Below are 121,062 nucleotides of genomic sequence, written 5' to 3' on the forward strand. Positions count from 1 at the left end.
GCCAAAATGGGAAAAAAAAGAAAAAGAGAAGAGCAGGAAATACATATGATGAAAGAAAAATCGTGGAAGGAATTTAACTTTGCGTTATGTGTCTTTTTGCTTAACTTCTCAAGCTTGGTTATGCATGCTTGCCTTGACCATATATGAACCTAGCTGCTCCCTCGGTGTATACATGAGTTTCATTGTCCAGCCTACCAATAAGAGTCATTGAAAATATGTCAATAATAGAATATTTGAGGAGAATAACTACAAGGACATATATAGGTCTATAATTTCGCTTACGAGGTGCGAACAGCTTTGCACAAAGTTGAGGCTGATGAAAATGTTTTCCCGTCAAGATATCTATTTTCCCCTTTAGTCCTCTGCCTCATTCTGATGTCTAGTTCTTCAGCAATCAGGTCCAATGGTGAATCTGAAGCCTGGTATAGTCCAAGGACAATGGTAAACAGCTTTTAGATTTGGTAAGGTACAACTGCATAATTATGAATTATTTAAGTGTTTCTATGGTCTTGTCTCCAAAAGTATCTAGTAAGAACTTTCCAAAAGTTGAACAACTTTTTACTTATGCAGATAAGAATACTTTACAAAGCAAAAACTTGAAATTTAATTATCAATAATATTACCATGACCCATCCCCAAATATCAGCATAAGATGGGATATGAGCTGAATAAGGCAACACATCTGCAAACGTAAATAGCGAAGGTCAATTTGACGTAATTGGAACTCTAAATAGCAGCATTATATAAAACAGTAACAACATATTCAGAAGAAGAACTGAATAATTTTTTTTTCCCCCTGGAAGATTGCTTACACTTGAAAACTTGTCTCAAGGTGTTGTAGATACATGAGAACACTTCTGTGTGGCTGAATATTCCAGCTGGTCCTGCCTGCATAAGAATAAAAACAATATACACAGGTTGTTGAATTCTGTTTCCTTTAGCTAGTTTTTGACACATAGGTACTTGCACCCTTATACCTGTGTCACAAATATGCCACCCTTCTTCAGTTTGGGCTTGAGAGTGAACTCATAGAAGGACTTGGTGTAAAGTTTATAGCAAGGACCTCCTTCTATTGGGTCTGCCAAATCGCCAATTATCACATCATAGCTCTCTTCTCTGGCTTCTAGTTCAGCCCTGCAACATAACAGGTATTATTAATATTGGTAATAATTGTTAATGGAACAAGCACATGATACTATTTGATTATAAGACCTGGCATCGTTGATGATGATCTGGAGTCTTGAATCAAGGAATGCTTCCCTGTTTACAACTAGGTATGATTTGCAAAATTCCACCACCTCCTGCCCCATCAAACATGAATTTTTAACCTAGATACTGATATTCTTGAAAAAATTATGATTACCATAGTAATTCCATCTTTACAATGAAGATCTATCTTTGTACATTGGAGATTTTACCTCATCTATGTCACACATTACAACTTTGTCTATAGTCTTATGCCTGAGGAGTTCCCTTGCAGTAGACCCTTCTCCTCCTCCCATAATAAAAACATTCTTTGGACTAGAAAATGTAATGAAAAAGATCAAGAAAATAAGTTCAGATGCTATTTAAATGTCGTAAGATCTTTTATTATTAAAGAGAAGAGGAAGTACACAGGATGGTGAAGAAGAGCCGGATGAACAAGACATTCATGGTAGATAAATTCATCTGTCTCTGCGCTCTGAAGCTTTCCATCAAGTACCAATGCCTGCAAAAGTATATAGTAGACAAGAGGTTAGTTTAATTTTTCTTATCCGTAAAGGTAACTTTCTGTTGTATGTGTGAACCTTTCCAAAGGGCTTTGTGTCCAACAATGCAATGTCTTGGTACTGGCTAGCTCCTGTGTGCAATATACTGCAGCCCCACCAAAAGAGAGACAAGAAAGGTACAATTATTATCGAACATATGATAGTGCTAGCTAAACTTTGCATTGAAAAAGCTAACTATTAGATTTCATTTAGTTGTGTGTTGTCTGCCTTTTTTATAGCCACAGGCGAAAAGATCTAATAACTTTTAGATAACCTTACTTCTTTCTAGCGTAAGAAGCTGAAATCGCCAAAATTTCCTTGACATACAAACAAGAAAAATTAAACATTAGCCGCAGAGGACTAGGACTTTATTTTTGTCTCACTCAAACTCAGCACCTGCTTCTTTACCTTATTGTTATGTGGCTTCTATTACCTTTTCACGAATCTTCTAAAATCATCACCAAGCAAAAGAAAAAATAATAATAAATTGAACATAAATGACCAAAGAACCACTATATTGGAAGACAATGCCTATGAGAAAATAGAGAGTTCAAAAAGGAAAATATTACAGTGTTTTTGATTTTATTTAAGAGTCCAGAGTCTACGAGAAGTAATTATGAACATACAGAACTTCAATTGAATTGGAAGCTCTGAACTTTGCTTTGGACAGTTTAATCCAAACGGTAATGTGAAAGTGGTATTATTGTTTTCTAGTTTCTCATTATATATGCCACTCTGGGTTGCGTAAGATGAAGAAAGATAACTATGACACATATAATATACCTATTGAGAGCAAAGCACCATCTTATGTTCTCTTCAATCTCTTCTTCATACCAACAGCTCTTCCTGTAACCATTCAGCGAATGTCTTTTGCCATTGACTTCATTAATGCCATTGCTAATCTCAGTTGAGTGAGCTATTTCACCCATCTTCCTTTGACAAACTCAAGAACTTCAGAGAGGAGTGCCAAAGAAGAGAAAAGAAAGGTAGCGTATGTGGTGGTCTGGTTATGAGATTAGGAGGAGAATATAAGAAGGCGAAGATAGTAAAGAAATCTAAAGGGACAATGATTTGGGTTGGGAATTTGATAGCCGGAAAATCTAGCAAAGTGGACGCGCTCAAGACTTGAAAAAAGTAATATCCTCATGGGGTTTCGTAAAGTAGAATACAGAGAAGCTCTGCGGCATTTCTGAGGTTGATATGATAACCTAGTTAGGCCCATATCTTTGTTATCCTTATATGGAATTGTATGTATAATGTTATTAACAGTCCATCATAAAATAAACACATAGCAGGTGACTAGTTTTGCCATGTTTCCCTCCCATGTACATGGAAAAAAAAGAAAAAAACACGTCCAAAAAACTTCACCTATGTGAATTGGTGGGGTTTAAGTTATATTTCCTTACACAGACAATGTTACTATTAGGATTTAGGGGAAGAATTCGTTTACAATTTTTTTTTACAAATTACACTAAGCATGGCTGGTCATACATTCTTGATTGAAGTATGACCGGTCATACTTAGTGTAATTTGTAAAAATTTGTAAATAATAAATCTGTAAATATAATCTTCCCCTAGAATTTATATTATAAAATTCAATGAGACCTAAATTGCGACAGTACCGCATGGTTACATAGATAAAACTTAAAGCAAAAATGCCTTGTTTAAGATTAACAATATGGAACTTCTGTGTGTGTAATCCAAGGGTATTAGATACATGTATGTATGTGGCTTAGGCATGTGAGTCCTGCAAGAGGACGTATTGATGGCATGCATGATGATATGTAATGATGCTAATGCAGTAATTTGTCACGTAGGAGGTGGAGTGTAATGTGTTATAGATATTAGGAGTAGGAAAAGTATAAAATATGATGATTGTAGGAGTGACAATTACCGAAAATTCTGGTAATTCTTTTTCTTCAGAAATGTGTGCAAAAATCTTGGGTTTGTGAGAGAAAGAAGGAAAAAGAAAAAGAAAAAAAGAGAGAGAGCGTGCGTGGACGCCATCATGTTTATTCTCTTTGTTGGTTCGAAAGCTTATGGAGAGCTGCGCGTGCCTTGCCAGAAGTACTCATCATCACTAGCAACATCAAACTAAGAAATTTCATTTCAACCCCACCGTAACAAACAAAAATTAACCATTAGCACTATTCCATTCCTCTCATCATTCATCTGATCCCCCTATGATGTTGCGTTGGATAATTTCATCTTGCAGTCCACTTTATGGGTCCCAAAAAGTGGGAAGGTTATTGGTTGATTTTCTATTGATGTAAGGTTGGCATCAGCATGATGTTCCTACATAGACATTAAGGAGGGGTCATGAGAATAGATGCTGTTGCTCATGCTGGCCAACCATGACTTCAAAGAAATCATCTTTGTTGGGGGTTATGGGGGAGTTATGATGGATTCACTTTCCTCGTGTGCCAAGTTATTATGCTCCCAAGAGCTCTTCAAATTAAATGTTCCCCCATATAGTTCTTACCAAATTATTAAAAAAAAATTTGAGTCCCTATCGTAATATTTCTACTTGCGAACCTCAAAATGACGTACACATTCTTCTAATAAAAAAAATAGACCTACGCTAATAGACACATGACATGTTAGCTCAACAAAATTAATTGACCACTTTTACTTATCTCGCCTCCCATATAAATTGATCATTAATCTATATTATAAATTTTAAATATATGCAACTCAGTGTTTGGTTTGGCAAATCACCCGCCAACGAGTGCAATGTCATGTATATTCGTGTTTCTTTGCATTTATTCGTGCCTTCTCTACTAATTCTTCTTTTCTCAGCCTCTCTTTGTATACGTGTGTTCTCATTTTGGAACAGAATTTGGTAGTAACTTTTTTTTTGCAATTGAAATTTGGTAGTAACTTAAAGCTAGGTAAAACTGAGGGATTAGATATTTACCCAAAAATAAAATAAAATTGAGGGATTAGATTAAAGTAATATATTATTTGTTTTGGGCAGCGTATACTTTACTAGAGGTTTGAAACGTAGTCCCTCATTTTGAAATTAACGACGTATATCTTGTACAAAAAAAAAAAGAAATTAACGACGTATATAAAAGGACAATTTGAAAATATAGCTCCAACATTTTCTTCAAACCATTATTTATCACTTCTTGTTTGAGAAAAGATAAAATGAAAAGAATGTATTAAAATATGTATTTAACATATTCATTAAAAAAATATAAAAGTAGTTTAATGAAAATAATGTACTTGTTCTCAAAAAAATATTTTTATGTTCAGAAGTATATAAAACTCACAAACAGAGTAAAATATTTTTAGTATTACAAATGTACTGAATATTTGGTATATTTTTTTTATTAAATATGAAAAAAATAATATATTTATATTACCTTTACTTTTATGGTTATTTCCTTTAATACTTTTTTTATTAAGGGAGATGCCAAAAAAAAAAAAGTGTTCAAAACTGAGATTATACCTGCATACACGGCAAGTAGGGGTGCTAAACGAGCCAGGGGCCTTTGGCTTGGCTCGTTAAGGCCTGGGCTTTTATGTCTAAAATTGATTGTTGAAACAAGGCTTGAACTTGTATAAAAGCTCGTTTAATAAAAAGACATCAGACTCCAATTTAAAAGCTCGACCTTAAAGCCTCTTAGGCTAGCCTAATATATTAATTTTAATTTTATATTTTTTATACTACTTGTAATAGCCCTCTCTCTCCTCAATCCATTTCATCTCATTTTATTAATTAAATAGACTTTTTGAATGATTTTATTTTATATTATGCTGTTTGGATATACATTAAATTTATGAATATTTATGGAATTACTAATGCTGTTGACGGTATATTTTGTTTGGATAAATTTTTGTTGTCTTATTTTATTTTAAACAGGCTAAGAGGCAAAACCAGACTTTTATTTTTTGTAAATAAAACATGCCACGGACTGAAATTATATTCATAACAGGTGGTCAAGCTGACACATTTAAATACAGGCTTATCCTTTTAAGACCAAAGCTCGGCTCGGCTCGGCTCGTTAACACCACTAACTGCAAGTCATCTCCATGCGGTGACAGATTCATTTATTTGGCATTATTTAAGAAAGAAAAGAAAAGCAATGCACAATCAGTGAGTTGAAGCTATGGAGAAACATAGAACTGATACTTGAGACAAATTTACATAGTTGTTACTAAATTATGCCAAATTTTTAAGATTACAAATGTCCTAATATGATGTATGTTGCGTTCCCATCACATGCTTCAAACTAATTATTCAAGAAAGAGACTATCGTGAAAAATGACATTAGGTCTTTGATTATAAAAGGGGAGAACACCAACAAAAATAAGCGAAAGATAAAGAGGTGTATCACCTAAAGTAAAGCTGCTTAGTATGTTCGTTTGGCAAGTTTCTTTGATATTGACAGATTAAATAAATTTCGGTGTCTCGTACACACTTTTCATAGTGTTTGCAATTGATTTTCCATTTATCAACATACATAGCTAATTTGTCAAGCTATATTTCATTTTGAGTATATTTTAATTTGTGTGATATTTTCGCGTTTATTTGATTTTTTTAAATTGTAGAGGAAATTTGGGTTCGTCCTTTCAACATATGGTCCATCTACGAGAGAGTTGATGGCGGAATTTTGTGATGAAAAAAATAAATAAATAAAAACTATAAGAAGGAGAATGTGGGGTATTTTATTGCAAAAACGTAGGGGTGTTCATCAACCGATCCAAACCGATTCAAACTGCGGTGACCGAATCGAAAAACCGATAACCGAATAAATCAAAAATCAAAAATCCGAAAAAAAACTGCAAATTTTAATTGGATTGGATCAGTTTTCGGATTGATTGATGAAGACCGATCCAATCCAAGCCGATCCAATATATTAATTTTCCTCTACCTACTTGGGTCTTTCCTCAATCATAGCCCAAAAATTTTTAAACTTAAGACTCATTAACCCATCAACTAAACCCAAGAAAAAACTTATTCCTCATCAACAAAATTTCATCTGTGTAGAGCTTTATATCTCATTGCCAAAAAAAAAACTATATTATCATTTACTGATGCTTTTGTATTTCAAATTTTTTTTTTACAAAGGCAATATATACAAAAGATGTTATTTGCACAATAATCATGCAACAAATTTTAAGATTTTCAAAAAACTGAAAATCGATCCAATCCAAACCGAAAAAAATTGAATCGGATCGAATTTGAAAAAAAATTCAAACTGAATGGATGATTACATGATCAAACCGAAGGGATTAGATCGGATGATTTTTGCTACCAAAATCGATCCAATCCAGACCGCGAACACCCTACAAAAATGGGTGGTGGGCTTTGGAGGGTGTATTGGATTGATATTTCAAAAGATTTTAATGAATTATTTTTGTACAAAAAAATTCATTGGAATTCAATTAGGATTTTAAATGATCGAAAAAAAGTCACATAGTATTCGATTAGAATTTTAAAAGCTTATTTTAGAGTCCGTCCAAATACGTTGGTATTCAATCAGGATTTTAAACAAAAGGAAAAACAATATTGTGATATTCAAAAATCTAACGATTTTAATAGATTTTTTATTGGTGTAAATTTCGTGAGACTTTTTGTGAGAAATATAAATAGGATGTCTCTTGCACAATCTCACCCTAACTCCTAGAATTTCTTGAGATTCATATATTGCAGTGTCTTTTTTTTTCTTTGGTGAGTTGACCCGCTCGAAATCGAATTTCGCCATAGGAGCTTCATCAAAGCACTTTCATAATATGAACCCTATATCTCATAACAATACATTCATGAACGAAATTCCTTCGCTTAGGAAATGATTTCAAACAATTTTTGTGTCAATAAATAACTAAAAACTTGGTTTTCAAAAGCTCCAAAGAAATTTAAGGTTTTAATGTATCGATTGAAAATAATTCGAGAAATTTTCTAAACTTTCATGTAATAAAACTCAGAAATTCAGATTCGAAATTTTCTTAGAATACTCAATGAAAACATGCATATGATATATGATTAGAAAATTCTCATCACGTAGAACAAAAAGCCCAAGGTTTCCAAGATCAATTGCAAAAAACTCCAAACGAAATTTTATCGTGAACTTTTTTTTTTTTTGGTAATATATCATGAACTTTAGGTTCTATATGAAAATTTAGAATTATTTTAATAAATAAAAAAACGGGTCATATAATCATATATGCGTAGCTCTTATACCAAATGAAAAGGATAATTTTTAACTCATTGATCAAAACCAAAGAGAATAAACGAGAAAATGCGAATACATGAATGACTAGTATAGCTTTAGATACGTGGCTAGTTGTTGCTTAGTAATTTTGAATGTTTGTTAAAAATTATATTGTATTTTACTGATTGAGAAAATTATATTAGATTTTACTTTTTTATTAATATCATTGCATTTCTTTGTTATTTTCTTATTGACTCTTATAATTTTGAATGTTTGTTAAAAATTCATATGGTTTTTTAAAATCTTATAAATTCATATTGTCCTTTCAAATCTTATAAATTATATTAAAATCATTTAAAATCCAATTTTATGAAATCTTGATTGTAAATTTTTTTTAAAGTCCCTCCAATTCAAAATAGTCTTTTAAATTCTATAAGATTTTTTATTTCAAAAAAAATCTTTTAAAATCTTAATCTAATACATCTCTTAAGATCATTTGCAATTTTTATTTTATTTTATTTTAAAAAAACTGCATAAGATCCGAATTCACTAAAATGTGGCGAGGAAGAAAGAACAAGTACATACGAATTATTTTATTGCAATATTAACATAAGGTGAATCGAAATTTTTATTGCAAACATTTGCCCATCAATTAGTTCAGCGGTGAAACACCCACTTACCCAATCCAACGATTGTCATTCTTTCAAACATCTTGAAATCACGTAGCGGTGTATTGTATTGGGATTTCAAAGGATTTTAATAGATTATTTTTTGACAAAATTGGTATTCAATTAAGATTTAAATGGATTGAAAAAAAGTCATGTGGTATTCAATTTAGATTTTAAAAAATTATTTTAGAGTCCGTCCAAATCTGTTAGTATTTAATCAAGATTTTAAACAATAGAAAAATAATCTTGTGGTATTCAAAAATCTAACGATTTTAATGAATTTTATTTTGGTGTGGATTTCGTGAGATTTTTTAATAAGAAATATAAATAGGATGTCTCTCTCACAATCTCACCCTAACCCTTATGATTTCTTGAGATTTCTCTATTTCAGTATTTTCTTCTTCCTTTGGCGCCCGCTCGAAATCGGGGTCCACCATTGGAGCTTTGACAAAACTCAAAAATAACATACTTTTTAGCGATTTTTATCACAAAACAACCTAAAAACAACAAACAACGAGATTTTAATATAATCTATCTCACAAACAACATATTTTTGAGCCATTTTTGAGAAATTTTGGAAGTTTAAAAATAAATTTTCAAGCTAGGGGTCGCGATTTTTCTTGGCACAAAAAGGTGAGATTTTTGTATTAAAAATAACATAAAACAATGAGAAAATAACAAGGGAACTAAAACCCTCAAACCAATTTTCATTTTACATCAATGAAACAATATCAATTTAAAGAAATATTGAAACTTTCATAATATGAACCCTATATTTCGTAATAATACATTCATGAACGAAATTTCTTCACTATAGAAAACGATTTCAAACAATTTTTGTGTCAATAGATAACTAAAAACTTATTTCTCAAAAGCCACAGAGCAATTTAAGGTTTCAATGTATCAATTGAAAAAAAATTGAGAAATTTTTTAAACTTTCTTGTAATAAAACCCAAAAATTCATATTTGAAATTTTCTTAGAATATTCAATGAAAATATGCATATGATATATGGTTAGAAAACTTTCATCATGTAGAATAAACACCCCAAAGTTTTCAAGATCAATTGCAAAAAAATTTCAAACAAAATTTTATCATGAACTTTAGGTTCTATATGCAAATTTAGAATTATTTTAATAATTAAAAAAATTGGGTCTTATAATCATATATGCATAGCTTTATTACTAAATGAAGATTATAATTTTTAACTCATTGATCAAGCTCAAGAGCAGGAATGAGAGAATGCTAATGCATGGAGGAGTAGTATAACTTTATATATGTGAAAAACTGTTGCTTAGTAATTTTGAATGTTTGTTAAAAATTATATTATGTTTTACTGATTGGGAAAATTATATTAGGTTTTACTTTTTTTTATTAATTTCATTGCATTTCTTTGTTATTTTTCTATGGGGAAGGTTATACTTACAACCTATTTTTGTTTACAATATTTTACAACTATATCTTAACTGTGAATTTTCGTCAATCAACGGTTATTACTTTCGCAATTCAAACTCATTAATTAGTATTTAATTCGTAACGAATGATAATCGTTGATTGACGGAAATTAACGGTTAAGAAATGGTTGTAAATAAAAATAGGTTGTAAGTATAACCTTCCATTTTTTTATTGACTCTTGTAATTTTGAATGTTTGTTAAAAATTCATATGACTTTTTAAAATCTTATAAATCCATATTGTCCTTTCAAATCTTATAAATTTTATTAAAATCCAATCTTATGAAATTTTGATTGTAAGAAAAGTCTTTTAAAAAAGTCTTTAAAGTCTCTTCAATTCTAAATAGTCTTTTAAAATCTATAAGATTTTTTATCTCAATTTTTTTTTTTAAAATCTTAATCCAATACACCCCTTAAAAAAGTATATGTGGGTGGAGAACATTTTAGTATTGAGTAATGGGTACAACTTTCATATAAGAACTCTAAAAAAGTAGTAATAACGACGTGTATAAGAGCTAAAATTGGAGTAGGCCCTTCCAGAGTATCATGTAACCTAAATGAATGGGATATTGGGCAGATTTTAAAATTAAACCGCAAATAACAAAAAAGAACATTAACAAAAAAAAAATATTAACCTCATCTTTCAAATCAAATTATTGAAACTAATCTCAAAATTCAAAACTACCCGTTATTTAATAAAGACCTAAAATTCCTAATAATAAACCAAAATCCCCCGCACCCAGTGTTGTTAAACCCGACCCGGGCATCGATCTGGTTGAGGTACTGGGTCACTGGGTTACTGGTCGGACCAGTTGACCCGGATATATATAGATATATAAGAGTATATATAAATATGAATATATAAATTCAATTATATTATTTATATCTAAAATGAATTAAACAAGGTTCACTAAATAAGCTCAAAAACATGAAGCATAAATAAATAAAAATGCATGCTATTACTATGTCAATTTAAATTGTAACTCAGAATCTCCATAAACATACCTTTCAATGGCATTGAACTCATATTTTTCAAATTCAACTACATTAAAATAACATATGTCACATTCTCTAATTTATTATTCCACAAATTGCTTCAGTATTAAAAACTAAGAGGTCATTGTAGAAGAGTATAGTAACAAATAAAATTACAAAATTTTTATAAAATGAGTTTTACATTTTTTTTATATGATGAAACAATTTATTTTTTATTTTTTTTATAAAAATGCATGACCCGACCGGGTCGCCGGGTTCCTGGGTTTGGCCGGTTTTGTCCGAGTTTTGACCAGGTCGATGCATGACCGGTCCAATGCTTGACCCGAACCGATCTGATGACTAGTTCACCGAGTTTCGGGTCGACCTGGCCGGGTTGGGCCGGGTTTTACAACAGTGCCTACACCATTAGTTACAAATAATTTTTGACAAGCATTTATTGCAATAGAATGTGCGAACCAAAAACTTATTAATAAATAAGAACACATTTCAACTAATTTCCAAAAAATATAAATTTGTATCAAATTAAAATTAGGAGTGTGCAAAAGAACAAAAAAAATTGAACTGAAATATGAATTGAATTAAACAGCACTTAAAAAATTAGTTTTAAAAACCAGTTCTTAAACTGAATTCAAAACCCAGTTCATGAACTGAATTGGTTTATAAACTAAACTGATTTTCAAAACCAGTTTAAGAACCGAACTAGTTTAAAAAACCATGAACCGAATTACCTTTTTTTATTCTTCTCGTATTATATATATATATATTCTCTATTTTTCTTCCTTTTTTATTTTTATTTTATTTCTTTATTTTCTCTTATGTATTTTTCTCTCTTATTTTTACTTTATTTTTTTCTAATTGTTTATTGCATTTTTTTTTTCAAATTTGCGGTATTATTTATTTTTTACTTTTTTATTTTTTCCTCAATATTTTCATATGATTTCAGAATTGGTTCAAAAACTAATCTTAGAGGAGTGTAAAAGAACAATGAAAATACTACACTTAAAAAATTAATTTTTAAAAACCAGTTCTTGAACTGAACTATTTTTAAAAACTTGTTTTTGAACTAAAAAACCAATTCAATAATCGAATCAATTTTTTTTCTCTTTTTTTCATTTTTTTTTCTTTTTCCTATCTATTTCTCTTCTCTTATTTATTTATTTTTATTTCTTTCTTTCTTTATTTAGTATTTTATTTTATTTTATAATTTTTTCTCTTGTGTATTTTATTTATTTTTTATTTTTAAATAATTTTTTTTTTAATTTTCAGTATCGTTTATATATATTTATATATTTAATTTTTTTCCTTCAATCTTTTTGTAATTTTTATTTGGATTCAAAATAGATTTTAAAAATCAATTCAAAACTGATTCGAACTGGTTATGAAATAGTTCAGAACTGAATTAAACTAATAAATCAATTCAATTCTAAGAACTGAATTATTTTTTTCAATTCAGTTCGATTCGGCATAGAAATCGAACTGAACTGAACCATCCACGCGCCCTAATTGGAACTAGTAACCAATTCCAATATTGCAGTATTAAAAAAATTCATATAAGCAAAAAATCTCAAATATCCTTGATCATGAGATATATAATTATCACTGTAGATAAAAATCAAAATACCTACATTAAAATAAGCTCAACTTAAGAGCTTTTAGCTTTTATTTTTTATTCATTATAAAAATTGCTCTTTTTATAATAAAAACTTTTATAAAAATTTGTTAAGCTTTTGCTTATAAAGAGAAAAAATTTTGAAAATAAAACTTTGCAAATAGACACTTAATATCTTGGCAACAACCTATTTCACTTGCAAAGTCCAAAAAACTAAGTATAAGCCTGAGTTTAATGATAAAAAAAATATAGAAAAGGGGGCAAGAAAAGAAACACTCCAAATCAGTACTAGTAACAATCCAAGGGCTGACAAGGGTATGGAGTGATCGCCGGTGCAAAAGAGGCATGGACAATGAGCGACTCATGCCAAATCTTGCAGTCGAGGGATACATGAATTAATTGAATCAACACCCAAAAGAGAGGGATTCCAGAGAATGTGCATGTATGAGATTGTACAGTTAGGGATAACTTATAAGAATTAATTGGTATTACCTATAACATCAAGATACATATACTTTTCAGTAGCCCGAAACGGAAGAACTCCATAACTAATCGTGCTTAACTTGGAGAAATTTTGTCATAGGTTTGACCTCCTCGGAAGTTTTCCCAGTATGTATATGAGTGAGGACAAAGCACGCTGAAGAATCTCGTATTAGTTTATGGGGACAATCATTGATCTTGCAAGCGGCCGGACGTTACACAATTCATTTATACTTATTTTTTAAATTAAAATATTTTTTTTAGAATGACGTAATACCTTTTAGTTTTGTATTCCTTAAACAATTACACATATTATTTTATAATTTAAATATTTTTCCTTTTCAATTTTATTTTTTATTTTTATTTAAATTTAAAAATATTTATACAATAGGTAAATTGTAAAAAACTAAACAAAGAATAGGATTAAACTTGACTGGCCAAAATAAAAAACTATCGATTGTTGTCCATTATGCCAGATGGAAGATGAATCCATCATTCACATTGCAAGGGATTGCCCAAAAATCAAGGAGGTTTGGATTGATTTGTTGTTTTCAAATTTTATTATCGAATTTTTTGATGTTGATTTAAACAAATGGTTGTTGCTGAATTTGAAGAATGGGTCTTGTGGGAGATTTAATGTCCCATGGGCCACAATATTTGCTACAACAATTTGGTATGCGTGGAATTGAAGAAATGGAATATTACATGGAAATGAAATGGATTGGCATGCTTATAAGGCCCAGACAATAAAAAATAAGGCAGTGGAGTACTCTAAATCGTGCGAGATGAATCAAGGGATAAACAACAATAAGAATCAAGCTGTCATCCCAATTGGATGGACTCCTCCTATTGATGGATGGGTAAAAATTAACACGAATGGGGTAGCGAGAAGAGGTGTAATTAGAAATGCAACTGGTTTTCGGCTTTAGTGATTTGCGTATCACATAGGAATATGTTCAGCATTTGTGGCAAAACTTTGAAGTGTGCTCAAAGGTTTAGAATTAGCCTGGGCTGGAGGTTGCAGACACATAATTTTTGAAAGTGATTCAATGTTTGTTATCACTTTGCTCACCAGAGATGGCGGAGCAGCTCGAGAGTCCTGTCTGGTGACTCGTATTCGAGCTTGGTTGTTGAAGAACTGGAAAATTCAACTTGTTCACTCTTATAAGGGGAGCAATAGATATGTGGATTGATTATCAAAGTATCCCCTAATCACCCATTAGATAATAGTTTTGTTTTTTCCTTCCCCCCACCTGGGATTTAATTACTGTATTTAGCTGATTTTGTTGAGATTTGTTCTATGCGTTGGATTTCCTTGTTTTAGTCTCTGTGGGGTTTTTTTCTTACAGATTACAAAAAAAAAAAAACTATAAATTGCTTTATATTATATAGTATACACAACTAGACGTTTAAAAAAAATAGGGTTTATTTTCAAAAAAGATGAAAAAAAATATAAAATTTTAATTGTTTGACGAATATAAAATGATTGTGAATTTCGATATCAGTGAAAAAAATTCTTATTATACACCAAACAAAAAAAAATTATTCCTTTTTTCAAAGAAAAAGGCAAATGGCATTTTCAAAATAAAACGAACCCCAAACAGGATTTGATTCGATTAAGAATTGGATCCAAACTCCTAGTCTGGGCTGGGGCAGGATTGACCAAAGAACAAAGAGTACCCAATGCTTCTATTAAACAGATGGATCGTGTCAAGGCCCATTTATATTACGAAATGCGAATTTTGTTACTGAAAATTTGATATTATGCTAACTAAAGAATTAAAAAATATCTATCTTTAAAATGAATAAATAATAATAAAACTTTATTTAGTTTAAAATATATTACTATCTCAACTTATGAATATTTAGAAGTATCTAATCTTTACTTGCTCATTTTATAAAAAAAAAATTATAAAAAATATTTCTTTTGCTTTTATATTTCCTCATGCATATTTAAGCTTAATTTTGATTTTCTTTTTATTTGAGTTCAACCTATTCATTTTTACAGTAAATTTTTTGTAAAATTATTTAATTATATATTTACACACTGTAAAGAAATTTAATTTTTAAGTAATAATTATCATAATTTAATATTTTTAATAGCATGATATACAGAGATTTTCTAAATTAATAATCATAATTTAAAGGTCAGAAAATAATAAATGAGGAATATGAACATTGTTTCATAAAGTATATAAGTATTTAATTAAATTGGTTGAATAAAATTCAATTAATTTAATAATTTTACTGTTAAATATAGATAATTATGCAATTTGAATCTAATTCGAGTAAATAATATATTTTCAGTTAAATTTACAAAAAAAAATAATTTTGTGAGTCAAATTTCTTGTTATTTTACTTTCCTAATTGAAAAACTGAAAACACTACTCTACAGCAATAAGAGGTACCACATTCCTTGTACTTGCCACGTTGTCCTCTAAAGTTCATATCTTAGAAATATTAAAATGGGTCAACTGGTCCTATTAGGTCTTAGCCCGTGTGGAGTAGGGCCAAAAAGTCCTCAAGACCAAATGAACCTTAATAATAAAAATCCGCAGGGTTAAAAGCCCTATGGCTTGGGCCATCTCGCAGACTATCTAAAATTATAATTTCATAATTTTTTTATCATATTCAATACATTAAAAAATATTTTAACAAATAAATATTTAACACTTTCTTAACATATTTTAAACAAATTATAAATTTTTATAATTTAATTTTTTTAATAAAATAACCTTCCCTTGGATGTATTCTACAATTCAACACACTATTAGTGTGATGGTTATAGACTACATCAAAGGTCATGAAAAATAAAGAGTCACGTGTTATGAAAGGTCATCCATAATATTTTATAACATAAATAAATTTTTTAGCAGTGATATATTTCAACTGAGAATTTCATCTACGTATCAATAAAAATGGAATTCTTTATTGACATTTAAGCATGTTATATGTCCAAATTTGTATTAAAATATATTATCTACAATACACCTTAGTAGTTTGTGAATAATAATAACTAAAACGTTTTTCATAAGGGTAGTAGTTGAAGAAAAGCAATAGTTTAACTTTCAAATATATAGCATATTGGTATTAGTTATTCAATACTGTATTATTACATTGTTACTTTTAGTTTTCCACTAGAGTTGATGCATTCTGTTATGACTCCTTTAACAATCTTTATTTGATGGCATCCTTTAATAATGAATTTAGAAAAAGGTAGTAACTAAATTTTCACTTATATTAAAATTTTGTTTACATTTTCACTTATATTTGTGTACAATGTTGTAAAATATTATGGATGATCTTTCACATGGATTATGGGTGACATTTCACATGAATTATGGATGACCTTTCACAAGGTTCATAACATGTGACTCTTTGTTTTTCATGACCTTTGATTTTCATGACCTTTATTTATTTTATAACCATCACACTAATGATATGTGAAATTATAGAATACATCAAAGGAAGAGTGTTGTAAAATATTATGAATGACTTTTTTTTTTTTTTGGTACATTGCCGGAGGTATCCTCATTCAACCTTCTCCGGGCACCATGCCCTCGGGGTACGGCCCGTTTAGGCTAGTCCCTCATTGTAACAGTGGGTGCACTAAACTTCGCAACCGGAGAAAGGACGAAACTAATCCCCCAACCGAAGATTTTTGGTTTATCCTCTGGTCCCCAAAGATTTTCCAAGAAACTGCTTGAGGCAGGGTTTGATCCCTGCACCAAGCAATCCCTTGGGAGCTCAGCTGCCAACTGAGCTACCCTTGGGGTTTTTACATGGTTCATAACGTGTTACTCTCTTTTTTCATGACCTTTGAAGTATTATGCAACCATCACACTAATGGTGTATTGAATTATTATTATTCCCCTAATTATTTTTAAAGTCCTATATAAGGACATATCTTAGATAAAAAAAATGATACTTGGTGAATTCAGAATATAATAATATTTCCTTACCTTCAAGAGCTCATACATGTTCTTATCTTATTCTTACTTTGATTTTCTTTCTACATTTCATTTTTCTTCTTTTATATTTCACTTCCTCTTATGTTTTCCATCAAATTAACAATAATTTTCACTTAAATTATTTTTATAATTTATTTTATATTTATAAATATTTAAATTTATATTTTTTTGAGTTTTTCAAATAATACAAATTTTAAATAAGGAAAAAATTTAACTCACGAGTTAGTCCTAACCCAGCCCGCTAAATTATATGACTCTGAGGGTTTGAGCTAAAAAAGGTCTTACCACAAAAAGGCTTTAATGGATTAGGGCCAAATACAGAGCTTTGTAGGCTGGCCCGCGGACTTCAACCTTACACTAGTCTTACCATTAGAAAAGTAACATGTCATAAAAGAGAACTATAAATCAATATCAATACATTTGCATCATCAATCATTATATCTTGGGGTTGTATGCTTATTTCAATAGGTGAGAAATACAGAAAAAAAAGTGAAAACAGATAGGAATATAAATGTTTTGATTTTCACCCGTAGTTTAAATTGGTTGGTATTGAGAGTACTACAAAATAACTTTGATGCCGTTATAAAGTGATGGAGTGGAGGGTAAATGGGTTAAAGTTCACCTTCAATATCTTATTTTTCTGCATTTTCTATTTGTTCAACATGTACAACAGCTATGTTGCCTACGATAAAGTGTCATAACAACTAATTAGCCTACCAAAAAATTGAAAAAGATTTAATATCTTAAGAATCAAAAATAAATATAAAAATAAGTAAATAAATAAATAATTTCTTGATTTCTTTCGTTCAAAGAATTTTGGAGAGGGTAAAAAGACCTTATGTTGAAGCATGGATCTTCCAACCGAATAAATCGAAAAAGACACTGACATCAACCTTGGGCATTTTTTCTTTAATATACTCCTCAGAGAAAATGTTGCTATTAAGTTTCTCCAGACGGAGTTGAGGAGGGAGATAGAGGAACCGATCTGAAAAGGATATGTTCTTATTAGTTCTCCGTCCCCAAGTGTCACCTGGTTCAGGCTAATCAATGGAGACATATGGCAACCCTTCTCCTGCTATTTTTGGTGCCACACCATCACAATCACTAAAGAGAATAAAGAATTTATCGAATAAGTAATTTTCAGATAAGATAAGAAAAACACTAAAATTTACCAACTAACTCGAAAAACATTACATACACATGTTTGCATGTATTATGTATGTATATACATGCCCATTATTATATATGTATATACATGCCCATCGTACGTGCATAAGAGAAAATTGGAGATGACTGAAATTCTATTTTGTAGCTATTCAATTGCCTCAATACAAATACTACATTCAGACATTCATTTAGGATCATGACAATCTTAAGATACTCTTTAATTTACAATACAAAATTTGCAGCACCCACTTGATCACTCAAACTTCATGTTAGTGGTATATATCGCATTACAAATAAAATACTACATAAAATGCAAAGTCAACAGTATATTGCATACACATCTTCTGGAAAAAGATATGATAATAATATATGCATTTGGGTTGTGCCTGAAACAGATCTGAAGTTGAAACATAAATCACTGGAAGACCATTCGAACAAAAAATCACTAGTTCAAATTCCACAATCAAATTAGCGCATATATTAACACAGGTTAAATTAAGCCCCAGCCCAGGAATATTGATAAGGCAATCACTATAAGACATTGTTGTTTATGTCACAATAATGATTCTAGCTCTACTACCAACATAATCTTAAATGTTAAACAACAATTAAAGTAGGGCCGAGAGAAAGTTAGAATAAATAACACTATAGCTCATGGTTAACAGGAGTCTCCAGCAACAATAGTGAAATTACAGTCAAAGTAGCAATAGTTTAACAGAATGCTTACAGAAAATGATCCCAAGAGTCGGTCATTACATGATTATGCCAATCTATCCCTTTGGGTCATTTTATCAAACACTCAAAAAGAAATGTAAGCAACAAGGTCATCAATTAATCAAACTGAACACATTGTTCCTTTCACGTTTTACTCTTTAGAGACCTGAAGAGGAAGAGAAAAAAGGACCACTACCATAGTGCAGTATATAGTTTGCTTTTTTGAGTAATACCTACCACACACAACAAAAAGTGTGTGAAAATAAACTAGACTAGGTTAAAGCTGTGATTTATCTTGAAATAAACTAAGCATACCGATTAAAAAGAAAAAAAGAGAGGGAAAGAAAAAGTCTGAAACAAAGCCAGTTAAAACTCACTATTTGCTCATGCATATTTAAGCTTATTTTTGATTTTATTTTTTATTTGAGTTCAACCTATTCATTTTTACTGTGAAATTTTTGTAATATTATTTGATTATATATATTTACACACTGTAAAGAAAATTAATTTTTTAGTAATAATTATCATAATTAAATTTTTTTAATAGCATGATATACCGAGATTTTCTAAATTAATAATTATAAGTTAAAGGTCAGAAAATAATATATGAGGAATATCAATATTGTTTCATAAAGTATCTCCGTGTATAAGTATTCAATTAAATTGGTTGAAGAAAATTCAATTAATTTAATACTTTTACGGTTAAATATAGATAATTATGTAATTTAAATATAATTCGAGTTAAGAATATATTTTCAGTTACATTTACGAAAAAAATAATTCTGTGAGTCAAATTTGCTGCTATATTACTTTCCTAATTCAAAAACTGAAAAAACACTGCTCTACAACTACAAGTCTACAACAGTCAGAGGCACCACATTCCTTGTGCTTGCCACGTTGTCCTCGGATGTCTGGACCCTTCCCTTCTGGTTAGTGGTAACTGATAAATAGAGAAATGAATAAAAAATGATTAAATAAATTAAGCAATATTTAATTCATCAGATAAATAGAGAAAAAAATAATTATTTGTAACTAACAAGCAGAAGAAATTGAAGAATAAAATGAATGAATTTAATCTAGAAAATAATAAGAAAAAAGAAAAAGTCATAATTTTTGTATTTTAAAATAATTAAAAAATTTATTAGGATGAATAACATTTTGAATTTTAATAGATGTAAATTTACAAAGAAAAAAATAATACACCGAAAGTGTAGGAGTGTTTCTGGGAGGCTCCAGAACACACGACCACCTTTGTATTAGTAAGGGTGTCTCTTCGAGTCTTCTCGTATTGTCTTCATTTGCCTTTTTGCTACCTCCTTGGCTTCCGTTCTTCTGTTCTGCTACTCCTCTTTCCTTGCATTCACTGAAACCCTCAATCTCTTGTTCCACATCGTGCTGCAACAATAAGGTCTGTCTTATTTACCTTCATCTTCTTTCAATCTTTCTTCTTTGGCACTTCTGCGCTATGAAGATTCTTGTTTTTAGTTGAAAATTGAAGAATAGAACCATGAACTCTGACACTGGATTTCGCCCATTTTCATAATTCTTCACTTTGCTTGAGCATGCAATTAGGGACGCGTTGATACGTCGTTCTGCGATGTCATTTTCTGTTCTCTTATGGCCATGTGTTTTGTTTGTTTAAAACAGTACACCAAGTTTCATTTCATCGGAATTGAGGAATGTGTTTAAAGAAAATAGAGAATTTTACTGTCTTTGTTTCAGTCTCTCTCTCTCTCTCTCTCTCTCTCTCTCTCTATTATTTTGAATCGGTATGCTTAATTACATTTAGTTTCCTGGATGCTACTGAAGCCTGCCGATAGACCTATATATCCGAGTAGTCCATTTAGCATGCAAATGCAAATTAGAGATAGAGATAGAGATTCCTAGTCAGATCTTGTTTTGTTAGTGAAATTCATCTGCAACATTGACAGAGATTTGTAATTAAACTTGCTTGATTTTTACGAAGCATAGTGCATGGTATGTGCTTTACTGAGTTTTTGCTTTTGTTTGTTGTCACTTAAATGAAGTTAGCTTATAGGTGTTTGTAAGAAGACCTACTTGGAACGGGTTTTTGTGGTTTTTCACAGTATATTCACCTGTACTTTGGGTCTATAATTGTTCCCAAATATGGTTAATTCTTGTTATGTAAGTATCCCTTGTTCTCTTCAAGGAAGGGTCTGGATTACTATATTTATTTGTTGTTAAACGACATAAGAATATTTCACATTTTATTTTGCACTGTTGTTGGGATAATTTGTGGTCAGATAATTTAATTTGAATCTACATTTATGGTGCAAATTTACTTCTGCCAATGTTTTGAACGGGGTCCCTAAAAAAAGTTCAGTTTAAACAACTGCAGAATGGTTGAGACATAATCAAGCATTACGCAATGAAATTATACTAGTAGCATGTCTTTGTGTTTTTTTTCTTTATAATTGCTGCATGTTAATTCTTTGATGGTCACGCGGTTATTGGATTAAGAGTGCCCAGCGTCAGCTGAAATGAAATTTTCAATAAAAGTGATCATAATTGTATTGACTTCTACTTATCTAAATTATGAGTTCAAAGTGTTCTGCCAACAACATCATAGTGTTTGGTAGAAAACACTCAACTTTCCTATGTCTTTTAAATGCAGGATGGTGGAACCTGCATATACCGTGGTCTCTGACAGTGAAACCGTTGGAGAGGAAAAGTCATCTACTTTTCCTGAAATAGCAATTGGAATTGATATTGGCACATCCCAATGCAGTGTTGCTGTGTGGAATGGTTCCCAAGTGGAGCTCTTGAAGAACACAAGAAATCAGAAGATTATGAGGTCATATGTAACCTTCAAAGATGACATTCCTTCCGGTGGAGTTAGCAATCAACTCTCCTACGAGGACGAGATGCTGTCTGGAGCCACAATCTTCAACATGAAACGCTTGATTGGCAGAGTTGACACTGACCCAGTCGTCCATGCAAGTAAAAATCTTCCATTTCTGGTGCAGACCTTGGACATTGGCGTTCGCCCATTTGTTGCTGCATTAGTGAATAATATGTGGAGATCCACCACTCCAGAAGAAGTCCTAGCAATATTTCTGGTGGAATTAAGAGCAATGGCTGAAACTCAGCTTAAAAGACCGATAAGAAATGTAGTTCTTACAGTTCCAGCTTCATTCAGTCGATTTCAGCTAACCCGGATAGAGCGTGCTTGTGCTATGGCTGGGCTTCATGTTCTCAGGTTGATGCCTGAACCAACAGCTGTGGCTTTGTTATATGGACAGCAGCAACAACAAGCTTCTCACGATAATATGGGCAGCGGAAGTGAGAAAATTGCTCTAATTTTCAATATGGGCGCTGGTTATTGTGATGTTGCTGTGACTGCTACTGCTGGAGGAGTATCGCAGATAAAAGCCTTGGCAGGAAGTACCATTGGTGGAGAAGACTTGCTTCAGAATATGATGCGTCATCTCTTACCAGATTGTGAAAATCTATTCAGGAACCATGGAGTGAAAGAAATTAAATCAATGGGCCTGCTTCGAGTTGCAACCCAGGATGCAATTCACGGGCTTTCCTCTGAGACCAGTGTTCAGGTTGATGTTGACTTGGGAGATGATTTGAAGATATGTAAGGTTGTTGACCGGGAGGAGTTTGAGGAGGTAAACAAAAAGGTGTTTGAGAAGTGTGAAAGCCTTATCATCCAGTGTTTGCAAGATGCAAAGATAGAAGTTGAGGATGTAAATGATGTGATAGTTGTAGGTGGATGTTCTTATATCCCAAGGGTGAAGAATCTTGTTACTAACATACTTAAAGGCAAGGAACTTTATAAAGGTATGAATCCTTTGGAAGCTGCCGTTTGCGGTGCAGCAGTGGAAGGAGCTGTCGCCTCAGGAATCAATGATCCCTTTGGGAACTTGGACTTATTAACTATTCAAGCTACACCTCTTGCCATTGGGATTCGAGCTGATGGGAACAACTTTGTTCCTGTCATTCCGAGGAATACCACAATGCCAGCGCGGAAGGAGCTAATTTTCACAACTATTCATGATAATCAAACTGAAGCATTAATCCTTGTCTATGAACGAGAGGGAAAAAAAGCAGAAGAAAACCACTTGTTGGGATATTTCAAGATAATAGGAATACCTGCAGCACCCAAAGGAGTTCCAGAAATCAATGTATGCATGGACATAGACGCTGCAAACGTGCTGAGAGTTTTAGCTGGTGTTGTGATGCCTGGAGCTCGCCAACCTGCAATTCCTGTTATGGAAGTAAGGATGCCAACGGTGGATGATGGACATGGTTGGTGCACTGAGGCCCTAAATAAAACCTATGGTGCTACGCTGGATTTGGTTACTCTGCAGAAGAAGGCATAAAGTAATATAGAACATCATTGTATGTACCTTTTTTTCATGCGTTTTCTTGTGTTTCATCTATAAAAGTTGGTCTACATGTCTCGTGGATGTAATTTGTATCTGAAATAATGGAAACAATGCATACAAGAAGACTGTAGTTCTAAAATGATTTCAATGGAATTAATGAAACATGCTGAGGATAAGGATCAATCAGTTTGCATACCATCAACCTCGATAATATAAGAGAATCAGTTCATAGAGATTTCGGTTGAGAAATTGTTATTGAATACCACTTGTTGGCAGTAGATTTACGACTAAAAAAGTTACGTAATAATTCAAATACATGGTCTGGTAATTTTTTGATGTACCATTACTTTCAATCTTCTATTTGAAGAAGACGCTATTATTTTTGGCTGAGGAATGTTCAAATTTTATGGAGACCCTTCCTCATTATGAAGTGATTAGTGGACAACAAAGTAAACCTTGACCAGTGCCTACACAATTGACTAGCAGTCTTGCTTTGAAGAATTCGACAAAATCGAAGCATCATGACCTGTAAAAGGTTAGAGCAGAGAATGCTCATTTCACAATTGATTGCTAAACTTGAAAAACCAATCGTTAAAGTACAGTAAATTAGGTGTGCAAGGTTATGGTCACACTGTGCAAGGTTAATGATCTTACGCTCTTATTCTCCATCTTCTTTGTTATATTTCCTGAGATGGAAACTGTGAAGGAGGTTCATCCATCAGGCACTTTCTTCAGCTGGAGGAGATACCCATACCCTCAAGGTCACAACTACGCTAATGGGGCTTCACTTTTGATAAATGTCTACCCTTACTTTGCCCTTGTGAATGACCCACAAAACATAACAACAGAGCATGCTCTGTTTCAATCAAAAGGCCCTGTTGTTATGGATGGATGTTATAAATACTACAACCTTTTTGATGCCATGCTGGATACCTTTGTTGATGCAATGGTGCGGATAATGGGCAAATAAGATGTCAGGGTCGTGGTCTCAGAGACTGCATTGGCCAATAAGGGGTAATGAGTCTTATATCAGTGCTCATCATGCCCAAACATTCAATAGCAAGTTAATTGACCGTGTACACAAACACAATGTTGGCGCCACTACCAGAAAGCAAGACATGATGTCATAGTTTACATTTACTCTGTTTAATGAGGATAAGAAACAAGACCTGGTTTGGGGAAATTTATGACAATTTAAATGAAGTGTAATCTGTGCCATGGTAATTCAGTTGACGTCAAATAACTGAGCAAGTAGGGATTACATGTTCAATCCTCGTAGCTCCAAATTGGACTAATTGCGAAACTAATTGAAATATTTTTAAAAAAATAAAAAATAAAAAAAATATTGGCAATTATGTGATTTGAATAATGCTAGTTTAAGAAATGTGCAGATTGGCATGCTAACGAATATGAATAAGCCTTTCACATGGACTTTCGGTATGCCTACAACACGTGAACCTTTATCCATCACTGTTCCCCCGCACTCCGGATTAGTCCCATAGCCGGCTCAAAGAGTCGAAGCTCGTGGGGATACCGGAGGGAGCCAACTCGTCTCAAAGAGATAATTAGGTTGGTAACTCCAAAAAAAAAAAAAAAAAAGAGTTATGGCGAAATAAAAAATTAAAACCTTCCTAATGAAACTTATTGTTTATCCAAATTGAATGGGAGATGAGATGAGAGGATATAATTAAGAGCAAAGAATTATGATATGTTGTGTATGAGAGAATCGTTCCAACAAAATCGACACATATTCTTCCTACCAAGTCTCGCATCGTTGAACCTAACTCCAGATAAACTATCCCCTACGAAAATAAACACAGTCCACAGTCCACACCATTTCACGGCGTCGTTTATCTTTGTTCTCGATCCCTTCATTTAAGAAAGTGAAAGGTGGCGGCGTCTGATAAGAGGGGAGAGGGAGACAATGGAGGTGAGTCCAGCGAGTGGGGGCCGCATCTTTGATCTATAAACTAGTTCATCGGAGGGCCTCCCTCCCATACATCTTCAAATACGCCAAGAACGATTCCCGACACTTCTCTCCCTTGCCCATGCCGAACCGCGGAGTCCGTGGTGGCGCCGGCGTCGACCTGAATGGGGAGATGGTGGGTCCCACTTTGGATACTGACGTGTCGACGGGGCTGAGGGACCAAGGCTTGATGATCTCAACGTGATGGGAGACGGTGAAGGCGAAGCCACAAGAGGCAGAGGTTGATGTTGTCGAAGGGTCGAATCGGAGAGATGAGACTCGCGGCTGCGCTGCAGACTCCTTCAACTCCAGCCATTCTGATGATACCACCATCGTCACCCCCGATAGCTCCACCCTTCAATACACACTCATTTTCTCTTACTCCCCTTCCCTTTATAATAATACTCTAAATAACCTTTATTTATTTTTGGAGAATAGTGTTTGTCGTTTTAAATGACACAACTTTGTTCATTTTTAATGAAACTACTTCGTTTTCGTGTGTTTTATCATTTTCTCTAATTTATAAAATTAGAAATAAAAAAAATAGAGGAGAGAGAATGTAAAAACTTAACAAAACGACGTAGTTTCATTAAAAATGACGTAACTTTGTATCATTTAAAATGACAAACATTTTTCCCTTTATTTTTACCCCTTAAGAACCAATTTAATATCTATATCTATGCTAAAGGAGAATATATTTATTTATTTATTTGTTAAGTTTACTGACGTGTCGCTCTTTCTTTCAATACTCACACTAAAAACCACTCTAATTTTTTCCATTTTTGGAAACATTTCAAATTTTAATTTTTTATTTGATAAGTGAAAAAAGATTTCAGCATTCATTACAAAATATTTTATTTTTTAAATTTGAATTTTGAAATTTGAACTTAATGTGTGGGTAAGGGAGTAAATAGGCTAGACTAGGTTAGACTTTGACTTAAATAGGCCAGACTTGTGTAGAAAACATTGGATGTGGCCTAGAATGTTAGCTTGTGTAGGCCCCAAATTACAAGTCTAATCTGACCTATATTTAAAAAATAAAAACTTTGGCTTAGACATGATAGCCTTAAAGCCTATTAAATATTCAATAATTAAAAGAATAACTAAAATGTTATTTTATTTATTTTATTAAAAAAAATTATATTATATAGGTTGGCCTGTATAGGTTCGACATATACAAAAAAATTTATGGCCTGCTTTCTAAATATATTATTTTTTTAAAAGCTCAGGGCCTTTTCTATTTTATTATTTGTAATAGATCAAATCTGACCTAATATAGGCTAGGCCATAGGCTCTGTAGGCCAGCCTAGCCCATTTACACCCCTATGTGTGGGCAAATAGTTCATCATTCATTACAAATATAAAAGGAAAAACTTCAAAAAACCCCCTATAAGTTTCCTCAAAATAACTTAACCCCTCCCCGAATTTTTTAATCATTTACCCTCTTACTTAAAATTTCTTTATCACTTACTCCCCTAATTTGATTTTTCATCCAAAATTTTGTTAACAGAGTTAAATTTTTTTAAAAAAACCAAAATTACCTTAATAGAAAAAGAAAAACATAATTTCCTCACAAACGTAGTTTTAGACAAACTCTCGTAAGCAAGACATGAATGTAAATCAATGATTGAATCCTCCCTCTCCTCTCAACGACACATAAAACAACAAAATAGCACCTTCTGTATGTTCGCTTGGCAATATCATATGATTAAGGGGAAAACAAGGCATATATGAAGCACAAGACGTAAAGTTTTTCAGTTGCTGTGCAAGCAAAATAAAGTGCAGCTCTGAATAAATTTATAAAGTCAAATTTGTTGGTCATATAATAGCAGAAAAACTTATAACAGAAAAGGAAATATCTAAACCTGCTGAGATGATGCCTCTTTAATCATTTTATTTGAATAACGACATCAATAATTGTGATTGCGGTGTTTAATAGCAATGAGATTTGCAAGAAACAATTTTAATAATTACTAATTCTAACAAGGGGAAGGATATTGTAACAACCAAGTTGTGTTACTACCAAGTGACTACCAATCAATCTCACTGTTAGATAGATTATGTGGATCCAACGGTTATATTAATTTCCATCTTTGTATGGTCATGACTCCCCATATTCAAAGTGAAAGCATTAAATATGAGAAATCATAACCATACAAAGGTGAAAATAAATATAAAGTACTAAACTTGAAAAATCATGACCATACAAAGATAGAAATTAATATAATCGTTGGATCAACATAATCGATCTAACGGTGAGATTGATTGGTAGTCACTTGGTAGTAACACAACTTGGTTGTCACAATATCCTTCCCCTATAAAAAATGTAAAATTGTAATTTAAAAGAGAAAAAAATAATTTTTTATATAAATATGAAAAATTAATACAAAATATTTTAAATTTAAATAAACAAAACGGTATCTATCATTCTGAAAAAAAGAAAATTAAAAAATTTAATAACTGTAAAAATGAATAACTATTCAGTAACTAGTGACCATCCAATTCGTGCATTGTAAAAGATGTTAGTCATTAAGTATTTTAGAAACTATTTTAATGTTTCTCACTACTTTCTACATGAAAAATTGCTAAGCCTATTAAAAATTTTAATTTTTATAGATAGCCTATTAATAATTTATTATTAAGTCTATTAGGTGGAAAAATACTTAATATTCAAATTTTGAACTTTTTAAATTTGAATTTTGAACTTGAAAGGCGAGAAAAGAGTTCAACATTTAAAATTTTTGCACCGGGAAAAAAGATATATATAATAAATTTTAATTTAATATAAAATTATAGATTAAATGAAAAATATATTCTAAATTATAAAAATATATGCATAGTTGATAAAAATAATTTAAAATTTAAATTTAAATAAAAAATGAGAAATGACATATTTATACTTTAAGAGAAAATAAATTAAAAAGTTAAACCAAAAAAATAATACACAAAAGGTTTGCATACAAGAATTTTTATTTAAAAAAATTAACATAAACATTTTAAATATATATGTATAATCAATATAAAATATTATAAAAATTATAAATTAAAAGATAAAAAAATTATTTTTTCAAAAAAGATATATCATTAAAAAAAATTAATTTTAAATTTTAAATTTAAATAAGAAAAATGACATCTATTGTTCTATAAAAAAAAATTCTAAAAATTTAATCAGTATAAAAACGGATGACTTTTCAGTGATCAGTGGCCATCTAACTCCTGGATCGTAAGAAGATATTGGCCATTAAATATTTTACAGACTATTCTAATGTATTTCACTACTTTCTGCATGACAAATTATTAAGCCTACTAATAATATTTGTTATTATATATATTGGGTGGAAAAATATTTAATATTTAAAATTAAAAATATTTAAATTAGAATTCTAAACTTGATGGATGGAGAAAGAGTTCAGGATTTAATATTTTTGCCATGTGAAAAAATATATATTATAAATTTCAATTAAACATAAAATTATTGATTAAATAAAAAATATTTAAAATTATAAAAATATACGTATATTTGATAAAAAAAAATAATTTGAATTTGTAATTTAAATGAAAAAAATGGCATATTTATACTTTAAAAGAAACTAAATTAAAAAATTAACTTAAAAAACAATACAAAAAGAAAAAAAAAACATTTCCCTACAAGTTTTTTTTTTTTTTTTAAAGTTAACATAAATTTTTTAAATATATATGTATAACTAGAGGGAGGATATTTTTACTACCAAAATTTTCTACTACTAACTTACTACCTATATAATTACCATTGAATCAAAGAGAGAGAATGTTAAAAAAAAATTGAAAAAAGAGAAAATGTTGATCCGATTGTGATTAGATAGGTAGTGAGTTGATAATAAAAAAATTTGGTAGTAAGAATATCCCTCCTCGTATAACTAATATAAAATTATAAATTAAAAGATAAAAAATTAATTTTTCAAATAATATGCATCATTAATACAAAAGAATTTAAATTTTAAATTTAAATAAGAAAAATGACATCTATCGTTCAGTAAAAAATAAATTATAAAAACTTAATCATTATAAAAATAAATGATCATTCAGTGAGAAAAGACCATCTTACTCTTATATTGTGAAAAAATATTTGCCATTAAGTATTTTGAAAACTATTTTAATATGTCTCACTACTTTTTGCATGACAAATTGTTAAGCATATTAATAATATCTATTATTATGTTAATAATATTTATTATTATGTCTGTTCGGTGAAAAAATATTTAATATTTAAAATTCAAACTTTCAAATTTGAATTTTGAACTCGATAGGTGGAAAAAAAATTCAGCATTTAATGTTTGTGTGTCACGTTAAAGGCATGTATTTTCATTTTTTTAAAAGGCATGTCACATTAAATTTCAAGAGGCACAAGTAAGCAATGTGAATGACTCATCCAACATTTTTGTTGTTGTCCTAAAATTCATGTTAACATTAAAACTTTTTACATGGGATGTCTTTTCGAATTCCTAGAAAATAATAATTTATTGTGTGAGAGGGGAGTAAAAGCGGTTGAATAATTGCTAACTGAATGTGTGATGTGGACTTGATATAAATGAAACAGTAATAATTATTATACCTGTTATGATTAATTGGTATAGAAGTACCCAATAGTCACAAGAACTTAATAGACATAATTATTGCACACAAAGAATAGTAAGTTAAATGTCTTTGTTTATTAATATAGGCCTCCAAATTGCAGCATTGGAAACGTCAAGCAAATTGCAGCTAATACAACAACATTTGCATTTTATATCAAAGGATCAAACAATATGCCTTTGTAGAGTTCGGTGGACAGTCAAGTAATCACTAAACCTACATGTACAAGACTTTATACATGGAGTATAGTTTCGTTTGAATTAAAAAAATTATTCTTATTAATTACTCAATTAAAAGGAATGACCATTCAATGTTTTGTAGTATATCATTATTTTAATGCTATTTATGATTAGTTGTTTCCAACCCAGTGAGTAGTTGTCTTTTCATATTCTTCACCAAATTATTATTGGTAGAGTTGAAGTATTATTGAGATAAAATACGATAAATTAAATATATGCTTGTGAATATATATATATATATATATGTGTGTGTGTGTGTGTGTGTGTGTGTGTGTGTGTGTGTGTGTGTGTGTGCATGTTAATTTCGCAAATAATTATCTATACTTTTGCAATTAAGCTAATGAATGGTCTTTGATATTACCACATTCAACTTCAACTATGAAGTGTTTGTTAGATTATTGAACGTACTAACTCAAATATTTGTTAACTCTTCATCTAATATATGTCTCACAAATACACACATCTCAAAGAGTCGATTTAGAGGCAACTATAGAAAACACGGATATAATAGAATATCTCCAAAAAAAGAGAAAACATATATTATTGGATTTGCTATTGTAAATATTTCAAAAACAAACATATAAATAAAATTTCTTTATTTTCCCGCACAGTCATTTTGAGAAATATGGTGAGATAACAGATTTATACATGCTAAAGGTATTGTCCTCCCATTGATAGTCATCCATGTAAAATCAATATGCAGTTGCTATGCATTTATGTGTACTGTGTAGATTTACAAATAGCACACATTGTTGATTGCAGTTTGTAGTTATACGACATGACTACACATTTATGCATTGTATATACATGTTTATTTATTTGAAACTTTTATTTTTAGATTGTTTATCATTTATTTTTAGCAGGAGCAAGGATCAAAAGTGTATTGCTGAATGAGTTTTATCACTTTTGCAAGTGCAGGTTGGGCCATCTTCATTATTACCTTGATGTCAAGCACAACTTTTAAATTTTTCTTCTTCATGTATTGCATGATTATCTGAATTTGATTGGCCATCTTCATATACTATATGTATAAAAAATTAGAGTTAGGTACCTCATAGTGTTAATTTCAATAAAATGCAGCGAATTACTTTTACGATTTGCGTTAACTTTTACGAGACAAACAAATTGATTTTTTTCCTGTGCAATGCACGGGTAATATACTAGTTATATAAAAAATTAAATCAACCCAAAAGTATAAGTTATTAGGTGAAGATTATATTAATGATTTTATATATCTAACGTCCTTGCACGTGCAAACGAACAGTGAGGAGGGTCTATGACAAATGTTGTATGTAGCCATCCTCGGTAGTACTAGTGTTTAAAAACTCGGTCCGGTCATCGACTCGGTCGAGGTCAAAGGTCACGGGTTTAACCAGGGAGTGACAGAGTCACTTCGCTGACCCGATTTTATACATTAAAAAAATTAAATATAAATCCTAAATCAAACCACCAATCATCAAAGATTCAAAATATACTTAATATAATTCAACCAATTATATTCACAATTCAATATTACACAACTAATCAAAGTATCAAACTATCAAAGTATAAAACACATATTCCAATGGAGTTAATGAAAAGTTATACCATCAAACGCAGGCCCTCCTTGTCCTTCTCACGCATCTACAACAGCATGTGAAAGGAGATCCCTTACCCAAGAGAGAACGACGGAGGAGAGGCGGTAACTCGACGAATCAACGGTGGAGAAAGAAAAACCAACACATAGAGGAGAGGGAGAAATAAGACTGAAGAGGATAGGAGGAACCACAACCACGATGGAGGAGATCACCAAATCAGAGAGATTGAGTCCGGGAAAGAAGATCAAAAGAGAAGAAAAAGAAGAACAATTTAGATTTCAGATCTAATTCTAGATTTAGGTACAACGAGTTTTTGTTTTTGCTTTTTTACACACAAAAAATGACATCTTTTTGTGTGTAATTTTTTTTTAAAATGCAACAACTCCTTCTAATCCCTTTGACCCAGAAGTCGCGGGTTAACCGGATGATCTTTAAGAGTCAGAAAGATTAACATATATGTAAAATTTAACTGCTAACTCTAATCCTTACAGAAAAGGAATCAATAATCCGACGAAGTTAACAGAGCAAAGCGAGATTTTAAAACAATGGGTAGTACTCACCATTATTTTCAATGCTGCCATCAATAACTTCATAAAAGCAAATGCTGACCTGTAAAAGCCTTGACCAAATATACTTGTTAAAAATCTCCCAAATGTATGAAATTATTTAACCTGAGAAAAATATGTGTCATTTTAAAAGATGTAAAGTTGTATCATTTTAAGTGAGAGAGTGGACAAAAAAAGTAAAAGTATAGGTCCCACCTCTTTGTGAAAATGAAATGAATACAAGTTGTATCATTTAAAAGGACAAACATTTTTTCCATATAATATTACAGAAAAATATTTCTGCAGTTACTGCAGATAAGTTTCCTACATTTACTCCAAAACGACGTGGTTTTGGGATTGAAATATTAAAAAATTATAATTATAAAAACTAGAATATCCCTGAAATAAATTAAATTTACAAAAATAACATGATTTCCATCCTAAAACGATGTCGTATTGAGCTTACTACTGCAGAAAAAACGGACTCATAATATTAAAGTTAATTTGTCAATTCATAGTATTAACTATCTTAAAAGGGATATAGTTTTCTTATGTTGTAGGAAAAGAATTACCTCATGTTGTAGAAATAAAGGTATAAGTGGGACCCACATGTAAGAGGAGAGAGAAAAAAAAAGTGGTGGGACCCAACTCCTTTTTGTGTGTGTAGGAGAGATGTTTATCTCATGTAAAATGAGATAAACATAACCCATCTTAAAAAGGTAATTGAGATCATCGAGTAATGACAAAAGCTATAACGTGAGCCTTTTCGCTTAAATACGGTTAAAACACCTTATTTTTTTAAATGATTCCTATAGAAAAAAGAGGACTATTCTAACAATCTTTTTTTTCTAGTTGCTTCGTTCTCTTTTTCTATTTGAGAGAATCTTTAGAAAATAAAAAAAATTTGTGTCGGGCTAAAATATTTCAATGTTTCTAGTAAACTCAAAGAATCGCTTTATAACTATTTTGCTTCAACCTCTACTAAAAGAAAAATAAAATGGTTAATACGATCATAAAAGAAATTTAGATAGACCTTTCTTTCTCTTCGTCTCAGGTCAATAGATCTTCTCAATTGAAAGATTTCCTATATCAATAATACACATTTCAGTTGACCGAACCTAATTCGAACTGTTTTGTTCCCAAACAAAGAGATCCAAGGGGTTTGTCCTAATCAGATCTTGTACTAAATATATAAATTTATATGTATAAACATTGACATTAATAATGTGTCTCTCTACACACACATTATTAATTTATATATTTAGACCTAATTAATACAAGATTGATTGAATTTTAATAATTTCTGAACTGTAAAGCAAGTTTAAGTGAAGAAAATGAATTTAGTAAGCCAACTTAAATTAGACATAGCAGGGTTATAATTTGATTTATTGCCAACCCTAGTCTTTAGCAACCAAGAATCACATAGACATCTCTAAAAAAAAGTGAAACTTGGGCTGAATCCGATGGTGAATTCGCCAAAACAGTTCAGGATTACAGTGCTCGGTTTGCATTGATTGGTTCGACTGTGAACTAACTTTCCTAATTGGTTCCTATTAAAAATTGAGATGAACAAAAACCTTATGATATTGATCAAACTAAAAAAAAAATATCAGTTTGGAAGAATTAAGCCGGTCTAACTTGATTAACTATATTAGCATTTCTATTATTCAATAATTTTGTAATTTATATAAATATATATATATATATATATATATATATATATATATATATATTTAACTATAAATAAATAAATAAACAAATTGCCCTGTTTTATTTTTTTAGTAAATACCATTTTCAGTCCTCAGCAAATTTTACGATACCCGCTTTAGTTTCTAGCAAATAAAAAGGTTATTCGTGATATCTAAAAAATTCAAAGTGGACCTATTTTAGTTCTTCATTACTCCAAAAAGACCCACATTAGTCTCTCAAAATGATTAAAATAGATCCATTTTGAATTTTTTAGAGATCACGAATAATCTTTTTATTTGTTAGAGACTAAAGCGGGTATCATGAAATTTGATGAGAACCAAAAACAATATTTACTCTTTATTTTTCTAGTTCATTGCTGGTTCAAGCAGTTTATCGGTGAACTGGTAGACTCATTAATTTAATGTTTTCTTCCATTTTTTAAACACTGCTCCATACTAGGATAATTGGTCCGTACTAACCATTCATCACGATCACGCTTAGTTTCAAGACCAAAATTCTGATGCCGTACGTCAAATCATCCATGAGAGTGACGTGTCTAAGCTGAGTCAGCAAGATATGAATTGTCTTCACTCTTGTAAGGCACCCTAATGGAACAGGTGGACTAATAGGGAACAAAGCCTTGTGCACCTTGTTGGAGACTCTTAAAAAGGGAGCTTGTACTTGCTTGAAATGCAAGAGGAGGGGTCCGTGTGTCCAAATAGTAAACCTTCCGAAAATGTACCAGATGCCAAATGATGGTGAAAAGAAGTGTATCTTCAGTTATAAGCTACTCTTTAGTGAAAGAGAAAATGGATACCAAGAGTGGCTTCTTTCTTTGTTTCTTTTTTCAGCAGTTAAAGTGTGAGATGCACAGTTGATTGGTGGAGTGTTTTCTTCTTCTTCTATAAGGGATACAAGGTTTGAAAGGGACAGAGTACCAGCAACAAATGTGCATTTCATGATTTGCCTGCAAGGGAATGTAAAATTGTCCCAAAACATGTAAAGCGACATTGCAAAATCTTCACCCTTGTTTAAGCAAAGGCAATAGAGAGGTTCCTCTTTATCTCTCTTACCCTCCTCCACTTATTATTTGCCTCCAGTTTGTTGCACCTGCATGAGCCACACCCACTTCACCAAATGGGGTGGCTGCAATCCCTCCTGATCTCTCCACTGAAGAAGCTTTGGATTCGGTTGCATTCCACTCAAAAGAAGAGTACTTCCATTACACTTTTCATAGTTGCATTATCAATGTTTTCTCTTACGCATGCTAGTGTTCACAGAAATGCTTGTTTCCTCTTCTTCACATTGTTTTTAGTACTTCTGCTCTTGAAACAGTCAATCACATGCAATACAGTTCCCTCCTTCACCTGAATCCCAATGAGATTTCCTAGAAATGAAGTGAAAGTATGCAATTCCATGCATTCCTTTTTGCATTGCCATTTGAATTCTGGGAAACGTGTATTTCACTCTCTCAACTTTTCCCTTCATACCATCATCCCATTAGGCGCTTATCATTGTTTACTTCTTTCTTCTCGTTCACTCATAATTTTTCACAATTTTGCTTAAACGTTTCAGGAAGAGGGATATACATTCTGTATGAAGATGTCAAATCTTGCCCCTATGAAGACGTGCACGTCCTCTGGTCAATACTAGTGGAATCACATTCACCTTCTTTGCCATCGAAAAAATGAAGGCTAAGCACAAAACAGAACTGAGAAGAGGCTCGCAATGTACATAAAATATTTATCATGTCAATACACAGTGTTTTATTTTCTTTTCCTTTCTTCCCTTTATTTTTTCCTTTTAACTTTTGTAGCATCCACATAGAATGATTCTCTTCCTTTAATTTTTGTTTTTTTCCCCCTTGTAAAGCATCCACTGAGAGCATATTTAAAACCCATCTTTTTTTCCCCTCAAATGCTTTCAATCTATGCATAAACTTTCAGAACCTGTAGGGGGCCCGGCCCGGCCCGGCCCAGCATGAGTAATATTATAAAGAAGTCATTAATTGGGTTTTTTTATTGGTAAGCTGTCGATTTTAAGCAGTTGAAATGGTCGTTTGTTCCTCTATTTTCCTTATTGAATTTGACGTGTGAAAGCTACTATGAATTGCTAGCACAACCTGCATATTAAATATGTATTCTGCAAGAGAAATGATGTTTACACAAACTTGTGTCGAGTACAATCTCAAGTGTTCTTTTTTAAAAATAAATAAATAAATATTTTGGGAGGTGTTTATGTGATCTTGTCATGTAATTACTCATTGAACTATAAATTGTAATAAGTTAAAATTTAGTCAGCAGTAATGAGCTTTATAGCATTTTTTTTTCTAAACAGAAACTTATTCTCTGTAATAGGAGAATGAAAAAAAAGACCGTATTACCACCACGTGCTGAAAATACATGAGACTAAGCAAAAACCCTTATATATTGTTTCCAAAAAACCTAATATTATTTTTTTTAGGGGGGGCGAGTCCCGCGTAAGTAGATTACCCTGTTCTATAAACAAAAGCATCCGTCCATTTAATTCATAGTGGGGTCAAATTTGATTTTTGAAATTTGTTTCACAACAAACCTACTGGGCACCTGTTAGGCTGTAACTAGTATTACATTTTAAGCAAGAATGTTTATACTCCCACATGCCTATGCAGAAGAAAGCAAAGTCATCAACGAGGTGAACTATCATTTATATATTTTTTCGAAATTCCCATAATTATTCAAGATTTGCAAATTTAGTTCACAAAAATAATATAGTACGGCACCATAACCGGCAAATCTTCAGTGATTGTGGTTTTGGGCAAGTCCTAGTCAGCAGAAAAGATGTGCACAAGAGAAGACATCTATGTAAATATAAAAGGCAATTCGAATTTCCATCAGATTGATATAAAGGAAATTTTTATTCATTCATGCAACAAGCTGTGTAATTCATGTCAATAAAGACAAAATAACAAGAATTGCTAACATATCAATACAAAAGCGAGCGATATGTTATTACTTATTAGGCTTTCTCATTCAATCACATAACAAACTGTGTTGAAATGTGTTTGTTGCCCCATGACAATAATGGATCAATGACATGCATATCGGATCAACCAGATTGCTTCAGATCTAAATAATTGATTTTGCAACAGGTTGAGTTGAAATCACTTCCAGTAATCTGCAGATAAAAAGCATTCACAAGTCACAACCCCTGAAAAAAAGAGGGCAACGAGGTGATGCGATGTTATGATTACATGACATACGTGGCTAAACTGGGAGTCACTAAAGGCAATTAATAAGAAGTACATAGGGTACTAATATTTTATGACTATGTACTGTGAGCCTGATATGTATGAGCAGAACGCACCCTAATGTAAAAGCTTGTTAACGCAGGCATAATAAGTATTAGAACATTTCCCCTCCCTGTTTAATGGTCAACTTGCAGCTTTCAATAAAACATTTGAAGCCACTCCCAACACCCCACAAAAAATAAATTAAAAAACTGATGAAGTATCAATACCCTGTTTATTCGTGTATTTTTCTAATTTCACATAATTGTTGCATTTTTATAAAAGAAAACTAAATGACATTTTCTTGTCATGTTTCTAATCCCATTTTTTAATACTTGCATACCCATTTCATCGATAATATTTTTATTATTTTGGCGCAACTTTACAAATTTGGTTCCACTCATGCCTCATGGACATTGGATGCAGCAGGACTCAGATATGTTGTAATATTGGCAAAGAAGATAATCTCTAATAAGAAAAAGTATGCGGGTTTCTATCTCGAGGTCATATCCCAATAGATGAATGTTCAACTTACACATTGACCCATTAGATTTTATTCCTGAGTTTGCCCATGGATAAGAAACGTTGCCATTGATCATGCAAATTTAGGGTCAATACCCTTAGAAATGACCGTGAAAAATTTAGGGGTGAGCTCTATATAAAAACTTTTTATGAAAAACCGTTTCGCAAATTGTTTAACTCCTAGTAGTAATTGTTTTGGCATGGAATGACATAAAACCTATGAGTCTATGAATGCCCCTCAAGAACATAGGCATTGTATGGAATGAGGAATAAGGTCCACAATTCATATGATATCAAGCAAATGCTGACTTAAAAAAATGTTACTGACACCTTCCATAGGCTCTGAAATGTCATTTGTAAAGTTTGCCTAAATTTTCCATTCATATCAGAAGAATCATCTACATTCTTAACTAGCAAGGATGCAAAAAATGTAAATGCAACTATTGCTATCAATATATTCCAATCAAAGCGGTCATATAAACTACAAATACATGATATGTCTTACAGCATTACAAAACAGATGAAGAGGGTAATTCAGGGACACTTTGAAGGCAATCCTTAAATTGGCTCTGAAATGACACTTGTAGTGATGTCATTTAAACACATATGAACTATGTAGCACCGACACGCAACAAGACACCGACATTCCAACACATCAATTCCAAAAAAAATTAGATTTCGACACGTCGGGATACGTTTTAAGATTAAATAATATTTTTAATATATATAGTATATATTACATTTTATATTCGATAACTTAACTAACAAATATATGTTTTAATTTATGGAGCATTTTCATCTTGGATCCTTTCATGTGGAAAAGTGATCATGTGGTCATGTTATTTGATTACAACTACTAATTTAAAAATTATACATTTTTCTCTCTTATCTCATCATCAATGAGTGGTTGTGATCAAATAACAATGACCACTTTTCCACATAAGAGGATCCAAATCCCTTTTTTAAGCTTTTATTAAATGTATTTTAATTTTTTCACAATTATAATTTTATTAATGTATTTTAATTTTTAAAAATTGAAACTTTATTACAAAAATACCCTGTGACTGTGTCGGACACAGTCAAATTTACGTGTCGGATTGGTCAACGTGTTAAAAATGTTGACCACGTGTCGGAGTGTCCAACACTGACTCTCCAGGTTTTTTGAAGTGTTCGTGCTTCGTAGCATATGAAAGCTTGCCTAGATCTTCCATTCATATCAGAAGAATCATCTACATTCTTAACTAGCAAGGGTGCAAAATATGTAAACGCAACTATTGCTATCAATATATTGTAATCAAAGCGGTCATATAAACTACAAATACATGCTATGTCTTACAGCATTATAAAGCAGATGAAGAGGGGAATTCAGGGACACTTTGTAGCCAATCCTTAAAATAGACCTGACAATCTACCTCCGCATGAGAGAGAGCAGCAAGAGGAGTAACAGTAATCTAAAAAAAATGAGATTGCTCAGTATGTTAGCTACAATTTGTGTATTCAATTAATTATTTTATATCTATATAAACTCACATATCCTTCCTGCAAAGATCTGTGATCCGTATCATCATGATCATCAAGTAGGGAACCTCTTACCTACAAAAGTTAAAGAAAATCATTTTTGTTGGGAAAAAGCGGAGGAGTGGAGGATTATGAAATGTCCATCCAAGTAAAGATTGTTTAGGGTTCCATATAACTTCACATCTACTTCAGAAGTTAACGAAACTGAATACTTACAGTCTCCACTCTCCTTTGTTTAAAATAAGTCCAATCATAGCATACTAAAGCACAAGACTAAGCTCTGTAGAACTTATAACAGTGGGAGGAGTTCATCTAAAGGTAATGGATGATAATATACATACAAATGAAATATCAAGAGTTTCAATTAAATAAAAAGATAGAAAAAGGAAATGAACCCACCTCTCTCATAAATAAAAGATGTTCTGGTGATAAAGATGATGTGTCAAAGTTTTTAGGCGTTTCCCCATCTATATTGGTCATATCAGATGACATTTTTTGTCCTTCTGTCTCAGAGGTGACTTGCCTCCATCCCATCTTGACGATACTTTTACCCTGCTTAGTAAGCTTGTAACCCTTTTTTAGAGGCACAGAAGACAACCAGGAAATTAGTTATAAGTGATTGCCCGACAAGCCATATATTCTTGCAGAAAAAGTCAGTGTAACAAGGGCAGCCCAGTGAGAAAGGCTTCCAACATTGTGGGGGTTTTTGGGGAAGGTCAGATGTGCACACCATATATGTAAAGTGGCTGTTCCGTGATTAGTCACCCTTGATAGTATATATTCTTGTCATGACATAAGGGAAGTATTTTTGGTTTTTACATGCAGGATAACACCATAGTTATGCAAAATAATAAATTCCACGAATCATAATAGCACATAAGACTACATTTTTCTTCTTAACAAGGAGTCTTTCATAGTCACTAGATAAGAGTAGTAATTATGAAATTGCCTCAAGGGGTATAACTATGACAGGTTCTTCGGGGCAAGTTATCATTCTAGCAGACAACAACCAAGATTTTACTAGACAGGAATTCTGAACTGACCAGAAAACAATGAGAATACTTGGAACAATATGTGAAAGAATATGTTCCTCGTTTTAAATACAGCAGGACCTTTTAATAGGAATAATAAAACTTCACTAGCAAGTAATCAAATCTTCTAGGACTTGCCTAATCCATACTGTATCCTAAAGGGAATCAAATTCTGCAATAATTACTGTAAATTTACCTAAAGTAACAATAAAATATTTAAAAAATAATTCTTGAGAAAAAAATACAAAATCATAGAAAACCAACATATAATTTTAATTTGATATATCATGTTCTTTTTATCATAGCATGAATCTATTGGATATATCATATTAATCATTTGTCACAAGCTAAACATGCAAATTGAAAAAATAATTACAATTACCTTATGGTTAGCAGCATTGGTTGGCACATCTATATTCAAAAAACATTTTTGAGGGTAGCTCTGATTCTTTATCTCAACCAGCACAGCACTTATGATAGGTATGCATGCTTGTGCAGCAAGGGTGAAGTCATGTAGGCTACTCTTTCCTTTAATCCTAGAGATAAAGTAACCTCCAAATGGTCAAACAGGAAAATGAAAAGATGTTGCTATAGTAGGATATCGATGAAAGATTATTGGAATAGCTTCTAATGCTGACGAGCCATATTACTCTTAGATATTCATTAAGTTACTGGTTTAAATTATAAACTAACAAAATAAACTAAAAATTCTATTCAGAACAAATATTCAAGATAAATCCGGAAATATAGCCACAGAACCACGTTGCATAAATACCAGTCATAAGAAATGGAGATAGAAGGTATATCATTGAAGAAGGCCTCTCGAGCTCCACCTACAGTGCCTGAGTAAACACTGCAAAGGAACCTACTCAGTACAGCTATGGGCAAAAATTTCCTCACAAATAACTACAGAAGCAGCTATTAGAGTATAAGTAGAATAGATCTATTCTACTTATACTCTAATATTCTACTTATACTCTAATAGCAGCTATAGAGGAGAGAAAAATTGTGTAAATCATAACTGGATGCACCTCAAATTTCAAGGAAATGTGATGAACCAAAAAAACTTTTAGTAAACATGAATGGAAAATTATCCCCTTACAGCAATGCTTCAACCAAGCAATGTAACGATTACAGACAATTTTCCCTAATTACAGAAGTCTAAACAGAAACGATGACAAAGCAAATGCAACAGTGACCAAAATGAAAAAGAGAGAAATACAAAAAAACAGCAACCCAGCTCCCCCTACACGAACATAACCCAATTCCTGTAGAGTTCCCAAATACTCCCAATACTTCTTACTTCTTAGATATCCCCCCTCCTTTATGCCTTCCTTCCCCAATATAACAAATCCAAGCTGCTATCCCACTAACTCCAAAATCATGCTCACCATTCAAAGCCCACCAGCTGTCCCCGTCTCCAACCACTTCCTTTTCTCTCTCCTTAACCACCCCCAATTCTGTTATTACATCATCATTATCTCTTCATAGCTTACAATGATAATTGTCTACTGTCATTTGGAGTCAATGGAAAAGTTTTCAATAGGTATACTCCAATTAAATGTCCTTCTATTACATCATTTTCTATCAAATCCAGGTTTCTTTACCAAGCATGAGATAGATTTTAAGCACCATAGAAATTATTTCTTCCATTGAAATTAAAATAATTTCAATGGAAAAAATGGTTTTATGGTTGAGTTACATCGATATCTTAAAATCAAATTGATATAGACCACTCACTCATACATAACGATTTCAGCCATGAAAGAAAAGATTAATAAAGATCATTTTCATAAGGACGATGCCAATTTTGACATGAATAACAACTTACTTACTCTTAGCAAAGGAAGAGGGACTCAGATCCTGCCCCCTCCTTCACTGTCTCTCAGAAAACATGCATTTATTTCAAATTTATAAAAGGATTAATTTGCAGTTCAGAAGTTTAAAGTTGTTAGGATAACTAAAGGTGAGGACATGAAGAACAAAAATAAAAAATGCTACGTACATGTGATAACCACAATTGCTACCCTTGTTTATGCCACTGATTACCTGCACAAATGGATATAGCGCACATCAACAACCAGCTGGATTATTTTTTTGGATTTTACTTTTGTAAGCCATAATCCCAATGTCACTAGAAGTTTTATAAACTCCATTCAACGTTATTCTAAAAACCAATTCCCATGTAACCCCAACTTGCGAGGATAGGTATAAGGGAAATTCTCGGATGCAACCTTATCCTTGCATTTTTGCAAAAAAAAACTATTTCTCGGATTTGAACATGTGACCTCTCAAGGTTTCTCTAAATAGATAAAAAAAAGATTTTACAGAATAATAATAATAATAATAATAATAATAATAATAATAATAAAGAAAGATGATAGCAGAATAGCAGATCAGGTAAAAGAAGCCTGCTCCAGCAATCTACCTACTTAAGAATAACAACAACAACAACAACAATAAAAGTCGTTTTCCACTAGGTTAGGTCAGCTATATCGATCAAATGATGCCATTATGTTTTGTCAAAAACCTTCAAGTTTTTGTATAGTCCATTTAGAGCAAGGTCTCTCTTCAATCGTTGGAAAATAAGCTGAAGGCATAGCAAGGAAAAAATCTGATAACTTATATAACAAAAATAAAATTCAAATGCCAGAGGTACCAGATCAGCTATTGTAGGAAAGAGTGCTTTGGAAATCCCCAGAGAAGTACAATCAGCCGGAGTCCCTGCAAAGAATTTGCATGTTGACACTATGTAAGACAAGAAGATAATATATGCACATAAAAGTAATTTAAGAGAAATCATCAAGTATTCAAATGCTAAAGCAATCACTGTTTTGTAATGTGAAATATCGGGAAAAAAAAATTCAGCATTTCAAAAGAGAACATAAAAATAAAAAAAATAAAAAAATAAAAAAATAGGAAAAGCGATAAAAAAAAACTGTTAAGAGAATGAAAATACATGTGGATCTGTTACGAAATGAAAGAAAACAAAAAATTAACAAGGAATGAAAAAAAATTGTCGAAGGACTAACAAAGATTAACAGTGAGCATTCAAAAACACTTGTCTGCTCCAAAAGGATTATGCATAGAACTAATAAAAGGAAACAAAGAGAGAGCAGCCTGCAAATGTGGTTGTTCATTGGTATGAAGATGAAGAGAAACAAACCAGAAACCGCGAAGGCGGTGGTTCCATCAATGTTGACTTGCTTGGCAGCTACCGGGTGGAGCCAAGTGATGCTGTGACTAACAGCTGACTTCTCACTGCAAATGATCCAATTAAATCCACTGAACAAACCAAATAAATTAATGGAAATTTCATGGTCAAAGAAGGGGGTAGGGTACCTATCAGGAGCGCAGACTTGAACATTGAAAAGATTGGCGTTGACGAGCGATTGAACCAAAGCTCTCAAACCAGGAGCATCGATTCCATCGTCGTTCGTGATCAGAATGGTCGCGCGCTTGCGCTCTTCCATCTCAGAATAAACAAACAAACAAAAAAATTATTGGGAACTCAACTCCAAGATGACCGGAATTTTTTGTTAGGGTATAGTGTTTTTTTTTTTTAACGAACTTAAACCAAAACGACAGTTTTACTTTTTAGGTTGAAAAAAAAAAAAAAAAAATTGACCGATGCTACGTGCTATGCTTCAGAATCACCTATGTTACTGTGATTTTTTTGTATCACATATGCCTCTGTGATTTGCAAAAAGGTATGTTTTTTATTACATATTTCCCTGTGGTTTTTTATTTTTTACAAAGCACAGGGACATATGTGATAAAAAAAATCACGGGGGCATTGGTGAACTTTTTCCAAAAAAAAAAAAATTGTAGCGTTTTGAAATTTTTTTTTTTTTTAATTCCAAAGCAATCAATTTCAAATTATATAAATATCTTTCATATATCATCATCGTTATTATTTGTCAAGTTCTCTCTTCTTTTTTTTGGAGAAATAATTATTATTTTTATTTTTTTTAGTAGATAATAAGGGCACAGCCCAAAACAAAAAAAAAAACAAAACAACTAAAGTAAACCTAGTCTATCAGACTCCACCAGCAACTATAAGCTGTCTGGAACTGATAAAAACAATTCTAAATCTTGGTTCCTTTTGAAAGCAAAGGAAGCCCTCCAATCAGCATAACAATTTGAATCTCTGCCACCATGATTAAATTTCAGACTCCAACTATTATGGCTCCAGCTCTGCATTTCGTGAACAAGGCCTTGAAGGGAATTGTTTTTAATCTGTCCTGTAACAAGTTGAACAGCTATACTAGAATCACTTTCAACCTCAACCTGCGTAGCCTTCATCCGCCAAGCTACCTCCAGGCCTTTAATAATAGCCCAACACTCAGCTGTTAGAGAGGAACAAACACCAATCTGGTAGGTGAATCCTATAATCCAATTACCCTTCTCATCTCTAATCAAACCACCACAAGCAACACTGTTGGAATGAAGACACACTGCAACATCCACATTCAACTTCCACCACCCTATCTGAAGAGGTTTCCAAAATGGGTTGTGTGTCACACGAGTAGGCTTTCCTCTAGTATTTAAAAGGAACACCGATTTTATCTGAGAAATATACAAAGAAATCACCATACCTGGATTAGACAGACGGACAAAATCATTATCATGAATAGAGTTATTCCTCCACTTCCAGAGAAACCAGCAAGAAACCATAAATATGTCTCTCCAGTCAAGCGCTTGAACATGATACCATTTCCTTTCCAGATTACTCCTAATCCACTGTTGTAGTGATGAGGAGTAAAACTCATTAGTGTCCCCATGCCCCAACCAATCTGTCCAGAGATTTTTAGCGTGTAAACAATCACGCATAACATGTAAAACATCTTCCACTTTATTAGAGCAATTTGAACAGAAGGGAGCCCCACCCCACTTCGAGATAAGTTCATTTGTAGGCAAACACTCATGCACCAGTAACCACATGAGTTGGTTCATTTATTCCATGAATTTTGTTTGTGAACACAACCCATTTGATGTGTGCTCTTAGAATTTGTAAAATTTTAGGTTCTATACAGAGTCATCATCCACATACAAAGTTTCATCGTCTTCCTTGCTCAAACCAAGCAATGCATTGCCATGGGGTATGAACAGATTTGTTGAAACATTTAGAATTGAGGGATCTAAGGTATTCATGGAGGATCATGATGCATGGCGAAAAATGATACTTGACCCATGTAGTGAGATTGTGTTGAAATGGAATCATGTCTTCATTATTTCATGCTTGGTGCTCTTTTTGTATATCCTTTGTACTATTACTTGCCCAGTGAGAAAGGAAATGTTAGGTCTTCATGCGTGAGGACTGACACAAATTTAAGGATTGTTGTGACCTTTCTTCACACTATTGCATCTATCTTTTATCTATTGCATCTATCTTTTATCTATTGCATCTGTTAATTAAGTTCAGGACAACTTATGTGGCACCAAACTCACGAGTATTTGGCAGGGGTGAACTTGTCATGGACCCTAAGAAAATTACAACAAGATACATTAAATCTGATTTCTTCAATGATTTGATTGCCACACTACCTTTACCACAAGTAGGGGCGAAACTGGGCCGGGCCAGCCTACAGGGGCCTACGGCTCGGCCTATGTCAGGCAAGTCCTGATCTAATATATTTCGTAAAATAGGTCAGATTTGAGCTTTGAAAAAGCTTGTTTACTAAAAAGGCCGGAGGCTCACTTTCACAAGGCCTGGCCTATAAGCCTACAGGCCGGCTTATATTATACAATTTATTTTAAATAAAATAAAATAAGTATGTCTTGAAGAAAAAAGAAAAGATATAAATTTAATCAATTTCAATTATTTATAACTTAATTATATTTGATTATTTTTTAATAGAAATCTGAATTTATTTCTTATGTAGGAGGAACTAACATCTCAGCATGTTAGATTGTGTATATGAATATATTAAAAGATTTTTGGGAGAGATTATACTTACTACAAGCATCATGATGTGTTTGTTGGATTCATGTAGTTATTTTAATTTACGTAGTATGGATTTGTTTGTTGGATATGATGAAATACATGTTATTTAGTTTGAACATTGAGTGACTTGAATGCAGATTATTTGAGTTTTGTTGTGATTCATGATTTTGTTTGAACGTTGAAATTATGATTTTTGATTTAGCAACAGAATTTGATTATTTTGTAAAGTTGATTCATGGTTCTACTTGGAAATTAAAACTTAACAGGCCAACGGGCTAGGCCAAGCCATTTGTTTTTTTTATAAATGGGCCTAGCTAGGCTAACAGTTAGACTCGTATTAGGCTTGGGCCAGGCCAATTTGAAAAAAAATTATGTAGGCTTGGGCTTTTCGAGGCAAAGCTTGGCCCAGCTCAGTCCACTTTCACCCCTAACCACAAGTATGTTGTTCTATCCGCCATCATTTGGTCTTTTTATGACGTATAAATCTACAACAAATTTGTCTACCACTTGGTTCTGATTTATGTGAAAAAAAATGGAGATAAAAATGTTTAGCAAAAAAAGTATCTTAATGAGTGAATCAAATACATGATAGGATAGTATAATCCTATCAAATTATTAATTTAATACACTTCAAACACATGATATGATATAAACTTATCAGTCTCATATCTTTATTAAACTCTCTTATCATATCCGTTCTTATTTTATCATGTCTATCAACGGACCTTAAATCATAAATGATTTCATAAATGAGTTTATAAGAAAGAAATTGATTTTATCTCAATTACAAAAACATCCAACACCCTTTAGATTTAAAAAACTAATATCGCCAATGTAATCGAGGAAGAAATTAATATCGCATTTATTGACACTTACATTGAATTTTATATTCTTATAAAATTAAAAATGGATGACAATTTTTTTTTAAGGTACAAAGTTGTGATTATTATTTTACTTGTAAATTTTAAAGAGTCTATCTTTACATCTCAAATATATTGGGAAATATTTAATATGCTCCAGGACCACCTAATGTTTTGGTGCTCCTTCTCACAACATTAATTTTTTCTTTCCCATTTTACCCCTATTATTTTTTTTCTTTTCCAATTTTACTCTTATATTTATACTAAGGGACCACCTAAAAAATAGTGGTCCCACGCCACGATAAGTTCTCTCGATATATAGCATAGAAGCCTATCTAGTTAAATGAGGAATAGTTTCAGAATGAAAGAAATCAAAAGTAAATATATGACTAGAATGGAAGGATTTTGCAAAGACCCAATCTTTGTTAGGACTTTAGATACTAGGTATATTTGAATTCTGTTTTCAAAAACAATTTTTTTATTTTCAGAAAAAAAAATGTTTGATAAGCCTGTTTTCTAAAATTTGTTCTAAAAGTTATAATTATTTTTAAATTTTTAGAATCAAATTTAAAAAACATATCAGAATTATTTTTGTTTTGTATTTTAATTTTTAACTTTAAAAAAAATAAAAAAATATCTATTTCATTAATTATTCTATAAAATAGTTTTAAGAACAAGAAAACAAAACACAATTAAACAAATCCTTAAAAACTTTATCGGCAAATAAATCAAAACTTTTTGCTGATATAAGTAAAAAAACCACAAGAGAATGGAATGTTTATAAAGATTGGAAGATTTTATATTAATTATGGTACTGTCTGATAAATCTTAAAAATTTTAAAGTTCAGCAAAATCAATTAAAATATTGTTTAATGGAATGTTATAAAGGCTTATGTTAATTGTGATTGATTTGAGTTGGTGCAACTAAAACTATTAAATAATGTTGATACGTTCCTTTCTTGTTAGTTTATATGTTCCTTTTTAGATTATATGTTCTTCCTTTCTTCTTCATCTTTTTTTTTTTTAAAAATATATGTTCTTCCTTTCGGTTGTAAATTTGTGCGTTCAAAGTTCAAACCTTTAATTTGGTAGTAAATAGATATCTTTTCAATGTTGAATGGATGAAAATAATTAACGTAAATGATAAAAATAAATAAAAAGTAATATTGTAAAATAATATTGTTTTCTCCTATTTTGAAAAAGTTGAATATTTTTTGTTATTAATAATCTAAATATTTTTTTAGATGTTGGTGACAAATGTGTTTAGGCCATGAAATCATGATTAAAGAGTGAAAAAAAAATATAGAAAAAAAATTGCTTAACAAATGCACTTAATACATTAGGAATCAAAAGTGGAAAATATGAAATGAAAAGCGAAGTATTTAACCATTCTCTGTTAAATCCCGGTTAGCCACAATAAGGGCGAGGGAAAGAGACAGTTTTAATACATTAGAAATTTTTTTTTCTAGGATTTGGATGAGAATGTTTTCCCTTTATGGTGTACAGCGTAAAGATTTTTACCACTCACCCCAAAATATTTCGCCTTAGAATCGAACATGTAACCTTTCAGTCACAAAGAGTCCGCTTCTTGCATATAGTCCACTAAAAATTTACAAGTGCTAACTTATCAACAAAATTCTAAAGGAAAATAGAGCATTTAAAATAAATGTTTTACAATTGAAGTGAAGGGCCGATTCAACTGAGCATCGGTTGTGTAAAAGGTTAAACTATGCCTTTAAAACTGATTAACCTGTTGGATTGTTGAAACCATCTTGAACCGTTAATTTGTTTTAATGGGTCTAGTTTTCAAAAACCAATTGGGCTTATGGGTTACATTCCAAAGTCATTCTAATTCCGTTTTATTAGGCAAAGAGGTTTCTTATGAACAATAATTCAACACCAACATAAAAAAAGGGTGAATTGTGTTGTGACAAATTATTAAAATTCCCTTCCAGAATTGATAATTTGATACCAGTAGGATAGGTTGTGTTTCGATTCGTATATGCAATACTATGCTACTATGCAACAATGCAATCAATCAAGTAACCAATGCTTGTGATTTCTTTTTTCTTTTTTTGATAACATCAGGGGCAAAGCCCCAAGAAAACAACAGCAAACAAAAGGAAACAGAAACTAAAAGAAAACAAATAAAATAGAAACAGACCCTGCACAGTAATAGAAGCTTTAGCAGCGCCTTATAAAACAGCAGATGCCTCCAATCCTGGGTCCAAGAGATCAGCAGCAAGCAAGTTCAAAAGTTCACTTTTCGGTGATGAGTGAATAATGAGCCCAGGGGTTCAAACAAAGCATTTTTTGCAATCCAATCAGCATACTGATTGCAGTTCCGTGGGATATGCTTTAACATAGTAGACCAATCCTTGTGAAGTAGGGCTCGAATCTTAGCTATCAAAGGAAGCTTTTGAGTATCTTTACCAACAATGGTAAGAAGGCTAATAGCTTGAAGTGAATTTGATTCTAGAATGATGTTCTTCCAACCATAGTTCCAGGCAAAGACTAGTCCTTTGAAAATAGCCCAGAGTTTCGATTGTAAAGGAGAGCAGGACCCAATGAAAGCAAAAAATCCACTGATCCATGAACCCTTCCAGTCCCTCAAGAGTCCACCACAGGCAGCTCTATTATCAAGAGCTGCCCCATCAACATTCAGCTTAAGGAACCCGTGCTCTGGAGTAGTCCAAACAGAATGGATAGCATTAGAGGGCATGACAGAGACCGCAAAAATTCTAGTAGTATAATTAATACTCTTCTCCTCCATTAAAGCAGCAAGATAAGCTGAAAAGTTATCAGGTCTCTTAAAATGCTCTTCATGAAGTTCTTTGTTTCTCCATGTCCACAACGAATTGCAGGCAGTAAAAAAGTAATCCCTTCAGTCCCTAACTTTACAATTACTAAAATTCAGGTTGAGGATCATCCACTCATTAAAGGAGCTAGAGCTAAAAAAGTCAGGTGGAAGAGGATAAAATAGAGGAAGCATCCAAACCTTAACTGCTTTAGGACAGTCTCTGAATATATGAAGACAAGTCTCCACCTTATCAGGGAAAGAAGGACAGTTATTCAAAGATCCACTCCACTTAGCTATTTTCTCCTTTGTTGGCAATCTTTCATGCATTAATTTCCACATGAATAATTTCACCCTTTCTTTTCCTTTCCAACTCCAAATTCTGACCCAGCCACTATTTGGAATTATAGAATTAGTAGAAAGCCAGTTACAATAAGCAATTTTAACAATTGGCAGGCTCGGATTCCAGTTGTTCCACAACAAGAAATCTTCTTCGACATCATCATCAGGATGAGGAATTGCTAGAATGCGGTTCACCACACTACTATCAAAATGATTCAACAGATACTGAAGATTCTAGCCCTCCCCATCAACAAAATTGCTATGATTAATCTTCAGGTCGGTTTCCTCAGCAGTGGGAGAAGTTGTAGCCAAAGATAACAGGTTGGAGCTAAGCCCAGTCCAATTATCATTCCGGAATTCAATTCTCTTTCCATTTCCAATCTGCCAAGTGAGATTACTTAGCATGGTAGGGTATATCTTGCATAAGTTCTTCCAGAGATGAGAATCATATGCTTTACAAATGACCTCTTTCGAAATATTTTTATTCTTACCATACTTAGAAATCAGAACCTTTGCCCAGAGCTGAGTTGGAGATTGAATGATAGACCAAGCACACTTCTGTAAAAAAGCTTCATTTTGCTTCCTAAGGTTTATAATTCCCAATCCACCCTGGTTTTTAGGAAGCTGGAGCAGCTCCCAGTTGACAGCATGCATTCTTTTTTGAGAATCTGAGTCGCCCCAAATGAAGCTCCTTTGAAATTTTTCAATATCATCACAGATGCTTTTAGGGAGAAGACTATTTTGCATATGGAACATGGGTATGGCTGATAGAACTGATTTAGCCAGTGTGACTCTCCCAGCCGATAAACATTGCTTTTTCCAACCTTGTAAACGATTATTAACCCCTGTCCAAAATATCTCCATAGTGAAGCTTGCTAATTCTACCATGTTTCATCCTATAACCCAGGTATCTGCCAATATTTTTTGTATGGGCAAAACCACTAAACTCCACAATAGCTTTAACCACTTCATCAGGAATATTTTTAGAAAAGAAAATGTTGGATTTGGAGTAGCTAACCTTTTGACCAGACATGTTGCCAAATGTTTCAAGACAGCTCATGATAGTCCTTATCTGGTTCAAATTTGCTTCCCCAAACAGCAACAAATCATCTGCGAAGAGAAGATGAGAAATTTTGGATCCACCTTTTCCAGCTGTCATTGGCTTCTAATCTTTCCTATTTATGGAATCTGCTATGACGTGAGAGAGCTTCTCCATACAAAGGACAAAAATATAAGGGGAAATGGGATCCCCTTGTCTCAGGCCTCTACTAGGATTGAGTCTACCAGTCTTCGAGCCATTCCAAAGAATTTCTAGTTAAGTGGAATAGATGCACTGCATAATAAGGTTGATTAGAGGCTCAGGAAGATTGATCTCAGAAAGAACTCTAGGAATAAAACTCCATGACATACGATCATAGGCTTTCTCAAGGTCTATCTTGATTGTGAAGAATCCCTTTTTTCCTTTCATCCTATTCATGGAATAAACCATTTCCTGGGCAATGACAATATTATCCTGAATTTGCCTATTAGGGACAAAACTGACTTGTTGAGGAGAAATGAGCTAATTCAGGATGGGTTTGAGCTTTCCCACTATAATCTTGCTAATACCTTTATATAGCACCAAGCACAGAACAATGGGCCGGAATTGAGAGATCTTCTCAGGCTTAGCTAGCTTAGGAATTAAGACTAGAAAAGTTTTGTTTAACTCTCACAGCTACGGGATTACACCAAATCTGTCTAACATATTCAAACACTTGATTCTTCAGTAATTCCCAATTCTTTTGGAAAAAGATAAGAGGAAATCCATCAGGACCAGGAGCCTTAAGATCATTCATAGAGAAAAAGGCCTCCTTAATTTTATCATCTGATGAAGGCTCGAGCAACAAATTTAGCTCAATGTCATCAAGGGCATGCCAATTAGAGGTGGTAATAGTCTAGGGTCTGTTTTGCTCTTCCTATGAGAATAAATTGGAAAAGAATGATAGAATAAGATCAATTAGCTTGTCTTCTTCTCTCACCATGTGGCCAACTTCATTCCTTAACTCCAGAATTTTATTTCTAGCTCTCCTAATGATAGTGGTGGTATGGTAGAACCTCGTATTACGATCACCATCAGCTATCCAATTACATCTTGTCTTTTGAAACCAAAGGGCTTCTTCTTGCTCCAAAACTCTATTGAATTCACTCTGGATAGTGTTGGATGGTTTGCTGTCTCAAATCTAGGTTAATTACTAATTTTGGCCTTTGAAAAAATATTTTATTTAAAATTTTTGAAATTGTATTATAAAGTGGGATAGGATATTGTTACTACCTGTTATCAAAAAAATAAAAATAAAATAATGTTACTACCATATCTTAACCATTGATTTCCGCCAATCAACAATTGTCATTTATTGCGAACTAATAGTTAATTAATGAGTTTGATTTATGAAAATAATTACCATTGATTGACGAAAATCAACGGTTAAGTTATAGTAGTAATATTATTTGGTAATAACAATATCCCATCCCAAATAAATTTTGCTAAAGGGGATAGTCTATTTATTTTATATCCTGATGATATTTGATTCATAGCAAACACATGATAGGACAACATTATTTTATTAGATTATTAGTCTAGTGCACATCAAATACGGGATATGATATGAGCTTATCATGCCCATATCCTTTCATTTTTTTATTCAACTTTCTCATCGTATCCGTTCTTATCGTATCATATCCATCAAATGGGCTCTTATAATACTTTGTTTTACTTATTAGCTATTTATAGTATTCGCCATTAATCTTTATTTATACAAATTAAAATTGGAGTTTTTATCGTTGAACAAGTGTCAATTCGGAGTTGTCATATAGAAATCTTATGAAAGAGATATTTACAAATAATTTTGAATATAATTAGTGTGTCATTTCATTGATTCTTCATACAAATAAAATTATTTTTATTTCAGATGATCCAAATCCTTTTAGTATCATATTAGCAATATTGATTATGTGTGTTTCTCATATTAATTATATTATTGCCTATTTGAAAATTCTTATTTTTAATTTATCTTCTCTTTATAGGCAGAAATTTAGTAGGACATACTTTTACAAAAATTATTATTATAATTTTTTTTGTTATAATAAATAAAAAAAAGCAAAAGCTAAAAGCTTCAAAGAAAAGTTTTTTTTAAAGATACATATTAGTTTTTTAGAATTCTCCTATTTATTTTTCAGTTTCATCTTTATTATAAATTTGTATTTACCGATTTTATTCTTTAACCTAATAATTTATTCTAATAACAAATTATTTTATTTTTTCTCCTTCGAAATCCTCTGAACAACTTTATATAATCACCAAATAATTATTAACTTTATTTTTTAACTTTAGCTTAAAAATAATTTTTAACTTAAAAATAAGATATCCCAAATAGGCTATAGTGTGTGCGAGATTTAGTATATATTTCTTAAAGCAATAGAAACAAAAATCTTACTACGTTGTTTCTACATTTTCTCTGATCTATTTTATTATACTTTTTGAAATATTAATAATAGAGTAGGTACATGTAAATTTTCTGTTTTACGCAATTTTGATTTGATTATTGTTTACGCAACAGTTATTTCTTTTCCTTTTTTTTTTAAAGTTGTCGGCTAATACAATTTTTTTTTAATATTATTATTATATATTCTTCAAAATACATAATTATAATATTACCTTAATATTACTTTATTTGAGAGTTAAAGAGTTAAAAAGTAAAAATAATCAATAGGCCCAACCAAACAAGCAAGAAGCTCATTCAGCCCACAATTCATGTAGAAGAAAAAAAACTGTATAAACAGCCATGTAAGCTCTTTTGATTACGCCACGTCAATGAGATTTGAGGTGGCAACATCAGAGGCGTCGAGAAAACAATAGAGGAAATTTGGAGGGAGAATAAAATAAATAAAACAAAAAGAGGAAAAAGACACTGTTTCTATTCGTGTTATTATTTATTATTATTAATTATTGATATTAATTTAGGCATGCATCTGCAAATCCCAATACAAAATTCTCTCTCCCTTTCTAGCTCTCGATCTCGCGCATTCTATCCCTTAGCTATTATTGATTTCATTTAATTTCTCTCCGACTCGCGTCGAATCAATTTTGATTTTTCTGCAGGGAATTGCGTCGTCACAGTCACATAATTTTTTTGCGAGTGACGGAATCCGTGAATTCCCCGGCGAGGTAAGATTCTGTCGAAATATTGCTTTGGTCTGAGGGGGAAGGGGAAAATTTGTGGCATTAGGTTGGTTTTGCTTCGGATCTGGGATTTAGGGTTTTCTTGGTTGGTTTTCGGTAGTGGGGTGGGGGATGATTCTTTTGGGGGAGGGGTTTTGGTAGATGGAGCCGGGCATGAGATCAGGAACAGGAACTCCTTCTTCTGGGGTTGTGGTGAAGAACAGGAACTCCTCCGGTTGTTTAATTGTCCGAAAGAAAGGGGATGGATTGAGTTCAGCTACAGCTACAGCTACAGCTACTACTGCTTCTGCTACTGCTGGGGTTGGTTCCTCCACCTCTCGGAAGCTGTATGAATCCAAGAAAAGGGCCAAAATCAACTTGCCCTTGAGTGATTCTGGATCAAGCGACGAGTTGCTGATGCCTCCTGGTAGGAGGCTTGGCCCCGAGACTATCCGAGTCTGTAATGGCTTGACTGCCTTTGAGCGGGGTATGGTAGGGGGTCCTGAAATTGGTAGGAAGAGGGATAGAATGGAAAAAATTAGGGGTGATGGGGAAGGTATGATTGCGGAGAATGGTTCGGAAAAGAGGGAAAAGAAACGTAATAAGTTGAATGTGTATGATTTCAATGAATACAAGGGTAAGGATGTGGAGAAGATGAGAAGGAGGCATTTTGATAATAATGGAGTTGGTTTTGGAGGAAGGTTTATTGGATCAATGCATGCCGGTAGAAGTGGCATCGATAGGGAATTAGAAATGGGGTCAAGCAGATACATTCTTGATAAGAGAAAGAACTCCTATCATGACAGGCCAAGTGGTTTGTATCCGGGGGATAATGTTGATCACAGTAGGTTCAAGATGAACAGGGATGGAGCTCAGCTGCCTCTGACCTTGTCAAGGGAGAAGTTTAATTCAGATGAGTCTATTAGGGTTCAGGGGAAAAATGGTGTTTTGAAGGTAATGGTTAATAAGAAGAAGGTGGATAGGCCATTAGAACACTATGATCAATGCAAACCTGTGGAAAACAGGCAAAGGTTGAAAACCGAAGGGACTGCCAAGAGGAATGTCCTGATTCATCCCCCCTCGTACTTGGAAGCAAAATGTGTTGAGAAACCAGAATTACTTGTTAGGCCAGAGAAGAAACAGATAACACCAAGAAAATCATTGTCAAGTAAGGACAGTAGGGGTGATGAGTGGGATTCAGATAACAGTGATACATCATTGAAACCAGGAATGAGAAATACTGAATCTCAGAAGCCTACGAAGAGGATAATGTCTGAGGATGAACAGACTCCTATGCATGAAAAGCTCCCAACTACAAAAGCAAAAGAAGGAAAAATTAAGCGTGGTAGTGGCACAGAAAAACAGAAACTGCGAGAAAAAATAAGGGAGATGCTGCTGAATGCAGGTTGGATCATAGACTATCGACCTCGAAGGAATAGAGACTATCTGGATGCAGTTTACATTAATTCAGCAGGTACGGCCTATTGGTCTATCATCAAGGCCTATGATGCACTTCAAAAGCAATTGAATGATGATGCCAACGAGGCCAAGGCCAAAGGGGACAGTTCTTCCTTTGCTCCTATTGCAGATGAGGTGCTTAGTCAGTTAACAAGGAAAACTAAGAAGAAAATGGAGAAAGAATTGAAGAAGAAGAAGAAGAAAAGATATGATAGTGAAAGTGATAGTGAAAGAGAGCCTCACATAAGAAGATCTGCCAGCAACAAGCATGATATGAATAGCATGGATAGTGATAGCAATGAGGAGAAATTAAGCTCCTTTATAAAGCAGGGAAGTAAGTCAATGAAAAATATAATGATTGAAAATACCGTTGCCAGTGCTAGCTCTAAAAGCCAGAATGCTACCCATCACTCAAACGATGGAATAGAAAAACCATTCTCTGGAAGTGATCCTCATCTTCTACATGGACGGAAGAGTAGAAAACATGGAAGATGTACCTTGTTAGTTCGTAGTTCTAACAAGGGATTAAATTCTGAATCTGATGGCTTTGTCCCATACACAGGCAAACGGACAGTGCTTTCCTGGTTGATTGACTCTGGGACAGTAGAATTAAGCCAAAAGGTTCAATACCGTAGACGGAAGAAAGTACTGCTGGAGGGATGGATCACAAGAGATGGCATTCACTGCGGCTGCTGTAGTAAGATCCTCACAGTTTCAAAGTTTGAGCTTCATGCAGGAAGCAAATTGCTGCGTCCATATCAAAATATATATTTGGAATCTGGAGTTTCTCTTCTACAGTGCCAGATAGATGCATGGAATAGACAACAGAACTACGAGAAAATCGGTTTCCATTCAGTGGATATTGATGGTGATGATCCAAATGATGATACTTGTGGTATTTGTGGAGATGGAGGGGATTTAATCTGTTGTGATGGTTGTCCATCAACATTTCATCAGAACTGTTTGGATATACAGGTATGTGTACATATTTTATTCGCCATATGGCATATTATGGGTCTCAGCATATTGGCCGTACACATTATTGCTCTCTGTATGGTTTTGCATTGTTCTTGTTGAGCAGTAGCATATTAAATATGTTTCCTTTTCAAATGCTGTTTGGTTTTACATTGTCTCTTGTTGAACAGTTGCATATTGAATTTATGTTTCCCTTTCAAATACTGTTTGGTTTGTTTATTTTTTGTTTGAGGTGGTGAAAGAGGTGCTGTAATATCCTTTTATTAGGAGCTTTGTTATTTTGAAGTCAAGAGGGCTGGAGAAAACCCTACATTCTTGTTATTATGCTTTTTGCCAAATGTCTTTAGTGGTATGGTGAAAAATGGTATTCTGAGACAAAACTTGTGTCTACTGACAATGTAGTAGGTCATGTCCATTTTCAAGAAAAGTGCAGTGAAAAAAAGAAGTACTTACCTATAATAGTTTTTAGGGTTTAATATCTCTCATGTTGTGGGAGATAAAGATATAATCATCTCCTACATGCACATAAAAGTGTGTGGAATCCATGTTATTATTTTTTTTTCTCTTCTCTTCACATGGGTCCCACACACTTTTGTATGTATGTAGGAGATAATTTTATCTTTATCTCCTAGAACATGAGAAAAATCAAACCCTAGTTTTTATGCCTAAATCTTATGCCTGCTGATAGTAATTTAACTTGTGACTTACTAACTTCTTTTATATTAAGAAGACTATGTTGTATGGGTTTTCTTATATACAGAGTCCGGTGTTCCCGTACTAAAAAACTAGAATAATCTGTTATCCACATTTTGATAGTGGTGCTATTTACTTGTTGCAATTGCATACTGTACCTTACTTTAGCAACAGAATGGATTTATTAATTATTCTAGGAGAATGGTTTCCTTTATGTGGAACTCATTTATTTTGTTACAGATGCTTCCTCCTGGTGAATGGCGTTGTCCAAATTGTACCTGTAAGTTTTGTGGAATAGCCGGTGAAACTTCTAAAAAAGATGATGCAACTGTGTATGTCCTACATACTTGCAACTTATGCGAGAAAAAATGTATTCACTTTCTCTTGTTTATATTTGATGTTCTTTCAATGTGTTCTTATTGTTTTAGCCCTTACTTTCCTCCTTTTTTTTTCTCTTTGTTTAATAAACGCTTTCTGTTTGCGTAGATCATGACTCTTGCACTAAGGAGGTGGATGCCCTTCCTAATAGCTTCAATACATCAGGCCCTTCTTTTTGTGGGAAAGAGTGCAAAGAGGTACCTCTTACAGTTACTTCTGGTGTTCAATGTTTCGTAGTATAGCCTGACAAATTTAAATATATTTATTTAATCATTTTCCATTTATCTATTTTCTTACAAATCACTTATGCTTGTTCACTAATTTATAGACCTTCTGGTTTAAGACTCTTAGAATTATTTTTCTGGGAATTTTAATGTTTGTTAAAATTAAAAATGACAAAAAGAAGTGAACTTTTGTAGCACCGCTGGTCCGCTGCTCTAAGGCCAGATTCTGAATTATGTTGTTTTTGCATTTCTGAATTATCTTCTTTATACTTTTACAGCTTTTTGAGCAATTGAAGAAGTACCTTGGTACCAAGCATGAACTAGAAGCGGGCTTTTCATGGTCTCTTGTTCATAGAACAGATGAAGACTCAGAGGCAGCTAGTAGGGGAATTACCCAGAGGGTGGAATGCAATTCCAAGCTAGCTATTGCACTGACTGTGATGGACGAATGCTTTTTACCTGTTGTTGATCGGAGGAGTGGGATCAATTTAATCCGTAATGTTTTATATAATAGTGGGTAAGCACTAGTAAGAACATCATGGACGGACCATATATTTTATTCATTAGACCTCTCATTTTTAATTATGATGGAAATGCTTATGTCTGATTCTTTATGTTACATTTTTCAGCATTTGTAAAACTGCAAATTGATAAATGTCTTCCTTTTTATTGTTTCACCTGTTAATGTTATCCGACTCAATAAATAATGTCGACTGTTTGTTAATATAAGTAGGCAGAAAAGGGATTGATTAGTTTGTAAGAATCATTTTACTGAGAGTGGTTTGAGTCACTTGGAAATTTGAAATTGCTTATAGAATGTTCCATGGTGAACTTCAGCATTGTGCTCAAAGTACCATTAAAATCAAAATTTTAAAGTATACTCTTTCTGGATATTATTGTTTTATGTGAGATACTTTCAAGCCTTGACAGTTTTTCTATTATATATATTTATTTTTATTTTTTTGCTTTCTCTTCTTTTTCAGGTCAAACTTCAGTCGGTTGAATTATAGTGGCTTTTACACTGTTATTCTGGAGCGAGGGGATGAAATCATTTCTGCAGCATCTATCAGGTACTAAGCCTCAGACTTTGTCAATTTCTTTTTTTGGGAAACTTTATATTGCCATACTAACTCATGCACAGGATCTCTGTCCTTTTCTTTTGAAGAGAAAAAATGCAGAAATAGTTGAAGTTGGGGATTAAAAGGTTTTTCTGTTGCAATTGGGTTGATAGTTCATTCACTACCAGATTTACCTTGGAGAAGTTAGGAGAATTAAGGAAAATTTTTATAGAATAACTGACACTTGACAAGAAATATAAAAAATGATTAATTGTAGTTATTTAGGGTGTGCATGACAACCGTTATGAAAAGAAACAATTCTTTTTTATTTCTGTGCCTTCAAACAGTTTTTGAGAAAAAAAAAAGTGTTTGATAATATCTTCTAATTTTATTCCGAAAATGAGAATTGCGTTTGATAACACAACAAATAATAGAATAAAAAATCATTCCTATTAAGCATAAATTTTTTCCGGATCATCACTTTCCTTTTCATATGGTGCGGTGGCGGTAGTGGCGGCGGTGGCGGTAATGGTGGCGATGGTTGTCTTGCACACCCTTAGAGAATCTGTTCTACTCATGCAAAGGGAATGAAATTCTTATTGGGAAAAAATTCATCTGCCATGCTTCACTTGCTTAAGAGAGAGTTTCTCCTTTCCAAATGATTACTCTGTTTAATTTGCTCTATCATCTATCACACACTCCAGTTGCTACTTTAACCTTATATTTGTGCCTCATTTGTCGGTTAGAATGAGTTAGAAATTGCCAAATTGGCAGTGAGGAGAAAGGCTTCATAGGTTTTGCAATGCACTAACCTTTCACTCCCTTCTTAAGAAATGCCTTGATATTACTTGATACTTGAAATGAGGAAGCAAGAGTGACATTGTATAGCCACTTAGCTCTGGTTCCCTACTTTCTTGAAGATACCTTTCACTAACCTTATAGTTTTACTGATGATTATTCTCTCTCTCTCTCTCTCTCTCTGTGTCATAATCAATATGTATGCTACATTGTGTTTTTCTTGTTAATGTGAATAAATGGGGATATACTTGTAAGCTATCTACTATGCTGTCTTAGGTTCCATGGAACTAAGTTAGCAGAGATGCCATTTATCGGAACTCGCCATATATATAGGCGCCAGGGGATGTTTCGCCGTCTTTTTTCTGCCATTGAATCGGTATACCTTGAAGCTATGATTCTTTGTGTTTTTCCTTGCATCTGATATCTAATTAAAATTTTGGCTGCATGGATCTTTTCATGACATTGACGTGTTCTTATCCTATTTGTTCGTCCTCTATTGGAAGGCTCTTTGCACTCTGAAGGTTGAGAAACTGGTTATTCCTGCAATTGCTGAACTCATGCATACATGGACAGCAGTTTTTGGCTTCACACATCTTGAGGAATCACTCAGGCAAGAAATGAGGTCATTGAATATGTCGGTTTTCCCTGGTATAGATATGTTGCAGAAGCTGTTTGGGGAGCAAGGAAAACATGTGTGCAATACAACCACAGCAGGTATTGATGCTTTATTTATTTATTTTTTATTTAAATTTCAGCAAGTTAGTTTTGCTTGTACATAAGTTTCACTTTTTTATTCCGGCAGGTTTTACAAAAATGGGAAATGGAGACAATGTTTTTATTGAGACCAAAATGGCGAATAGGTCACAGATGGATTCCTCAACTCTGCTAGATCCTCATGGAAGTGATGATGCTAGTTCAAATCCTGCCAATGAGATGAATGAAGATTGTAGTGATGCTTCTCAAGAACTAAACAATCACGTTTTGGTTGACAGGACAGTGTGTTCTAAATCTCATCCTGAGGAAAGGTTATCTGATTCAGTTTCAGATAAATGTGTTTCTCCTTCTAGTCATGGTACCCCAGAAATGAACAATAAAATAGTAATGGCTCCTCCTGTTGATAAACTGAATATTTCTTCGTCCAAATGTCAATCCATATCACCGAATGTCACTTCTGTGAGTAGTCACCCATTAAATATTCCTGATTGCCATGAAATTCAAGCTTTGGTTCTGGAAACTGCTTGTTATGGCCCTTGTTCAGCAGAAAACCTTGACAGGAAATGTCACTCGTTCTCTGCTATGAATTGTGATCCATCGGAGCTTGACAATAATCCAGTATTGCATTCTCCACTGGCAGACAATACTCCGTCTTCTGAAGAGGTTTATGTGAATGATGCATATGAGGCTCTTGAAGCTGTTCCGTCAGGGAGTTTATCTGAAGAGAATATTACCAAGGAAAATAATCAAAATGTAGATGTCTCTGATTCTGTTCTCAATCATGCTGATGAGAGTTTGTTGCAAGTAAGATCTGATTCCAATGGGGAAATCGGCCATCAGAGTGAAAAATTTTTACATTTGAACATAGGAGTTGCTTCAAATGAAATGTATTTTGATGAAAGTGGCCTAAATGCTTCCGGTGATAGTTCTGAGACTGATCCAATCTAACAGAATGGCCCAGTCGTGTACTGCTGATGTGTTTAGTGCTTTACTGCTCATGATACTTTCGTAAGTTTTCTTTTCAGAGCTTCAATGCCTTGTATGCAAATCAATTTTCAAGGCTTTGGAGCTTATGCTTCATGCTTTGATCTGGACAGTATGAATAAATTCTGTTGATTTCAAAAGAAATATTGTTTGGTCCCTTGTCATCCACAACTATGAATTTCTTAAGGTTCTGAGCAAGTTAATTTCATTTTTTGTGAAAGTTTCTTCTGTCAAAAAGATTCATCTGCGTCTGGCTGTATAACCCTGAGTTACATAATAGGTGAAGTTACTGGCACTGGCAAGTAATATGCAACAGTTCTTCAACACTCAACAGAAGCAAATCCTTTTTAGTTACGTAATATGATTGTGCGGTATATACTATAAATATGAATCTGGCAGAGCGGATTTGGTTTCTGCTTAATCCTTTTGTGCCACTCAATGACTGCGGTAATTAATTACATGACATCAGCAGTTTACTTTGAGGTAGTGTTTGGTTCGGGAGAATTTTTTTTTTACTAGAGAAATGTAATTGATAGGGAAATGGTTGGAAAATGAGTTTGGTAGGAAAATGTAAAAAAAGTTGTTTGGTTGACCCAAATATTACCAGGGAAATTTATTTAAATATGCAAAATCTATGTTCGGGAGAAACTTTGCACCTGTTTTTTCACTTTCCCAGTCATCTCAAAATACCACATCTCAAGTGGTATTCTGTAACAGTGAATTTTATCCAAAAATTAACACAAAAGTCATTTTTCCATCTATCCTATTTGTCTGGTATTTCTTGAAAAAACCTGAACCAAACGTGGTATTTTTCAATATCCACTTACATTTTCCCATCAATCCCAAAATAAAACTTCAACCACACTGAGTAATTTTTTTGCTTAGAATGGCAGCATATGTTTCATCTGACTTGTCTACATTTTATGAGCAATTGATGGAAGCAAGAAATTATGTTTTTTTTTTTCTTCCAATCTGCTCTCCTTCTACCTAGATTGTGATCCGTTTCTGCCCAAGTGCCTCGATACAGAAATTTGGTAATAATGTTCTATTTTGGGGGCGCTTTTGCTTTCACTAGAGAACTCGAAAGGTTTGTCTGCTTATCAAGATTGAAGGCATTTGAATATTGATTTTCTTATATAGATCGGGAACCTGATCTCTCGGTGAACTGTGCGTTAAATGACAGTCGTGCTTATAGGTTGTTGAGTGTTACAAGTTCCATTGTCTGGTGGGATTTATAAGAATCTGAATATTTTTGGGATGGACTGCAGTCTGCTAGAGCCTAGAAGTATAGTAAAATTTTTTTCACTAAATTTACAAGGTAATTTTGGCATTTTATGAATTTTTTTATTTAAAAAAAACCTCTTCTTGGATTGGCTAGTTTATTATATTTTTCCAACAAAAATAAAATAAAAAAGCTCAAAATTATGCTAAATGGGTTTTAACGAAAAAACGGTGGTTCGAAAACATTTAAAAGTTAGTCAAGTTTGAAAATAACAAATAGCCATTTTTATTATTTTATTTTCAATTTAAAAAAAAAATTAAGTATTACAACTGAGATGATAGCTTTGTAATTATGATAAAAACTATATCAACTAAATAAGTTTCTAAAATTTAAAAATAAAAAATAGAAAACAAAATATTTTTTCAAATCAAATACACTTGACTATTTAGTATTCCAAATTAAAAATGATTCATTTTAATTTCAGAAAGAAGAATCTCTTTTCTCACTTCAAATTTTTTATGTAGCGATTTCTGTTAGGGCAGGGACTAAGCCAATCCAAATCAAATATCTCAAATTCGACAATGAAATATGAAAAACTGAAAGTAGGAGTGGATTGAAGGGGTGAAAGCTTCAAAAAATAGTGATAATTGTACGGGCACAAACACGAGTAAAAGCTTAAAAAAAGGGAACAGCGCCACACAACCCCTTCCTAGTTCCTACGAAATAGATTTCAGAATGCTTTAAATCTATTCATTTTTGAACCAAAGGGTCGGGTCTCCAAATATGTCGGACTTGAGTGTCACTTGATCTTCAATTTAGAAGTTTAGCTAGCTGCTCTGCGAGTGAGTGCACACCAGCTGTTCGGTGTTTTGCTTCAGTGAGCATTCTTCATATATATATATATATATATATATATATTTTTTTTTTTTTTGTAGTACAAAGCATTCTTCATATTTTGAGCTGCATAATTATCTTGAAAACGTGGGCATCTACTTCTTGTTATTGCTTCTCCTTTCAAAACTGTGATCATGGTGTCCGTACTCTCAAGGAAAGGTGCGTCTGTATACAACCAACATTTTCTCTTGAGGACATTCAATCTCTGCTTCAAGTCCCTCGCCACTATTCCCAATAAGGACGATGGTGCTGCAGCTCATTCTCTATCTGTGCCAACTTCTGAGCATTCTAGTAGCCTTCATCTTTCCCCATTTTTCTCCGACTTCAATCATCCTTCAAGTGGATTTGACATCGAGCTTGTGGATCATGATACTTGGGGGGTATCAACTGGGGTGGCACAAGCCTGGCGAGGACGGGATTGGGTTGCATCAGGAGCTAGTTCTTTTGGTCAGCAAGTGACTGATGAAGCCCGTGATGGTCATTCTTCGAATGTTGAGGGTGAAATAGATTTTGAGGACATAGATAATATGAGAATTCGTGGCAGTCTGTTCTATAAGCTTGAGCGTAGTTCCAAGGAGTTTGAAGAGTATAATTTAGAATTTCACCGAAAGAAATCTTCCAAGAAAAAAGACGACAAGACTGAGGAGGTAAACAAAGCTAAAACAACTGCAAAAGTAACTTCCAAAGACCAGAAGCTTCTCAAAGTTGATGAATTCACAAGAAGTAAAAGTGTTATTCCCCGGATGGATGAAATCAATAATATGCCTCCTTTGAACAAGAGGCAGAGGACCCCCACTTTTAACCAGCTTACAGGTCCTTACCATGAACCATTTTGCTTGGACATTTACATATCAAAAGCCTCCGTTCGTGCTTGCATTGTTCATAGGGTAACTAGCAAGGTTGTTGCTGTGGCACATTCCATTTCCAAGGATATCAAGTTTGATCTGGCTTCTACCAAGAATAAAACCACTTGTGCTGCTGTGGGGGCAATTCTGGCTCAGAGAGCATTGGCTGATGATATTCATGACGTGATTTACACTCCAAGAAAAGGAGAAAGGATTGAGGGGAAACTTCAGATTGTTCTTCAGTCTATCATTGATAATGGCATTAAAGTAAAGGTAAAAATCAAGCAAAGACCCAAGAAGTCATTCAGCCACATCTGACATAGGGGCATGCTTGTTCAGTTGGCATTGTCTATTGGCCAATGAAATTATCTGTTTACATTTTTCACACATGGAAGGGGGTTTGGATCCTCTCATTTAAGGGTAGCCTGGGTAGGATTTTAAACATTTGGCGACTGTGCGTGAACTTGTACCATTTTGGATTCCATCCTTGTAATATGTGAATAAGGTTTAATATTAACTAAAATTACATATGATGTCTTTGTATCCACATTTAGTTCATTATGCTAGGTAACCATTACATCAACAGTTGTTGGGCAATTGCCATCTATTCTGATTTGAGTCGTATGTTCAATTTCATGCATGCATCAATAAAAAGCCAGATAATTGAAGTATATATTAAACCAGAGCAGAGCAACAGCAGCAATTATAAGAAAACAAGCAAAGACTCAATGCCATTCACCAAAACCAAAAAAACAGCATAGGAATTACATTGCAAACTCAAAAATAGATCAGTCATTGGCTGTAGCTAATTGCAATGACAGAAGCTCATCCTCTGGGATAGTCCTAACATGACAATCCGATCGAGGATATGAGGAACACAAGAGTGCATAGCCACGATCCACCACATCATCGCTGAGCATTCCATCGCTCTGGTCAACAGACCCACTTAGAAGATGAGCAGGGCAAGTCATGCAAACTCCAAGCTTGCAGTCATGAGGCACAGACAAGCCAGATTCCAATGCCTTTGATAGTATGGTCTCGTCAGGTTCAACTTCCAGCTGCGTGGACTGGCCCTCGTGCTCAATCACCACTTTATACGACCTCACTATGAGTGATGATGAGCGTGAACCAAGGCGTGCCCGAGTGTTGAACTGAGAAGGAGAAGCAGAGGAGACTTTGGTGATGGGGTGGTGCTTTTGTTTAAAAAGAGTGAAGGTTGTGAATTGAAGAGTTGCCATGTTTTGTTTTGTGTTTGGAGTTTTGTTCTAAGGGAAGTGTTTCTTTCTAAGATGGGGCAAGGCTTGTGGTGGTTGAAAGGATAAGGCTTGTGGTGGCGAGGTCTTTTAACTTTTTTCACGCATCTTGCAGCAACAGGCACATCTTTCAAGGGTTATTTTCTTAACGAGTTGAATTTTTGTAAGAATCGAATTAAAAACCTCTTCCTTATGCAAATTATTTTCTTACAAATTGAATTTTTCTTATGTTTTTATATGACTTTGTGTTACCCCAAAAACAATAACTAGGATGTCCCAAAAACCAAAATTTTCTTCAATTTTTTGTTTTCCCGGTTTAGAAGGTGCAAAATTGGGAGTAAGAAAATTTCGTTTCTTTTGGAAATAAATCCAATTATAAAGTTATTTTGGTTTTATCAAAGTGGAAACCAATCAGTTCATGAATTATTTGTAATTATTTAAAAAAATTAAGCTTTTGAGACAAATCATTTAAAGGATATAGAGTTGTCTTCTTTTAAGTGAAAAAAATAATAATTATCCTTTAAAAGAATAGATATCTTTTTCATATTTTTTATTTGTATGGAAGTTCGAGAATTCTATTTAACTGAATTAAAAAAGTGAATTGCCCAGAATATTACATAAACATTTTCGATGTTTTAACAAAGGGAATATCATTTCTGCTCGTGGCAGAAAAAAAAATTCTATCAAAGAGAGTAAATCAAAGAGAAAGAAATCCATGAGAAGACATAAACTGAGTAAATGATGGATTTACTCTAATTTTATTCTCTGTGGCAATTTTTTTTTTTTCTGCCATAGATATATAAATGATATTACCTTTAACAAATTATGATAGTTCAATTACGTCAAGAAAATAAACAGATGGGATACTTAACGATATAGTAATGTTATGATATATAATTAAAAAAAGTTTATTGATTTTTGATTTGATAAATGAGTTTTATTTTTCTTATGTTGCATAAGATAAGTTGTCTCGTGTACCACAAAAAAAATAAATAAAACCACTAAAAAGGAAGAGAAAGAAAATAAAAAAGTGAGTCTCATCTACTTTTTGTGTATAGCATGAGAACTTGTATCATGCAACATAATTAAAATAAAACTCTTGATAAATATCATCGAATGTGAAAGTATGTATTAGTTCCTCCATAGTAACATATTTGGAGAGTTTAAAGTTTTTATCTCATTATCCACCTGGGATTAGAGCATGTTCAATCTTCTCCGATAACATATTTGAGTGGATTTAAATTTTTTATTCAAAATCCGCCACGAATCGGATTGTTGGGCAAACATAAATCGATTGGAATATTAAAAAAATAAAACTTTTTCAGCGTTTTCTTTACAATATATAAGACTGTGAGGGGGTGCTAAAGAAAATTGATTATCGTCATTTTCTTCGTAGATCGTCGTTATCAGCTGTGCTTGTCTCAGTGGCTACTTAATATCGTCATTCCTGAAGGTCCCTTTTTTCTGATTCTCTCTAATCCTCCAATACATTAATTAAGCTCTTTGATTGTTGATTACACTTCTGAATTAGCGTTTATTTGCCACTAATGAATCCTAATCCATCAATATCAGTACTTGTCACTTGTCAAGTTCCTTATTTTTGTTTTCCTACTTTCTTTTTGGATCGCGGTTTTCTGTGCTGAAACGGCGACGTTCGAACTAGGAGCAATGTAAATCCCCCGATTTAGGTTATTGTTATTACTTATTGGTGAGATGATTAAATGTAATCAGAATGTCTTTTGCACATTTTTGTTTTATGGTTCTTTATGTAATCGATTTGGGTACTGATATTTCGTGCAAAAAGTTGTAGATTTTTTCGTTTTTGTGATCCTCCTAACTCTTTGGTTCTGATAAAGGTGATGACAAGAAAATATTGAGATATAGCATTTGTTTTTAGCTGAACAAGATTTGAATTTTTATGTTTTGTGTTCTGATGAGCTTTTATGTTCTTCATGTTGAGAAATGTTTCACATTCCTTTGGTAGTATAGATAGAGAACTAGTGGCTTTGTGAATAATGGAATTTCTGGGTGCTATGCTAATAGTTTGTCTGTCTTTCTTTGTCAGCTTTTTAGTCAGCTGATATTATGGCGGTCGAAAAGTCTGGAATCGCCAAAGATATTACAGAAGTAAGTCTGTGCACCTTGATGTCCGTTTCTGTATGGTTTTTTCGTACTGGGTTTTGCTCCTATTGATAGCGTTTCTTGCTACTTTACACGCTGCTGTCCGATGTTTATTTTGTGTAGTTGATTGGCAAAACGCCATTAGTATATCTAAATAAACTTGTGGATGGCTGTGTTGCCCGAGTCGCCGCCAAATTGGAATTAATGGAGCCATGCTCTAGTGTAAAAGACAGGTAAATAGTTGTTCCATTGTTATGAGTCTTGATTCTCTGTAATTTTTATTTATGCTTTTGGTAGCATTATTTTTGGCATGGGTTTTTTTAAGATTTTGTGCTCGTTCTTTTGTTCTTATGATATATGTTGGACACGCAGGATTGGCTATAGTATGATTGCTGATGCAGAAGAGAAGGGACTTATCACACCTGGAAAGGTTGGTATACCTTGATTATTAAAGAAAAGTGAAGCAAGTAATAGATAAGTAAAGGTGTCTTCGCTCGAACAGTATGGTTTGGGTCAGTAATCCTGCCCACGGCCGACGTCCTATTATCTCGGCACAATAATCTTACTCCTTAAAATTTCTGGATTAACCTTATCAACAGACCTTATTTTACATGCATTGTGTAGACTCTTTCTTAAGGGAACTATTACTGTATTCTGATGCTATCCATTAACAAGGATATTCCTCATCAAATACTTTTACCCCTTCTATAAATACATGGCTAGTCCTCTATGTATGACATTGACCTTATGATATTTGATCATAATCCCTCCATTCTCTTGCGCTCTTCCTAACTTGAGTGTTAGTTTGTTGCAAGCACACCAACCCCTGTGCCCAACTGCATCAATCAACACGGGCAAAGAAATCCCTAAGCACGTACCAGTTAGAGAATCATCACCAACCCTTTGTTTAGCCCGGTACCTCGGACTGAACAGTTGCCATTTTTAACTCATTCTATGTGTGTGTGAATCACGATGCTCCTAAACTTCCAAGTATGAAGGAGATAGACAAAAGTCGTGAGTTAACTTATTCCGCACAATGGATATGTACGATAACTAACTGTACAATATTTGTCTTCAAGAGAACACAACTTTGGCTGGATTATCCTGTGTCATGAAGGTTATATCATATTCCTATATATGGAAAGTCAAACCCAAATTTATACGAAATGTGAAATTTTTCCATTACAAATGAAATTTATGCTACTCTTATAGCAGTTATTTTAGATCTGAATGAATACTCTGTTAATTGGTTTTTGTTACAACTTATATTTATAATACTAGGAAGTGGTAAGGTGAAAAAAAGGAATTTTGGGTATTAATTTAGCTTATGTTCAGAGTTGACAATTATTACATTTTCTGAATGTGAGTTTCTTATTTTACTGAAGAGTGTCCTTATTGAACCAACAAGTGGTAATACTGGCATTGGATTAGCCTTCATGGCAGCAGCCAAGGGTTACAAGCTCATAATTACAATGCCTGCTTCAATGAGTCTCGAAAGAAGAATTATTCTATTAGCTTTTGGAGCTGAGTTGGTTTTGACAGACCCTGCAAAGGGAATGAAAGGAGCTGTTCAGAAAGCAGAAGAGATATTGGCTAAGACACCCAATGCCTACATCCTTCAGCAATTTGAAAACCCTGCCAATCCCAAGGTATATAAGCACATTTGTTCTGTAAAATGGTGCAATAGACTCCTGACACTTTGTGCAATGTATATTGTTATAATTGCAGATACATTATGAAACCACTGGTCCAGAGATATGGAAAGGCTCTGAAGGGAAAGTTGATGCACTTGTTTCTGGGATAGGTACTGGTGGTACCATAACAGGTGCAGGTAAATATCTTAAAGAGCAGAATTCCAACATAAAGGTTAGTTTTTTCCCCGCTTAATATATGTTTAGATATATTTAGGGATACTTGAACAGGATATTTCATGGAAATGGAAATAACTTATCTCTATAGCTATGTCATTCTTTTTTCATGTTTTCAACGTCTCTTCTCTTTTATGTAGCTGTTTGGTGTGGAACCAGTTGAAAGTCCAGTGCTCTCAGGCGGAAAGCCTGGTGAGTTATAACCTCTTCTGTAATATTGTAGTTTTTTGGATATTTTTCGTAAGAACCATAATTTTCTTGCATTGCAAGTTGATATTTATTAAATTTCTATTAATTTGTTTCTTGTTGTTTGAGAGCATTGTGGATCAAATGCAAAGAGTCTGATTAAAATGGGTAGAAGAGGACTTAATAAAACTTTAGGAGAAACCATTTAAAAAAACTTGCTCTTCCTGGTTTTACCTTTTTCTTTCTCACCATTCTCTTCCCGCTTTTACTAAAATTTTGGTTTTTGATAGAAACTAATAATTGGTAATGTGGCTGACCCCACTCAATGGGATAAGGTGTGGTGGTACTTCTTTACTTTGCCATGTTAAAGCTATTGGCTGGCATTTAAGAGTTGACTGCGTTGGAGGTATTATTGAATAATACCCCCATCCCACGTCTCTCTTACCATCCAGGAAGGACTGTGTTTTATTTATTCTGTCTGCCCATATTATTGAAAGTAGATTATCACTAAGTTTTCTTTATAACACAGCATTCATTGTAGCACTCCTTTTTATGTATTTTTCTTGACACCATTTCATGGTCGCTTGTCTAGATTGCTCCGTGGACTAATTACATGCTAAGCATGTAAAGTTCCTGTCACTGGTTATGCTGTCTTTTCTTCAGCTTAAATTTATCCCTTTAGAGTTTATGCTCTAAATCAGTTCCTATTTGTTTTTTCTTGTTTGTTTTGTTCTCCTGTGGCTGTAACTACTATAGTTTTACACTTTTTATTTATAAGAAAACCTTAGGGTTGAGGTAAAGAACTTTATTTTCTAGTTGTGGCTAATTTACAAATTGCCATTGTAAATGTTCAGGTCCACACAAGATTCAAGGGATTGGTGCTGGTTTTGTCCCTGGTGTCTTGGAAGTCAATCTTGTTGATGAAGTCGTTCAAGTAAGCTTAAACAACTTGTGGATAATTGTTACATTTTTCAAAAGATCACCTATTCATATTTCCAGGAATATTATGATTTATATTTTTTTTTAAAGTTGTTTGGAAATGCTATGTACAGTTTTGGAAAATGGGATAATTCGTGTGTTTATAGTTATTGGCTTATGGCATCTTATTGTTGATAAGTTCTTGACATTCTTACACGTTCAATTCTTAGATATGAATTTGATGTAGCAGTTTTCCTTTTTATTAATTTGATGATATTGATTCAATGTTTACTTTGACTTAATCGAAGCAGACTTTTGCTGCTTATTGATCATTTCCAGCTTGAGAAGCTTTTCTATTAATTTCTGATATAAACTTGTCCTAAAGTACTTGGGTTCTCCTCTTCCTTGGGCAAGTTCTGAGTAGGGACAAAATTCCAGTTTGAGGGTAAACCACAATGGTAATCGTGGATAACTTTGAAGATTAGGAGCTGATTTTATGGCTACAAATATAAATATGGACACATTATGATTTGATATATAAAAATATTTTTGATATACATCCACTTCTAATCTGTCATAATTGAATTTTGTATTCAATGCACTTTTGAATTAGTCTAAAATAATTTTAAATTCTGAAAAATAAAATTGTGATTGATGTGTAGTATTAGAAAGATTTTGAATATCTCATCATTTTGCAGTATTTGTTTTGAATATCTCATCATTAAACCTTTGATATGTGTGATTTGGCAGATATCAAGTGACGAAGCGATTGAAACTGCGAAACTTCTTGCCCTCAAAGAAGGCCTATTTGTAAGTTCTAAACCTATAGAAATAGCCAAGAGTGAGCTTGATGCTGCCTTTAATATCTATTTTGTTGAGCCTCTTTTGTAATTGATATTTGGATGAGGAAAAAACTAAAAGCTGGTTATACCATTTTCTCTGTTCTAATTTTGAAGTTCATTGAACTTCGTACTCTGGATATTGTTGTAGGTGGGAATATCTTCTGGAGCTGCAGCTGCTGCCGCCATTAAGATAGCAAAAAGACCAGAAAATGCTGGAAAGCTTATTATTGTAAGTTTACTGTATCCCTAAAATTTCGGTGAAAGTATTAGATGTGTGTTGAGAAAAGTGACAGAATTGCTAGTATAATCTTCATGCATGATATTCAACAAAAGAACAGGTGATCTGTTGGACCACAATGACAACATGATATTATGGATGGGAAAAGCTTACCTCCGATTTTGATTTTTTATTTTTTCAAAATATGAAAATTTGGTTAAGGAGATGCTTTAATTTTTTCAAATTTTAATTTAAGATAGACAACTGGATATATTGATGATTACATTCTCCCATATTATTGGTTCTGTTACTCATACCAACACCATTAACATGTGATAATATCGAAATGCTGTAGGTAGTATAATCCAATGGAATTATTTAGAATTTTACTGATGGGACGAGCTCATGTTAGACGTTTAGATCTTTTATTTTTAAAATTAATCTGAAAAAGATTTGTTAAGGATTATGAAGGTTATTATTATTGTTGAGATATATAAAACCATTAATGTAGTCTTACCCAACAGCTTACACTTTTGGGTTGAATTTGTTCTTTATATGATATCAGAGTCTCGGTGTACCGGATTCGATCCTCATCGCCCCCACTTTCTTTCTAGTGGAATTTCTTTCTTTGCACAGGTAGGTGGGCCTGTGCATCGTCCACCCTTCAAGCCCAGCGTGCTCTCGTGTGAGGGGGCGTGTTGAGATATATAAAACCATTAATGTAGCTTCACTTAACAGCTTAATCTTTTGGGTTAAATTAGTGCTTTACAATTATTAATTGGTTCTTTATAATTATTTTGGATGATAAAGACAACTAGAAATGTTGATGGTTGCATATTTCCACATTATTGGTTGTCTCTTCCAATAGCATGAGGTATGCTAAAGGTAATATAATCTTGGGAACCTATTCAATGTAATCTTGCTTCTCATGATGTCATGTACTTGTATTATATTATATAATAATACTTATAATTCCGTAAGTATATTCACAGTTGCTCCTAATGGGTGTAGTATGGAATGAGTTTTGTTACTATATCTAGACTGGATCACCGGTCTCATTACTGCATGATTCGTTATGACTGATTCCTCTCATTATACGAGTAACTTATGGGCCACTTTTTCACTTTGATATGGTGCAGGTTGTTTTTCCAAGCTTTGGCGAGAGGTACCTGTCCTCTGTGCTATTCGAGTCGGTCAGACGGGAAGCTGAAAGCATGACTTTCGAGTCCTGAATTCCTGTTTTAAGGCTTTTAAGCTGCTTTACTTCCGATTTTTCAAGTTGTGAATTTTAATAGGCTTAACCGCTTAACTATTGGCTGTCAAAATACTCTCTGTGATTCTGAAATAAAACTTGCTTCAAAAGAAAGATGGAATAAAGTTGGCAGTCGAGGATATATAGTGTCTGCTGTCTAGAAACGTTAGGTAAAATATGCATGAAAGAAATATACAGGTTCTTCATAATTCTACAGCCAAAATGTGATTAGAATTGTATTCTACATACACCAATGTCCCCATCAACCCTTTGATGCGGAAATTTTACAAATTCACGAGGAACCCAGCTACCAATGAAAAAAACATAGTATAATAGCATAACGGCATAACTCTAGCAGCATGGGGGATATAGACTAACATTTTAATGCCGAACGCATTTTGAAAGGAACACTTTGCTACTAACATTTTAGTTTGGGATCACTTCAAAATTTGATTTGTAGATCATGCACTTCACAAATGAATTGAACGAGTGACATCACCACCACATCTATCGCCGAACTTTACAGGTACATTAATAATTAACATAATTTAACATTTGAAAGGTTAGTGGGATAGACACCGAAATTGTAGCAAATAAAATGATCTTTAATTTCTTTATGCTCTTCGTTCACACTCACAGTCATAGTCCCTTTTGGATTTTGTTTCATTGTCAGGTCAGGTAAAGAAATCCTGAACCCCTTTTCCTGAAAAAACACGGTCAGAAAGCTCGGCCAAAACGGCATTGACGGTGAGCAAAACGACGCTAGAACCAAGGATGACACTGAGCACAACACCGGTGGTGCCCAACACCTTCCCGAACGCGGGCCACTCAATCTCACTAATCTCTTGAGCCACTCCGTTCCAAAAGTTATCCCCTTCTTTCTCCTTCTTCTCCTCCATCGCCTTCTTCAGCTCCGATGCCAACTCCGACTCCTTCGATTCCGATTCCGATTCGGCTTCGGATTTGGATTCGGAACTCTCTTGGCTTTCCTCGACTACGCCGGTCACCGTCATCCGTCGCCTCCGCGGAAGCGACGAGATTCCGATGGGAGTGAGAGGGAGAGGTTTGAAGATTAAGGGAGCACTGAGTCTGAGTCTGAGTCTGAGTCTCGGACTGAGAGGAGGTGATGGAAAGAGTGATGTGAGTGGCAGCTGCAAGTGGTGAAAAGCGTGCAGCGCCATCTATAATGCTCTGATTGATTTCTGGATAATACACCTTCATGCTTCTATTTGCACCTCTCCTTTCGGGTCAACCCGACCCATTACTCTCCTGGGTCAGGGTTTAGTGGATCGCACAATTTATCACATCATTTTTTAGCTTCATAATTGGTATTTTTTTTTTTTGGAGACAGTATTTTATTTTCTTGTGCACTACACTAGCCAGGTTTCATGTACCAAAAAAAAAAAAAAAACAAACTTAAATGTGTCGTCTCATATGAATTTCAAATAAGTGAGTGTAGTGTGTATTATTGTAAGAGGACTAAAAATTTACTCCGTTATAATTTAAATGGGTATACATATACTTTATAAGGACTAAAAATTTATCCGTTACTTGGTGGTAAATAACTAGAACAGGTAGAATGTCCAGAAACGCTTCATCATTATGACAGCAAGACCAGTTCTTCTGTTCTTGTTGTTTGGTTTATGAGTTCATGTGCCACTAACAAAAAATTCCACGATAATTATTCCCAGGAGCTAGGATTTTTTTTAAGGGGGCAAAAAAATCAAATGTACAAGTAAATTGGGTTAGGATTTTATTATAGAAGTAAATTTAGTGATCTTACCATTAGATCAGGGTACATAAGAAGATATGCCGAAGTAAATATACAAAAAAATATGCCTAATTAAATCATGATACTTTAGGAGCCTCTATTGCATGTCATTGGATGCCCACCATTAAGAATTTTTTTCTTCAAATTTTATTCTTATGGATTTTTTACTTATTTTTCACATCTCGTGGACATGTCATAGTATGAGGAAAAAATTTAGTGCTCCTAGCCTATGTGCTTCTTTCATTAAAGGGGTTGACACTTAATAAAAAAATAATTTTGCTCTCTCTTCTCTCCCGATTTTGATTGGTCCGGACCTCTGAGTCAATGGTATTTCTCGAGCATCAAAATTCTTCTCAACGGTTTGATGCCGCGACACACAAGAGAAATGCACTATATATGTGTGGCTGGACAAAAATTAATGTAAACATCTAAACACAATAATAATTAAGAATTCACAATTGAGAGACCAGGTGCTCGATGTCATCTGCAGTGTAATTCTGCATAATAACACCTTCACTGAAGTCTATCATCTCAACCCTAAAAAGTCCCCCCACATTAACCTCTGCAACGGGGGGTATTTAATGGTGTGTGTATCTTCACTTTCAGAAATCAGGTGAAGCTTTGAAAAGTGATGGTTTTTGACAACTACGTAAAGAACCTTGGGATACACCACTCCAAAAGCTAGATCAAAGGGTGGGAGTGCCCAAGACCTTATAAACTCCACATTAGTTGCACATTCAACTAATGTGAGACTATTATCTCAACACGGTCCCTCACACGAGAGCCCATTGGGCTTGAAGAGTGGACAATGCAACAGTCTCAGCCTACCTGTGCTAAGAAACGCCACAAGAGGAAGTGCGGAGCGACGAGGCTCTAATACCGTGTAAAGAACCTTGGGAAGCGCCATTGTTTGATCTTTTTTCTCCCTTGTTCTTTAGTGGGTGGAGAACCACTAACCCCTGATAAAAAAAAAATTCCTTGAAATTTAAGGAGGGAGGCGGGCGGCCGCCCACCCTAGTATCCCCGGCCTTCGCCTCTGATTATTCCCATAGTGAAGAATGGGTGCGCGCCACAAGGAAGATGAGTTTTTACAAAAGAAACAGTTTTTATTTTGATTTTTTTATTTTTATTACAGTTGAGAGGTTGTTTGAAATGAAAATCATCAAATTAAACTTTCTGAAATTGAGTTGAATTTGCTTGAGTCTGTCAAGATCAGTAATAATGTGTATAGGAGTTTGGTGAATGTCACCTTGGTGACTTAGACTAAGCTTCCAATGTTTTTGTTATTTGGTCAAAACTCAATACGGGTTGAATGCCACAAAATATGCTTCTCATTATTACAAATGAAATAATTAAGACCTGGTCTTTCTCTTTGGTTCAATTAATGTGCCACTAATCACAAAGTCTATGAACCTTTTTAATATCCCTTCAATTAGTGGAGTGGTAGTGCGCCAGAAGCTACATGAATTTTTCGAAGAAATCCTCGTTAACTTTCTGACAAAATTTCCGCCCACTGGAATTTGCTTGAGTTTGTCAAAGAGTAACCCTATGCATTGTATTTTGGTGAATGACAATTATTGACTAAATTAGAGGTTCAAACTCCAAAGACCATACATATGTCTTGTTATTTGGTTATCAAATTAGTTTTATTTCATAAACCAAATTAGTTTTTTTCCCTTCATTTTTGCATCTGTTTCGTTTTATTTGATTAGTGCAAAAATACTTTTTCATGTATTTTTTCTTCTTCTCATTTTTGCCTCTGTTTCGTGTATAAACCAAATAGTATATTTGGTAAGTTTTTCCCCTCAATATTGCTTATAACTATGTATGACATTATTTTGCTGGTTGGTTGAATTAAATTTGTTTATTATATTACTTTATATGTATATAAATATATATAAATATAATTTGTATTCCATATTATGATTCTATGATTTGTGTATGATTCTGCGATTTACGATTTTAGTTAGTCCTTCTGAATTTGTGTGGACTCTTGAGTTTGAGTTTGACAACCTTGCTTAAGATGCTCCTCAACACTTAGAATTTGAAGAATTAACATATAACAGTAAGACAAAGTCTTGTTATTTATTTTAGTGTTTTCGTTGAATGTGCACGGAAGGATGTATGGGCCAAGCCCAATAACAGAAGCCCAACATCAGAAGTCAGTTAGTTTGTTTAAAGTCAGTTAGTTTGTTTAGCTGATCTGTTATTATTGAAAGGTTGAGATCATTCAGTTATTTATGAATGGCTGAGATTCATCTAAGACTAGGAGTATATAATTTAGAGTTACACAGCTGAATGTAATCATCACTTCATTTTCTCAATATCAAATTTCAGTTTATTTCTTTCTTCTCTCTCTCCTCTGATACCTTTCATGGTATCAGAGCCTAATCTGATCCATGGATTCAAATCGTGTTGTGCAAAGCTCTGTTCATACTTTCTCCAATCCAGTTTCCTTTAAGTTGGATGAAGATAATTTCCTACCATGGAAACAGCAAGCGTTGGCTACAATCAAAGGTTATGGTTTAATCAAATTCATCACTCAAGAAGTTCAAGATCCAATACCTGTTGCAAGAACTGCTACTGAAGAAGGTGTAGAAAGTGTTGGCAACAATGCAACTCAAACTCCTCAAGTCACAAATACACAAACGACTGTTACTGCTCAACAAGATCGGTTGATACTTTCTTGGCTGCTGTCGTCCATGTCTGAATCAATGTACATGCGTGTTGTTGGCTGTTCCAATTCATTCCAAGTTTGGAAGAAACTTGAAGAATTTTTCATGTCTCAAACGAGAGCAAAGGTTAAACAATTGAAAGTGCAATTGAAGAATATAAAGAAAGAAGGTGATGTGTCAAAATACCTTCTCACAATCAAGAAAACAGTGGACTCTTTGGCTGCATGTGGTTCAGCTGTTAGTTGTGAAGATCACATAGATGCGATATTAGATGGCCTAAATGAAGATTATGATGGTTTTGTCACATCAGTCATTTCACGCACAGATCCTTATACTGTTGGTGAAATAGAAGCTCTATTGATGGCTCAAGAACAAAGGTTGGAGAAGCATAGAAGAAATCTTTCATCAAGTCTTCAAGCCAATATGGCTCAACTTCAGGTCAGTAACACTGCAAACAGAGGAAGAGGAGGTTTCAACTCCAATTTTAATAGAGGAGGTTTTAATTCGAACAGAGGAAGATTCCAAACAAATACAAATAGAGGAAATTATCAACCTTACAGAGGAAGAGGAGGAAGGTACCATGGCAGTGGAGGCTATAATAGACCTCAATGCCAAGTTTGTGGTAGATATGGCCACTTGGCTCTTGATTGTCATCATAGGTTTAATCAGAGTTACCAAAGCTCAATGAAACAGAATAACTTCTCCAACATGCAAGCAAATATGGCAGTGACCAGCCACACTGCTGCAAAACAACAGGATGATGAAGCCTCTGATTATTTCTCTCTCACTGATTCAAGCTGGTATCCAGACTCTGGAGCCACAAATCACTTCACACCAGAATCCTCCAACCTGTTGCAGAAAACCACTTACAATGGTCAGGATGCTGTTCAAGTAGGTAATGGATCTAACCTAAAAATCAAACACATAGGTCACTCATTTCTATACTCTCCTTTTAGTTCAAAAACTCTTACACTGTCCAATCTTCTGCATGTTCCTGGTTTGTCCAAAAATTTGTTGAGTGTTTCACAATTTGCAAAGGAAAATCAAGTATTTTTTGAATTCCATTCTAATATTTGCTATGTCAAATCTCAGGCTACCAAGGAGATCCTTCTCCAAGGCAACCTTAAAAATGGTCTCTATGCGTTTGATGGAGTACAAAAACCTCCAAAGTTTGCTGTTGCTGCTGCATCTACTTCAAAATTGCATCAACCTAGTGTACCCACAATTTCTGCTGCTAAATCTTTCTTAGCTTGTAATAATACTTCTAAAGTTTCCACTTTAGATCTATGGCATTCGAGATTAGCTCATGCCTCTTTTCCTATTGTCAAGTTGGTTCTTAAACATTGTAACATACCATATGCAAATAAAACTGATTCACAATTGTGCTGTGCTTGTTGTATGGCAAAATTGCACCAACTGCACTTACCTAATACTACTACAGTTTACTCTAATCCCTTAGAACTTGTTCTTACTGACATTTGGGGTCCAACACCTATTGCAAGTTCCTCAGGTGCTCGTTACTACATTTTATTTGTAGATGCCTTTTCCAAATACACTTGGCTTTATCCTATGACAAACAAATCACAAGCTTACAATATATTCATTCAGTTTAAAACCATGGTTGAATTACAACTTAATGCTAAAATCAAATCCCTCCAAACTGATAATGGCAAAGAATACCTCAAACTCACTCCCTATTTGCAACAACATGGCATTATTCATCGCCTCACATGTCCCTACACTCATCAACAAAATGACCAACCCGAAAGAAAACATAGGCATGTTGTTGAAACTGGCCTAGCTCTTCTAGCTCAATCCCACTTACCAACCAAGTATTGGACTGATGCCTTTCTTTCTGCCACTCATGTTATAAATCGCTTACCTACTCCCACCCTAGACAACAAGTCTCCTTTTGAAACCTTATTTCACAAGACACCTGATTACTCCTTTCTCAAGACATATGGATGTGCATGTTATCCCTACCTAAGACCCTATAATAGGCACAAAATCAATTTTAGATCAGAAAAATGCACCTTTATTGGCTACTGTACAAATCAAAAAGGTTACAAATATTTAAAACCAACTGGTCAAGTCATTTTTGCAAGACATGTTCTTTTTGATGAATCTGATTTTCCTTTTCTCAAATCCTCAGTTTCTACTTCATCTTCAACCAGTGAGTCATCTACCTATCCCTCTACTCTTGTCATTCCTGTATTATCTCCCAGCATTAATTCAAGAACTGTCCCTGTTCCATCCCCTGTCCCAATATTAGCTCCTATTCCATCTCCTGTTGTTTCTCCTAATCTCTCAATGGGTGACTCTATTAATGATTTTTCTATTAGTTCCTCTAACACTGCTTGCAGGTTCCCTATTTTTTCTGACAACAGTTGCAGGTCTGATTCCACTCTACCAGTTCCTGTAGTTCCTCCAACTCATCCTATGGTTACTAGAGCCAAAGCTGGTATCTTTAAACCTAAAGCCTATTTGACCTCTTTGGAACCTACTTCTGTCTCTCAGGCTCTAGCACAACCACACTGGCATGCAGCTATGCAAGAAGAGTATGCTGCCTTACTCAAAAATAATACTTGGAAGTTGGTTCCTATGCCTTCAAACAGGTCTCCTATAGGCTGTAAATGGGTATTTCACACCAAATTTCATCCTGATGGCAGCATTCTTAAGTATAAAGCCAGGCTAGTGGCCAAGGGGTTTCACCAACAGGAAGGTTTTGACTACCAGGAAACCTTTAGTCCTGTGGTTAAACCTGCTACCATTCGGATTGTCCTTACAGCTGCTCTTTCTAGAAGCTGGCCTGTTCACCAGCTGGATGTGAACAATGCCTTCCTGAATGGTGATCTTCAGGAAGATGTATACATGCAACAACCTCCAGGTTTTATTCATGAAGATAAAACCCTGGTGTGCAAGCTCACTAAGGCTCTCTATGGCCTCAAACAGGCTCCACGCGCCTGGTTTGACAAACTCAGTGGCACTCTTCACAAACTGGGTTTTGTCACTGCTAAATGTGACTCTTCCCTCTTTATCTCCATTACACCTACTGCTACTCTATATGTCCTAGTCTATGTCGATGATATACTTGTTACTGGTTCTTCTTCCTCTGCTATTCAGACTCTCATCCACTCCCTCAATGATGCCTTTCCTCTCAAGGACCTTGGTCATCTGCACTACTTTCTGGGCATTGAGGTGACCAAATCAGCCTCTGGTGGTCTTCATCTCCATCAATCCAAGTATATTCAGGATCTCCTCAAAAAGGCCAACATGGAAAACTGCAAGTCCATGCCAACTCCTATGATGTCCAGTGTCAAGCTTTCTTCTCGTGATGGATCTCCACATCCTGATCCGTCTCAGTATAGATCCATTGTTGGTGCCCTTCAGTATGCCACAATTACTCGTCCTGACATGACATTCAGTGTAAACAAGGTCTGTCAATTTATGCATGTACCTTTAGATACACATTGGAAGGCTGTTAAAAGGATACTCTGTTACCTGAGTGGGACGATCTCTCATGGGTTAACCATCAACCCATCTCCCAATTCCCATTTGGCTGCTTACTGTGACTCCGATTGGGGTTCGGATCTTGACGACCGCCGTTCCACCAGTGGGTTCTGTATCTTCCTTGGATCGAATCTTGTCACCTGGTCCTCCAAGAAGCAGCATGTGGTCAGCCGCTCGAGTACTGAGGCGGAATATCGCTGTCTTGCTGCTACCGTCGCTGAGCTGACCTGGATCCAGTCCCTTCTCTCCGAACTTCGCATCAGTATCCCCAGATCTCCAGTTATCTACTGTGACAACCTCTCCGCTGTGCTCCTCACCGCTAATCCCATTTTTCACTCCAGGACCAAGCACTTTGAGCTGGATCTCCATTTTGTCAGGGAGAAGGTGCTCAGCAAGGCTGTGTCGGTGCACCATGTCCCAACCATTGACCAACTTGCTGATGGTCTTACCAAAGCTGTCTCCCAAGTCTCCTTCCTTGATTTCAAGACCAAGCTTCGCGTGGTGGACTCCAAGTCCAACCCCTCTTCAGCTTGCGGGGGAATAAAGGATGTATGGGCCAAGCCCAATAACAGAAGCCCAACATCAGAAGTCAGTTAGTTTGTTTAAAGTCAGTTAGTTTGTTTAGCTGATCTGTTATTATTGAAAGGTTGAGATCATTTAGTTATTTATGAATGGCTGAGATTCATCTAAGACTAGGAGTATATAATTTAGAGTTACACAGCTGAATGTAATCATCACTTCATTTTCTCAATATCAAATTTCAGTTTATTTCTTTCTTCTCTCCCTCCTCTGATACCTTTCAGTCATTGCCTAGTTTTTTTTTCATGAAATAGGGAAAAAAATGTGTAGAGCGATGGCATTCGCTACTGTATAAGAAAAATACGCTTATCTTAATAAACTTCGGGTAATATGTTGGTCATATAACATAAAAAAATTAAAAGTGTCCTGCACAAATAACAATTGACATGGTCCCATTAAATTTTCTTTCTCTCTCCTCATATTTCTTTCTCTCTCCCAATTGTTCTTTGTGCAGGAAAATTGTTGATTTTCCTGTTACATAACCGAACATATTCCGATAAACTTCGCTTCTTATGTTTCCTAAAATAGTTGCATCTTTTACCATGCCAACGATACGAGCACCCGCTGCAACGAAATAGAATAGATACCATGAGTCGGTTGTAGTATGCATATTCCAAAACTCATTTTCAAGTAAAGACTCATTTTACCAGTATCGTCAGAAGGCTTTTGTATGGAAGAATAATATTTTTAATCGAATATTTCACGTCAGTCTCGGACGAGCTTACAAAAAAAATAACACGCGTCTCCCATGCCACATCTAATGCCTGAGAATAAATAATCAACCTGATCCTTACAACTATTCTTTACTGAATAGTTTAGTCTCTGATTTAAATTTCTGTACATGAGTTAGTTTTTAAGTATTTATAAAGGGATCGTTTTTTCATAATTTATTTTAAGGTTATAATAATTTTTTTATTATAATTTTTTAATTTAAAATGATATCATTTTAAAAATAAATATAAATAATTTATCTATATTTATTGTAGAAACATTAAAATCATTTATAAAATGATAAAAACAACTCTAATTTTGTTATATAGTGTTTTTCTTTCCTGCAAACTCATCAATTTTAACAAATTTTAATCTTTTTAAATAAACAGTGGGCCCCATGATTTGTTGCAGGATATTAATAACCCCCTTATAAAATTTGTATTAACCTAGTTTTTTTTTATATTTCACTTTATTTTTTTTGTAAAAAAAATTAACTTGATATGAATTTGAAAATTCAGGAAATGACTTGTATAATTATTAAATTTAGAAAGTAAACGAGTATTCTTCTTAAATGAATGTACGGTTTGTTATAGAAAAAGAGTCATATAAATAAATTGAGGAATTATGTGTACTTTATTTGAAAATTATATTGTCAAAAATTCAATATGGCAAACAATTCAGGAAAAGACACACAGAGAGAAAGAGAGAGTGAAATTATTCATATTATTTTGAGATTTCAGGGCTCCGTGAATCAGTGTCAACTCTTTTTTATTTTATTTTTATGGTTAATCAGTACCAGCTCTTTTGCTATGATAGTAGCTTGTATAGATGAGACATTGAGTTTTCTTTTCATAATTTCTGATTTCCAACCAAGAGAATATTACAATGTCAAGCAATTCTAATCCTTTATACAAACATCAATGATATTAAAATTTTATAACTCAAGAATGAATATCAATATTTACCCGTATAAAAATAGAAAAGAAAAAGGAAAAGAAAAAGGAGAGAAAATACTAAATAGTTTCTTTCTTTTTTTTAAAAAAAAAGAAGAAGAAAAAAAACCTAAAGCAATGGTAATGAGCTGAATTGAAAAGCCCAATGGTAATGGTTGTGGTTGGCCCAATATGTAGAATTTGCAGGCAGTGAGCCCATTAGGGTAAAATGTTGTGCTGATAGTGGAACCAGATTTCGCAGGCGCAGCTATTATAGGGGTGGTGGCGGTGCTCACTGCTCTAGGAGGAGTATCCAAATTGCATGGGGCGAGAGAGAAAGGAGATGTGAATGTTTTGGCATTAGGTATTCAAAATTTGCTGGGTTTTCACTTTTCAATTCATTTCGCATTTCATGTTCAGTTGCATATTTGATCTGCTTTATTATTCTTGCGTTTGTGTGTTTTCATATTTCATAATGAGGCAGTGATGGATGTTTTAGGTGAGACATTGAGGGGACCTGAGATGAGAGGCTTTATCCTGGCGAGGCGTTTAGACGCAGCCATGGTGACGCTTCTCTCTCTCTCTCTCTCTCTCTCTCTCTCTCTCTCTCTCTCTGATTCTGAGCCTCCCTTTGCAACCGATTAGTTTAAGTATGAGGCTGTCGTTGCCGATGATGCTTTCTCTTTCAAATTTCCAAACAGCTCGCTATATATCTATCTCTCTCTCTATCTCTCTCTCTGTTTCATTATCCATCATCACCCTCATCATAATCATCTTCTTTTTCTTCTTCTTTTTCTTTTTCTTCTTGTGGGTATAGCGAGGCAGTGATGATGCTTTCTGTTATTGGATCAGACATTGAGTGAAGCAGAGCCATGTCCTGGCGAGGCGAGGTGTCTCAGTCTCTGTGGTCTCTTCACGCAGCCATGGTCATGGTTCTGCTCACTCTCTTGTCTGACAAAAGGCGAATCTGAGCCTCCTTCTTCAACCCCCCAACACATGTTTCTTTTCCCCTCTTTGTTTTCGAAGCTAATCATGAAAAATCATTACTTTTTCACCATGGATCCATATTGCCCGTGCATGTTTCTTTTTTACAGATGTTATTCTTACCTTTTCTTATTATTTCTTTATCTTTTTCCTTTTTTTGGGAGTTTCGCACATTTTCCCCAAATTCACCACTAGGGTTTTTTCTGAGGACAACAAACAATTATCGTTACAATTACACTTCCATTTGTATTCTCCTTCAGTATTCAATACTTTGGTGGTGCTTTTTATTCCTAATGACTTCTGGTTTGTTTGCTAATCGGGAGTGAGAGGCTGAGATTGATTATGGTGAATCTGTCCGGTTTCTATGTAAATCTGTATGCTCAATGAATTCGTGAAAAGTACAGAGAGAAAGACTCTCGAGGAATGAATGATGTTTTCTTTATCTTCTAACTGTGTCAACTGCAACAGATTTCTTTCGTTTGTTATTTTGCTGAATTGTGGATAACTTTCTTTTTTCTTATCTCATATGTTTCAGCTGGTGCAAGCAAACACAAACAAGCCAAGCCCTTAAGAAGCTACATAAATCTAAGTTGATTGAGACCACTGTTCAAAACGGGGATAGATTTCTTTTATGCATCATGCCTGGTCTCCTTAACCATCTCATTGACGAGAACTGGTCATACAGTTAAATGTTGATTCTTCCTCTACATGCACATAGCAATTTTCTCCTAATTCAATACAAGTTGGGCAGAGTGCGTATATGTAAAATCTCCTCCAATAGAACATCATTATGACTTTAAAGCCCTCAATACTTCAACATAGGCATCATTTACTGGCTGACAGAGTCCTTGCTTCCCTTAATTATATGGTATTGTAAATAAATATGTAGACATTGTATGCCCCCACTGTTCTTGTCTTGTATCCTCTATATTTTTAGAATGAATCACATTGATCTTTCGTTTGTCAATCTGAACAATAGTTTATGTTCTCATTATTCACTTTCATAAAGCCCACTTTTACTTGATGAAGGTGGTTGTAAAATGTTTACTTCTATAGTCCGTTTGCTGTAGGAGTGAAAATTTCATATATACAAATTTCAAGCGTTTTTTATTAGAATGTTTTTTTTTTTTATCTCGAGCTTTAAGGGGACGTTTGGTACAGAAGAAATTTTTTTTTGTCCGAAAATTTCAATTTTCAGAAATATGATTTTTACGTTCAGTTTATGATAATATCTGAAAATTAAAAATTTAAAAAAAAAATTAAAAAATTCAGTTTCTCGAGAATTCCTAAAAATTTCGCATAGTAAACGGGCTCTAAAAGTATACTAAACAGGCTCCAAATAGTGTTTTTCATATTAAATTGTCATTTTTTTTTTGTAATATCTTATTTTAATATGCAATGTTTAATCTTGTTTCTTTAAACAACACCCTAAATCTCTTCACCTGTACATTTTTTGAAATGTATTTGGCAATAAAACGCGCATTACCAATTTTCACCTGTACATTTTTCTCTTCCTTTTTTTTTTTGGTCTGCTTCTCTTCCCTTTTTTATCTCACCCTAAATCAGTTGCCAAAAGAGAATTTAAGGAGAATTAGGTTATTTATTGTATGTTTGGAACTTCTCTTTTTTAGTTTCTCTTCTCCTTATAAGCAGAAATTTTTAGTTTCTCTTCTCTTTATAAGCAGAAATTAAGCCAGACAAGTTTTTATAAAAGCTTTTATAATAATTTTTTTTTATAATAAAAAAAAGTCAAAATCAAAAAAGCTCCTAAGAGTTTTTTTTTTTGTTTTTTTAGTTCTTATTAGCTTTTCTTAAAGTAAAGTTTGAACTTTTAAGTTAAATTTTTTTTGTTATCATCAAATAAATTTTAACATTTTTTAAATTCTTTTTTTTTTTTACTTTAACTTAAAAAAAAATTAATTCTTAAGTATTTTTAGACTACCTCACCGGTCTACTAAAAACATAGCATAATCATATATCTCTTGTATTAAATTTAAGAGTTCTCTTTTACTACAGTCAATATAAATAATTTAGAGTCTAAAACGACGTCGTTTCGAAACGAAAATTAATGTATTTTTGTAATTATAATTTATTTTTAAGATTATAATAGTTTTTTTTTATTATAATTTAACCCAAAATGACATCATTTTAGAAGGGAATGTAGATAATTTATTTATATTCATTTTAAAAATATTAAATCCTAAATTTAAATACTAAATATTAAGTTCTTTACTGCTTAAGACAAAAAAAATTTAAGTTGTTAACCGCTAAAAGTAATACTCTCAAAGCAAATAAGGATTTTCCGATATCGGAGGAAAAAGTCAGGCTTCAACTCCTTCGTCTTTAGTACTTGAAGGTGTGATGGGAGGAAGAAGACAAACACGAGCTCCATTTGTGACTTTCCATTACCACTTTCATGTTGGTTGGACGCGGTGAGAGAAAGGAACCATCCACATGCAATGCACAAGACCAAGTCAGTGGCATCTTCAACCCATAATAAGCCCGTATTCACATGGCAGCAAAATGCTCCCTCTGTTAACTCGATCTGTCTATGAACAATTAACAAGACCCGGTCCTCAAGTTTGAATAGTACTAGACATTCAAGGATTCACCAAATCCATTCGATTATTTTGATGATTTCATTTCAAACAGAACATCCTCTTCGCATAATCCAAAATTTGAAGTATTGTTTAACAATAGCCGGCCATCGAGCTTTTGCCACACTCTACTAGTTTATTCACTTTATCACGAGAAGAAGAATCATTAGACTAAATAAAATAATGACCTGACCCGGTCTTGCTCTTAAAATAACGATAAAGATTTTAAAAAACTGAACCTGTTTTGGGTTTTGGATTGGATCCACAGTCAACCCAAGTTGGGGTTAGGCTGAACCTGTCACTGTACAACAATCATTCATTCAAACTGCCATTGAATTTTTTACGTTGATGTCTTGATGACAACTTGTGATTATTTTAATATTATCGTCATGTATATAAGATGAATGCCTAAGTATCCCATATGCATCAAATTGTCCTGTAATCTTTCATTCCCTCCACATTTGGAACCATTCAATTCAATTCACTCGTAGTCGTAGAGATGGATTTTGTAAGTTGTGCACTGCTCATTCTGTTGACGTGCGCCACCATTCATGTTCTTTGTTCATTCCTTGTAAGAAGCAGAAAACCAAACTACAAGCTTCCACCAGGACCTTCCCCTCTTCCCATTGTAGGAAACCTACTTGAACTGGGTCACAAGCCTCACGAGTCGTTGGCCAAGCTTGCTAAGATTCACGGCCCTGTAATGAGCTTAAAGCTAGGCCAAATAACCACTGTAGTTGTCTCTTCAGCTGAGATGGCCAAAGAGGTGCTCCTAACCCATGATCACTCCTTGTCAAATAGGACCATCCCTCAGTCAGTCTCAGTTCTAAACCACGAGAACTATAGCTTGGCCTTCATTCCCGTTTCCCCACTTTGGCGAGACCTGAGGAAAATATGCAATGGTCAGTTATTTTCACACAAAACTCTTGATGCCAGCCAAGATGTTAGACGTAAGAAAGTGCAACAGCTCCTCACTGAAATCCACCAAAGCAGCCAAATTGGTGAAGCAGTGGACATTGGAACAGCAGTTTTCAAGACCACCATCAATTTACTATCAAACACCATTTTCTCTGTGGATTTGGTTCACTCTGCTGGTACAGCAGGTGAGTTCAAGGACTTAGTGACGAATATCACAAAACTGGTTGGAACACCAAACTTGGCGGATTATTTTCCTGTTCTGAAGATGTTTGATCCACAAGGCATCAAAAGACATCAGGCCAAGAACGTTGAGAAGGTGTTGCACATTTTCGACCGCTTGGTTAACCAACGTTTGAAGCATAGGGAAGACACAAATGTTGATAGCCACAGGGACATGTTAGACGCCCTTCTCAATATTTCTCAAGAGAACAAGATGATGGACAAAACAATGATTGAGCACTTGTCACATGTATTATTCTCCTCTCCTTAATTTTCTCTTTTTATTGAACCCTTTTACACTTAGCCATATCATATGTGTTTTTTTATTACAACTGCTGACTTAGTTTACAATTTGATTGAATAGGATCTGTTTGTTGCGGGAACGGATACGACAACATCTACACTAGAATGGGCAATGACTGAGTTAATACGCAATCCAGAGGTTATGTCAAAAGCAATAAAGGAACTCGAGCTAACCATTGGCAGAGGCAACCCTGTTGAGGAATCAGACATTGCTAGACTCCCTTACTTGCAAGCTATAATAAAAGAGACCTTTCGCTTGCACCCGCCAGTTCCATTTTTACTGCCTCGAAAAGCTGAGAGAGATGTGAACGTATGTGGCTACACCATCCCAAAGGATGCACAAGTGCTAGTTAATGTGTGGACTATTGCCAGGGATCCAACCATTTGGGACAATCCAGAATTGTTTTATCCGGAGAGGTTCCTAGGATCAAACATTGATGTGAAAGGCCAGAATTTTGAGCTTGCACCCTTTGGTTCTGGGAGGCGAATATGCCCCGGCATGCTGTTGGCAATGAGGATGTTGCTCTTGATGTTGGGTTCATTGCTCAGTTCCTTTAATTGGAAACTTGAAGATGGCATGAAAGTAGAGGATATGGACATGGATGATAAATTTGGTATCACCTTACAAAAGGCTCAACCCTTGCGAGTTGTTCCAGTGAAAATAAGCAATTAAGGTGGCATGCATATGCATTTGTAATGTCGTGTCTTGTCTCGTTCCGAAAGTTCATTTTTTCATTTATTGTAATTGGAGATATTATAATTAAAATAAATGTATTCGTGTGATTACATTGGGGTAAGAAAAATTAATTGACAATATATATTATGTAAGCTTGTATATGAAAGAAGAATAAGGCATTGTTATCATACAAATCTTACAATGGCGTGAAACTTTTTTCAAACTTAACCAGTAAGTTGTCAAAGGAGAATATTAATTATGAAGGTTGAATATGGCATCCATAAAGTATTCGACATTGCATGGTGGAGTTACTTAAGCTATGTCAATTTTCGCTTAGTTAGGCCTGATACACTATCGAGACACGTATCGAGTGCGATTAGAAGGCAAGTGCTTGAGATCCGATGGACACAATAGCTGACACAAATTCTTTATGGTAATGGTATACATATTGTGATATTATCACTTGACAAAAAGTTCTATGTAGTTCAAACACGCAGGCAATTAATAGTTAGCTGGAGTACGTTTGGGTGGAATGGACGTTCATGCAAGACAGAATAAATTCTGCAACCTGAATCAAATCAAGCTCTAACGTTCCATGTTCTTTGAAGTTGCCGTTTGTTGACCTGCTTTTGCATTCCTCTCTTCTTCTTCTTTTTCTTTTTTTTTTTTCTTTTTTGGAATATTTTGCCGCAAAAGCACACAAAATAGGCAAAGACTTTCATCTGCTGTTTGGTAAAGGGGAAATGAAATGCAAAGAAGGGGCGAAGATAATGAGCCTAAACTAACTAGATACCTTGTACATTATCCTCTTCCATTTCTTGTGGACCAAACATATCTCAACATGAGAGAAACAACACCATCAAAATCTAGCTACACTTTAAGATTAATGAGTAAAGGAAATCAAGACTAATCACATAACAAACGAGACGGAATAAGAATTGTCCATAGGTTGATGATAGTTGGTCATACAAATCACAACTGCATCATGAGGAAATATTTTTGTAATTGTTGTTTGGAGTTCTTAAATGATATGGTACATTATCATAGCTATACATAACACATGCACATCAAACTATGAGTCCTCCTTACTTGCAACCTCCAAACCATTACCTGCAAATACAATATAGACATTCATATTAGGATCGTAGGGCCAGTCACCAAATCTTGGACAATTATAATGCCAAATTTTACTAATATCTAAATGAAAAGTGGCAGTTTATTTGTCAATCAAAATATATTTTAACGATCAAAATTAAAGGACATTACCATCGGGATCGAAAAAGAACACTTGTTTGATCTTCCCATTAGGTAGGGATCTCTCAAAAGTCTGGATACCCTTATCCTGCATAAACAAACTCAAGCATCCACTAAATTTACAATCTTACACACACGGTGTTAAGTGCAGAGAAAAACCAATTTACATTTTACATTACTTTAACAACTACTCTCTTTCCAAACAAAGGCTATTCCAATAAAACTACCCCAAAAAAGAAAAAGAAAAAGGCTATTCCAATAAACAAAAATATGCAATTATCAGTTATGATCACCACAATCACTGTCTGCTAAGATGCATAGTTTATAGTTAAACCTAGAAGTCAATTCATTTCGAAATTTTGCATCTCACTCCTCAATTCCACATCCAACCTAAACCTCACATCATTTTCAAAACTCCCAATAGTTGATGAAATAAATACCTTGAGAGTGTGGAGAAAGGATTGGAAATTGGAGACGGAGAAGCAAAGATGGTGACCTCTGGGGAGATGCGAGGGATCAGCAACGGGTGACGTGGCACTCCATGGACCTTCAGGGAGGTTGTTGGTTGGATTGCGCTCGATGAGGTGCATATACACACAAGACGACGGAAGCCGCAGCCATACAACCTTGAATTCTCCGAAGTCAGGGCTTTCCACTTCCTCGAACCCGAATATCTGTACCATGACATCATCATCATCATCATCATCATCATCTAACGTTGTCAGTTCATATTCTTATTACACAAACAAAACAAAGAAACTCGCTCACCTCTTGGTAGAATTTGGCGAGGCGTTTTATGTCGGAGGATTCTCGAGATATATGGTTGAGGCTCACTCCTTCTGCTGCCATTTTTTCTGCTTCTTCTCTATTCTCGTTTTAGGGAAAGACGTTTCCCCCTTTCAATATACTAGGTAACTGTCGCTGTTATGACCTGTTAATTATATATAATTATATAATTTATATTAAAAAATTATAAATATATTTAAATATCTAAAAAAACGATAAAAAAATTCAAATATTTTAATATAAAAAATAATAAATCACACATTATTTTTCAATAAAAGATCAAATAAAAATATAATGATCGTGATACGAGGTTTGAGATTCAGTAAACGACATATCTACTTATAAATCAAATTAAAATTTCCTTCATAGTACATAATTGAGATAATATTAATGTTTTAGTGTTGTAGGTACATAATCAATGTAAGTCAATAAACAAAAAAATACTCAAATATATTCATTATGATTTTTTTTTTTAAACATTTTGGGAATTTTTTCATTGTGAACCGGCCGGGTCACCGGTCACTGATTTTCATAAAAATCGGCCGGATCGCATAGATTCGCACCAATTTTGATACATGACTGACCCATTACTTCACCCGAACCAATTATATAACCGATTTACTTATTTTCGAATTCACCAGTCGGCCAGTCAGGTGTTATTAACATTGGTTTGTTTGTTTATTTTTTCATCATTTCTTTTGAAGTATGATTTGATACATTTTTTTTTCTTTCCTTTTTTTGTTTGTTGACAATTACATTTTTTAAAGTTTTAGGCAAGAGTGATCACAGGTCTTGGGTAAATTCTTGTGCTCGAATGTCGCAACGGAATTTACCATTAGTTTAGCAGGTCAAGTAAAAATAATTCATGTCATTAAATGCAAAAGATTTTAAAACAAAATAGAATAAAACATTTTTCCTTTTTAGGCTTCCCATATATAGTTAAAAAGGTAGAACTAATTCCCTGTCCAACTCATTGATCTCATCATTCCCCACATTTCGCACATCCTTGTATCCAATCCCATACACTCCTCCACATGTATATATGTATCTCTACTTCCTCTCATTTCTCCCCCACTCTGTGTGTTGTCTGGATATCTCTCTCTTCCAACACACAGAGAGACAGAGGTGCTTCCGATGGATTCCATCAATGGGAACCACCCTGCACGTGAGGGAACAGAACCTGTCTCTAGGATTCTCCTGCAAGAAGATATCATTTTGCTTCTCTCTCGTTGGTATGCCCTTCAAATGGCCGTCCAGAACAAGTGGGGTGGCACCGACTCCCTCCAGAAATTCCACCAGCTTGCTGCTGATATTTTCTCTTGGTTCTCCAAATCCAATGGTCGTCCACTAATTCTTCTTTGCACTTTTTTTTTTTACTTTCCATTATTGATTCATTCACTCCGACACTTTTTTTTTCTTTCTATTCTTCTCTCTGTTTGCCCTTCATTATGTCTCATGTATATGCTTTTGCTTTGTTATCTGAATTACAGCACCGGTTCCTGTCGAAGATTTAGAAAATATGCTCCACGAATCTATGTTGCTAACATTCAACACAGAGATAGAAGATGGCAGCATTGAACAGGTATACAAATATACACCCCTTTGGCTCTAACATTGTCTATTAACGTTAATATTAACATTTTTCCTTCCAAATGTAATTTTTCCATATGTCAGATGTTTGCCAATGTTTTCTGTCCGTTTAGTTATGTGATTGGAAACTTTTTTTCTTTTTCTTTTTCATTTTGTTTTAAGAAATGATCTGCAATGGTTGATAGGGGTACATAAATGAATGCATTTTGTCACCCTGTGAAGGAGTGACTTATATATGTGAAATTTGTCTATAATATGTGATATGTGTATGAACATATCTTATTAAGGATGTTAAAGGAAGTGCTGGAAAATGAAGTTTGATTTTTTTGTTTTATTTTTTATTTTACTTCCTGGACCTTGGAAGTAGGAATAATGTTTGCAAGTTGTATCAAACATACCAAACTGCATTCTTGAAAGTCTGATGCTTCATAATTACATCACCTATGGCCAAATTTATGCAGCAACACTGTCCCTTTTTCTGCTGTCACATTAACATCCATGAAATTGTGCTAATGTTTCCCAGTAATGCAACTAGGTAGCAGAACAGTTGATCGCTATCCATGAAGAGTACTTGTTACGTCAGTCATCTTAATCTCTGAAAGAAAGAATCTTGCTCTAAAATAGAAGCTTGCCCTTCATAAGCAGACATGTGGCTATGGTAAACCTCGTCAGTCTTTTGTTCTCTTTCTCTTATTATCTAGTTAACAAGGAAAAAATTAAACCTTTTTCACAAATTCCTTCTCATGCATTTTTATGGCTAGGCTTTGGGGAAATTGACCTTCAGGCTGACATGTGAACTTAGTTGAAACTAATTCATATACGAAAATTGTATTTCTCTAGATAAATAAACTTCATTAACTCAATCAAAGGGAAGACAATGAAGCAGCTTACAAGTGGCAGATAAATCACAATCAATTACCTGAAAGAGCAAAACCACCTTTGCACACAGTAAAAGAGTTTGTTCTTTAAGAATCTCTTGAGGACCACATCGATGTTCTCTTAGAATGACCAGCTCGAATAAAACCAATGTTGAATGTTGGAAACATTAGTTTTAACATGGAAAATTTATTCTTTACTGCCAAATGTTTATGCAGCCATAGGCTAAATAATCATGTATTTCTTTTGAGATAGAATAGATGTACCAAATAATTTTCCACATGGAGCTTTTGGGCGTGATAATTGATTTTTAAGCAACTATATAAGCAGAAGTTAGAAAAAGAAGACAAAGAAGTAGCTAATGGAGAAATGACAAAAAAATGTTTTTTTCAATTTTGGAAATAATTTGAAGCCTAGCCTAATATTAACTAATTTAACTGCTAAGTCGATGTATAACTTGTAACAACTTCAAAATAAATCACAACAATGGAGAGTGCGAATCAATTCAAAAATTGACTGCCACACCAGTTTCAAATAGCATAACTTCATACTGTTATATATATATATGATTCGTATACTGTCTTTATGTTATTGATAGGCCAGGAGAAAGGAGACTTGATGAATTGATCTTGGATTATTAACATGAGAGAATTTCAATCCAAATATATATATTAGGACTGAATAGATGTCCAGATATGCTATTTTTAGTAGAGCAGATGATGGAGGAAGTTTCCTTCTGCGTTCACATCCAAACACCTGAAGAAGTTAATTAATATGATGTAGTAATCGTCATCTCCATTTATATTCATAGTCGCCACTTGTTATATTACATTTTTATTCATTCAAACACTTTATTCTATTTCAATTCATTCATATGGTCATATAATTGCCGTGCTTTTTAGCAGAACATAATATAATATCGCTAACAAGAAATGAAGGGAACTTCAGCTTCTTTAAATAGTACAAGATAATTTGCTCGGTTGTTCAAAATCATCATCCAGCTTATTACTGTATCATGCTTACCATCTTCAGTCATCAGGTTTGCACAATGAAGAAGTTATGATAGTTGTGTTGATTGTGCCCACGCAGGTTGCAAAATCAACCTTTTGGACATCCACATGCCTCTGAAGACAGAAGCCCAACAGAAAACCATTAATCTAAACTTCTGGACAAATATAAACACAGCAATTTCAAATAACTTGTATGAATAGGAACAACTCATGCTTTAAAATTGACAATATTTGGTCTTGTTTGAGGCTTTATTAGTTATCTACTAGAAAATTTAAACTGAAGAGATCTGTGTAAAGGTAAAAAGGTCAAAACGCAGTGTTGTAAGGTCTGTTTAGGGTGATGTATAAGGCCTGATAGTATAAGCTTATACTATACGTTATGACATTTTCAGTTATTTGGTGTGACCATTGTATAGTATAAGTTTATAACTTAATCTGGCCTAAGGGGAGGGATAAGGCCTGATAAGAGGTTGGTGTATTAACATCGTTGACCAGTGTAATTCTCAAAAATTAATATATTATTTTAATATTAATATAATAAAATAAAAATTAATTTTTCAATATATTAATTTTTAAAATATTGAATATTTTTATTTTTGTAAAAATTAATTTATGTTTTGGACACACTGATTAATAAATTTTTATAAAAATTAATATCATATGACATTTTTTAAAGAATTATATAAATTCGATATTTTTATTAAAAATGTTTATTTTTATCCTATATAGTATTATATTTACGATACATCACCAAATACTAGATGATATTATTTTATACAATACTGTACCACACACTGAATAGTATTAAAATTCAATTAGGTCTTACACAATCAGGCCTTATACTATCAGGTCTTATACTATCAGTATAATAGCCCTAACTTAATTAATTAGTAAATTAAATGTGATTGAATAATTAATCATGTAATAGTGAATAAAATTAAGTATAAGACTTAATTAAATGAATTGGAGTCACTTTGGAGGTAAAATGTGTATTCTGTGAAAATTAAGGGGTATAAATGGGTGTAGGCAAAAGTATCCAAAATATAAAAATGGAAGTGGAAATATTCCTAGAAAAATATTCTAAATATTTGGGTAAAGTTTGGTAATTAATGGAGTTAAATAGATAGATGAACCAATACCCACTTTATTCCACTTAACTTAAGTTAAGTGACTAGACCACAAAAAGAACCCAAAATCCCTGCCATTCCCGTCGACCACCAAAAGAGGAAATAAAGAAAGGAAGAGAAGGAGAAGGGGGAAACCCTAGGTTGAGCAAACCTTAGCCAAATTCATCCATTCCAAAGCCTAAACCACTCCAAATCTTCCCCTCTTTCACAATCAAAGCTTGGTTTTGAGTGGGAGTCTTTGTGGAGTGGGATTTTCCTTGTTTTTTGGGGCGAAAATTTGGGGTTTTGAGGAGATTGAAAGTGATTTCTTCCATGGGAGCTTAGGAGGTTAACATCCCTTGGTTGTATACCCAATTTTGGTAAGATTCTTCTCCTTGAACTCTATTTTCATGAGTTTATGTTTAGATGAATAGTGTTTTAGGGTTTGTGATTATGTGAGTAAATTGACTATGTTCTAGGTGGATTGAAACTTAGTACATGTTATGAAAAATGCTAGGAATGACGTTTAATCGGTAGAAATGAACTTATTTAGCTATTTGATTGTGCTTTGAAAATTGCTAGGTTGTATACTTAGTTTGTGGATTTTCTTGCATTGGTAAACAATGGGTTGGTTGAATGTTAATTGTACTTATATGATGGCTAGGATTGAGCCTTGTGGATTAACGTTGGAGGACCAACCATTGGAGGAAGCTATGAAACTTGATTAGCTCACTTAAATTGGTATTGATTGTAAAGCTTGGTTGTTGAGATTGGTGAAGAACAAAGGTTAAACGGAAGCTTTGAGGTAAGCCTTCGGACCTTGGGCTTAATTCCCTTGATTGTTCCACCAAGTCCTGAATGGGTAGTGGTTGTGATAGTGTATATAAATGCAATGAAATAGTTTAATGCTTTGTTATACGTATGTGTATGCATTTGGTGTGGCATAGGATGGTGTTTCCCTATGTTGGTATGTTGCATGACGATGCGTAATTCATATTTGGTAGTTTAGCTGGCCAGTAGGACTATTTGCATTTGAGTATCCTTAGGACAGCTTGAGAGCTCGAGGGATTTCTCCTGGAGATGTTATTTTACACTTTGCATAGATATGTATTTACTGCATTATTATTGTTATTGCTATTACACTGCTTTTGGAACTATGGGGTGGAGAGATGCTCCAAGGATCCCTGGTTTACTGGATATATTCGTATATCTCACCCCGTGTTGTGGGGACCCCCTTTCAGGTAAAGATGCTGCAGGAGCCACCAGTGGCAAGTGGCCTTATTTGGATTAGTAGTGATACATGAAGATGCTGTCTTTTGAGATTATACATGTTATTTTGTAGTTTACATGTATAGGATTGTTCATTGATAGATGTATATCCTGTTTTATTTGAATGGACTTAGCCTATGCTCATGCCTTTGGTTATCTCTTTTGTGGATGGGAGCCAAGGGAATGATCATAGTATTTTGTAAGCTAAGTTCCCTGATTTGTAATGAAGATATGTTGTAAATGATGCCTATTTTAAGATAAATGCATGTATGCACTTTATGTATTGGACTTGTTGAGTTGGAAACTTAATTAGGTACTTAGTGATAAATTGGGAAAAGTTGAGAAAACAAAGGAGATGCTGCCCAATTTTAGTCTAATCCATGTGGAGAGGTTGAAGAAGTACTAGGAATAAGCTTGGAAGCATGGACATTTAAGGCTTGTCAAGTGGGATTCACTTCCCCTGGGTTTAGAATTGAAAAATGAGAGTGTGTAGAATTTTCTGGCAGCGCGCTTAAGCGCCTTGCTGCCCCTGTGAGAGCCCATGCTCTCTGCCTCCGCGGGCTTCAGCGTCGAAATGGGGGCTTAAGCGCCCAGGGTAGCGCGCTTAAGCGCCCTTAGCTGCAAAAAGACGAGTTCCTCTCTGCCAGTGGGCGCTTTAGCGCCCGATAGCGCGCTTAAGCGCGCGCGGCCTGTGTCCAATATAAACATGTATTGTTATAATTTGTCATAACTTGAGCTACAGAGCTCCAAATGAGGCGCGGTTCGAAACCACGCGTAGCTAATGAAGAGAGGATGACATTTAACCACCTTTGGTCTAATATAATAAGAGTATGATGTTAAGCTTAATTCATTTTATTCCGCAATGTAATATGGGTATGATCACGCAATTGGGCATTTTAAATTCGGCATATTTTAAAAAGAAAAATTTAACCGGACTTTAATTGAACCCATGTGATTGTAACTGCGCTTAATATCATAATGCGATGTTAACAAACCGGTTCCAGAACGAGGTGTTACAATCAGACCTTATCCTATACTATGCACCAAACATGCCTTAAGCACTTTTGAAAATGAGATGTATTGTAACATGCTAAGACGTGTCATATCTTTCCTCTATTTTGATAGGCCAACTGAAAATGTAATTTTTTTTAAAAAAAAATGCTTCCAATATCTTTTTTTATTTATAATTTTTGGATATTAACTTTTAAAAAGAATAATGATAAATAAGTTAAATACCATTATTTTTAACCAACTCAGCTTTTAATTAAAATCACTAATGAGGAACAAATTACTCCCTCAAAATACAATTATGCCTTAAAACTCAATCATTGTTGCTGTTAGGGGTGTCAATGGGACATGTCAAGCTAGGCTTTAGCCTAAGGGCCCGTTTAGATGAATTTTTCTTCTTCTTCAAAGTCTATTTTTTTAATTAAAAAAACATTTTTCTGAAAAAAATCTTTTTGGATGCCTATTTTAAAAAAAAAGCAGAAGTTATAAAAAAAAGTCAAAAACTTGTTTTTTTTTAAGTTAAAACATTTAGCTTCTAAAAAAAAAATAAGTCAAAGGCCAAATATTTTTTGAAAAATTTAAATAACTTTTAACTTTTGTAAAAAGTACTTCTAAAATAAGCAAGACGTAAAAAGCAAGCTCTGTTTTTGAAAGCCCATCCAAACAGCCTCTAAATAAGATAGGCATCTATAAAATATTTTGAGTCTGACCTGACCTCTTAGATTGGTGCAAGCTAAAATATTGATCTGGGGTATGGCCTTTCAGGCCTATTAGGCATACTAAGATGACATATAAATTATTCAATTTTTACAATATATTTTCATAATTTTTTTCGTAATAAAGTGCAGCCAGTGAATTTTAATTAAAATTAAAATTTAAAGTTAGTGAGACTAATAAAATTATGTACACCTACAAATTCTAAAATATAAAAAGCAATTGAGCTAATGTTAACTACACACCACAAAAACTTTGTGATATGTGATATATTCTTACAGTTGTTTGCTTTTGAAGTGAAAAACATAAATTAAATAACTCCATGGCAAGACATTGTTCTAGGAGAAATAAAAATAACAAATTGTTCAAAACTAGATATTATAACAGTGAGTCATCTTCAATATAACAATATAATATAATATTACATACATAACATAATATAATATTAGGCACATAAACATAATATTAAAATCTTGAGCACTTATGGTATATGATTCTAAAGGTACACATAGAAATAATAAAAGATGAAAAATTTAACCCAATTGTTGTTCGGATCATCTAATATATTCTTTACCTTCTCATAATCATGTAATCTCATAATCCTATCTTCCTATAACAGAAGTTTTTTTTCTTGGAGTTATTATACAATTAAATGTTGGTTGCATATGAAAAATAAATTATATGTGCAGTGAATGTTGAAATTTTATTTGAAATAAATTATATATCAAAAGTTTACAATTTTGGTAGTCTTCATAAGTTCAAAGGTAAGCATGCATTGCAATTTGTAAATTAAAACTCATCTTCGGTAATGCATGTGTGATAAATATGCAATTTTTTTTTGTAATTTGTTTGAACATCTGGAGTTTATTCAATGAATTTTATCATTTATAAATTATAAAATATAGACAAAGGTACACCATCTTATATAGAAAAAAATTATTCAATTAATAAAATCATATATAAATATTAATAAAAAAAGTTTATTTTAAAATGTAGGTGCCAGGAGGCTCACATACTGGGCCTTGCAAAATAGATTTGTGACTTGATTTTTAAATAAATTTTGTAATAGATCCAAACCTATTATATTTATTTAATTGGTGAATCCAAGCTAAAGAAAGGTCGGGTCATAGGTAGGGCTGTGCATGGGTCAGATCGGGTCAGGTTTTTGTCCGACTCGACCCAACTTAGTTTTTATAGGTTAGGTATTTTGACCCGACCCACTTTAATTTGATCCAAGCCAGGTCTGACTTGGATTGGATTTTGTTGAACTAGTTCACAACCAGTTTGGATCTGACCTGACTTGGTTTCTGAAGTGAGTCTGACTTGGTTTCTGAACTGGGTCAAATCTGACCTGACCCGTTTTTGACTTAGTTTTCTCACAAAATTTTGTCGAAATTTTTATGTTGCAAAAGACGAAAATTTTGTCACAAAATTATTTTTTCGTCGAAATTTTTACAAAAAAATTTTTTCTATTGAAATTTAGTTTCCGTCAACAGTTTTGACGAAAATGATTTCTTCCATCAAATGTTTTAAACGAAAAAAGAATTTTGTCAAAAAATTTGACAGAATGTTTTTCGTTCAAAATTTCGATGGGAATGTGTTCTGATGAAAATTTTGACGGAAATTATTTCGAGGGAAATGTTTCATTTGAAACTTTCGACGAAATTTAGATTCTCTAAAGAATTTTGACAGAATATTTTTTTCGTCAAAATGTTTTTTTTGTCAAAAAAATTTACGGAATTTTTTTATAGAAATGTGTTTTGTTGAAAATTTTGATGGAAATTTTTTATCAAAAAACTTGACGAAAATATTTAGTTGAAAATTTTCGATGGAAATGTGTTTCGCTAAAAATTTTGACGAAAATTTTTTTTTGTCAAAAAATTTAACGAATATTTTTTCGTCAAAATTTGAAATCTGTAAAGAATTTTGATGAAATTTTTTGCCGTCAAAATTTTTTGATGACGAAAATATTTCCGTCGAAAACTTTCGCCTAAATTTGAAATCTGTAAAGAATTTTTATGAAATTTTTTGTCGTCGAAATTTTTTGATGGAAATCTGTTTTGTCGAAATTTCCAATGGAAATTGTTTTGAGGAAAATGTTTCATTTGAAACTTTCGACGAAATTTAGATTCTCTAAAGAATTTAAACAAAATATTTTTTCTGTCAAAATTTGTTATCGAAATATTTTTGTCAAAATATTTTACTTTACAGAAATGTGTTCCGTTGAAAATTTTGATGGATATATTCTCTATCAAAAAACTTGACGAAAATATTTAGTCGAAATTTTTTGATAGAAATGTGTTTAGCAAAAAATTTCGACGAAATTTTTTTTTGTCAAAAAGTTTAACGAAAATGTTTCCGTCGAAAACTTTCGCCGAAATTTGAAATCTGTAAATAATTTTGATGAAATTTTTTTTCGTTAAATAATTTCGATGAAAATGTGTTTCATAGAAAGTTCTTATGAATATATTTTTTTGTGAAATATTTTGATGAAATTTAGATTCCGTAAAAAAATTTGACAAAAAAAATATTCCGTCAAATTTTTTTACCGATATGTTTTTAGTCACAAATTTTGATGAAAATATTTTTCGTCAAAAATTTTTGCAAAAATATTTGTGAAAATATTTTCCATAAAAAATTTTGACGTAATTGTTTTACCTTAAAACTTTTCTTTTAATGCAACTGTGATTTTTTTTCACATAATGGGTATGGGTCAAGTTTTGGGTCAGTGGGTCAATATTAAAACGAGTCAGGTCTAAAACTGACCCAAATAAAAGTGGGTTAGTATTTAAACCAGTTCAAAAAATATAGATATTTATGGGTCGGGTCAAGATCAGATCAAGGACAGGGCAAGTGAACCATTTTTTTGCACACCGCTAGGGATAGGCACTTGACAAGTGGGCTGACCCATTTACAATCTCACCCATCTCAAATAGTAAAAGGCTTACTACTCTAACTCTAACCACAGCCACCAGTCATCTTGCACCGCCACCAACAACTCCCGAAATTGCGTTCCCCTTTATCCTCTTCCTCCAATAAACCAAGATGTAACAGAAAACAAGTTCTTATAATAAGAATTGGTTATGCAAACATGATTAATCTAACCTGTGATCGTTGTTATTGACGCAATGACAATGTCACTGAGTCTCTCATACTGCATTCTCGAACAACAAACACTAACCCATCATGCAACATGCGCATGGATGACCTCAACGGAAGTAGAAAATTTGAGATCAATATGATTATTATACTCAACATTCGATGGTTCCGGGTTCAATTTAATATATATTTTTTTTTAAGATCAATATGATGAGAATTATATATTTTTTTTTTGTGTGTGTGGAGAATTTAAAATAGGGTTTTATTTTTCTCATGTTGCATGAGATAAATTGTCTCATGCAACACAAAAAAATAAATGGGACCCACTAAAAAAAAGAGAGAAAATAAAAAAGTAAATCTCATCCACTTTTTTGTGTGTTGCATGAGACAATTTATCCCATGCAACATGAGAAAAATAAAATCCTTTATAATAATATCTTTTAAGAAGTAAAATGACTCCTTCACGGAAGTTGAAAATTTGAGAAATAATATTAGAATATTTGTATTTTAACTTACTAAGAAAATTTATGACTGAGAGTATGGGTAACCGAGGCCAGCAGGAGTAAGTTGAGTAGTACTGGACCTTTGCCTTGATAAGACGTGATCTTTCATTCTTTCTTCGGTCAGGTCCTCTGTATCTGTATTGGGAGTTTGGGAGGCCTACTAGAATTAAAAATATATGAATTATGCATTGAAAATATAAAAAATAAAAGTGACCAGAAAATAAATATAAATTAAGGGAGTGATGTGTTTCTTTCTACCACACTTACTTGTAATACCCAGGTGTCTGTGCTGTTACAAAATCTCTCTTCATTTTCATTCATTTCTCTCTTCCTTCTGTCTGTGTGAAACCAAACCAGGATGGATTCCCAAGCCCAACCACGTTGCCTTTTCAATTCTCCTATTACTGACTCTGACACTGAGACTTCTACAATGGTTGATGCCTCGCCCATGCTCCCACTCTCGTCCAATGCTCTTGACAACACTCCCACCAGGTAAAGCTTTCACCTTTTCCATTCTTCATTCTTCAGTTTCGGTTCCTCATATTTTGTAGTATGTCATTTTTCTTATTTTATTCTCTTTTTTATTTAACTAAGCGAAAACAAGAGCAAAAAATTTCAATGCTCTTGTTTTCTTCTACAAATTTGTTTGCATGGAGTATACTAATGGGGGGTATTTGATTTTATGACTTAAAGGGGAAGAAATCGATCTTTTCTCTCGTCGGACTACAGTATGGGATGATTCTATAAGAAGGGAAATGGATATACTCTGGTTGGTTTAGACTTTAGAAAATGTTGCATGCAGAGCTTAAAATAAGAAAATGTTGCATGCAGAGCTTAAAATAAGAAAATGTTGCATGCAGAGCTTAAACTAAGATTAGAGGAGCAATCCTCCTTTATTTGTCTCAAACTAGTCGGGGTCGTGGTTGATGAACAGTATAAAAAGATAATGGTTAATATCATATTTGAATATTTAGAGCTTAATAAAAAATATTGGAAAGTAGTGTCGTTTTAAAGTTTAAACTATTGTTGGGTCATGGTCGTGATATTTAACATATTAAGCTCAATTCCTAAGTAAGCAATGAATGAAATCAGCAACTATTTTTCCTTTGTGTACGCAAAGTATTTGGTGATCATTTACATATTAGTTGGCTGACATTTGCATAATGGAAGTGACTTCAGTAGTAGGATTAAGTTTTAAAAAAGGAATTCCATTTACATCATCAAAGTAATTTTACAAGCACATGAATACGTGTACATTTTATGCATGTGCTAATACAGGAAGTTTATGCGCTTGTGAGGTCTTTTCAGCTGTTGATATTGTCTCCTGTTAGTGTATATCCTTGGTGAACGGTGCTCTAATTGATAATATTGCCTGTAGGGATGTGATAAAGAAGAATACCTTCAATCTTCAGCCAGTATCCCCACATGCTTCTGGTGAAGGTTTGCCATATGCACCTGAAGGGTGGCCTAATCCTGGTGACATATGGGGATGGAAAGTAGGGAAAAGGGCATCCAGATCTGGCTACTACCATGATAGATACTTGTATCTTCCAATATCACTTCAGAAGTCTCACAAGGGGTTGAGATTCCAAAGCAAACCTGATCTTATACGTTATCTTGAATCGAATTTTCCCAACTTGGAACTTGAAGCATTCTTTGCTTCATTTAGCTGGCAGGTTCCCTCAACTGAGCTATCCCCCACAAAAGGTTATCCCTTAACAGTTACACAATTTTCAATCTAGTGTTGTTTTTTTTATTCATTCTTGCCCCTTTTTTTTAATATTTGATTGTTTGTATTAAGTAATATCTTGGTTTTTAGTAGTCTCAGTCTACTTTTTCATTTTTCTTCTTATTTAAAAGTCTGTCTACTTGTCTCAGTTTACGTAGATATGTGTTCATGCTTTTCTTCCATGATTGTCATAAGCCTGTAATTGTTCAACATTTATTCCCACCAAAATGGTTCAGGATCTTTATTTGTTGTCAATGGCTTCTGATCTTTATTCTTCTCCTTGTATGAGGCTGAATAATAGGATGCTAGTAATCACTTAGATTTTGTGTATTTCCTCTATTTCTTATGCGTGGCGGGTCTAATGAAAATGTAAAAGGCCTAAAACCCCTAAAACAGATCACAAATGATTCACATGATACTAAGCCAACTCTAGGTGCATGTTGCCTTTCTAAATAGCTTGCAATATGAAGGTGATTAGGTGAATATTTTAGTCCTAGAGAGGAGCAAATATCTGCTATAGCACACAGATCAAATGTAGAATATTTTTTGTGTGAAGCTTGTGCAATAAATTGGGATCCTCTTATTTGGATAAGGCAGAAGTTGACTGCTAGCTTATATACTTGCATTACCCTTCTTCATTTTATATGTTTCTTCTTCTTTGATGTATTTTAATTTGCCTATATGAGCTGTCTAGCTGTACCATCTTCATTCATTCCTCTTCCAGGAAAGTCACTGGAAACTGGACAAGATGCCACAGAAGAGATTGCCATCCAGGGAAAGCTAAAACGGAAAGCACAGCTTAGCAATCAACCTTCTCGGAAATCTTCCAGGCTATTTCATGTTCGTCCACGTTTACCATCTGTTGTTCAAGATGCAAATGATGTCATTGACTTGTGCTCTTTGAACCAAGAGGCAAGCATTGAGTCAACTGAGGATTTGAAAAGCTCCTCAGGTTTTAATTTGGATCAACCTGCAAGCAACCAAAATGGTCAGACTGAAAATAATCTTGTTGCTGTCTGTAATTTGGTTGATTCTAAAGATGCATCAGGTATGCAGACAGCAGCCCAGAAATCTCCCAATGTAACTATTACAGAGAATTTTGATGAATATCTCAATACTTTGGAGGATATCCTTGTTCTGCCTCATAATGATACTTTATCATCTGATCCTGTGGTTCCTGCTATCACTCTGGAAAATGAAATGAGCGAGCGCAGAAAGAAGCTTTCTTCCATTCTTGCAGTGGACTTCCCTTCTTTGGTGTCTTCTAATAATCTTGTCGAAATTGCAACACTTGCATCACAACTTAGTAAAGATCCTAGCCTTAGCATTGATCAACTGATAAAGTTAAAGTTGGTGGAAGATATTCCTTTAGCCGGTGAGGCTTTGCAGGAGGCCAGGAGAACCATTGAGGAGGCAGAAAAGTTCTTTGCTGACCTTGAGGCAAAGAAGCATAAAGTTTCTAGTCTCAAAAATGAGTACAATGAATTGAAGGACAAAGTGGCCAAGTTACAGGCAGAAATAGAAACAAGCTCTTCAGCCATACAAGAGATTGATGATCAACTTTTGCAACTTCAATCAAAACGGAAGGAGATGTCTAATGCCTTTGAAACCATGCAGAAGAAAAAAGTTGAGCTGACTTCTAGTCAAACAATGCTTGCCAACTCAATTCCAACCATCGTAGGTCAGATTCAGCTTGGACATTCTCAAAAACCAAATTGGGAGCTGAAAAAAGCCAACTCTGCCAAGCGTGTAGCCGAGATACATGAAAGGTTCTCCACTTTAAGAGGGTTAACATTTTAATCAAAGCTCTTCTAGAGGTTTTCTCATTTTGATAAAATTACTCGTGGACTGTTACGGGTATATATATATATATATCTATGTATAATTTTCTTGTTACTGATGGGTCTGCAGATGTGATGCAAGTGGCGTAATTTAATGTTGCGACCTTAGGCTTTGTGACAATCTTTATACTTTTTGTTAAATTACAAATATGACTAATTATGCAGCTTGCACATTACATTGTTTTATTGGGAAAAAGGTTTGTCCATTTAAAGGTAAAATTGTGTGATTTTTGTTTTTAATACTATACAGTTAGGTTAGTATATAATTATAATTTGAAAAAAAAATTGTACTTTTCTATTGTCCATGTCCCATGCTCTTATCTTATAGCATATACAACCAGCATTTACAAAAAAGAATTTTGTCATATTCTCAAACATGCTAAAAACTAGAAAGACGCAACTACAAAAAAATAAAATAAAAGACGCTAGCTAAGTCTTTGTTTGGTAAGTTCCAGTTTTTAAAAAATAATAATAATTATAGCGTAGCAAGTGGGTGTGGAGCAGCTCGAAACAACCCACTGCGAGCAGTAAATAAGAAAAAGAAACCCATATTTCCCTGGCTCCTTTATTTAATTTTATTTAGTATTTCCTTATTTGAAAATCACTATTCCTTTAAATTCACACAATTCATTTTGAACCCTAGCAGGGTAGCAGAGTAGTAGTAATAAATACAAAGTCTTGAATTTAGTGTTTCCGAAAATCACCCATTTCATTCAATTCTCTACTCTCTCCAATCTATCACTCACACCGTAAAGCGTAGGAGTGGTGATTGATTCAGTTGTCATGGAAGGTAATCATCACAAGAATACTATTTCGTCAAATCTGCCTCCCGTGGAGGCAGAAACATCAGGCGATGGTTTGCCATATGCACCAGAAAATTGGCCTGAACCAGGTGACACTTGGGGATGGAGAACAGGGCGGAGAGTTGTGCCAAATGGATACTTTCAAGATCGGTACCTCTATCTCCCGATTCGACTCCGTGCGAAGAACCGAGGTGGTTCAAGCCGCAAGCTAAGACACACTTTTCCTAGCAAGGTTTCCGTTGAGCGTTATATTAAAGAATTGTCCCCTGACGCCGATGTTGACGCCTTTTTCGCTTCATTCAGCTGGAAGATCCCAGCTATACACTCTGCTTCAACAAACGGTTTATTTCTCCTCTACTAAATTCTTAGAAAGAAATCAAGAAATTATTTAATTTTTCATACATTTATTTCTCTCCTCTTGCCTTTGCTTGGAGGGTTTGGTGATTTTGTTACGATTTGTTTTACTCAATGTAAATTTCATGGAATTCAGACAGTTTATGTTTGACTTTAGTTTCGATTAGACTAGAATGAACACACACATGTAAATTATCTAATCAAGAGGTAAAATTTGATTAAAGAACACTAGAGAATAAAGATAAATATCTTTTTGCTATCAATGGGATTTGTGGCACATGGCATTGTTGGGTATGATAATCAGTTGTTATGACGCTTTATTGTAGGCAATGTAGTGCCTATACCTGCTGTACCTCTTCAACAGATAGCAAGTGCAGAAGACGAGGACTCAGACACTGATTTGGGTACTGACATTGTTAAGTGTAAAGGTGGGAATAAGATGTGCGACAGCCTCATGTTGGAAGAAGTAGAAAAATATTCACCAGCCTTGCCTTGTGATATATGCTGTTCTGTACCTGATTTTTGCCGTGATTGTTGCTGCATTCTTTGTTGTAAAACTGTTAGTTCCGCTTATGGTCGCTACAGTTACATCAAGTGCCATGTAGACACAGGTGAGGGAAAATGTGGTCATGTTGCTCATATGGAATGTGCTCTTCGTTCTCGCATGGCTGGCACAGTTGGAGGAAGTATTGGATTAGATGCGGAGTACCTTTGCCGACGCTGTGATGGGAGGACTGATCTAATTTCTCATGTTAATGAGCTTTTACAAACATGTAAAGCTATTGATTTGGATGATGAAATTCAGAAAAAGATTTTAAATCTTGGTTCTTGTCTCTTGCGTGGTTCACTTAAACCCCAGGCAAGAGAGCTGCTGAGTCATATTGAATTGGCTAACTCAAAGGTATTTTGAAATGATTTTTATATGATAGAGAAAAAAAAAAAAACAACTTGTTTGTCCTCTCTTACATGTTTTAAAAGCTTGTGACCAATTTGATAGTTTACATCAGCTACGTGGGACTAATCTTCAAGATATCTGGAAGGTGGACGACAATCTTATAGCTCATTCTGCAGGTAAATATCCCTTCCTGTTTTGTTGTCTAATTTTCACTGCATTCCACTGCTGCCATAACACTGTTTGCATGCTTATGGAGATGCAGAAATACAAATGTATGTCAGTTCTCTGGGTCTCCATCTAGGAATTTAGAAAAAGAAAGTGACCATTAATGGTCTTTGACTTCCGTGACCATCCAATTGTAAATTCAGTTTTCTCATCACCTTTGTCTTAGTATTTAATATTTTGTGTTTATTAACAGGCTTATCAGATCATGGCAATGATGAGATGGAAGTTCCAATCAATGAAAGCTCTTTAGATGTTAGACTAGGGGAAGAACCTTCTGATTATCTATCTCATTCATTAAAACTTCAGGATGAGATTGATCAGGTTCTCCAGGCTCTTAGAAAGTCACAGGAGTATGAATATAAGTTGGCAGAAGAAAGACTCCAAGAGCACAAGACTTATTTACAAAATTTGTATCAGCAACTGGACAGTGAGAAGTCTAAATTGGAATGGCAAAATTCATCTCTTTCGGATGATTTGTTTCATGCTGTCAGAGAAAGAAAGGAACAGATAAGACAGGAAGTGAGGAAATTCAATGTTATGAAAAAGGTAGCCAATGGTTTTGGCAAGACATCCAAAGATATTTTAAAGGAACAATTTGGTTTAAAAATGGCGGATTAAATTGATAAATCTTCTAAAGTGGTGACAATTTGAATTTTTCAGCGGTTGCATGGAATTTTCCCCCCAAGCATAGTCAGATTGCATTTGACTGAGGGACTATATGAGACCTGATGTAAGTTCAGTAGTGGTGACATAAACTATCCAGCAAATGGTGATCCTTTTTATTATGCTTGGGAAAAAAATCTAGGTTGGTGGCTCAGTGAATACAGTTCAATACTAAGACTAGGAAAACCGCTGGAAAAATTTCGATGATTTATCAATTTAATCTGTCATTTCTAAACCAAATTGTTCCTTTAAAATATCTTTGGATCTCTTTCCAAAACCATTGGCTAGCTTTTTCATAACTTCGAATTTCCTCACTTCCTGTCTTATCTTTTTCTTTCTTTCTTTCTCTCTCTGACAGCATGAAACAAATTATATGAAGGAGATGAATTTTGACATGCCAATTCAAACTCATTTTTCATATTGTGCTTTAAGCTCGTCATCTAAAGCATGAGTACGAGCTTTAAACACTCTTGTTACCCTGTTAGGACTGAAATTCAGAAACTTATTTTCATTGTAAAAAAAAAAAAAATAGTTTTTTTTTTAAAACCCTAGATGATGTATTTTACCCAAAAGATATTGATTTGGTTTTCTAAGTCCTTACTCTCTTCTGAGGTTTCTCACTTCTTGCTTAGATGCCTGAATAATCTTCCACTCACAATTCATCACCACATTCATATAGAGTTGGTTTTAAACATACAAAGATGAAAAATAGTGAAGGATATAACAGTTTTGGGCTTCTGAACAAACCTAGGTTCTGTTCCTCTAAACGGGCATGCACAAATTCTTCCATTTCGTAAACTAAGTATCACTTTACTATCTTTAATGTACATGTACCAAAAAATAAAAAATAAAAAAAAGCTAGCTACCTTTACCGTACAACCCTTACTCCGCCTATACATTGATTGGAACCACTTATTTAAATCTATATATAGCTTAAATTCTGTATGGCTCACTTGTGTGAGAATGATTCCTAAAGCAGAATTTGGTAACACTAGTTTAACTCACCGTTCCGATTTACTAAACTACCTTCTAATAACCTTTCTTGCTGAAGGCGCGTGACTAGCAAATTTATCCAATTTTAACGAGAAATCATGAACCAATTGTCTTCCGGAAATAAAAGCTGAAAACTCCTCCTGAAAGCTTTTCATAAAAAGCCACTTTTATATATATTTTTGTACTATAAAATAAGTTGCTTTTTAAGTGCTTTTATGCATATAAGTGTTTGGTTTAGCTTCTAAAAAAAAAAGTCAAGCCAAACAACTACAAAGAGGAGTGTTACTTCACGAACCAATTGTCTTCCGGTAAGCGGTAACAATCAATTAGTTGAAAAACTTTGATTCTCACACTGTAGCAGCCGACTTTGTTCAATGGGCAGCCAAAGACCCAAATATTATGAATCTCCTTGATGAGGTATCTTGCTTTACAGCACATATGCAGAAAATGTTTTCATAGTTTTATTTCAACCATATTTTATTGATTTAGTAATAAAATTCTTTTTGGATTTCTTTATCAACATCTCAATAAAATGGTCGTGTTGAACCTAAACACTGTCACATCTTTGACACTATTCATGCTCTTCTTATTTCTGGATCTTGTCCATAGAGTTTTTGGGGTGAAACTGCTTTAACTGCAGTTTCGCCAATTAATTAGGTTCCCTCTCCTATCAGTAATCAATCTCCTCATGAAAATTTGTATGGACTTTCTTCTGATCTTCTTAAGGTTTTTGTTTGTATTTGTTTTGTTTTTCTTCAATCACATGAACAAAACAAATCAGAACCCCATGCTCATTTATGACATTTATTGGATTATGGTATTGAACATAAAGGTATAGTTGGGATCCCATTTCCAAACGTTTTAAGGGGTCTCAAGGCATGTTATGTTTTCTTCTTAATATTATTTTTCACTCCGTTGATCTTTTTGTTAACCTTTGATGATATTCTTACAAGTTATGGTTATGATATTACTTCTACATATTATTTTATGGGTTTAGTGACAAGTTATATCCTTTTTAGCAGTTTTAGCATTTTCGGGGAATGCATAGTTATAATATTAAGATTGTACTTTTCTTTTTCTTTTTCTTCAAAAGCTGTCTGCTAAGGTGAAAAGTAAAAAAAGTACAACTTTAATATTATAATTATCCATTACTGAAAATGCATAGTTAAAAACTGCTAAAATGACATAAATTTGTATCCTTTAAAAAGATACTCCTTGTTATCAAAAAAAAAAAAAAAAATACTCTTTTTTCCCTTATTTTATTTAAACTATAGAGTGCGCCCTCCTTAAATAGTTACCTCTCTTGAGATAATATTGTCCAATATGATGATCATAAACAACCTAATATACATCTCCATCACTCTACCAAGGTAAGACAACCTTTTGTTAGACTTCATGATTATTGTAGCATCCTTCAATTATTAACTGATTAATGCTACTTATTTCTTATTCAACTATCAACAAAGATATACTAAAGATTCAACTACTTATTAAGATTAAAAATTTATAATATTATCTCTGAATTATACATATAATGAACAAAATATTGAGGTGATCCGTCTCAATATTTAGCAATCAAAGTAGTTATAATCCATGACAAATTGAAAAGACTCTAATACATAGTCATCATAGATGAACTACTCTGATACCATAAAATAACATCCCTCAATTATTAACTAAGAAATGCTAGTTACATACTTTAAATTATAATTCTACATATATATTATACAGAAAACTTGGAATGTAAGTTTTACAATTTAAAAAGTTTTTGTAGAAGTGTAATGTTTCCAGATGTGGAAGGCAAATCCTAAAGTAAATGTTGTATACTAAATGGTGATAGATCGGTTGGTAGCAAATGAATTGAGTAAGTGAAAAGAAAAGAGTCTCGACTCGATCCCCACATGCCACATTTAGTAAGGGTTTAAATATCTTCATCACTGACTCATCCCGCACTCCGGATTAGTCTCATAACCGACTCAAAGGGTCGAAGCTTGTGGGAATACTGGAGGAAAGAAGTAATTAGAGTTGGTTAACTCCAAAAAAAAGAGAGTAAATGTTGTGTGTACAAGGAAGAAGTATTAGCCAATAAAGTCTATATATTTTTATTTAATTTTGAAGTTCTGTAAAGACCATATTTATATTTTAGTTGCGATAGTTAGATTTTGTAAGGGTTATTTATGTAAAGCATAAACTCAACCCAAAAACTTAAGCTTAGAGGTGAAGGCCTTTTAAGGACTTTTATATTTTTCTAACACACCTCTTTCACGCAAAAGTCCTTTGAACTTGAAGCGTGAATATTGCACATGTTCAATTTTTGGTTTACCTTATGCTTTTCTACTTAATTCCACTAAAAAGTGGGGGCGATGGGGATTAAACTTGTGACCTCGTGGTCATTGAAGTTCTGATACCATATAAAGAACCAATTCAACCCAAAAGCTTAAGCTCAAAAGTTAAGGTCATTTTAATAGTGTTTATATTTAGTTAAATGTAAAAGAATACGTTGTATATTGATCTGTGTCAAGGAGTTACAATATATAGAGACCCTAATGGGCTTAAGTGTAAGGCCCAAACCTAATCCAAACCTAATCCTAATACAGTCAGAATACAGTCAGACTATTTACGGATAAGACAGAATCCAATCATATCTAATCAAATCTAATCATATCATATCTAATATTCTAACACTCCCCCTCAAGCTGGTGCGTATATATTATGAGCACCAAGCTTGTTACAAATGTATTCAACCCGAGGACCTCTAAGAGCTTTAGTGAAAACATCTGCTAGTTGATTAGACGAGTTGACAAAAGCTGTCTTGATTTCTCCTGACTGAATCTTTTCCCGAATGAAGTGACAATCAATCTCTATACGTTTGGTCCTCTCATGAAAAACAGGATTAGAGGATATATGTAGCGCAGCTTGATTATCACAGATGAGTGTCATGGGTTGTTTCTGTTCACAAAGATGAAGCTCCTGAATCAACTGCTTTAACCAGATCAACTCACAGGTAGTATTTGCCATTGCACGATACTCAGCTTTTGCACTAGATCGGGAAACAACAGGTTGTTTCTTGCTTTTCCATGAGATTAAGTTTCCTCCGAAGAAGACACAATAACCAGAAGTAGAGCGTCTGTCCAAGGGTGATCCTGCCCAATCGGCATCTGAGTAACCACAAATTTCTGTATTTCCCTGATCCGAATACAACAAACCTTTTCCTGGTGCTCCTTTGATGTATCGGGGGATCCTCACAGCAGCATCCCAATGTGAATCACAAGGGGAATCAAGGAACTGACTGGCCGTACTGACAGCGAAAGAAATATCTGGCCTAGTCACAGTAAGATAATTGAGCTTCCCAATTAGCCTCCGATAACGTCCAGGATCAGATAACGGCTCCCCTGTCCGAGTAATAACTTGACATTAGGATCCATAGGTGTATCAACTGGTTTACTCCCCAACATACCAGTTTCTTCTAGGATATCCAAGGCATATTTCCTTTGACAGATAGAAATGCCCTGTCTTGATTGCGTGAAGTTTGGTCGAAAAGTCGCCGGAAAAAGTCTCCGGTTGCCTGAACAGTGATTCTGACGGCGGGCGGTGGTTCCGGTGGCCGTCGGAGGTGCTGACGCGTTTGGAAAAATCACTCAGAGGCTGTTTACAGCCCTAGAAGGCTTGCCGGAAGGACGCACGGCAAGAAAGAGGACTCCTAAGCAGTGGGCTTAGGTTTTTAAAGCAAAAAACAAGGTTTCTGAGCGGAAGCGAGGGTTCCTAGAACGAAAGAGCTCTGATACCAAGTTAAATGTAAAAGAATACGTTGTATATTGATCTGTGTCAAGGAGTTACAATATATAGAGACCCTAATAGACTTAAGTGTAAGGCCCAAACCTAATCTTAATACAGTCAGAATACAGTCAGACTATTTACAGATAAGACAGAATCCAATCATATCTAATCAAATCTAATCATATCATATCTAATATTCTAACATATTTCTCTAACAACTTAATACATTACGTTGATTTAATAGTCTGTATTTTGATATTTTGAAATAAAATCAATTTCAAAAATGTTTACATTCCAAGTCTTTTGTATAATATACATGTAGAATTAAAATATAAAGTATGTAAGTAGCATTTCTAGGATTAGTAATTGAGGGATGTTACAATTATCATGTTTACCCTACTATCCAATCTCCACATGAGCCTCAAATTTACAAAGAGGTCAGAGCTAACCTTGTTTGGCGGAAAGCCATGGAGGAAGAATTTCAAACATTGGACAAAACAAATACTTCGGAGTTAGTTGATTTGCTTGCTTGTAAACCATATGTCGAATATCAGTGGATTGTAAAACAAAATCTGATGGAACTATGAAAAGGTACAAAGCTCGTCTTGTTGCCTGGAGTTTCATCTAAGAATATGGAATTGACGTGAGGATATTTTCTCCTTTGTTACACACTACATATGTTATTATCTTAATTGCAATAGTTTCCGCTCATCGTTGGGAGTTATGGCAATGGATGTCAAGAATGTGTTTCTTAATGGTGATCTCAAGTAAGTTTACATGAAACCTCATCCTCAATACGCTCAATCTTCTCAACTAAGTTTGCAAACTTAATAGAGATCTATATGGGCTCAAGAAACTCGAAGGACATGGTATTCTACATTTAGCATTGCGATGGCTCATTTAGACTATATTGATAGTTCTTATGATCATAAACTTTTTATTCGGCATTCTTATGATCAATGGTTATTTTATGTCGGTAATATGATCATCACTGGCGATGATCTTAGTATATATAATTTCAAATCTTAAGAATGCCTTAGTCAACTACTTGAAATGAAGAACCTTGGTCCTTGGATAGAGTTGGAAATACAAGCCTACGGGTCGGAACCTGTTCCTAACCCAATAAAAAATAGGACGGGGCATGTTGGCTCACATTTTCAAATGGGTTAACAACAATAATCCCTCTCATTTTATGGTGGGTTGATGAATCAATGCATCAAAATAATAAAAAATAAAACATTAAAATAAAATAGCACAAACAAAAGTGGCACTATGTATTTTAAGTTATTCAAAAAATTGACAAAATGAATAATTTTAAGGAAGTTAATACAAACATCACAATAACGGTATATTGAGATTAAAGAATCATAAAACTTGACTTGTGATATGCAGGTTTATGAGTTCACAATGGAAAATATAAGTAAAATATCACAAAACAATGTAACGGAGGATATGACAATGATGTTAACTCGCAAATTCACGCAACCAACCAGAGAGAAGAGAAAGATACGTACCTAAGATATGAAGGGGAGAAAGAACAAAGAGCAGAGAAGGAGACCGGAAGTGTCGAAGGTCGCATCAGTCAGCAACACCACACAAGGTTTGCATAACAACAATAGCAGATCACATATTAGGGTTTGGGTTAGGAAACAAAATGAGTGATGAGCTTTGAGTGAAAGTGAGGTTAATATCGTATAAGTTTATAATCCTTATCAATTTTCACTTTTTAACCTACTGTGAAAAAAAATTAAAACGACAAGTCAACATGTCGCTAACCTATTTTGACCTGTATTTATGTAAAACAAATTATTATGCATTGGCCGGCTATAACTAGAGGTGTCAAAAAGGATTAAAACTCATGAGTCAGCCCACAAAATTCTATATTTAGTCCTAATTCATTAAGGCCTTTTTGTAGTAGGAATTTTTTAGCCCTAATCCTCAAAATTTTGTAATTTAGCGGAATGAGTTAGGGCTGGTCTGCGGACAAAATTTTTTCCTTCATCAAACTTCTCATTGTTAAAAAAACTAAAATTTATATAAATATAAATATTTATAAATATAAAATAAATTATAAACATAATATAAGTAAAGAATATTGTGAATTTGATGGAGAATATAAGAGAAAATGAACTATGAAAAAAAAAGGAAAATAAAGTGCAGAAATTAAAGAAAATCAAAGGAATAATAAAATAAAAAAGTATGAGCGTAGAGAAATACTATTATATTATGAATTTACCGAGTACCACTTTTTCCATCTAATATATGTCCTTATATAGGACTCTAAACATAATTAGAGAAATAATTACAATTCAACACACCATAAGTGAGATGGTTGTAGAATACTCAAGGGTCATGAAAAGTAAAGAGTTACATGTTATGAAACATGTAAAATGTCATCTATAATATTTTACAACACTCCCCGATGTATTCTACAATTAACACAACATTAGTATGATGATTATATTTTATAATTTGTATAGAATAGAAGGTCGTGAAAAATAAAGAGTTATATGTTATTAATCATGTGAAAGGTTATTCATAATATTTTACAACACTCCATTTGGATTATTCTACAATTCAACACATCATTAGTGTGATGGTTATAGTATACATCAAAGGTTATGAAAAACAAATCACATGTTATGAACAATGTAAAAGGTCATCCATAATATTTTACAATAAAAATAAATTTTTCAGTAGTGATATATTTTAACAGAAAATTTCATGTGTGCATCAATAAAAATGAAATTTTCTTTGACATCTAAGCATGTTATATATCCAAATTTATATTGAAATGTATTGTATACAATGCACCTTAATAATTTTGTGGATAATAATAACTAAAAAGTTTATGATGTTGTTTAGGTTGAAGAAAAATGGTTCCAAGAGAAACATTTTGACAAGTGAAACTATTAATCCCAATGTGTTTTATGTGTTTGTGGAAAATATTATTATGAGCTATTTTCAAGGCACTTTAATTGTCACAATAAATGGTAGTGACAAAAGAATGTGAGACTTCCATGTATTCGAGTAATCAACGAAACAATTTCGTCACCAGCAATACTTGACCGAGAAAGAAGATCAGCTGAATATTTGACCGCATAGATAATATATCCAAAAGAAACAAACGAAACTTTAACGGACTGTTTGATATAGGAGATTATTTTTTTACTGAATTTTTTTTTTTTCTAAAAATATGATGATAAACATTTTTGCCCAGGTAAGTTATGAAAAGTGTTTGGTATACTAAAATTATACCAGAAAAATTGAGTTAATTTTACTAATGTTTGTGTTTGATTGATGGTAAAATATTGATGTGATTTTGAAGCAAAATGACGATTTTGTGTTTCTTGCAACAAATTCTTAAGACATCTGGAGGGCAATTTTGTCTAAAAAGGGTAAAATGATTTTCATGGTTTATGGGTAAAAAATAATACAACCTTTCAAATTAGATTTTTTTTCCCATGTCATGTTGAAAAATAGATTCATGGGGGAACAAAATTATACTTGCATTTTTATCACATCCTCCATACCAAACATAGTAAACAAAAATTTCACACCTTGCTTTTCCAAGATTTCTATCACATTCTACGTACCAAACACCCCATAAATTCTTAAAAATAGTTAAGTGACCCAAGATTAAGGTTGTTAAAACTGATTCAATCCGACGAGTTAGCCCATTTAATCCCTCAAATTTGATGAGTTGGATTATAAAGTATAATTAACGGGGTGTATTGGATTGAGATTTCAAAAGATTTTAATGGATTGTTTTTGGACAAAAAAATCCGTTGGTATTCGATTAGGATTTTAAATGATTATTTTAAAATCCGTCCAAATCCGTTGGTATTCAATCAGGATTTTAAACAATGGAATCACAATATCGTGGTATTCAAAAATTCGACGATTTTAATGGATTTTCTATTGGTGTGATTTCGTGAGACTTTTTAGTGAAAAATATAAATAGGATCTCTCTCACAATCTCACCCCAACCCCTAGGATTTCTTGAGATTCTTCTGTTGCAGTATTTTCTTCTTCCTTTGGCAGGTTAACTGCTCAAAATTGGGTTCCGTCATCGGAGCTTCGTCAAAACTAAAAAAGAGAGCATATTTTTGAGTAATTTTCATCACAAAACAACCTAAAAACAACAAACCAACAAGATTTTAATATAATCTATCTAAAAAATAACATATTTTTGAGCTATTTTTAAGAAATTTTGGAAGTTTAAAAAGTGATTTTTCAAGCTATGGGAAAACGAGTGATTTTAGTATTAAAAACAACATAAAACAGTGAAAAAATAAAAGAAAAACTAAAACCCTCAAACCAATTTTCGTTTTACATCAATGAAGCAATATCAATTTAAAGAAAGATTGAAACTTTCATAATATGAACCCTATATTTCGTAACAATACATTCATGAACGAAATTCTTTCACTATAGGAAACAATTTCAAACAATTTTTGTCTCAACAGATAACTAAAAACTTGTTTCTTAAAATCCCCAAAGCAATTTAAGATTTCAATGTATCGACTGAAAAAAATTTGAGAAATTTTCTAAACTTTCATGTAATTAAACCCAAAAATTTTCAAAATTCCAGATTCAAAATTTTCTTAGAATATTCAATGAAAATATGCATATGATATATGGTTAGAAAACTCTCATCACGTAAAACAAAAACCCCAAGATTTTCAAGATCAATTGCAAAAAATTTCAAACGAAATTTTATAATGAACTTTAGGTTCTATATGCAAATTTAGAATTATTTTTATAATTAAAAAAAATTGGGTCTTATAATCAAATATGCATAACTTTGATACCAAATGAAGAAGATAATTTTCAATCCATTAGATATGTGAAAAACTGTTGTTTAGTAATTTTGAATGTTTGTTAAAAATTATATTTTGTTTTACCGATTGAGAAAATTATATTAGGTTTTACTTTTTTTTTTATTAATTTCATTGCATTTCTTTGTTATTTTTTTATAGGGAATATTATACTTACAACATATTTTTGTTTACAACCATATTTTAACTGTTGATTTCCGTCAATCAATGGTTATTATTTCACAAATCAAACTCATTAATTAATATTTACCTTGGAAGTTAACCATTGATATATGGTTATTATTTTCGTAAATCAAACTCAAACTCATTGAGAAAATTATATTAGATTTTATTGATATGTGGAGAGTTGTTGCTTAGTAATTTTTGAGATAATTTTCAACCCGTTGTTAAGTTTACTTTTTTTTATTAATATAATTGCATTTCTTTGTTATTTGTTTTTATTGACTCTTGTACTGTTGAATATTTGCTAAAAATTCATATAGTTTTTTAAAATCTTATAAGTCCATATTGTCCTTTCAAATCGTATGAATTCTATTAAAATCCTTTAAAATTCAATCCTTTAAAATTCAATCCTATGAAATCTTGATTGTAAAAAAAGTCTTTTAAAAAAGTCTATAAAGTCTTTCCAATTCTAAAATGTCTTTTAAAATCTGTAGGATTTTTTATCTCAAAAAAATCTTTTAAAATCCTAATTCAATACACCCTCTAAAGTTGTTAAAATGGGCTAGTTCGTCCCATTAGGTTTTAGCTCGTGTGAGTTAAAACCAAAAAATCCACAAGGCAAAAAGAACCTCAATAATAAAGGTCCACATTGGCCAAAAGTCCTATGGGTTAAGATCACGCCGCGGGTTATCTAAAATTATAATTTTATAAATCTTTTATCATATTTAATACATTAAAAAATATTTAACATTTTCTTAACGTATTTTATACAAATTATAATTTTTTTAATAAAATATATTTGTACACAAATATACAAGTGAAAATGATAACAAAATTTTAATGTAAATAAAAATTTAGTTATTACATTTACTAAATTTGTTAGAAAGGATGCCATCAAATAATGATTTTCTCACTTAAAGTCCTAATAGAATACAACAACTCTAATGAAAAATCAAAAACTAAAAGTAACAATGAAAAAAAATCTTAATACGAGCAGTAATTTCATTGACGCAATTACTTAATCACACCAATCACACTTGCGATTTCACACTTAGTATCTTGAATATGTATTGATACCTTCTCTTTGTTAATTAGGAAAATATGAAAAACATAAATAATCTCAATCTTCCCATTCTCTCAAATGATGTCATCCAACTTTTTTCCATTTCTAACACATTCAAATTGGAGAACTTTACCTTGTACTAAAAAATAATAAATAAATAAAATTAATTGAAGAGCTTTACCGAGGGAGATCTTCGGAGATTAATAGAAAATCGCATTTTTCTCCTCTTTGGGCAATCATTTTCATTACTAATCGATCAAATTATTAAATTCTGTTAAATTTGATATCCGATCATAAAATTTAGTGAAAAAATTTACCCAAGAAATAGAAAATAGTATCGTGTTAGGTATTGAATTATAGATGGAGAACACAACAAGAGGTAAAGTTAGTGTTAAGTGAGCAAAATATCATACAGTAGTCAAGCATCTATTTTGACTTTTGAGCATGCCCTGACGATACATGAAATGACAATAATCACCCTCGATTAATTCTAAAAGAAACATCAAAACTTAAATTATATTTATGATCCATATGACACTATTTTTAATCTTCATTTTTACCTTCGTTTCCACCGCTATTACAATGTGAAATTGACATATAGTACAAGATTTTTTATTTTATTTTTGTATACCACATATAGTACAAGATTTTTAGTGCTGATGTACTGCACTCGTCTTTAATTTAATCCTTACAGTTCATTGCATTGTGATTATAAAAAACTGCATTATAGGAGCAAATTTACGACGAAGACCAAAGTCAAAAACAATTATACATATAAAAACTAGGAACGAAATTAAAAGCTTTTATCACATAGGAACCGAATTATTAAAAATGAATATCACGTAAAGAGACCAAAAATATATTTTAACCAACAAGAAAATACTCTTTGCGTGTATGATTACCACATTCCTTCACAAAGATGCCTCAAATGTAATGCAAAGAATATGCTCAATCCTTTTTAACAAAACGAAGCAAACATAATTTTGTGTCCCATCTATTTCGTGACAAGATGCCTTGAAAAACAGTACATTGAGTCTAGAAACCTCCCAGGGTCATGACTCGTGATGATGAGTTGGCAGGAAAAATCGCCATGTGATTCACCCTCAGAACAATATATCTTCACCCTCTCAATGTTCAAAAGTTCAAATTCTCGATGGCAAAGTCCAAAGAGTGAATTACCAAATAAACAAGGAAGTTAGTTTCTCAGAATATCGTCCATCTAATATGTACTACTTATTCAACACCCTTCCCAATCTATTCCAAAGAACAGGAGATACAGTCACAGAAGCTAT

At 33.5% G+C, this 121,062-nt stretch overlaps 13 protein-coding genes and 1 long non-coding RNA gene across 17 annotated transcripts; 9 read left to right on the forward strand and 5 right to left on the reverse strand.

The window, feature by feature from the left end:
- Positions 1–90: 90 nt before the first annotated feature.
- On the reverse strand, positions 91–2,677 carry LOC133299133 (thermospermine synthase ACAULIS5-like). Its single transcript, XM_061498570.1, has 10 exons — positions 2,532–2,677; positions 1,788–1,854; positions 1,614–1,708; positions 1,419–1,521; positions 1,213–1,301; positions 978–1,134; positions 813–888; positions 624–682; positions 283–419; positions 91–191 (listed from the first exon to the last, which is right to left on the reverse strand). Exons 1-10 carry the CDS (start codon positions 2,675–2,677, stop codon positions 119–121), a joined length of 1,002 nt encoding a protein of 333 aa, XP_061354554.1. The 3' UTR covers positions 91–118.
- Positions 2,678–20,229: 17,552 nt separating this feature from the next.
- LOC133299066 (heat shock 70 kDa protein 8) lies at positions 20,230–23,564 on the forward strand. Its single transcript, XM_061498474.1, has 2 exons — positions 20,230–20,374; positions 21,602–23,564. The coding sequence occupies exon 2, from the start codon at positions 21,603–21,605 to the stop codon at positions 23,316–23,318; it is 1,716 nt and encodes a 571-aa protein (XP_061354458.1). The 5' UTR covers positions 20,230–20,374; position 21,602; the 3' UTR covers positions 23,319–23,564.
- Positions 23,565–36,825: 13,261 nt separating this feature from the next.
- LOC133299098 (uncharacterized) lies at positions 36,826–43,821 on the reverse strand. The gene is made up of 10 exons (XM_061498521.1): positions 43,633–43,821; positions 43,457–43,551; positions 42,950–43,014; positions 42,296–42,339; positions 41,066–41,143; positions 40,673–40,826; positions 39,659–39,832; positions 39,272–39,334; positions 39,078–39,192; positions 36,826–37,107 (listed from the first exon to the last, which is right to left on the reverse strand). Exons 1-9 carry the CDS (start codon positions 43,761–43,763, stop codon positions 39,082–39,084), a joined length of 915 nt encoding a protein of 304 aa, XP_061354505.1. The 5' UTR covers positions 43,764–43,821; the 3' UTR covers positions 36,826–37,107; positions 39,078–39,081.
- A 10,801-nt stretch (positions 43,822–54,622) lies between these two features.
- On the forward strand, positions 54,623–62,245 carry LOC133299069 (increased DNA methylation 1). The gene is made up of 8 exons (XM_061498482.1): positions 54,623–56,867; positions 57,801–57,930; positions 58,047–58,135; positions 58,441–58,679; positions 59,146–59,232; positions 60,295–60,394; positions 60,522–60,732; positions 60,821–62,245. The coding sequence occupies exons 1-8, from the start codon at positions 54,852–54,854 to the stop codon at positions 61,678–61,680; spliced, it is 3,732 nt and encodes a 1,243-aa protein (XP_061354466.1). The 5' UTR covers positions 54,623–54,851; the 3' UTR covers positions 61,681–62,245.
- Positions 62,246–63,925: 1,680 nt separating this feature from the next.
- Positions 63,926–65,154, forward strand: LOC133299102 (uncharacterized). The gene has a single exon (XM_061498527.1). The coding sequence runs from the start codon at positions 63,967–63,969 to the stop codon at positions 64,993–64,995; it is 1,029 nt and encodes a 342-aa protein (XP_061354511.1). The 5' UTR covers positions 63,926–63,966; the 3' UTR covers positions 64,996–65,154.
- Positions 65,155–65,322: 168 nt separating this feature from the next.
- Positions 65,323–66,029, reverse strand: LOC133299103 (ferredoxin C 1, chloroplastic). The gene has a single exon (XM_061498528.1). It carries the CDS (start codon positions 65,913–65,915, stop codon positions 65,466–65,468), a length of 450 nt encoding a protein of 149 aa, XP_061354512.1. The 5' UTR covers positions 65,916–66,029; the 3' UTR covers positions 65,323–65,465.
- A 1,085-nt stretch (positions 66,030–67,114) lies between these two features.
- LOC133299105 (cysteine synthase-like) lies at positions 67,115–73,837 on the forward strand. Of its 4 annotated transcripts, none has more exons than XM_061498530.1 (11): positions 67,115–67,383; positions 67,996–68,057; positions 68,175–68,284; positions 68,424–68,481; positions 69,437–69,700; positions 69,780–69,917; positions 70,060–70,111; positions 70,960–71,039; positions 71,774–71,833; positions 72,014–72,094; positions 73,222–73,837. In XM_061498530.1, exons 2-11 carry the CDS (start codon positions 68,016–68,018, stop codon positions 73,312–73,314), a joined length of 978 nt encoding a protein of 325 aa, XP_061354514.1. In that variant the 5' UTR covers positions 67,115–67,383; positions 67,996–68,015; the 3' UTR covers positions 73,315–73,837. The 4 variants fall into 4 exon arrangements, with proteins under 4 accessions (XP_061354514.1, XP_061354516.1, XP_061354517.1 ...); XM_061498532.1 differs by lacking the exon at positions 67,115–67,383 and adding an exon at positions 67,459–67,600; XM_061498533.1 differs by lacking the exon at positions 67,115–67,383 and adding an exon at positions 67,553–67,638.
- Positions 73,838–73,978: 141 nt separating this feature from the next.
- On the reverse strand, positions 73,979–74,596 carry LOC133299107 (preprotein translocase subunit SECE1). Its single transcript, XM_061498534.1, has one exon. It carries the CDS (start codon positions 74,513–74,515, stop codon positions 74,009–74,011), a length of 507 nt encoding a protein of 168 aa, XP_061354518.1. The 5' UTR covers positions 74,516–74,596; the 3' UTR covers positions 73,979–74,008.
- A 12,996-nt stretch (positions 74,597–87,592) lies between these two features.
- LOC133299158 (geraniol 8-hydroxylase-like) lies at positions 87,593–89,206 on the forward strand. The gene is made up of 2 exons (XM_061498599.1): positions 87,593–88,480; positions 88,595–89,206. Exons 1-2 carry the CDS (start codon positions 87,593–87,595, stop codon positions 89,204–89,206), a joined length of 1,500 nt encoding a protein of 499 aa, XP_061354583.1.
- An 838-nt stretch (positions 89,207–90,044) lies between these two features.
- On the reverse strand, positions 90,045–91,372 carry LOC133299143 (glyoxylase I 4). Its single transcript, XM_061498582.1, has 4 exons — positions 91,232–91,372; positions 90,904–91,137; positions 90,476–90,551; positions 90,045–90,319 (listed from the first exon to the last, which is right to left on the reverse strand). Exons 1-4 carry the CDS (start codon positions 91,310–91,312, stop codon positions 90,282–90,284), a joined length of 429 nt encoding a protein of 142 aa, XP_061354566.1. The 5' UTR covers positions 91,313–91,372; the 3' UTR covers positions 90,045–90,281.
- Positions 91,373–92,383: 1,011 nt separating this feature from the next.
- On the forward strand, positions 92,384–93,431 carry LOC133299209 (uncharacterized). The gene is made up of 3 exons (XM_061498646.1): positions 92,384–92,588; positions 92,740–92,831; positions 93,375–93,431. The coding sequence occupies exons 1-3, from the start codon at positions 92,384–92,386 to the stop codon at positions 93,429–93,431; spliced, it is 354 nt and encodes a 117-aa protein (XP_061354630.1).
- A 2,532-nt stretch (positions 93,432–95,963) lies between these two features.
- On the forward strand, positions 95,964–97,267 carry LOC133299021 (uncharacterized). The gene is made up of 3 exons (XR_009749883.1): positions 95,964–96,211; positions 96,496–96,636; positions 97,073–97,267. It is a non-coding gene; the product is annotated as an uncharacterized LOC133299021 (long non-coding RNA).
- A 5,515-nt stretch (positions 97,268–102,782) lies between these two features.
- LOC133299210 (uncharacterized) lies at positions 102,783–105,953 on the forward strand. The gene is made up of 3 exons (XM_061498647.1): positions 102,783–102,916; positions 103,803–104,131; positions 104,848–105,953. Exons 1-3 carry the CDS (start codon positions 102,783–102,785, stop codon positions 105,951–105,953), a joined length of 1,569 nt encoding a protein of 522 aa, XP_061354631.1.
- A 663-nt stretch (positions 105,954–106,616) lies between these two features.
- LOC133299118 (protein TITANIA-like) lies at positions 106,617–109,494 on the forward strand. Its single transcript, XM_061498548.1, has 4 exons — positions 106,617–107,138; positions 107,478–108,052; positions 108,159–108,222; positions 108,465–109,494. The coding sequence occupies exons 1-4, from the start codon at positions 106,778–106,780 to the stop codon at positions 108,887–108,889; spliced, it is 1,425 nt and encodes a 474-aa protein (XP_061354532.1). The 5' UTR covers positions 106,617–106,777; the 3' UTR covers positions 108,890–109,494.
- The last annotated feature ends 11,568 nt before the right edge of the window (positions 109,495–121,062 follow it).

This window comes from Gastrolobium bilobum, unplaced genomic scaffold, assembly GCF_033153095.1.
Source record: "Gastrolobium bilobum isolate Gb01-03AN ecotype WA unplaced genomic scaffold, APGP_CSIRO_Gbil_v1 utg500, whole genome shotgun sequence".
Classification (NCBI taxonomy): Eukaryota; Viridiplantae; Streptophyta; class Magnoliopsida; order Fabales; family Fabaceae; genus Gastrolobium; species Gastrolobium bilobum.

Excerpts from the sequence above, each read along its gene's own strand:
- LOC133299133 (XM_061498570.1), bottom strand. The coding sequence starts at position 2,677 with ATGGGTGAAATAGCTCACTCAACTGAGATTAGCAATGGCATTAATGAA. Across the intron at positions 1,302-1,418 it reads TAATGTGTGACATAGATGAG|GAGGTGGTGGAATTTTGCAA; the intron begins GTAAAATCTCCA and ends TTGATGGGGCAG. Across the intron at positions 192-282 it reads TGCAAAGCTGTTCGCACCTC|GCTGGACAATGAAACTCATG; the intron begins GTAAGCGAAATT and ends TCTTATTGGTAG.
- LOC133299066 (XM_061498474.1), top strand. The coding sequence starts at position 21,603 with ATGGTGGAACCTGCATATACCGTGGTCTCTGACAGTGAAACCGTTGGA.
- LOC133299098 (XM_061498521.1), bottom strand. The coding sequence starts at position 43,763 with ATGGAAGAGCGCAAGCGCGCGACCATTCTGATCACGAACGACGATGGA. Across the intron at positions 40,827-41,065 it reads ATCTCCATTTCTTATGACTG|GATTAAAGGAAAGAGTAGCC; the intron begins GTATTTATGCAA and ends CTTTATCTCTAG. Across the intron at positions 39,193-39,271 it reads GATCTTTGCAGGAAGGATAT|ATTACTGTTACTCCTCTTGC; the intron begins GTGAGTTTATAT and ends CATTTTTTTTAG.
- LOC133299069 (XM_061498482.1), top strand. The coding sequence starts at position 54,852 with ATGCCTCCTGGTAGGAGGCTTGGCCCCGAGACTATCCGAGTCTGTAAT. Across the intron at positions 57,931-58,046 it reads CAACTTATGCGAGAAAAAAT|ATCATGACTCTTGCACTAAG; the intron begins GTATTCACTTTC and ends CTGTTTGCGTAG. Across the intron at positions 58,136-58,440 it reads GTGGGAAAGAGTGCAAAGAG|CTTTTTGAGCAATTGAAGAA; the intron begins GTACCTCTTACA and ends ATACTTTTACAG.
- LOC133299102 (XM_061498527.1), top strand. The coding sequence starts at position 63,967 with ATGGTGTCCGTACTCTCAAGGAAAGGTGCGTCTGTATACAACCAACAT.
- LOC133299103 (XM_061498528.1), bottom strand. The coding sequence starts at position 65,915 with ATGGCAACTCTTCAATTCACAACCTTCACTCTTTTTAAACAAAAGCAC.
- LOC133299105 (XM_061498530.1), top strand. The coding sequence starts at position 68,016 with ATGGCGGTCGAAAAGTCTGGAATCGCCAAAGATATTACAGAA. Across the intron at positions 70,112-70,959 it reads GCTCTCAGGCGGAAAGCCTG|GTCCACACAAGATTCAAGGG; the intron begins GTGAGTTATAAC and ends GTAAATGTTCAG. Across the intron at positions 72,095-73,221 it reads ATGCTGGAAAGCTTATTATT|GTTGTTTTTCCAAGCTTTGG; the intron begins GTAAGTTTACTG and ends GATATGGTGCAG.
- LOC133299107 (XM_061498534.1), bottom strand. The coding sequence starts at position 74,515 with ATGGCGCTGCACGCTTTTCACCACTTGCAGCTGCCACTCACATCACTC.
- LOC133299158 (XM_061498599.1), top strand. The coding sequence starts at position 87,593 with ATGGATTTTGTAAGTTGTGCACTGCTCATTCTGTTGACGTGCGCCACC. Across the intron at positions 88,481-88,594 it reads TGATTGAGCACTTGTCACAT|GATCTGTTTGTTGCGGGAAC; the intron begins GTATTATTCTCC and ends TTGATTGAATAG.
- LOC133299143 (XM_061498582.1), bottom strand. The coding sequence starts at position 91,312 with ATGGCAGCAGAAGGAGTGAGCCTCAACCATATATCTCGAGAATCCTCC. Across the intron at positions 90,552-90,903 it reads CCTTTCTCCACACTCTCAAG|GATAAGGGTATCCAGACTTT; the intron begins GTATTTATTTCA and ends TTGTTTATGCAG. Across the intron at positions 90,320-90,475 it reads GTTCTTTTTCGATCCCGATG|GTAATGGTTTGGAGGTTGCA; the intron begins GTAATGTCCTTT and ends TTGTATTTGCAG.
- LOC133299209 (XM_061498646.1), top strand. The coding sequence starts at position 92,384 with ATGGATTCCATCAATGGGAACCACCCTGCACGTGAGGGAACAGAACCT. Across the intron at positions 92,589-92,739 it reads TTGGTTCTCCAAATCCAATG|CACCGGTTCCTGTCGAAGAT; the intron begins GTCGTCCACTAA and ends TCTGAATTACAG. Across the intron at positions 92,832-93,374 it reads AAGATGGCAGCATTGAACAG|GTAGCAGAACAGTTGATCGC; the intron begins GTATACAAATAT and ends TAATGCAACTAG.
- LOC133299210 (XM_061498647.1), top strand. The coding sequence starts at position 102,783 with ATGGATTCCCAAGCCCAACCACGTTGCCTTTTCAATTCTCCTATTACT. Across the intron at positions 102,917-103,802 it reads CTTGACAACACTCCCACCAG|GGATGTGATAAAGAAGAATA; the intron begins GTAAAGCTTTCA and ends TATTGCCTGTAG. Across the intron at positions 104,132-104,847 it reads TGAGCTATCCCCCACAAAAG|CTGTACCATCTTCATTCATT; the intron begins GTTATCCCTTAA and ends TGAGCTGTCTAG.
- LOC133299118 (XM_061498548.1), top strand. The coding sequence starts at position 106,778 with ATGGAAGGTAATCATCACAAGAATACTATTTCGTCAAATCTGCCTCCC. Across the intron at positions 108,053-108,158 it reads TTGAATTGGCTAACTCAAAG|CTACGTGGGACTAATCTTCA; the intron begins GTATTTTGAAAT and ends AGTTTACATCAG. Across the intron at positions 108,223-108,464 it reads TCTTATAGCTCATTCTGCAG|GCTTATCAGATCATGGCAAT; the intron begins GTAAATATCCCT and ends GTTTATTAACAG.